Raw genomic sequence first — 136,900 nt, forward strand, 5'->3', positions numbered from 1 at the left:
GAAATTACCTGAATGCCCTCTACTATTACAACAAATGACAAAATTTATCCTAGCATAATTGGGGAAAAAAAAAGAAAAAAAGTACTGGTAGAACACGTAACACCCCACCCCTCACCCCTTTTGTTGTGCAGACACCTGCCCCCCACCCACACACACCACCCCTTTCTCCTTTTGTTGTGCAGACACCTCCCCCCTCTACCCCAACCCTTTCTTCCTCAGCCAATTTACGCCTCCCCCATCTTTGTCTGCAAAAAAAATATTCGCAGCCTTCCTCCCTCCAACGGCGCCATGCCCCACCCTCAAATTCATGTCTCCCGTCGCCCCCAACCCAAAATAAAATCGCGTCCCGTCTCCCTGTCGCCGTCGCGAGCAGCTCTTATCTCCTCCCGGTAAGCTTCCACCGCCCCTTTCAGATTTGTATCAAAAGCAAACAAATCTGGCGAAAGAGAAAGCATTGAGAACAAAATCTTTGCATGCCCAAAAACAATTTCGCAGATCTTACATTCAAGGGGATTCGACTGAAGAACTCATCTTCGCTGTGTACCGATTTTGAACTAACTTCAGGGAGAAAATTGGAAACACAAAACCTAATCTCAATCACTGTTCAAAGTGAGAAAACCGATCCGATGGGGTGGGGCGGATGTATTTTCTAAATGCTACAGTGTTTTGGTGCGGGCTTCACCTCTTTTGCGGGCCTGGAAGATTATTGAGATAGCCTATCAAACACTTAGAAATGGTGAGAAATATTATCTATCTCACATAATAAACCCTATCAAACACACCCTTATAGTATTATTTAAAATATTATAGTGTCATTTACAATCTTATAGTGTCAAGTACATGAAGTGTCATTTATATTTATGAATAGTATCATTTATACACAATGTCATTTATAATGTGATAATGTCATTTATACGCAGTGTCATTTATATAACAGAATATTGCCAATTACAGGCAGTGTCATTTGTACAATCGAATAGTGTCATTTACACAATTTGAGTCAGGATACAGATCAGGATCTGGGTACGGGTCAATTCAGGTATACCCAAGACCATCTCATTTCAATATAAGTATAATTTCGATGTGATTGTAGCATTTTGACGCTGAAAAGTTTAAAATAATTATAATTAAATACTCCATCCGTCCCATTATTGAAGACACACTTTCCTTATTGGGGTGTCCCAATAATAAAGACACACTTCCAAATAAGGAAATAATTAGGGCTTAAGATACTTGCACTTTAATTATGGTATAAATTAGTACAAACCCTAATCTCCCTCATTTCTCTTCATTCCCAGCCGCCCACCTCCTTCCCCTTCTCGACGGAGTCGCCGGCGACGAGCCACTACCACAGCCGATCACCCCTCGTCGTCGCCTTCTGGAATCGTTGAGCACCTCTCACCACGACCACCGTCCTTCCGGTAAACACCCTTCGCCATCGCCCTCTGTCACCCAGATCCGCCAAACCACCACCGCCCTAAGCCGCCGAACCACCACCACGCAGTTCCGTCCTCTCTTACCTCTCGCCACGACCATCGTTCTTCCTCTGGAACTGCAGCAATTTCCAACCTCAGATCTCCACTGCCACAACCGCCACCCTCCTCTCCAACCTCAGATCTTCCCTGCCGCAAATGTCGCCCACCTCTCCAACCTCAGATCTCCACTGCCGCAACCGCGGCCCTCCTCTCTAATCCCAGATCTCCACCGCTGCAACCGTCATTTCCAGTGGCGCCGCCTAAAAACCCCTAGCACCAATTTTCAGAAATCGTCCTATCTCCATATCTCCACCACCATCTCCAAATTTTTGGGGTTCGATTTTTGAGATGAGAAGGGAAGAAGAAGGAATTTTCTTGGTTCGATTTCTGAGTTGAGATGAGAAGGGAAGAAGAGAGAAGTTTATAGGTTTGATTTCTGGGAAAAGTGGTGGTCGGCGGCGATTCCGCCGAGGAGCTTTGAAGGAGAAGCAGAGAGAGAGAGTTGAATAATTAGATAGGAATTAAATAAGTTTAATTAAACACAATACATCACTTTAATTCTCTAATTTACCTCACCTTAATCTCCGTGCCCAAATGAAGTGTGTCTTCATTATTGGGACGGAGGGAGTAATTTCTTAGAATTCATGACATACAAAAAATAATCAGAATTGAGACTATAATTGAAATCCATTCAAAGTTAATGTTATAAAATATAATTAACTATTTTTGAAGGATATGCATGCTTTTGTCACGTTCTGCAATTGGTTATTGATTAGTTTATAGTTTCACAAAGATCTAAACCCGATATATAATCCGAATAAAGCCCAAATTAGATCAATAGCTGTAGCCCAACTAAGTCGGGCTTCATAAAATAAGCCCAATGGGCCGAAAATCAACAATTTCGGCCCGTATAAGATATCCTCCGCCTCCCCGTTACACTTCGGCAGCTCACATTGCTGATTTTCGCCGCCGTGAGCCACCGTCAACCGCTCCTCTCCGCCCTCATTTTCCCCCTCACCCGTCCGTGCTCAGCTCACATGGCTTCGGACGACAAAATTGCAGATCAAATAAACCCCAATTCTCCATCATCTTCAACCTCAAATTTATCTTCATCGAATCCGGACCACTGGAAACAGCGCATTCTGATCCCCACTGTGCTCGCAGGTTTTGTACTTTCTTTTTCCTTGTTTATTAATTTTTTGCTGAATTTTTTTGCTGAGGATCGCTGTCTGATTTTTGAGATTTTTTCATGTGCAAAAATTAGGGATTGCTGGTGGAGCTGTAGGATTGGTATCAAAACACAGAAAAGTTCACGGCCTTTCAGCGATTTCAGCGACATATGCTTCGAATTTTGCTATCATTACCGGCTGTTACTGCGGTAAAATTACTCTTTTGCTGATTGGCACTGCATTTGATTTGATTGTGGGAATGTGTTTGATGTATGCCCTAAGTTGTGGATCATATAGCTTTTCCATCTCAGTTATGATGTGGATGTATGTTCTTTGTGTTTGGCAATCACGAAATTTCTGTCTCGTGTAATGATCAAACATATTTGCAGTGTGGATTTTCTTCCATCGCTGTTGAGTTGATGAAGAAAATCCAATCATTATTTGGTTAGCTAAAAATCCATCTTTATTTAGTTGATGAAGAGAATTGGATGCATTCGCGGGATTTTTGGTTTGATCCTTGATAGTCTGAAGCGAAGATCTAAGTTATAATCTTATTACTCTTTGTTTGGATTATAATATCACTATCTCTGTTGTGATGTTCAAAGACTTAGTTGAGTATCAGCTCTCGTTTTATATAGAATTGCTATACATGTCTTGTTGGCAATAAAGCTTGCTTTTTTTATCCCTGTAGTTTATAAATTGAACATCCAACACAATTACCCTTTGTGTAGTTCTTTGTCTTTGCTCGCCCCACCTCAAAGCATATTAGGTAGTTAGTTCTTTTTTGTTTGACTAATTTGTTTTATCTTCCGTGGATTGGGTAATCAAGTGAAGTGGCTAGTAAACAGCCGGAACGTGGAGTGGTATTGCACTCTTCTAAATTTTTTTATGGACAGAGAGATTTCTCAGCACTTAGCATCTACTCAATCAGCAACCTCATTATCATTATGAAATAAGTAGAATGAATGATGGTAACTGCAATCCATGTGTATGTGCTTTCTTTTGAGAGAGATACACTTAGATAAGCTCAAAATGGCTGAGATATGCCTTCCCTAATATCTATTACTCAAGTGTATTATTGCAGTAGTGTAATAAATGATTTGTGGTAGGAAATATTTTATTGATATATCCAGCCAACAAATTTTCTTCATTTCTATGGGATGTGGGGGTTGTACTGCAGAATATATATTGATCTCCCAGAGTTACAGGTGCGCGTGAATTTGTAAGGGCGAGTAGAGAAGGGAAACCGGACGACTTGCTAAACTCAGTTTTTGGAGGGTTTGGTAGCGGAGCTATTCTTGGTCGTCTTCAAGGTCAGGGTTCTGATTTCTGAGCCTTTTTCTGTGAGCATAAGCAAATGTGTTGATGTTTCTTGTATCTTGATTCGGTTTTGTTTCGTTTCTCGTGTTATGATGTATCTCAGCTGGCCCAGTTGGCGCTGTTCGTTACTCTGTGATGTTTGCTGTTGTTGGGACAGCAGTTGATTATGCTACTTCTAAGATTATGCCCGCCATTGACGAACTCAGGGAGAAGGACGACTGGCTTGCCCTACCCGAATGGTCGCCAATCAAGATACTCGACGAAGAGGCTGTCGCTGCAAAACGTGCTCGAGAGCAACAAATCTACAGAGATGTCCATAATATGAACAAAGAAAAATCTTGATATATCTGTGTCATAATTATGCGTGACATGTAATAAATCTTTGTCTTGTTATTTGCTTCTTGATGAAGACTGTTCCTTTAATTGGCTCGACATAAGCTTCAATTAGGTTTGAGTGAAAATGAAATTTTTATGAGTGAACTTTTTGCTTAGAAGATCCATACTGAGTTAGATCGAAGATCAATTTGCTCGAAAGATTAAATCCTGTAACACATTTTGTAATTTTCAAGCAAATTTTGAAACATTGTAGTAATATATTCAGTCTCTTTTTGGAGAAAATATAATTGAGTCTTTTATTTGTAATAATTTCGATCTCATCAAGTTTCCTAAATTTGCCCATTAAAAGAAGTCATTTTATAATCAAAATAACATTAAAAAAAAAACTTTGAAGGGTGCTGAAATTGCTGCGAATCAAGGAGTGAGATCAATATTGAGATATTTTAAAAAATTGTCGACATTATAAAATTAGTCAAAAGTGGTGATTTATTAGGCAATCAAACCTAATAAGATTCAATTTTCATATAATTCGAAATTTCGACATCATACATTTTTGGCGTTAAACATGCTCGTTAGTTTCTTTGCTCTCCTGGCCAATGAAATTTTAAATTTGCTACAAGAAAATTTACAGACAATGACATGTTCGAAACTAACTAGGAATGAATAAATTTTCATAAAATTAATCTTCCATACACAAAATGCAGCCTAAGGCAAGACAAAATGTAGAATCCAGAATGCCAGATTCACCTCATTAGTCTTTGCCACATCCTAGGTAGCCCTCTCAGGAGAGCAACGAGACAAGCGAGACGAACTCCTGTGCCACGCGCCCCTTTGATCTAGTGTTGATCACGAAGTGCTCCGGATACTTCCGCAACAACATGAGCATTCCATGCCACGGTTTTCCCTTGGCTTCTGGGGTGGAAACGTCCTCAGACGTAAGGTACTTCCTCACGCGGCTATGATGCCAGATATTGCCAAATTGCTCCACCAACTGCGCGAACAAATGATTAGAGAATGGTAGATTTCAGACAAAGATGATGCATGATTCTTGATACTGTCAATGGGGAAACTAGAGAATAGAAGGTTTGCATATTGTGAAGTGAATTGGTCAACTTTACTACTAACAAAGTTAAGAGGAAAATAGTCACTATAATAAGAACTCAAGAACTTGAGTCACTTGACTCACTTCAAATGGAGATGATTTTGGAAATGGTAAACTACAACAAATGCCCATCCAACAGACAGGCGGTCAAACCCTTAGCAAAACGGGACATAAACGTTGCATTTACTTTTCATGGTTGATCAGATATATGATTGAGTATTTTTATCCTTATTACTAGGATTTCTCTAATCCTACCCTATCAATGGGATATGAATCAAGCAAAAATAGCTCAAATGATAGAAGTTATCGAGGAGGACCTTAGGATATCCTCAAGTTCTAATCCATCTTAGTAAACAATAGTTAGTCTATACTATTTTAATCAATCTAGATCAATCCCCCAAGGTAAATGCGCCATAATAATGCAAGATTAACGGGAAACCATCAAAATCTTGGCCAAAGGTATCACATATCATATGGAAACAGATTCTCAGTTGCGATTTCAGCACCACGAGTAACAGCATTACCCTAACCAGACAATATCAATCTATACAAAAAAAAAAAAAAAAATACCTCTGTGTGAAGCTTCTCCATCGGCATCCAATCCCCAGGACCACATAAATCAGACAAGACCGTCGCCACTGATGACACGACATCCTTCTCCTCCAACTGAAGGAGCTGCTGGTTGTCTGCTTCCCTGTCGATACGTGGTCTTCCATCACTCTTTTTATCTGCAAGAAAATGTGTCAAAGCTCTACGGACTAAGATAGTAAAGAGACGTTGCATCTCTGCCTCAGCAGATAAACGAATCATATCAATGCACTCAAACAATCTCAAATGCATCATTTGCAACTCCTAATCCGCACTTCAAACAAGATTTTTAACCTTGATTACAAGAATTTGTCAGTGTGAACTCCCCTAACTCAAAGATCTAATCCGATACTTAACTATGATCAGTGTTAATTTGAACATTTAAATCTCTGATTATCATGAACAGATCTATTAACTGTTTCAGCCATTCTAGCACTACTTAGCATTCTCAAGAAGCATGAATAATAAACTTCAGATATTGAATAATTTTAAGCAGTGAATCATTTAACTAAGCAAAACAACTTACCCAATTGCCCTGATCCCCCGGCTTTCCCGCCGGAGCCATAACTGTATCCGCCGCCACCAGAGCCATCAATGCCGCCGTCAATCCGCCTCATCCGCTTCCCTCCAGATGAGCCCTCCTCCCCTCCGCCGCCACCATCCTCCTCGTTATATTCGTCCTCGTAATACTCCCCTCTTCCTCTCCCCTTCTTCCCAAACCCTACACCACCACCTACGGGAGGCGGCGGCAGCCCCAAATGATGCTGCGCCGCCGCCGCCGCCGCCGGCCCCCCAATCGGAAAATTCGGCGTGTGGTGACGGGGCCCGATCGGCCCCCCGAGAATGCTCCTAACTGGCAGCAGGAAGTAGAATTCCTTATCACCGATTTGCAGAAGGTCTTGGGAGTCGAGCTTCACCGGCGGGTTGCCGGGGAGGTGGAGGACGCCTTCGACGAAGCAGCCGTTCTTGCCGAGCACCTCGAGGGCGAAGCGGCGGCGCTGGAAGTCGTAGAAGATGCGGGCGTGGTGGCGGCTGATGTTCATCCCGCCGCCGAGCGACGAGAGGTCGACGTCCACGGACGATTTCTTGGAGTTGCGGCCGAGGATAATCGAGTAGGTCTGCATGTAGTACTCGAAATCCTCGCCTTGCAGCTTCGCGAAGCCGGCCTCCACGTCGCTACTGCTCATCGCTGCGGAATTAGGGCTCAGATCGTCGGACTCGGGGAAATTGATTTGGGGGTAATCGTTGTTAGGGGGCGTTTGGCTTGGTGGAGAATTGTGGAAAATTATGAACTTATCAGTTTTCTTCTTTCTTTCTTTCTTTTTTCTTCTTTTTTCATAAAGGGAAATATGCCATTTTAAGTGGGACAATCCAAATAAAAAAAAAACAAGACACGAAAATAATACTTTGTTATAAATTGAAAAAAATAGTTACATTATTTTAATATTTAAGAAATTAATCAATTACAATATCATATAATCAACTCATAAAATTTTTAATCCAACAACTAGGTTGTGAGTAGGATATCGTAAACTTCGTGTAATTATGAACTGTCCTATTAGCCGTTCTAAATATACGAGAAACGTTGACAATAAGTTTCGTTCGACCTTGCTAGTCATTTTAAACATATACATATGAGATGTATATCCTTCATGCTTGTGCTAATTCCATATAATTTATGGGATATAAATGTCCAACTTTTCATAATGAGACGTCTTAGTATAAATGTCTAATTTTTTTTTGATGATATATTTTCTCTCTATATCTAATATTTTAATAATTTTCCTAAACTTACTTTATCTGCTTTCTACATATTTTTTAATTTTTATGTCCAAAAGCTATGAAATATTTATATAGAGATGAAGGGGAGGGAGTATTAGTTACTATTAGGGAATCTATAATCATCTAAAAGCATCCACAATGGAGAGTCAAGGTGGGCTCTTAAATGTGGTCTCCACCAGTTAACTTAAGAGCCCACTCTCCACAATGGGAGAGCACACCCCTTGGCTCTCTAATTAATATTTTTTTCCCATTTAATTTTATTCTTGTTTTTTATTAAAATTTACATTAAATCTAACAGCTCAAATTTCATTAAATTTAAAATTAACCCTACATTAATTGAAAATTAAAATTGCAATATAATTAAATAAAGTCCTAAATTACTTAAAATTAAAAAAACATACAAAAGAAACCTATAATCTATGGGAGATTGTTGCGTTGCTTGATTTCTTCCACCTTGGCCAAGTGAAACACCAACTCGTCGGGATTCATTTGAGAGGTGTCCCTACTCATCAAGATGCCTATCGGCGATGTCGCGTTGAGTTTGGGAGAATTGGCCCATGACCTAGAACATCTCCGCCATGTACCCGAGAGCTTGAGCATTGGTGTCGAATGTCTCGGCCTTCTTCTTGCCTTTTCCTTTGTCTCACTTCGCCACCTTTTGGCCTTGGGGCCTTGTGGAGATACTTTGGTCGCTAAAAGTCATTGTACCGTGACCGTCCGAGCCCTTCGAGCGTTTATCGGAATGGACATCCTCGTCAATGCTCGCAAATACCTTCCATGCATATGGATACTTAAACGCCGAACGATACTCGGCAATCCATATTTTTTCTGCTTGCTCGATGATTTGCTCATCACTCATGCCGGATGCCCAATTCTCCAAGCATTTTTTGTATATGCCCTCCCACAACTTCACTTCCTTTGTCACGCGTTGAAAGTGCAACTTGAGTTGCTTGATGTCGCGTGGAATGGTATCTTGGGGTCGTTGAGCATTATATTTCTTCATAATGGCGTCTCAATACTGAGCTTCTTTCTGGTCTGTACCCACCACGAAGTCGTTTGTGTGCTCGAGATATAAACGACACACGAGTATCGTTTCCGTCGGAGTGTAGTGACCTCGTTGTTTGGGAGGCATAGATGTTATCTCTTCCACCTCGAGGTCGGACGCCGCCTTAAATTGGGCATTCAAATTGATTCCTTCAATGCCTTGCGTTTGAAAGGTATTTGATTCTTGAGTGAATGGCGAGAATCCTTGGGCAGATGCATTTGATTCGCCGGGAGATGGGTCCAATATTTTCTTCAATCTCCATCCATGGTTATGTGAGAAAATTAAGAGAAGAATATGAAGAAAAGTAAGAGTAGAAGATGAAGAAAGAAGATGTTTGAAAGAATGAAAGTGGAGTCAATTTATGGAAGAAATAAAGGAAAAAAAATAAAAAAATAAGAAAATGGCCAACGGCCGAAAAAACCAACAACAAAAAAAACGGCTACAAAGCAACGACCCTTTTCAATTTTTTTGTTTTTTTTTTAAATTTAAAAATGACAGAAAAATGGAGGTGGATTATACGCGCCATCTCATTCTCCAAATTAAGCCCGGATCTGAGAGGAGAGGCAGGCTCTCGAGCCGGGGGAGGGTGCGGAGTTGGGGGGCTCGATGCGATTTCCGAGCAATGCCCTAAGAGCACCTTTAATGGAGCTAGATTGATCAACTCGAGCCACGTGCCAACGACTTCCATGTGCTGTGAAGCTCGGTGGTTCGAGAAGTGGCTTGCAAAAACGAGCCAGGCGCAGAACATTTTATTTAAGTAGCGGGCTTGTATCGTCAAAAAAAAAAAAAAAGTTAATAACTGTGAATCATGAGTTTATCATACAGTGAATATTTACAACGACTTACCATTCCGCATTAATTTGAGATGAAAACCTTCTGCAAAGGGGTAGCCCACCAATTCTTTTGGGCCATCACACTAAATGCCTTATTCATTGTGAAATAGACTCTACCGCTTTATACCTCGAATAAATCTTACTTTTTGATATTATCAACTTAGGTTGTTAAAATCAAGTAAAACTAAACAAAACAATAGTATTGAAATACAACAATAAATTTTAAAAATACATGCATATATGAAAATTTAAAATATTATATTATATATATACATATATTATAAATATAATTTGATTTGTCGTTTTTGTTCGGTTTTAAAAAATCCGAATCGAACCGAAATTTATGATTTTTTGAGAAATCGAAAAAATCAAACCATATTTTAGAATTTCGATTTGGATCGATTCGGTTATTCGGTTTCAGATTTTTTTGCTCGCCCCTACTAAATTGTACCCGAATGTGTAAACTATACCTTGTACTCATTAAAGTATAAAAGTATAGACCACATAATTTAATAATACCAAACATACTATAACCTCTAGCTCTAGCAATATTAAAACTATTTCACATTGTTTTCCGCAACAATTTAATTAAGCTCAGCTACAGATAATACTAGTATCAGTTTGGTTTTTCAAAAAAAAAAAGAAAAAGTTACAGCTATAAATTAAACAAACGTTAGAAAATAGTAATAAACTATGATTAACGCCATGAATAATTGAAAATTAATTATATTAGTATTATTAGTAATACATGTGAGGGAAATGTACATAAACAAATTACTATAACACATAAACAAAACAAACACTGATCTGTCTCGCCAGATCTGGTGATTTTTACTTGTGGTATGTGACACTCAAGTCAATCACCCCCCCCCCCCCCAACCACCCACCTCCCCACCACCCCAACCCCGCCGCAAAAGTCCAAAAATCAAAGCAAAATCACCATTTTATACAAAGCTATCAGAAGGTAACAAATCCAATTTCCCTAAAAAAATTGCCTATTTTCATAACCCCCCCTTTACCACCCCCCCCCTCCCCCCCACCCCCCAAACACCACCCACCCTGGGGTGGTGCATCGTTCATATCGACGAACACTACTAAAGAGCGCACGCGCACTATAATATAATCAAATTTTTAATTTTTAATTTTGTGTGGCAAGCAATTCGCTGTGAATTTACATAAATCCCAAATAAAATCCGAATTGCTAGAGCCGCCAATGTTGCTGAGGGGAGGGGCTTTCTCGGCATGCAGCGCCGCCGCCGATAGCAGCGGCAATTGCCGGATTTCCGGCGTGATTCGGCCGCCGCCTTCGGTCGCACGGTGCGGCCGGCAGGGGAGGGCCGCCCCGCTCCGGGTGGCGTCGGTGGCCACGGGCGAGCAGAAGAGCAAGGCGCAGGAGCCGAGCTGCCAGCCGAGCCTCGCCGACCGGCTGCGGCTCGGCAGCTTGAACGAAGACGGCTTGTCGTATAAGGAGAAGTTCATTGTGCGGTGCTATGAGGTTGGGATTAACAAAACCGCCACCGTTGAAACCATAGCCAATCTCTTGCAGGTGCTCAATTTTTTATTGTTTTTTAATTGCTTAGTTTTTTTTTTACTTGAATGGTGGATTTGATCTGCAATTTTAGCTGATTTGGTGGAAGATTGCACATTTGTGGAGATTGAGGTGTTTGAGTGTTAATGTGGGTGTTTCTTTTGAGTAGAGATTGCATCTTTTATGATCTTTTTGGGTGATGATTAATAATTTGGCCCGATTTTTGCTTGTCCTTTTTGAAGTGAGATAATGTTGATGTAAAGCTTGTTTCTCGAAATATTCATGTTTTCTTTGGGTAGATTATGATTTGGAAAATTAGACTTGGTTAAGAAGATTTGCTTGGTTTTGAAAAATTGATGTTTTCATACAATCTTCTCTCCTAGGGCATTGAATTAGGGTGAATATTTTGTTCACTGCAATTTTCTATGTGTAATTTGTTTCATGAATTTGTCTGAATTTTTGTTTGTTTCATGACTATGTTTGAATCACGGTTTGCATTTTTAGAGTAGAATAAACTGATGTTATAGTTTGTATATATTGTTCTTGCATCTCTTTTCGACTTCATAGTAGTCTCCTTATCCTCATAGATTTATTCTTTTTGTTGCCTAAATCTTGTTCTTCATTTTCTTACAAGTCTCTATGTTTGCATCGTTTCGTTATAGATGCCCAAAAAACTTTAGTAGCAAACTATCTGCCTTCAACTCGAGACTTTTTTCCCGATGTAGTAGTTATTTTTGTAGAAAAAAAATGCCTGCTCACATTTTATTGGGTTCTATAACTATTTTCCCTTTATATCAAGCAGGAGGTTGGTTGCAACCATGCTCAGTATGTTGGGTTCTCGACTGATGGATTTGCAACTACACTTACTATGAGAAAATATCATCTCATATGGGTGACTGCTCGTATGCACATCGAGATCTACAAATACCCTGCCTGGTAGTGTAATTTGGGAATTCGAATTGTTGCCTAATAATTGCAAAATTTTGGTTGCTATGCTCTTATCCGTGCTTCATGATTAAACAGGAGTGATGTGGTTGAGATCGAGACATGGTGCCAAAGTGAAGGAAGGATAGGCACAAGACGTGATTGGATTCTCAAAGATTATTCCACTGGTGAAGTCATTGGACGGGCAACCAGGTGCGGCTGAAAGTTTTATTTGAAAATTGGTGATCAACGTGGGATCGTACTCTAAAACATGGCTCATCCTCCTTCATGAAGCTAACCGCACTTAACATCATCAATTTTAATAATTTATACTCGATCTCTTGGGAACCTATCTAAAGATATAGTGACTGCTGATTATGTTTTTGGCTCTTTTCTCTTGTGGTTGTACCTCTAGTTCATGACTAGTACCTTCAAGACTTCAAGAGTAATTGACGAGCTTTTTACCCTCTAATACCCGTTTTCATTGCAGCAAGTGGGTGATGATGAACCAAGATACCCGGCGGTTGCAGAAAGTCACCGATGAAGTGCGTGATGAATATCTAGTTTATTGCCCCAAAACGCTTAGGTAAAGTCTTTCTCTCCGATTTACTCCACTTGGTGGTTCTGCCTTAAAATGGCCTCACAATATAACATGTTTAAAGGAATAAGTTGCTTGAAAATTCTGCATATTACTATCTTTTAAGGACATTGGTAGATTGGATTTCTAGGCCGCTCCAATATTTTTCCCGTTATCTTGCATGAGCATACCTAGCACTTTATAAGGCGAATCACAAATATTTGGCTCCTGATATTTAGGCGAAGGAGTTGAATGGTTGATTTATTTTTGTATTGTTTGAAAATTTAAAAAACAAAGCAATATAATACAAGATGAATCAGGGTTTCAACTCGGGTTTTCAAATACCTAGCACCGAATCACATATCGGGTTTTATATCTGGAACTAGCCACGATCACTGCAAAAACTAACTGTTATATATTGTTGTTTATGGCAGACTAGCTTTTCCAGAAGAGAATAATGCTAGCTTGAAGAAAATAGCTAAACTCGATGACCCCGCTGATCATTACAAAGTCGGGCTTGTGGTAAGATCACGTGGTTTTGACGAATAAATCGAACTTCTTTTTTTATTCTGAAATAATGAGCGCACCACTATTTTCGCAGCCTAGACGAGCTGATCTGGACATGAACCAGCATGTAAACAATGTCACCTACATTGGATGGGTTCTAGAGGTTAGTTGTTTTAATCATACATCTTTTACTGCCTTAATTTCTACCAAATTTAGTATATTTCCTTTACTGAATTTTCCTGGATGTGTTTGATCAATATTTGGAGAAAGAACATGTTTGAGAACATTCAGTTACATGGCATTTCTTGTTTGGAAATTAGTAGATGTTTTTTTTCTGAATACTAAATTGAAATTTCCAACAGAGCATGCCTCAAGAGATCATCGACAGCCACGAGCTGCAGACTATAACGTTGGATTACAGGCGCGAATGCCAGCACGATGATGTGGTCGATTCGCTCACAAGCCCCGAGTCTTCCATAGGCGACGCGGTTTCAGGGCTTCAAGGAACTAACGGCTCTGCGGCTGCTGCAAGAGACGAGAACGACTGCCTTCAATTTCTGCATCTCCTGAGATTATCCAACGACGGCTCTGAGATCAACCGGGGGCGCACTGAGTGGCGGAAGAAACCCGCAAAGAGATGAGCCTTTTCGCCTCCCCTTCGACTCATCCCCTGCATCGCCCGTCATTCTTCGTTTCTTGGATGGCCTTTGCTCACCCATCTTGTAATTCTATGCTTTTCGTTTGCTCCGAGGATTTTGTATGAAGTTTCTGAGTCTTTGTTATCAATAGGTTTGGATTCTATGTTTCTTCTTTTCTTTTCTTTTCTGATTGACGTTTGTTGTCACAATAATTCAAAGATCAATTCTGCAGACATGTAATTTAACTATGATGCTCCAACTTTCGAAGATACAGTGTGATTAGGTATTACAAAATCAGAGAAAGAGATTTCATTACAACAAGAGCAAGAGCTCTAGAGAGAGAGAGAGAATCAGAATGAAAGAATATCTAGCATAAGTAAACGCTATATATCATCCATAACTACAGAAGTGGGAGAAACTGAAAGACCAAAACTAAGCAGATGTCATCCCTGAAATTTCAGAGACGGCGGTGACGACGACGACGACAACGACAAAGGCGATTCAGATAACAAATGAGACCTCTTGTTTTATTTTTTTACTAGCAGCACACTAATATAAAATCAAATAATGCACAATCCATCCACACATGTTCCAACTCTTCTTCTTCTTCTTCTTCTTCTTCTTCCTCGTCCTCCTCTACCACCACCCGCAGCAGCATTTCTGCGTTGGAAGGTCAAGAAAACAACGTAAGATTGAATCGAAGTACTAAGACGAAGATGAGATGGATGCACGACGAACCTTAGGTTGGTCCTTCTGTCTCCCGGGCGTGCCATAGGACGGATGCCTGGGAGTCCCGGAGACGTTCCCAGCTCCGGTATTCCTCTCTTCACGCACTTTATTGAAAATGTGCGTGAAGTTTTCGGCCGACTGAGGGTCGTTCTCGTCCCACTCGCCAAATCTTGGCACGGCTGCACCTTTATCGGGCTGCCATTGCAACAAACTCCACAAATAAGTAAAAAATAGTATAGGCTAATCCATCGTATTCATTCAAAGCTTGCAACTTGCAACAGAAAAAAAAGGCTTACACTCTCGTCGCCTCGACTAGTTGGCCTTAGCTTGGATCTTCCCGGGGTGCCATGGCTACTATCATGGCTCTTCCCTTCCCAAGCAGGCGAGCCGCTGCCCCGTCCCCCCGTGAGTTTCGCCTGATGATGGGGGTGAAGGGGCGAGCGCTCGAAGCTCTGCTCGGACCCTGCACTGGCTCGGGCAGGGCGTGCAGCCCTCTGGCCCCGGCCAGCGTAGCTCGACTCACTTGCAGCCCTCGGACCTGGATTTTCACTAGAGCTGTGAAGATCAGCATCTTCCTCTTTGCTCACCCTACGTTCGGGCCTCGCCCCGGCTGCTCCCCGCCCGTTAGGCTCGTCTGGCCGGGGACGTGGGTTTGCCGGAGGGGGGGCGGCTGCGGCCGGAGGCGGAGGCGGAGGATCGGCATCGGGGAACATGTCCGGATTTTCCATAGGATCGTTTGGATTTATCATTTTCCCACCTTTGTTTTTCCTTGCTTTTTCGAAATAAACGGTGTAAGGAACGTTGTCGTCGTTTTCCCAGTTGCCAAATTTTGGCACATTTGAACGCTGCTTGATGGCAAGAAAGGAAACTAGCATTATTCAGTTAGATGCAATATTGGGAAAGGCAGTAAAGTTTTGTTCAATCTCAGAAATATTTATGTTGAGCATTTTCAATTTTCAACATCAATCAATCTTTCCACAAACAAAATATGAATACTATCATTGTTAGTTGGAGATTTATTGCTGATCCTCTCGAAAAGAAAGGGAGTTTTTCACTAGATTTTTCATAACATAGATATGAACATTATACGGTCACAATTTATACACACTTCGATGAAAAAACCAATGCATAAATACGTATATACATGAAAAATACTGATTTACATGAAGCAGATCTGACCACCAAACTATTTGCTTCTCTGTGTACCGAAAATTCATCACAATAAACTAGCCAAACCGATTCACTAGAAAGGCATAACAAACAGGATTTATCAACGGAAGCTAAATCAGCTGAGAATGAAAATCTGAAGAGAGAGAAAGCTGCTAATATTTAAAAAAAAAAAAAAAACTACCAAAAAATGAAAAGTAAGCTCGACAACAAAAGCGTGATAAAATTCATCTCTAAAAACATTGAAATTTCGCGTGGGAAGAAATTGAGAATCACGAACTTACAGCCATTAGATACGGCGGAGAAGCAGAATTCGAATTAGGCGACGTAATTCAACAAAGAGATGAGAGTTTTAGATCAATCCAGCTCTCGGAACTCTGCAGAAGACAAAAATTCTTCGGCGCCTAATTTTTGCAGGCGCTGAAGAGAGAGAGAGAGAAGAGAGGGAGGGAGAAGAGAGAGATGCAGTGATGATGAGTTAATGATGGGAGGAGAGAGGGGTCTATCGACCATCAACCGGCGCCACCGGTTATGGATTTGACTATTCGCCTTACTATCTTCTTCCTCCGTTTTCTCACCTCACTCTTCTTTGAAATGTCTTGATCGGTTAGATTAGAGGTGGTTTAGTTGGTGGAGTGAATAATCATAGTTAAAAACTTAAAATTATGAAACTTTATCTAGTGTGAATATGGCAAAAAAAGAAGAGAAAAAGTTGAATTGACAAATTAGATAGAAAAATATAATATAATTGATTGTTAGAAATAACGGCTAGATTTTTTAAGATCATAATTGACAAGATATTATCTATAGCAGCGTTGACAATGAAGTCTTTCGATTATACACTTGAGTATATTCTATTTCATCTGTCCTCCATATTTATACATAACTTTTCTTTTTGGTATGTCCTCCAAATTTATGCACATTCTATTTTCAGACGCTATTCATATATAATTTGGATAATTTTATCCTTATAATTTGTATATATTTATTCACAATCTAATTAGCAATACCCTAAGAAAGAAGGGTTACTTTGCATGATTGATAAGATGCATGATTGAGTATTTTAATCATTCATAATAGAATTGTTGCAATTACACACTTTTAATGGAATATGAATGAAGCAAAACTAGTTTTAATGATAGAAATTATCAAAGGCCTTGAGTGGAATTTTAAAGTTTTAATTCATCAAGATAAATAAATGATTAGTCTTGCAATTTTTATTTATCAAGATTAATCCTCAAAAATAAACGTCGCCTCAATGTAAGTCTTTTTCTCCACCATAAATACTCTAAATAATTTTTTATTAAAATATATGTCTGAAGCACATGTGCATATTTATAGAGGATGGAGGGAGTATATCAATCAGATCGTATTTGGTTTAAATATCACTTTCTTATAACTTATACATGTTTGAACAAAATATTAATATTTTTTTTTACTTCCGCTTAGTATGTTTTTGTGTTTGCTCCTTTTTATTAACTGATGAGATATATAAATTGCATTTTATAAATACTCTACATGTATTTCTTGAATTTATTTTGGTTGTAGATTTAAAATAACAATCAACTGAAAGGTGAATAATTTAGACGGTGATCGAAAAGAAATATAAGAAAAATAATAATGAATGTCTAATACCATTGATAGTTTTATGCAAAATATATTATGTCTAACTATGATGTGACCAAATATATCACGTAAATATAATTTGTAAGTACGTGTTTTGCATGCTTTCTTAATATGGAAATTTACCAAAATGAGATTGAAAATTCTACGCAATATTCACTTTTCAAAATTGAGCTTTTCCCCATCATTTCCTTTTCAATTTTAACCAAACAAAGCTCGAGAAACTTTGCACTTTCCTTTTCTCGTATTGAGTTTATTTTAGAAGTAAATAATGATGTCTCTTTTGGAAACAATACTTTGAAATTTCATTTCATTAGTCAGTTTCAATAACGATTTTTTAATTAATGGGTGTTTCAAATTCATGATAAAATTAAATTCCATTGATGAAATATATTTTGGTTGCACTAGTCGTAACTTGTGAGGTGAAATGTTGTTGAACTGAGCCACCGGCGACCGGTTAGACCCGTGAAGGTTTACTGTTCTGGCGGCTGGCTTGCTATTTTGATAATAATCTTCTTATTTGTTTGCTTCATTTATTTATTTATTTATTTTTAATTGATTGTACACATTGATTCTTTTATTTAAGGGTGTATATATTCATATTTGCGGAATTTATAATTGGGAAGCATATTTTTTAGACAAATAATGTTCAATCCCCATCAATCGATGCATCTTGATTTAAATATTTTTAATTTGAGTTAAGTACCAGATTCACCCCTATCGATGGCGTCCCTATCGCGTTTAGCCCCCTACCGTCAGGGGGGAGAGCTGCCCACTACCTCAATGTGGCAAAATCGCACAAAATTCCCCCGCCACTTAACGGACACTAATACCGTTAGCAAGAATCTTTTTTTTTTTTAAGTTCAGGTGGGCCCCACTCATCTTTCTCTCTCTCTCCTTGATTTTCAGATCTGGCGCCTCACCTCCTCACACCCATCGACACCTCCGGCGAAGCCAATCGGCAGAATCCGCCGCTGCTGCTCCCTCTGGCGAAGCCAATCAGCATCGGCTGCCCGTCGGAGAAGGTGAGAAACAGAAAATGGAGCCGCACTTCCGCTCTCTACTGCTCCTCTTTCTCCCACCGCTCCTCAATTTTCTCTCTCTAAATTCAGTCTGCGGAAGCGGCGGCGGCGCCATTGGTGTCGCAAAGTGAATTATAAATTCACCGGCTCCGACGCCTCAGCACTCTCAGCGCTCACGATGATGTCCGCCACCTCTCCATTCTCGTCGGCGTCGACTTACCCCTCAGAGGCACTAGTTGTAAGTGGGGGAAATGGGCTGCCAAGATACGGAATGGGCTCTCTCTGTGCAAATCTAGATTTCTGTGGATTTTACCGTCTTCATCGGCGAAGCTCCTGGCGCCGAAATTTGGGGCAAAGGCGGGGGAGAGAGGGATGGTGGTGGAAAATGTTAGGTGTTGAACTTTTGGTTCCTGAACTTGTGGAGACAAAGGAAGACGTGGTGGTGGTGGTGACGATGGTAGTGGAAGAGGCGACGGAGATGGAGGCCGGCCAACGACCCTTCGCCAGAGGAGGAGCCGCGGTGGCAGAGCTTGAGAGAGGGAGAGACGGATCATAAAAATATTTTTTCTAACGGCCTTAACGTCCGTTGAAAGGCGGAGGGCAAATTGGTGCGATAAAGCCACGTTGACGTAGTGGGCAGCTCTCCCCCCTGACGGTAGGGGGCTAAACGCGATACGGACGCCATCGATAAGGGGGAATCTGATACTTAACCCTTTTAATTTTATATTTCATCCGTCTCACAAAAATATACCCATTTAAAAGTGAAACGAGTTTTAAGAAATACTTTATATGTCCCAATAGTAGTGTCCCATAGCTTTTCGACACGGAGATTAAGAAATGTGTAAAAAAATAGATAAAGTGAGTTGATGAAAATTATTTAAATAGTAAGTATAGAGAGATAATATATTGCCGAAAAATGAATGAGACATAGATATAATATATTGTCAAAAAGAGAATGAGACATTTGTATTAGGACGTCCCAAAAAGGAAAGTGAGACATTACTATTGGGACGAATGGAGTATTAAATAAAAGTGCATTGTGAGTGAAAAATAGAACTTACTTTATAAAAATTATAAATAAAAAATAAAGAGGTTATGGTGAGAATTGAGATAGTGTGCAAAAATAAAAAGGAGCATATTTTTGTAAGATGGCCCAAAATAACAAAATGGATATATTTTTATCAGACGAAAAGAGTATCAAAATACTCATCACATTGAGACAAATACATAAGTATTTATCAAGATCACATCCTCCTAGATTTTATTTCAAACAAACCCACCATTTTTAGCTAAATGAATTTAAAATTTATTTTAAGAGTATGGACATTGTTCATGGAAACGTTAGATTTTGTGCATGTGATAGATAAGATTAAAAGATGAGTAAATATTCAATTTAATTTTAAAAAATAATAAATAATCATTACATAATTAGAGACTTTAGAGTGAGTCGAGTTATCCATCACATGCCGAATTATACAAACCAAATACTTAATTAAATTTATTTATTTTACCAATTATATCTTATTACTTGAAACAAACATCTTCATATATAATATACTTGTTTGCCTCGTTACAATGAGCATTTTGATCTACATTTCAAAGAGTCTTGGGTCATTTTCATTTTTCATATTTATATGTGTACCTCTTTATTTAAAATAAAATAAAATATTAGGGCATTATTTGAAAAATGAAGTTTAAAAGTTGCCGGCTGGCCATTGTTGTCTTTTTATATTGACCATAAGCAAGTCAACTCCTAAACAATGACCAAAATTTTCCAAGAATAAAACATGGGGTAATTTGATAAGCTTTCAATAATATTTGTGTGAATCTCCATAAAATTCAAAAACCTTTTAGTTAGAGCATTCACGACAGATCTCTCAAAATTTTACTCCTAAATTTAAGGGAGTGTAATTTTTTTGTGGGCTCAATTTAATATAGGTGATCTGTTGGATGATCATTTTATCTCACTTTTTATTATTTTAGTTAAAATTTAAAGTTAGAATTACTTTTGATAGATGTGGATGCTCTTACTATGTATTTTGAAAAAAAAAAATAGAGTCTCTTTTGGAATATCAAGCATTATATTATACGTGAAAGTTTAAAGTTCATATTACCATTTTTTTATCATACCTTGAACATTTTTTTTATTCTTCCAGTAAATACAATTTCACAATAAGTATGATTTGGTCATAATACATAATGAATAAAATCTTATATATTCTCGAATTTAATGATTTTTGAATTTATAAACTCAAAAATCTATTTACTTCCATAAGAAAGGTTTGACTTACTATAACTAAATTATTTTATTTTCATTTTTTTATTTTTTTATTTTTTAGGATATACTAGTAAGTCGGACCTCAAATTCAACACGAGCTCAATTTCAAGGGAGTTTATTTATAAGTATATTTTTAAACTAAAAAATAATTTGATTCTATAAGAAAAAAAAAATGTCAAATTTAGTATAATTTGATAGACAATCGAGCTCGATCTCGGGAATTACTCGAGTAGCTATATGCTCGATGTTAATTAGCTTGATCTCAATTTCATATAGTGTATGGATTGGTCCGATTCACTTATATGATATTTAATTAAACTCTAATTCGAATTGCAGATTAGTATTACTAATTCGTATAGGATGTTTCTTCCACATCTATTATATAATAGGATTAAGCCTTAACCTATGTGGCATATCTAAAATCTCACCATTTCAAAATTTACCATATATAATCTTCATCATTTATTAATTAATTAACTATTACATTCTATATAAAGATTCATTAATCATAATAAATATAATTAATAATAAATAGATATATAATAATAATATTAACATTACATATAATCTAAATTAATAAATTTTATTATTTATTTTTTCTAGATAAAAATTAGATTTACATGTCTGATAAGAAAAAAATTATAATTTATATACGATAAATTATTTTAATTGAATGTTAGTGATTAGATGTATATTTGTTATTAATTTTATATTTCTCAATAGCGTACATATTATATGTATATGTTGCAATATATTATATTGTATGAATATATATATATATATATATATAATATTTATATTCTTAATTTTCAATAAAATTAATTTTGAATTAAGTTTTAATTGAGACATGCACGTATATGTAAATTATAAACGGATCCGGTCATTGATTTACATGTTTGCATAATAAGGCACAAAGTGTATAAACTGATTACTTTAAAACAAAATCTTATTATATGTCTATCAAAATAATTAAAATTTTATTTTTATTTTTTATAAAATAAATCCATACATTTTATTTATATAGGGAAGAAAAATATATTTTTCATTTCTGCAAACTTTAACAATAATAATAATAATAATAATAATAGTAATAATAATAATAATAATAATAATAATAATAATAATAATAATAATAATAATAATAATAATAATAATAATAATAATAATAATACGATTAGACCTTAGTCTACGTGGCAGGCCTCAAATTTTTTCTTTTCAATCTCAATCTCCAACGTGGCATTTGAGAATCCAATCTATATATTCTCATTCTCACTTTTAAAACAAAAGTCAGGCCTCCCTCTTCCTCACGCCTCCCTTTTCCTCACCCCATCGCCGTCGTCCCTGAATCCGGTCGGCGTCGTCTCCCCCTTCACTGTCTCTCTCTTCTCTCAATCATTTTCTCTCTCTAAAGTCGATTGCACACTCAAATTGAGCCCTAATTCCCCCCTTAAACTGCCCGCTTCTCTCCCTCTAAATTCAGGCGTCGCCGCCGTCCTAAGGGCGGCGTTGCTCCGCCTCATCTCTGACTCCCTCTTCCATTCCTTAATTAGTTCGATTCTGTTTCCACTTCTTAAACCCATGAAAATTCTCCATTCGAAGCAATTAATACAAGAGCCCTAAGATTTCTTTTTCCTATAACCCGTTGCCGTTCCTTCTTCTAGACTCCGGCGAAATAGTCGCCGCTGAGCTTGCGGTTCGTCCGCCGCCGAGTCACCGCTGAGTTGAGCTGCCAGAGTAGAGCTAACAGAGCAGAGATGCCAGAGCCAAAGCTAGCCAGAGCAGAGATGCCAGAGCAGAGTTGCCAGAGCAGAGATGCCAGAGCAGAGTTGCCAGAGCAGAGCTTCCAGAGCAAAGCTGCTGTAGGCAATTAAATTTGTCGTCAAATTAAATCATACCACGTGTAAATTCATAAATTAAATATTCAATTATATTTTCTATTTTATTAAATGGGATTTTATTCCTAATTAAATAGATATATATGATTAATATTTAATATAATGAATTAGTGGGCTTATTGGCCACTTAAGGCCCTAAGGCCCATAAAGCCCATGAAGCCCATCTCTAAAATCTATAAATAGAGGTGTTGGGGTGCTCATTAGAACGAACTTGAAGAAGTGGAAGTTCGAAGGGCATAACGAATTCTCTCTAGTATCACAAGTTGAAGTTGAAGTGGTGCAAGAATTGAAGGCTCCAAGCATCTTCAAGAATTTCATCAAATCTTCAAGTGATCTTCAAGTATATCTTCAAAGATTCAAGTATATCTTCAAGTCTTCAAGTATATCTTCAAAGCTTCAAGTATATCTTCAAGTGATCTTCAAGTATATCTTCAAATCTTCATCAAGTATTCAAACCTTCAAGGCGTTCTTCAAATCTTTAAATCGTTCTTCAAGTATTCAAGGTTTTGCTTCAAAGCTTCAAGGCGTTCTTACAAATTCCAAGAACGATCTTCCTCAAATCAAATCAACCAAGTCCCAAAGCTTCAAGGCGTTCTTACAAATTCTAAGGACGTTCTTCAAATCAAATCAAATCAAGTTCAAAAGCTTCAAGGCGTTCTTACAAATTCTAAGGACGTTCTTCTTCAAATCAAATCAAATCAAGTTCAAAAGCTTCAAGGCGTTCTTATAAATTCTAAGGACGTTCTTCTTCAAATCAAATCAAGTTCAACGTTCAATCCAAAATCATGACTTGAGTCCCTTGGATTGGCGTCATCAAATCAAGTATTTCAAGAACCTTCGAACTTGTTCAAGAATCAAATAGAAGAAAAGAATCAGAGGATTAACTAGAGATTACAACCCGCATAAATCTATCTTCAAATCTATCAAATTATCTTTGTAACGCATTTTGTATTTTATCAAATTGAAATACAAAATTTGTGTTTACAAATTTTGGCACGCCCAGTGGGACATCTCTACCTCTCATCTCTACTCTTCACCAAAAATCTTGAACAATGTCCATTCAACCAAATGCAACTGCTCCAGCTTCATCTAAAGGTTCTTCGGAAAGCATTGGTGTGATCACGCGGAGCAAAGCAAAATTGATGCAAGAGGTGTCCAAGTCGACCTCCCGTCTTCCATCTATCCATGAAGAAGATGACAACTTTGAGAGAAGCTTCACATTCCCCACTGAAAATTATCAACTCCATGCAAGTGTCATGATGACAAACACTTCCACCATGGAGGAACAACTCTTGAACTTGACAAAGATGGTTGAATCTCTAACCAAGCACATCCAAGAGCAAGATGCCCAGATTGCAAAGCTCAAAGGAGAAAAAGGAGATTCAAGCCACGCCAACAACGATAGGGAAGGCGAAGAAAGCGAAGAAGATGGAGAGAATAACGATGAAGAAATCTCCAAAGACAAATCAAAGAGTGATGGAAAAAGGCCTTCAGGAAAAGACATTCTCTTCTCGTCTGGTGGCCTCATTCCCATTGACCAACTCAAAGAGTTCATCGAAGCAACAATAAAGAATAACTTCGATGGAAGCTCCAAGTCATCGTTAACTTACTCCAAGCCATATACTCGGCGAATTGACAGTATGAGGATGCCTCTTGGTTATCAGCCCCCCAAATTCCAACAATTTGATGGCCAAGGAAATCCGAGACAACATGTGGCTCATTTCATTGAAACATGCAACAACGCTGGTACTTATGGAGATCATTTGGTCAAACAGTTTGTTCGCTCATTGAAAGGTAATGCCTTTGATTGGTACACCAACTTAGAATCAAACTCAATTGATAGTTGGGAACAACTGGAGCATGAGTTCCTCAACCGCTTCTATAGCACTAGAAGAACTGTCAGCATGGTGGAGCTCACAAGTTCGCGTCAATTCAAAGAAGAGCCAGTCATTGATTACATCAACCGATGGAGAAACCTTTGTCTCAACTGCAAGGACCGATTGTCTGAATCATCTGCCATCGAAATGTGTATTCAAGGGATGCATTGGGGCTTGCAATACATCTTGCGAGGAATCCAGCCAAGAACATTCGAGGAACTAGCCACTAGAGCTCATGATATGGAGTTGAGCATGATGGCAAGCGGGATCGAAGGACCACCAATCCAGGAGTCTAGCAAATTCAAGCCAGAATTCAAGAAAGGAGGAAAACCATATGACAAAGCACCAAAGAAGGAATCTATGGCGATTAAGGCAACTTCGGTGAAATTTCTAAAGAAAGAAGCTAATCAAGAAAGCAACCAGAACACTTCACGAGACAATCAGAACTCTTCCCGAGACATGGGGCAAAGAAGATCTACCTTGAAAGAAATGCAACAAAAGCAATACCCTTTCTTAGACTCTGATGTTTCAGGAATTTTTGATGACCTGCTCAAAGAAAGCTTATCGAGTTGCCAGAAATGAAGCGACCAAATGAAGCAGGGAGGACAGATGATCCAAGTTACTGCAAATACCATCGTCTGGTTGGGCACCCCATACATGATTGCTTCATCTTTAAAGACAGGGTCATGTGGTTAGCTCGAGAAGGCAAAATATCTCTTGAAGAAGACGCTACTCTGCTGTAAATATGATATCCACCGACTTGAATGACATAATAGAAGGTATTGGAGCTCTGTATGACACATCCAATCAAGTAGATGAAGAACTTGAGATAAACATGGATGAAGACAATGATGCATTGGCAATCACATTCTCCAATGAAGACTTGCAACTTGGATCTGAACCTCATAACAGGCCATTGTTCGTGAGTTGTTATACACAGGAGCAGAAGGTCAATCGAATTCTCATCGATGGAGGCTCGGCAGTCAATATCTTGCCACTAAGGACTTTGAAGCAATTGGGAATCCAAGTAGATGAGCTGTCAAAAAGTCGATTGATGATCCAAGGTTTCAATCATGAAGGGCAAAGAGCTCTTGAAACTATAAGGTTGCGATTGCTGATGCAGGACATGGATTCGACAGCGTTGCTTCATGTTATCGATGCCAAGACGTCCTATAATATGCTTCTGGGTCGACCATGGCTTCATGAAAATGGTGTTGTTCCTTCTACATTGCACCAATGCTTCAAATACTATCAAAATGGCACCATAAGAAAAGTGGTTGGTGATCACAAACCTTTCACAGAAGCAGAGTCACATTTCGCCGATGCTCAATTCTATTTGGGAAGAACTAAAGCAACAATGGTGGAAAGGGATGTACCACAGGAGGAGTCAGGATCCCGACAAGAGAAAGAATCTCGCCCAGAGATGGAAGGTTTCACCATCCCTTTGACTAAGATTGATGCCAAAAAGCCCATTCCCCAGCCACTCAAAGATTTTGTCCGACCAAAGCAAAGTGGCGCCACAGAACATGGAGATCTTTTAGACAAAGAACTCTCAAAACACTTTGGTCCGAAGGCATACAAACTCCTTGTGAATGCTGGATATAATCCCCAAGAAAGCTCCACGTCAAGGTCTCATTTGGAAAAGACTGATAACGCAGGCCAAAACTCCAAAGCAGGTTTGGGATATACAGTGCAAAGCCCCATTCGAATTGCCATCAAGAGAGCCACTGCTAACTATGCTAGCACCAAGCAAATCCTGGAATCTTCAAGCAATCGGAGAACCCAAAGGGTTTCTATTTTCAATAGGATGGGTAGAAGAGAAACTCAACGAGTATCTGTCTTTAAAAGACTTGGCAAAGGCAAATCATGGAGACGAAGCAAGACAAAAGGGAGTGATGAACTGCACATAACAGAGAAATGGAGAAGTTTGATCCCTCCTCGAATGAAAAGATACACCACTTTGATTATGTCATGTGGGAAAAAAATGAAAGCTCAAATGAAGACCACCATCTTCACACGAGATGCCATAGATCAAGAAGATAGAGAAAGTGTGGCTTCCTCTTACTACACTACTAATAGTGCTAGTAATCCAGTTCCTCTTCCTCATACTACTCAAAGTCAAGTGCGTCGTGAAATTGCAAGTCTCGTTAGAAGTGGCGTTATCACAACAAGCGTTGCAGAGAATATAGCCTTCATACGCCAGAGAAATGAAAGCATAAAGACGTGTTTTGATTGCAAAGATCCTCGCCGAAAAGACGAAGACGTTGTCACAGCAAACCATATCACCTCCTGCGAGAAAATGGTCGTTGGAGAAGAGAATTCGCACTTGAGCCCCAAAGAACTGGAAACTCTGGATGAAGAGAGACTAGAAGTCCAGCAAAATTGGAATACTATCAAACTCTTCCTTCAAGATCCTTCAACAAAGCAGTGCGAACGCCCTCTTTTCAAATTGGAGACATGGCCCTCGCTGCAAGGAGGCCAATTGTTATCACTCTCAAAGGAAAGTTCTTGAAGTACTACTATCCTTGAAGGGTGGTAGAAGTTGAAGCATGTACATATGTATATAGTTCCAAAAAAAAAAAAAAATAGAAAAGCAAAAAAAAAATGGAAAGCATAAAAAGCCAAAAAAAAAAATAGAAAAGCAGAAAAGCCAAAAAATGAGTCAGATGAAGAAAAGCAACAAAATGGAGTGTATGAAGACAGCTCCTTGACGCACGAGCCTAAACTGCATGTTACTCCTGGCCCGCATGAGTATAAACTGTGCACGGCACCCAATCTCAAACACATGTTGATCCTATGAACTACGTTTTGACTTGATCCCTTCCAAAAGGGTACGTAGGCAGCTTAGATAATTTCTAGGTTTAGTCATGAATTGTGTTTGACTCTTTTCAATTTATATCATCAAAATTATGATTTAAGTTGATTATGTGAAGCCGAATATGTCTCAAATTGGGAAGAAAATCAAGCCATCAAAAGAAGCACAAGCATTTGGAGAAGATGTCAAAATATCCATTACAAACCAAATAAGAATCATCAAGAGAGAAATGATAGAAACTGCGGTTTGCACCAATACTAAGCAAATGGGTCTTGATCCTCCAAAGTTATCTGAGCAGAGATCAAAAGTGACTCTGAAGTCTTCAAAATTCCGCAGCATTTCCTCATCAATAGGTGCAGCTTTATATTTGTCAAACTCTCTTTTGAATTCTTGGATTGCACCTCGGACGGTATGAAAGGAGGCACTATCTTGCTTGAAGGACGACAACATCTTCGTCTCCCAACAGCTCTATCATAGCAAGCTCTTCCTTGATCAAAGTAATTCAGACGATGGCTTCATTCTCCTTGGCTTAAGCATCAAGAAGAGAAGACTCAATCTTCTCGAGTCGCTGTGCAGAATTCTCCCAACTTCGTGAGATGCCAAACACAACAACCTCACTCAAACCAGACTCGAACAATCCCAGGTCCGAGCGCACCCAAGACCTGTCAAAGAATTGAGTCATCTGGCGTTGAGGTCAGCTATGCATCGCCAACTTCACTTCTCCCCAAGCTAAAGTTGAAACTATTCGTGGAGTGGAAATACACGTTCACACCTTTGAGTCATCTAGCCTGCTCAAATGCGCGCAAAGAGAAGATGTAACCAGCAATCTTCAAAGGTTGGACTCACAATGGCCCAGATCCGAGCGCACCCGAAATCTGATTAAAAGCCAATTGAACCACCTGAAGTGCAAAGTAAACATCACTCAAATAAGGTCTTAGATGAGCTGCCGCCAGATTTTGGATAAACTCTCTGAGGATGGTCTTTAGTCGGGCTAATGGAGATGTCAAGACTGGAAGAAAAATAACAATAGATTCCGAACTTTGCAAATACTCAAAGCATCTCGTTTGAATCCGCTCGTGGAGTTGAAACACATGTTCACCAGACATAATAGAACACCATTGAGTCATCTAGCCTGCTCAAATGCACGCAAAGAGAAGATGTAACCAGCAATCTTCAAAGGTTGGACTCACAATGGCCCAGATCCGAGCGCACCCGAAATCTGATTAAAAGCCAATTGAGCCACCTGAAGTGCAAAGTAAACATCACTCAAATAAGATCTTAGATGGGCTGCTGCCAATTTTTTTTGGATGAACTCTCTGAGGATAGTCTTTAGTCGGGCTGATGGAGATGTCAAGACTGAAAGAAATAATGACAATAGACTCCGAACTTTGCAAATACTCAAAGCATCTCGTTTGGGGCAAAATCTTCCATGAAGTTGGTTAATTCGCCAATCTTGTACATAACATTTCAAGGTCGCTATCACCAAGCTTTTGTTGCTGCCAACTGCAAGAAAAAAATTCGTATTGAGACTTTACTTATATCAATTATCAAAGTAAAAAAAAAATGCGAATTTAAATTATTGAATGGCAATAAATGGGCCTGTTTAGATAATTGGCTGAATGAAAAGAAAAAAAAAAAAAAAAGGGAGCCCAATTTTCCTTTTCTCCAAAGAAAGGGTCCAACTCAGAAATTTCTCTCTCAAAATAGAGGCCCATCAGCATGAAACAATTTTTCTCTCTCTCTGGGAATCGCCGCTTCGTCTCAGCGCCCTCTTCCACTCTCTTAAAACCTCAAAACCGCTAGCCTCTTCCCGTTTCCGGCGCCACATTTTCTGCAGGTGATACTCCATTTTGTCTCACAGTACACACATGCACGACGCTGCTCCGTTCCTTTTCTTGAAACCGGCGTCACGCCGCCGGATAGCTTCGACAACAGCCCACCAGTTGAAAGAGCGCCGCCATCGTTGATCGCCTTTGTCGACAGCAACGACCCTTCTCTCCACTGTCCGAGAACTGCTACGCCCGCTGAGAAGAAGCTGGAGACTGCTGCAAAGCCGAAGCCAAATACCGCCACCGCGCTCCAAGCCCGTTACAGCAGCTGCCGCGCCCGCTAAAAGAAGCCAACGACTGTGCAAAACTGAAGGCGAGACTGCATATAAGCGTACCTCGACGGAGCACAGCCCCGTCGTTGCCGATATGGCTCCTTCGCCGTCCCAAAACTCACGCCTTTTCCACCACCGATACTGTACCGATTTGCCCCTTCTGCAGGAGCAACATAGTCAAGCTTGTCGTGATTAAGCTCAGAGTCGAGAATGATATTGAGCGTGACCTCAAACTCCTCAAAGCCACGCAAGTCTTAGAGGTCGCGCAATTTGAGTGAGGGAAGCAGCAGCTTCAAGAGCCTATCAACAGTTGGCTCGTTTGGCAAGATGAGCCGTGGATCAGGCAGGTTTGCTGCTGAGGACGAGCTTCTTGATAAGCCATTGAGCCTTGAGACGTAGATACGGGGGATCAAGAACTTCGACTGGGCAAAACAAGCTTCGAATCCGAGGGCCAGTGGTTCCAAAACTGCCATGAAGGAAGGTATACATAGCTTTCTCTGCATCTGCTTTGTAAGATTTCAAGAAAATTGAGCAAATGCAAGTTTGCAACTTTGCATGTTTTTGAGTAAAGGAGTATTTGCTACTGCTAAGGGAATTGGTGAATGAGGAAGAGTGGCAACATTGTCTGTATTTATAAGCAAACTTCTCACCAAAAATCCTAGCTACCTAATCCTAGCTGCCAGCATACAAGAAACGTGTGGAGTTCCAGCTGTTCTTCCAGCTATGAACAGCCCTTCAAACAAGCTGCCAAAGCTTTAAAAGTACTACATTTAATGCAATAGAGGACCTTTGCCCAAAAGCAGCAGTATGCGGTCCCAACACGCTCCAAGCCAAAATACATTTGGTATATTGTATTGTGACCACTTTATAATTCTGAAAAGATGATGAACGGTCCAATTTGTTTTGTTTGCCTTTATCAAAATGGCTGAGTGAGGTACTGCTTTACACATGGATTAGCATTGCTATGTGCTGGACCTAAAGTAAATGATGTGAATTGGGCTTGTGATCGATTAGGCTACCCATAAATTAGATCACAAAACTCGAGAAATGGTGTCAGATATTGTGACTAAGAGTATTTTATTTCTTATTTCAAAGATGTGGTTAAGCAATTAATTATTTAATTGTTAAATTCCAATTCTTTGAAATAGAAAATACAAGGCTCGACCTCCATGGAAATATCAAATAGGAACAATTTGCAGTTTAGGCCAATCAAATCAAGTGAAGAAGTACATTCTCAGCTCAAAATAAAATCAAGTGAAGAAACACATTCTCAGCTCAAAATTATGGTGTCCAAAATTCGAGTCAAACACTCCTAAATACGAGTATAAACTATTTACAAAATTCAAAGAAATTCAAGAACTCCTAAATACGAGTATAAACTATTTATAAATTCAAAGAAATTGAAGAACTCCTAAATACGAGTATAAACTATTTATAAATCCAAAGAAATATAAGAACTCCTAAATACGAGTATAAACTATTTACAAAATGCAAAGAAATTCAAGAAACTCCTAAATACGAGTATAAACTATTTACAAAATTCAAGAAATTCAAGAACTCCTAAATACGAGTATAAACTATTTAAAATTTCAAAATCAAATGAAGAACTCCTAAATACGAGTATAAACTATTTAAAATTTCAAAATCAAATGAAGAACTCCTAAATACGAGTATAAACTATTTATAAATTCAAAGAAATTGAAGAACTCCTAAATACGAGTATAAACTATTTATAAATTCAAAGAAAATGAAGAACTCCTAAATACGAGTATAAACTATTTATAAATCCAAAGAAATACAAGAACTCCTAAATACGAGTATAAACTATTTACAAAATGCAAAGAAATTCAAGAAACTCCTAAATACGAGTATAAACTATTTACAAAATTCAAAGAAATTCAAGAACTCCTAAATACGAGTATAAACTATTTATAAATCCAAAGAAATTCAAGAACTCCTAAATACGAGTATAAACTATTTATAAATCCAAAGAAATTGAAAAACTCCTAAATACGAGTATAAACTATTTATAAATTCAAAGAAATTGAAGAACTCCTAAATACGAGTATAAACTATTTATAAATTCAAAGAAAATGAAGAACTCCTAAATACGAGTATAAACTATTTATAAATCCAAAGAAATACAAGAACTCCTAAATACGAGTATAAACTATTTACAAAATGCAAAGAAATTCAAGAAACTCCTAAATACGAGTATAAACTATTTACAAAATTCAAGAAATTCAAGAACTCCTAAATACGAGTATAAACTATTTAAAATTTCAAAATCAAATGAAGAACTCCTAAATACGAGTATAAACTATTTAAAATTTCAAAATCAAATGAAGAACTCCTAAATACGAGTATAAACTATTTAAAATTTCAAAATCAAATGAAGAACTCCTAAATACGAGTATAAACTATTTAAAATTTCAAAATCAAATGAAGAACTCCTAAATACGAGTATAAACTATTTAAAATTTCAAAATCAAATGAAGAACTCCTAAATACGAGTATAAACTATTTATAAATTCAAAGAAAATGAAGAACTCCTAAATACGAGTATAAACTATTTACAAAATTCAAAATCAAGAACTCCGCGATAAGAGTTTAAACTATCAAGATATATTTCGAGACTCGTCTATTACCAAAGGCATTTCGTCTATAAACAAGTCTCGATGGGGCAATTTGTAGGCAATTAAATTTGTCGTCAAATTAAATCATACCACGTGTAAATTCATAAATTAAATATTCAATTATATTTTCTATTTTATTAAATGGGATTTTATTCCTAATTAAATATATATATATGATTAATATTTAATATAATGAATTAGTGGGCTTATTGGCCACTTAAGGCCCTAAGGCCCATATATGGAGGCCCAAAGCCCATAAAGCCCATGAAGCCCATCTCTAAAATCTATAAATAGAGGTGTTGGGGTGCTCATTAGAACGAACTTGAAGAAGTGGAAGTTCGAAGGGCATAACGAATTCTCTCTAGTATCACAAGTTGAAGTTGAAGTGGTGCAAGAATTGAAGGCTCCAAGCATCTTCAAGAATTTCATCAAATCTTCAAGTGATCTTCAAGTATATCTTCAAAGATTCAAGTATATCTTCAAGTCTTCAAGTATATCTTCAAAGCTTCAAGTATATCTTCAAGTGATCTTCAAGTATATCTTCAAATCTTCATCAAGTATTCAAACCTTCAAGGCGTTCTTCAAATCTTTAAATCGTTCTTCAAGTATTCAAGGTTTTGCTTCAAAGCTTCAAGGCGTTCTTACAAATTCCAAGAACGATCTTCCTCAAATCAAATCAACCAAGTCCCAAAGCTTCAAGGCGTTCTTACAAATTCTAAGGACGTTCTTCAAATCAAATCAAATCAAGTTCAAAAGCTTCAAGGCGTTCTTACAAATTCTAAGGACGTTCTTCTTCAAATCAAATCAAATCAAGTTCAAAAGCTTCAAGGCGTTCTTATAAATTCTAAGGACGTTCTTCTTCAAATCAAATCAAGTTCAACGTTCAATCCAAAATCATGACTTGAGTCCCTTGGATTGGCGTCATCAAATCAAGTATTTCAAGAACCTTCGAACTTGTTCAAGAATCAAATAGAAGAAAAGAATCAGATGATTAACTAGAGATTACAACCCGCATAAATCTATCTTCAAATCTATCAAATTATCTTTGTAACGCATTTTGTATTTTATCAAATTGAAATACAAAATTTGTGTTTACAGCTGCCAAAGCCAGAGCTAACCAGAGCAGAGGGCCAGAGCAGAGCTGCCAGAGCAGAGATGCCAGAGCTAAGTCATTAAAGTCAGAGCCAGAGCTAAATCACCAGATCCAGAGTCAGAGCTAAGTCGTTAGAGTCAGAGCCAGAGCCAAATCGCCAGATCCAGAGTCAGAGCTAAGCTATTGGAGCCAGAGCGCGGAGCCACACGCCAGAGACAATTCGCCAGAAGGCGGAGCTACTTAGCAGAGCGGAGCCAAAGAGTAAAAGTCTGCCCCAAGGAAGGAAATCCAGAGCTACTAGACAGAGCGGGATGATGGGGACAGAATCCAGCTCTATAATTAGGGGACAACGACCTGACAAGTTATAATCTAATAATAGCCTTAATTAGTTTAATGGCGAGCATGCGGAATAGATGACCAAACGAATTTACTACTTTACCCCGACTGTAATGCCTATAAATACCTACGATGATGAAATAAAGCACCAGAGCAGAGCTTCCAGAGCAGAGGGCCAGAGCAAAGCTGCCAGAGCAGAGATGCCAGAGCTAAGTCATTAAAGTCAGAGCCAGAGCTAAGTCACCAGATCCAGAGTCAGAGCTAAGTCGTTAGAGTCAGAGCCAGAGCCAAATCGCCAGATCCAGAGTCAGAGCTAAGCTATTGGAGCCAGAGCGCGGAGCCACACGCCAGAGACAATTCGCCAGAAGGCGGAGCTACTTAGCAGAGCGGAGCCAAAGAGTAAAAGTCTGCCCCAAGGAAGGAAATCCAGAGCTACTAGACAGAGCGGGATGATGGGGACAGAATCCAGCTCTATAATTAGGGGACAACGACCTGACAAGTTATAATCTAATAATAGCCTTAATTAGTTTAATGGCGAGCATGCGGAATAGATGACCAAACGAATTTACTACTTTACCCCGACTGTAATGCCTATAAATACCTACGATGATGAAATAAAGCACACACTCTCTCTTTTACTGCTTTAAGAACTCTTCTCTTTCATTTCTCTCTAGAGTTTGAACTAATAAAATTACATATATAAATAAAATATCTAAATTATTAAAGTTATGTTTGTTAGATAGTTGACAATTGGAGTCATGGTTGAATATAATTTCATATTTGATGATGCTCTCTCAAACTCTAGATGAGATGATGCTCAAAACTCCAGACGAGATGATGCTCTTTCAAGTTTTAGACGAGATGATTCTCTTTTAAGTTTCAAACAAGATGATGCTCAGAAGTTAGAGATGATCTGTCAAGTTTGCGACGAGGTGATGCCCACAACTTGGTTGGTCTTAAAACTCCAAATGATACGATGTTCGATAAATCAGTTTTGGTCTTTTAAATATCAGGCGAGATTATTTTCATAATTAGTTATGCTTTTAGAAGTTTGGAATTATATGATACTCACAATTCAATTATGATTTTTCAAACTCCATATAAAATTATGGTCAAAAGGCAAAATAAAAAAAAATTGAACAAAATTACCTATGTCAAATTTATATATTTCTACTTTTTTTTCTTACGCGTTAACTTTTTAGAAAATTTCATATGAAAACTAATGGGTATTTTTATGATCTCAACAAAATTAATAATTTAATTGCTAAAAGTTGTTGAGATTAATATAATTTTAAATGTATTACTAATTTAATTTAATTTAATTAATTATATAAATAATTTACATAAAAAATTATTTTATATAATTATCATAAGAATAAAATAAAATATATAAATTAATACCCGTCGAATTTCGACGGGTAATACACTAGTAATTGCGTAATGTAGTCATGATTAAATCTTCATAAAAATCGAACATTAATCAAAATCAAATTTCTCAACGCAAGTTAAGTTTTTGAAAATGTTTTATTAACCTCTCTCTCTCTCTACGCTTCCCAACTTTCCCCTCTTTCCGCTTTTCCTTTTTGCTAGTCTTTTTTATCCAAGAAAAAGTAGAATTAATTCGGAGTTTCATCCTTTAGTAAGCAAAGCCCCAAAAGTAATGAGAAAGCAACAAATGGGATTTGATTAATTGTAGTGTTTAGTTTGTTTTAGCATCTATTTCCATTCTGTGCTGAGAGAGGCGTGGTGGGTTATTGCTTTCTTCAAAACCCAGTGCTTTAAACTAGCTGGAGAATAAAGAGAAGTTCAAGATTCTTCCTTTACTATCGTAGCTACTGAAAAAGTTGTTAAAAGATTTGATTTTTATTTTAAACTAATCTTGAATGCATGTCAAGAAGAAAAAGGCCTTGCACAGAAATGTATGATTGTTTGCATTTCTGCTTATCTGCTTATTTCTTGAATATTTTTGAAGTTAGGCTTAGCTCTATTGCTTGGACATATGCTTCAGAATTAGTGTAATTTAGTGTGATTCTGTGTGTTGTGTGTGGGAAGGAATAAGGATGATTCCTCTGTTCTTTTTAGTTGTGTGTGGTGAGGGTTTTGTGGCATTCCTTTTAATGGTGAAGATTGGGCCATTAAGGGAATTGGTGATGAAGGGTTTGGATCAAGTGAAAATGAGAAGGGGCACAGTTTCAACCATTGCTGGCACTATTTTTGTGATTCTGTTATCAGACTTGTTTAGCATTGTCAAGATTCAGAACAAGGGTTCTAAGCACGGGGCGATGACGCCTATGGATCAGGTGATTTGGAGGACTAACCTGTTGGAGGCTACTCTTATGGGTACGGGTCATTGTCGATTTGGCTAAGATGATTTTATGGCTTCCCTTTTGTGATTCTTGAATCTCGAATGCTGATGAGTTGTTATGTTTGCTTTCTCAGAATGATTAGAATGAGTTTATGGTTTCTTGTAGTGATTCTTGAATCTTGATTGTATTGTATGTACACATAGGTTGCTGATCAGTGATATGTTTGCTTATGGTTCCTTTTGGTGATTCTTGATTATTGATTGCGTGTTCGTGGATTGCTGATCAGCGTTCTGGTTGCTAATTGCTATCTTAGAATGGCTAAAATGAGTTTATGGTTTCTTTTAGTGATTCTTGAATCTTGATTTTATGTCCATACTCCATAGATTTGCCAACCAGTGTTATGTTCGCTTATGGTTACTTTTGGTGATTCTTGATTTGTATGTTCATAGATCGCCGATCAGTGTTATGTTTGCTTTCTCCGAATGGCTAAAATGAGTTTATAGTTGCTTTTAGTGGTTCTTGAGTCTTGATTGTATGTGCGTAGATTGCTGATCAGCGTTGTGTTTGCTATCTCCGAATGGCTAAAATGAGTTCATGGTTCCGATTCTTGAATCTTGAATTTTATGTGCGTAGATTTCTGATCAGCATTACGTTTGCTTTATACGAATGCTGGTGTTATGATGTGATGCATACTTCCTCCTATTAGCATTCCTAGCGTTCTTGGCCTCGAGCAAACTAAACTTCTAGTGAATGTCTGCTATAGGCTTCTGATTTTGAAACAATTCATGATATTTGACATCTTCTGGAGCTATGAGTGCTAGAAGAGTTTTGCATTTGACGGGTGAGGATTGAAGTCGTTGATAGTAGAAACTCGGAGGGTTACAAGTGTCGTGAGTTAGCCGGTATATTTCTCCACGTTTCCAATAGGCTCCCTTTGTTTTATATCAACAAATCTGTAATATCTTATATAGACTGATTTTGATACTAAACTTCGCGTTATAGTTGCTGAACGGCTTGGATACTCTGCAAATCCATCGTTCTTTTAGTTTGTCTCCGTTTCATATCTCTGTTTACGCGAAGAGAAAAGAGGACTCTTTGCTTGAAAATGTTGCTGATGTCTGATTTTCTTTCACTGCACACTTATTGTCTCTTGTATTGTTTTACTATTTCTTTGATCAATTCGGAGACTGAACACGAGCGTGCTACACTACGCCTTCGTTGTGCTGTAATGCGCCGTATATACATCTAAACTATCTATGATTTCCTCCTTGATCACAGGGTTCTCTCTCTTCCTCGGGTTTCTGGTCGACCGTATGCACCATTACATGCGAAAGCTGACCAAGTTAAGAAGCAGCACCGGAGTTTCAACGCGAGAAGTTGAGAGACTCGAGAGAGAGAAGCTGCAGCTGAAGGAGAAGGAGGAGAGAGCTGCTGAAGAAGCCAAGCAGCTGCGGCAAGAGATATCCAGTTTGATTGATGATTTGAAGAAGGTGAAGATGGAGACAGCAGAGAAGGATGAGCGGCTCGATACGGCCGAAGCTCACGTGGTTGCTCTGCAGAAACAAGCCGCGGATCTTCTGCTCGAATACGACCGTCTGCTCGAGGATAACCAGATCCTCCAGAACCAGGCTCTTGGATACCATAGTTGAAAGTGAGTAGTTTGGGTGCTAATTGGGTTTTTCTTGTTGTTTTGGGTAGGGGAAGTAGTGGGATTTGGTTGGGGCTTGCTAGGTTTAGTATACGGGGTCGTTTGTCGGGGGTCGTTCGTCGTAGAGAGTCGGGCCCGAGCCGATTCGTTTGTCGGGGGTCGTTCGTCGTAGAGAGTCGGGCCCGAGCCGATCTTGTGCGCACCTCGAATAGCGACTGCGAGATAAAGGAAAAGAGTGTAGAGCTTACATTGTGATAGTGTTGCATCTCAACAATTCTTATCTTGAGAGTTGTCTTGTTTTTGTGTATTGAATTTGACAAGGCAATTGAGTTGAAAATTTGATGGCAATATTTGTGTATGACTAGAGCTGTCAAATGGGCCGGGCTGAGGGACGAAATCGAGCGGCCCGTTTGGAAAACTTTTTGGGCCACAAATCTACCAATTAGCCCGGCCCAAAAAACAATATCTTTCACAAAAAATTCAAACCAGATCGAAGATTTTGTGGCTCGATCGATTTAGGCCGATTAAAATTAGACCAAATCATCGAGTCAGATCACTTTTGACAACTCTAATAAGGATAAATACATGTATAAATATAATGGAAAGCATGTTAGTAAAATGAAAGGGAGAGTGAAACGGTTTTATTATTAGGCACGATCACTTTTTAATTCGAATTATTAAAAATGCATTCAAAATTAATCATTTAATCAATTTGTAGAAATTAATATAAATGCTCTTGGTAGAAGTATTAAGATTAAGCTTTTCACCATAACAAAAATGAAACAATTTATTTTTCATTAATTTAAAATTAAGATTACAATTTTTGATCAATGAAATATAATTAATATACTTTATTTTAATTATAATATAAAATATAAATATTTAATCACTACTGATTTGAAATTCTAAAGCTTCAATCTAAATAACCGAAGAAAATGAGCGCTTTTCTCAGCTGCGAATAGCTCGAGTAGAACGAAAATGGCCGCCACCAGCGCTCCAACTCCGCCGCCGACGGCTGAAATCGCCGAAGCTCCGCCGTCCTCCGCCCCCAAGCTCGAAAATCCAGAACCAGATTGTCCCCGCAAAACCAAGCCAGGACTGAAACGCCTCGCTCTCACCCTCACTGTTCTCTTCTCTTTCCTGTTAGGTACGAATCATCGCAAATTCTCACTATCACTCTGTTTCATCGTTTAATATTGTAGTGTATTTGTAGTTGTTTATAGTTTTCTGCTATTTTCTGCAACTGTAGGTCTTCCATTTTTGTTAAAATCAGTAGAAATCTACAGATCGCCGCTGCCGTTCCGAGAAATTGATGATTTGTCCGCCGCGGTTGAGTCGAATCCGCTGCAATTTCCTTGCAAATTCCGAGCAGTATTTGTTGGTACGGGAGGATCTTCATTTAATGCTAATGAATTATCGGTTAAGATTGAACATCAAATGCGGAAAATCGCAGCCAAGGATTCGACATCTTGTGGTGCTTGTAGCTATAATTCATCTGTTTCTGTAGTCGTAGAAAATGGTGCGGATTGTTTTCGTAGTGACAATGATTTCAGCTGGAAGTGTGGAGCGCTGAGTGAGCTGAACAAGTATGAGCATTCAAGGGAAAATAAAGATGAGTTGTTCGATGAGTATTTGCATTCATTGGTGGATGAAACTAGTAGTCGTAGCAATGGTGGAAAGGTGTATACAGTGATAGTGGTGAGGAGGGAAGGACAGAAGGATGTGAGTGCAGTTGTTGGGAAGTATAGGCATGGGTGGATTGTGGGTAGGGTTTCAGAGGAGGAGGCAGTGAAGAAGGTGGCCGAGGTTTTTGTGAAAGCGTTTGTGAATGGTGGAAAAGAGGAAGGGTCAATTAGTGGGGAGTTTATGCCTGTGGGGGCAGATGGGAAGATCGTGCTTTCATTTAATTTGCTGAATGCTGATCCACACGATTGGACCTATGACTGGTATAAAATTTATTTTGATGTGTTTTTCTCAGAAAATTTGCTCATGATGTAAATATTGTTATCAAGTTCTTGCAGTATCTTGTTTTTATAACACTGTTAATATTCCTTAGTTGCATGGTATTTTTGGCTGATGTTTTATTCACGGTGTCTGGTTATACTGCTAGGTTTTGTTGATTCTTCATTGAATGCCATGGTAGAGTGTCAGTTGTAGCTTATGTTTGAATCCACTTCACTACTGTAAACTGAAAAGTGTCCACTTCAATCACTTGTTTCTACAGGGAATTCCAAGAGATAGATGATAATCTCTTGGCTCCAATACTCGAGTCTTTGAAGCCTCTAGCAGATATAAGCGTGGAGAGTCAGGTCATGCTCAAGCTTTCCTTCATATTTTATTTTCGTCCCCCCACCCCCAACAACATAGCACCCCCAGTGTTGTTCGTGTCTATTAGTGTTTAAGAGAATGCTTGTGGTAAATTATAAAGTTTAGAATTATATTTGTTGAACTCCTTGTTTAGGCTTTGTATCTACTGAAATCTTCATTCCAGTTCAATTAACAGATTGTGCCATGTTTGGTGAATGAACAGGTCTTGTACCACACTCCAAAGTCTTCGTTTTCTTACTGGGATGAAAAGCTGGGGAGCTATATTTTCACTACTAAAGATCTTCCTTTCTTTGTATGTTCTCTCAACACTTTCTCTTTGGGTATCCTAGTGTAAGAAAAAAAGTCCAAATTATTGTGCAGTTTATATATGTGGATGCATACGATATATTTCCTTCTATCTACAACTAATTAGAAAATGAGCTGATGCATGCTCGCAGCATCAGTTCTCTGTTATGAACTTATTAACTTTCTTAATTTTTTGCAATTAATGCATGTAGAGGGTTGAGGGAAGCACCATAGGACAGTATAACACTTGCCTTTATTTTTTCTTTTGCTGAAGAACTGTATCTTTTAGTACTACAGCATTTCTCTAGTAAGCCTGTCAAATCATGGTGCATGACTAACTCTCTGTGTGATTTCTATCATAACTGTTTATAATTGCTGAAATTATTGGTCCAGATCATGATCACGCTTATTCTGTCATGAAATGGCCAGTAAGTTATTATTTTTGAACTTGTCATCAAAATGCTTATCTGTCCAGATATTGTAGGTAAACTCAAATGAGTGGCATTTGGATACATCAGTAGCAGCAGGAGGGCGTTCGAAGATCCTCCATCTTGTGGTGTATAATCTTTAACTCATTATTGCTTTTCATTGTTACTAGTATTTGTAAAATTATGTGATATTACTGCTGCCAATTTGTGTTTAGTTTATAATCTTGAAGTATTTTAGTCAAATGTAATGTAACACCTAAACCTCTCGAGTTTGAACGGGTAATGATATCAAATATGAGAATAGTAACTTAAGGGAAACCTTGAAATCATAAGATTGTTTGCATCTGCCTACAGCTAATCTGATTGATATCCAATATCCTGAATTAGTCCGTGATCCTTTTAGAAACTATTGAATGTAGTTGCCTTTTCTTGTGGTTCTATTTGGTCTCCCAGGTATGTGCCATCTGCAACAGAGTGTCCTCTTCTTTTGCAGCTCCCTAATGGGAAAATTTCCAAATCAAATGGCTTTATATCCCCGGTGAGTCAAGTTTGTTTTAAATCATTGTTTCTTTACTGTGTTTTACCCATCAAATTTAATTTTTCCTTATATGCCAATTTTTCAGATGTGGGGAAGTGTTGTTGTTTGGAACCCTGCGGCTTGTTTGAATGGTTCGAAAATGGAGACTCTTGTCAGGCATAAGATTTCTTCTGAGGTCAGTGATAGGATAATAACTCACTAAAATGAGTGATCTTGTTTTGAATTCTCATGTCATTGTGTTAATGTTTCAAAGTATTATGTTTTTTTCCTTTTTCCATCTTTTTCTGTTCATATTTTTCCCGGAGCGAGTAAAAGTTATGTAAGCCAACTAGTTTGCCTACGTTATTTACACTAAGTTTTTAGCTAAGCTACGAGATAGATATTAGATTAAGTAGAAGGAACTTTACCACGAGTATAATATCCTCAATTGTGACAACAGGACTTGAGGAAAATCTTTGAAGTCTTCATAGGCCAGCTGCGGCAACTCTTTGGTCTGAAGTCCAAAGGCACCTTTCGTGATGCATCAGGCACAATACGACTTTTGACCAGTGAAAGTGGCTTCACGGAATGGTAAGCAACTTTATAAGCTGGTCACTCATAACATGGCAATAATGACATAAAACTTGTAATTAGATGTGGTTTCTGTAGTTCTAGTCATAAAATGCTAAATGGGAATAGAAGGATTAGTGACAAATTTAAATGCCACTTAGAATGAACATTTTTTTTCATTATGCTTTTCCTAAAACATGTTGGAGGTGTTTGGAAACTGTCTCTTCTCACGCAGTCACATATTCCCGCTTAATTAATTTATGTATTGTAACGAATAATTGTCTGCTTGAAAACTGATAGCATGTGTACTTTCTGCTTACAAGGGAATTGGATGTATTATCGCGGCAGCACACATGTTTTAACCTTATTCAATGCACCACAACTCTTGGATCACTTTCTCGACTGGTATGTCATTTCTTTCTTTCTTTGCTTATAGTTTCAGTGTATGTCCTTGTCTGTACTACAACCAAGATACTTTTGCAGGTCCAATCACTTCCAAGAATGATTATTAAGGAGGAAATTGGAGAACAGGTGAATATTCCATGGCATTCCTAATAAGAATTACATTAATCTGAATCCCATTTGAATATATTAATGTATGGTTTATTTGTATGCTGGTTGATTTTAGTTTAGTAAAATATATGACACCTAATTCCATCATTGTTCTTGGAATATCTATTGGTCTAGATTCCTACCAATGCAGTTTTGGTCGTTACTTGTGTCTGGCAATGAAGTTTACTCCATTTATCTTCTGAACGTTATTGAGCAGGTGAGGTACTCTCTTGAAGCTGCGAAATTGGCTTTGAGCAACGTGTCTGATGGAATTTATGACTCTTCTGCCGGTATGTTGTATAATCCATAAATTGCAGTTCCAAGGAAGCATAATTTCTCTGTTGAAATGCAGAAATGTTCTACTTCTAACCAATTGCTTATATATCTTTTTGTGTCAGTATCCTCAAGACGAGCTAGGTCCTTTGCGGAGGATGCTTTTTATCACCCATCCATGATGTCTGTGAGCTACTACTCATTTGAGCACTGCTTTGCTGTCTACTCGGTTCGTTCTTTAACAGCCTTATATTTTGGTTCCCACACAACTTCTCTCTACTCATACCTCAGTTCCTTCTTTAACACCGACTTCCTTAATCTGTACTAGCGAATCCATTTCTTCCATAAGATGGTTCTCCACTTTTTCGAGGGAGTTCTTGCTAATGCCTAGATCCCCAAATTAACATATCGTCTAGGCTTGACTTCGTCGTAGATCATTTAAATATATGCAGTTGATGTAGCAACCTAATTATCTGTTGTCTTGTTCCAAACAGCCCTTCTTTCTGCCGGTTTCACTGCACGTGCTTCTGGCTGCCCTTCGAGAATGGAAAAGGTACAAGCAAGAAAGCAGAAAGTACAAAGCATGGAAAGCTAAAAAAGATTAAGGTACAAATTTCACACAGAAGATGCTAGATTCCTTGCCCAGATCATAGCTTGGGGTGTATTCTTGAAATGCCTAACAACATTGTATGCTTTTTGTAAGTTAAGATAGACATATTTTGTATGCCTAGTATAGGTAGGGGTGTGCTAGCAGCAAAATAATTCGTGTGTAAAAAATGAGGTGGTCAAAATTCGTCAGATAAAAGCAATAGAATTCACTAAAGAGGCGATTGGTTTGAGTGATAAGGCGTGATTGATAAAATAATACACATTAATCAAGTGCTAGGTTTGCATGATTGGGTCCGTGATTGATAACTCGGCCCGTATTTAATCATTAAAATGAGCCCTTATTTATCATCCAAAGTTGGGTGAATTATTTAATTATTCATTCAATTCTATCTGTCTCATCCATCAAATCAAACGCTTCCTACGAATTTGAATTCCTTGTATGGTTAATTACAATGTATACGCACCAAAGTGGTCCATTGCACAATTTAACATAAACATGTTGATTTCCAAAACTCAAAGAAATGATGAGAAAAAGGAGTATTTGTAAAATAAATTTGATCCAATATGCAATTCGAATATATTTTGATTTAGCCAATTTCTAACAGCATTCAAACGCATGTTAGTGGTTGGCTCACACCTCAGCCAACGGCCCATTTTGCAATTTATAACAGAAAGATTATACTCTACCATATTTTTTTACCAAATTCTGTAAATCGATTTATTATTTTATCGACTCCCCCCCCCCCCCCCCCCCCAAAAAAAAATACAGAACTAACACCAAATAAATACGGCGGTAAATGATAAAAACAAATAAAATACCGACACGTGTAGATTTCATGAGCATCTAAATCAATCATTTCACATTAACCCACTCCGAACTAAATTAATTACAATAATCCCATAGTAGAAAATACAAGAACAAAACGCAATAACTTCTCAAGAACTAATAATAATAATAATAATAATTTCATTTATTGAATTCACACTCAGGTGGAGTAGTAGCATGCCTATTTGTGTCATCACAATAGTCATAATTCATATATATACTTGTCCCTCACTTCCTCAAATAGCCTTTGCTCCTTGCCACTCAACTTCCAATATTTGCTACCATTCCACCAATACTTGGAATCATAACAACCTTCAACATCTATGGTGTTTTTAGGCACTGGGCATGCACCAAAACCAAAACCTTGAAAATGGGCAACAAATGGTGCATGAGACCAGTCGATCTTGGTCTTCCCTCCATCTGTTGCCCAGTCTTCTCCATTCCACAAGCTCACCTGAATGCGCATTGGCTGGTTCGGATACGGAACCCCGATGTCCTGCTTGTTTCTGAACACCCTGATCGGAATATTGTCCACGTAGAATCTAAAATAATTTAAATAAACCGATCAATTTAATGCTCCTGTATACAGAGCAGGTGGAATATATATACTACTAGTATGCATTTTGAAATGCCAATTATGAACCATAGTCTATGACTTGAACAAAATATTAAGGGTTAATTGTAATTCGTGACCTGATTTTTGGGTCGAGTTTGCAAAATGGTATGAAACACGAAAGTAGAAAATACCGATTGTTTTCAAAACACGAGCCAAAGGTCAAACCATAATGTATGATATGTTAATTAAGCTTGTTTCTGAATACCCTAGTCAGAACATTGTCCACGTAGAATTTAAAATAATTTAAATAAATCGATTAATTTAATGCTATTATACATAGAGTAGAAGAGATATATATACTACTAATATGTATTTTGAAATGCCAATTATGAAGTGTAGATTATGACTTGAACGGAATATATTAAGGGGTAATTATTATCCGTGACCTGAATTTTGGGTCGAGTTTGAAAAATGGTATGACCTTTTAAAAAAATACGAAAGTAGAAAGTTCCGATTATTTTCAAAACACGAGCCAAAGGTGAAATCATAAAGTATAATTATGCAAGAATAATTATTTGATGAGAGAGAGTGTTCTTAGTTCTTACACTATCTGGTGAAGGTTCCATAGGAGTTTGTAAGTGTGGAAATCAGCAGTGGGATCAAACCATAGCAAGGTCCTTTGTTCTCTATCTCCCATCCCTTCTGCAAACACATTTGTTTGCAATGTGATTGGTTTACCTTCTCTATTGCCCAAGAATTCAAAATCTATCTCATCATGCTTGCTTGAGTTTGAAGTTAGCTGCAAATTATGTAGCCAAAAATAAATAAAAAAGTTAAATTTATGGCCCAATGAGCTATCTGAATATGAAACGAAATTAAACCACGTTATATGGGAGGAGGTTCAAATGAAAATCCTTATTTTAATTATGAGCGCGAGCACTATTTTCAGTCCTTCGAGCACAGATATTTTTTTGTTGATGCGTGGATGAATACATCACTTGAGTTCGAATTTCATCAAGGGCGAAAATTCCAGCTTTTCAATGCAGTTAATTTCTTATCAATGTAGTGTGCAATATTCTCACGATTTGGCGGGAAAAAAAATTGTAGCCCTCGCGATAATTAATCCATTAATATATACAGATATAATCAAATTTTAAAACAGTAATGAATTTTTCCACGTCAAAATAATACTATATAAAGAAAAATAAGAAAAAATGAGTGGATCAGTGTACATAAAATGCTGTAACGACTCCTGCAGAGTCCTTATTGGGAAGCTTGATTCTCATGTGAAAGAATCCTGATCCATAATTTAGCTTTGATCCAAATCCAGCACCTGCATACACAAATATATTGTACATTAGATTTAATCTCACATGTCATTTAATTTATCAGTGTGAAATGATCATCTATATATATATATATATACACACACACACTCAATTTAATCAAGAAAATATACAACAACATACAAGATTAAAACATTAATTCATATGATTTGTTATGTACTACTTGTAAGCATTATGGTCACATTATCTAATAACATACAATATTAAATATACTCACTCTGCCCCATTTATAATGGCACAATAAAAATGGACACCGAAATTAAGAATACGATGTTATATAAGAATGTAAAGTGGATAAAGACCATGTATTATTTTTAGAAAGTTGTCATTATAAATTGGATAAATTAAAAAAAAAAAGTATGTCATTATAAGTGGGACGGAAGGAGTATAAAATAACGTATTCAAATAAAAAATATATATATCAATATTCGAACCGGAATTGGGATCCATCCAAAGCTGAGCATCTCTGCGTTCATTGAGGAACATAACATGGTCGCCACCCCAAACGACGTCGTAAATATCATCGAACGGTACATCGCGGAATGCGGCATCCACCGTCGATCCGAACACGTAGAGAAGTGCAAGAAAAGTGAACTTACAATAACCCATTTTTGTCAAATGCATGAGAAAGAGAAACCCTAATTCTATCTCAAATTTCATGCATGTGTGAGTGTTATATATATAGAGATAGAGAAAGATGGAGAGAGAGAGAGAGGCACTATATCGACAGCTTTTTTTCTTAAGTGTGATTGCTTAAAACAAGCTGGGCAAGTGTTGTGTGATCATCAGCTTCAAACTTATCTTCACGCTATTAAATTTGGTCCATGCTCTCATCACCCATAACTAATTGCATATATATATACACACAAAAAAAAAAAAAAAAACCTTCTTATTTTAGGAAAAAAAATAATGTCGTAATTTAGGAGTGGGCTAAATTTGCAAAATTTGGTTTGGAATTATTGATCAATTAATTTAATTATGAGGCAATGAACTGTCATCGAGTGACGTTGATGTGTCACGGTTCGAATCGTTTTTGCCTTTGAAATTAAGGATAATTAGGCCCACATTTAAGCTATATAAAGTTAATAAACTCCTTAAGTTTAATTATTTATAAACATATACTCTAATTGATAAACATGTGATGTCATGATGAGCTTGGAGATTAATAATTTATAGATTGATAAAGATCGTATACTCAACTTCTATTGGGCTGTGTGGGTTGTATTTTCATTTATCTAAATATTTAATTTAATTGATATTAGCTTGATTTGTTTGAAGTATAAAAATTTAATGTGTACTAGTTTAGTTTTTTTATTGTAATATTAATTAGCTTGTACTAATTTAATTTAATTTATATTAGCTTGATTTATATTTAGTTTTTTTATTGCAATATAAAATTCAATTTCAGTATTTAAAAAAATAATTCTAATATTGAGTTGTGTGGAACTTGATATATATGTAGTATAGCTTATACACACGCGACACATACGTAAAGTTCGAATTAGTTAGCTTGTTATATTCCGTTAATAAATATTGGGTATATATTTATGATGTCATTAGATATATATAAAATATAGTATAATAATGATATTAATGATGCTAAAATAAAAGATGAAGCTAGAATGATAAGATTTCGTGTGAGAAAAATAGAAGCTAGCTATTGTCTTTATCCATGCTAGCTTTTGCCGTTGCAATTTTAATTTCTAGCACAAAGCTCTTATATTAATTATGATTATTAAAAAAGGGCAATTATGATGTGAACATAATTGTCAAGTTGGATTTTCTTTGGTTTCAAAAAAAAAAAAAAAAAGATGTCAAGTTGGACCGTTACCAAATACTACTACCTAAATTTAGAGATAGTTGAGCAATTTAGATTTTGATTTGTTGTGGTACGATTATGAATTGCATTACATTATGATGTCATCAAATATTATCAAAAAAACAACACAAAATCGGGAAGCAATATTATTCATTTATAACATTGTATATAGAGATACGCAATGTATCAAACAAAGTTGTTTTTCTTTTTAGAACCATAGAGTTGATTTTTCTAATTTGTACGTTTGATTACTAGGCGAATTATTTATAAATAAAAATTAGTTTGTTTCAAATATAACATGCATCACGTTCAAGAAAAATAAAAACTAGAACATGAAATTCATCAAGCAAAACATGAAAACTCACCAAAATCAAAACATCTCAAAAGTTCATCTATGCTTGTTTCTGACGGTGGTGTTAACTTGTCGGAAAATTCACCGGCACCGAGCTCGGTCGGCGACTAACTCCTCAATAGAGGGTTTGATTATGTTTTGTGTTGGAGTTAATTTTTAACTCCAGTATTATTTTGTTTTGCCTTTCATCACATTTTTGCAGGCCTTAAAACAAAGTCAAAGTCAGTTCCTACAAGATAGGAAACATGGAGAAATGAAGAGAAGTGGTTGAGGGAGTTAGTTCCTAAAATCATGGATAAAACCCTAAACTACCTCAACCTCCACTACTCCACTTCTTGCAACCACGTTTTCAGCCTTGAAGAGCAAGATTGGAGTTGTCTATAAAAGCTGAGGAAGTTCCCTCAGTCTGTGCAGAGCTTACAGAGAGAAATCAAGCCATGTAGGGCAATTGTGTACGAGTGCGATTCTGTATGTCGGGATGACATCAGAGTCAACACCCGTTGTTTTATTTTGTAAGGTTTCAGAGTATTACTCTTGAACCGAGTTTTGTTTTTTAATGAGAGTTTCGTTTATTCAATACCTAGAGTCTTGTAAAGGTATTGAACGTGAGTTGTTCATTCTCCCTTTAGTCATTTTGCCATGAGGCGTCTTCAAGTTATACCTTGTGGAAATGGCAAGAGTGATGTTAGCCTCGAAGAACTTGTCAAAACGTTTCTGGGCAGAGGCTGTGAACACAGCATGCCATATTAACAATCAGGTTAACATCAGACCAGGTACGTTCAAAACTCCGTATGAGATATTGTGGGGTAAGAAACCAAATCTCAAATACTTCCATGTTTTTGGTTGTGTATGTTACATACTAAATGACAGAGAATACCTCACAAAATTTGATGATAAATGTGATCAAGGTATTTTTCTAGGGTATTCCTTGAATAGTCAAGCCTTTCGGGTTTTTAACTTGAGAAGCCAAACGGTTCAAGAATCTGTCAATGTGGTATTTGATGATTTGAGTAGTGTTACAGATGAGAAGGACATGGAATATCAAGTGATAGAAGCACTAGTCCCTTTGACAGATGCAACAGAAGATGTTAAGTCAACAGAAGCCACCACATCACGGAATGCAACAGAAAATGCTGAGACAACAGAAGACACCACATCACAGATCCCTGAAGATCAAAGTGACAACGAAAAAGATATGGTAGCAGATGTTCAAAAAGAGAGTGAGAAATGTGAGCCTTCTCGAAGAATACGCAAAAATCATCCAGTCTCTCAAGTGATAGGTAATGTGAGTGATGGTGTGAAGACACGAGGTAAAACACCATTAGATTACCGAAAAATGATTTGCTTATCTTCTATTTGCACGTCTTTGCCTGGTTTTATGTGTTTTGTCTCAAAACTTGAACCTAAAAATGTTAAGGAGGCTTTGCGTGATGAATTTTGGGTGTTAGCCATGCAAGATGAGCTTAACCAGTTTGTTCAAAGTGATGTTTGGTATCTTGTGCCTAGACCTACTGACAGGAATGTGATCGACACAAAGTGGATATTCAAGAACAAATTCAATGAATATGGAACGATCGTGAGGAACAAAGCCCGGTTGGTTGCTCAGGGCTATACTCAAGTTGAATGGGTAGATTTCGATGATACGTTCGCACCCGTGGCACGGATTGAGTCGATTAGATTGCTGTCGAATTATGGTGTGATGTGCGATGAGATGATGGTGTACTGTGATATCATCAGTGCAACTAATATCTTGAAAAATCTGGTTCAACACTCAAGAACCAAACACATTGAAATCCGACATCACTTTATTCACGATTTGGTGGAACAAGAGGTAATCAAGCTAGACTTTGTTCAAATCAAAAATCAAATTGTGGATATTTTTATAAAACCCTTGGATTTTGAGAGATTTACCACATTAAGAAGGTCTCTTGGCCTTTGCTTTCGTGATTAAATAAAGAGGGTTTATTTGTTGCATCATGTGTAAAGTGACTTTTCTTTTGGATGCAACGTGTTTTTGCCTGTGTGATTGTCTCTGTTGCTATAACATGTTCCTCTACACTAACTCAGTATATGTGTGTGTATAATTTATTTAAAGCACAGAAAAAACCAAAGTAGTTTGGGGGGCACGGTGTTCGCTGCGACGATGCTACCTTACAAAATGGTCATCCTCGATTGCTTTCACAAGTTTAGACTAGGGGCACGGCGTTCGCTGCGACGATGCACTCTATGTCACTACAAATGAGTGAATTTTACTTGGTACTGTGCTTGTATGTGTGAATTATGAAAAGCTGAGATATGTGTTAGTGGATGTGATGGTAACATGGTAAATCACATTAGGCGTAAAATATGTAACGTTTGGGAAGTTACCAGTGTCCGATTTTTGTGGGATCTCTCTCTCTATCCACGGTTTTTTGTGAATCTTGAAGCTTTCCATGATTTTTGATTTGTGTCTATCTCTATTTTGGTTTCCTTAAGTTCTAACCCTAAATTTCGAAACTGTGATGAAGATATATTTCAACGATTTTGTTTTTTGAGTGGTTGGATTTGTTTTTCTCTATATTTATTGCCAAGCAATCACATCATCTTCATCACTCTTCATCATCATCTTTGTTTGACGTAGAGAACCTTTGAACTTCTCAAGTTGTTTTTAGTGTTGCGGAAGATGCTATGGTCACAGTACCAGTGGCAGATCTTCGATCGATCTTGCAACGCGTCAACGATATGGAACTCTATCATTTGAAAGCAAAGAAGAACTTTGTCGAGTTTCTTTCTTCCCAAAAAGGGGGAGTAGATGATGCTGCAACAGATGCAGAGGAAGCAAGAGAACAGGCAAAATGACCAAATCAAGAGATCTTTAGAGGAGACAGGGGGAGTTTGTTGGCAGTTGGTTTTTGATGAACCTTCTGTTTGTTTTTGGTGACTTGATGTTGTTTTCTGAACTCTCTAATCGGTTTTGCCTTGTGTTCCCTGCATGTTTAGACAACTGCTGTGTTAGTAATTGCTTGTGCAGGGGGAGCTCGAAGAAAGGGGGAGATCTTGTTTGGTTTTGTGAAGAAAGGCAAAAAGGGGGAGTTTGTTAGTGTGCGTTAACGTGTGTGTTATGCTCACATGTACTCCAACATTATCGTTTTTGTTTTGCGCTTTCTTCACCGTTGTTTTGCGGATAGTATGTATGCAGGGGGAGTTTACAGCAAGGGGGAGTGTATGTGTTTTGTGAAGAAAGGCAAAAAGGGGGAGTTTGTTGGAGTTATTTTTCTAACTCCAAATTAAACTAACAAATGCTTTGTTATTGTTTTGCTCTTTCTTCACGTCTTTGGTTGATAGGAAACTGACCTAGTCAAGACTTGAGATTTGAAGCTGTAAACGAAGGTATTAAGGGGAAGAGTTTCAGTTGCTAAAAAGGAGGAAGTGGAGATAAAGAGAGAGAAAAGAGAGGAGCTTGTTGGCAGCTCCTAAAATCAAGGGAGAAGTGGACTAAATCAAACAACTATCAAACGGCCACTTCATCCATGATCAAAGCCACGACTTCAAGCCTTGGGAAGCAAGATTGAGATGCCTATATATACCAAGGAGAAGTCTCAGTTCAGATCACGAAGTCTGAAGATCAAAATCGAGTCATTTGAGTGATCTGTGTACGAATGCTGTTTAGAGTGTTAGGATAACATTGTTTATAGCATTCATTGATTTCGTCGGATTTCGGAGTATAACTCTTGAATCCAGTTTCTGTTTGTTAATGAGAGTGTCTAGTGTTCAAATACCTAGAGTCTTGTAAAGGTATTGAACGTGAGTGTTCATTCTCCATTTAGTCTTTTTGCCATAAGACGTCTTCAAGTTATAAATTATAACTTGAAGAATTTTTCCATCTATTTGTGTCATCCATTTTTATTTATTTCCGCTGCAATTTTTCTCTGTGTGCACTGGTGTGCTGCCCTAACACAGTGCTTAACATCAAAGTATGAAGGAAGCAACACTTTCAAGTGGTATCAGAGCAGTCACTCGACACACTGAGTGTGATCCTCGTTGTTATCAGAACAGTTGCTTCAACATGGAGTCCAAAAATCTCGGATTTATGCTACCACCAATTCTGGATGTTGCAAATTGCTCTTTCAAAAAGTACAAATGCAGAGGGAGACATCCATTTCGGGGGAGATTTAAAGGCTTATTGGTTTTGTGAAGAAAGGCAAAAAGGGGGAGTTTGTTGGAGTTAATTTTTAACTCCAGTATTATTTTGTTTTGCCTTTCATCACATTTTTGCAGGCCTTAAAACAAAGTCAAAGTCAGTTCCTACAAGATAGGAAACATGGAGAAATGAAGAGAAGTGGTTGAGGGAGTTAGTTCCTAAAATCATGGATAAAACCCTAAACTACCTCAACCTCCACTACTCCACTTCTTGCAACCACGTTTTCAGCCTTGAAGAGCAAGATTGGAGTTGTCTATAAAAGCTGAGGAAGTTCCCTCAGTCTGTGCAGAGCTTACAGAGAGAAATCAAGCCATGTAGGGCAATTGTGTACGAGTGTGATTCTGTATGTCGGGACGACATCAGAGTCAACACCCGTTGTTTTATTTTGTAAGGTTTCAGAGTATTACTCTTGAACCGAGTTTTGTTTTTTAATGAGAGTTTCGTTTGTTCAATACCTATAGTCTTGTAAAGGTATTGAACGTGAGTTGTTCATTCTCCCTTTAGTCATTTTGCCATGAGGCGTCTTCAAGTTATATAATTTATAACTTGAAGAATTTTTGTATCTCCTTGTGTCTCCCATTTTTATTTTCGCTGCGGTTTACTCTGTATTTTTTGTGCGTGCTGTTCCAACATTATGCACAACATTTTGTTCCAGACGAAGCAACACTATCATTTTGACACCTTGTGTATAAAGGGTGATTGTAAGGAAAAATCTACGTACGTAGTGATTTTATGCTCAAGTCAATTGCGTGTGCTATCAGACAATTTATGTCTCTCCTTAACGTAGATAATTAAAATATTATACTCCCTCCGTCCATGAAATGAGTACTCATTTGTGGATGACACGAGTTTTAAGAAATGTATTGAGTGTAGTGTAAATAGAATAAGAGTCCCACTTTTTGAGAATATCAATTAAAGGGTTGTGTGGGGTACATTTGCCAAAAAGAGAAATGGATACTCATTTCGTGGGCGGACAAAAAAGGAAACATGAATACTCATTTTGTGGACGGAGGGAGTATGACTTACTACAACAAAAAATATGGATTAATATGCATGTCAATTTAATAGTAAAATGATTAAATGTTTGAGGCCAAAATCTTTATAAAAACTCATCAAAACCAAAACATCCCAAAATTCAAATGCATTCAATTTCTTAGGAATGGCAAAATCACATGCTATGAACTAGTGTTTCTTAGTTGCTTCATATTTATCATCGCTTTGTTAATTTCAAAAGAGTTCACCACATCAAAGAAAAAGAACAAAAAACTTAAAACTCCCAAACAAACATATCCATCACTAATCCACCAAAAAATCCTAAATGAAAAATAAAATAAAATTGAATTATTAAAAAATATCTAGAATTTCCAAGACGTAGTTATTACAAAGGGGGCAATTGCCCCCCTGAACCCACATCTCCCTCGAGCAAAGCCGGCAAAACGAATGGCCGCACGGCTCAAACGCCGCCCCCTTATGCCTCACCATGCAAATGCTGCAGCTGATGTTGGCGCTGCCGCCCTCCTCCTCCTCCTCCTCCTCCTCCTCGTCCTCCTCGTCCATCCCGTACTCGTCGTCCTCCTCCGCCAGCAGCGACAGCAGCGACATCTTCTGCACCGGCTGCTCCTCCCCCGCCCCCGCCCCGCCCCCGGCCCCGGCCCCCTCATCCCCGCCCCCGGCCCCCTCCTCCGCCGCGTCGGCCGCCCGCTCCTCCTCCGCCTCCTCCTCCTGCAGCCGCCGCAGCGGCGAGGGGTCCGAGTCGAACCTCGCGCTCCGCTCGCTGCGGCCGCCGCTGGAGTTCCGCCGCAGGCTCGAGGAGCGGAAGTCCGACACGGCGGCGATGTCGGGCTGCATCCCCGGGTCGGACTCCGGCGCCGCGCTGACCCGGCCCGAGGCGTGGCGGAACATCACGCGCTTCTTGCTCGTCTGGATGGGGACGTCGGAGGCCGGGACGGCCACGCTCGACGTCCAGGCGGAGCCGCCGCCGCCGCTGCCGCGGCGGCCGTGGCTCCGGATCTTCTCCTTGAAATGCTTCCACCCCCTCAGCTCCTCCTTTGCGCTGCCGTCGGCGCCTTCGTCGTCGATGACGTCCGTCAAGGTGCGGGTGGATACGGCGCGGGAGAATTTTCCGTCGCCGCCGCTTCGGCCGCCGCCGTCGGGTTCCATCCGCCGCCGTTAACTGGGAAATGGATTGTTTTTGTGTGGAATTAGACGCAACGTAGAATTAGAAACTGTTTTTTTGTTTTTTGGGAAAATAGAATTAATTTTGATGATGTTTAAAGCAAATGAGAAATATAGATATATTTTTAAAAAAAATTATTTAGGAAATTAGGGAGGAGAAATAGAGTAATAGATGGTATTTGTGGACAGATTGAACGAGTCTGGAGGGAGTGGTTGTTTTTTTTTTTGGTTTTTATGCTCTAATATTTGATTTCATGAAAATGTTAAATAAAAAGTAACATGCAAATATAATAGAATAACATGCATTTTTCTATAAAATGATTATTATTGTTTTTTATTTAATCAGAACAATGTAGTTTGAATTCAAAACTAAATTATTAATATAAGAGATCATCACTGTTTGAATGTCTCAAATAAATATAAAAAAAATATTTTTGATTGAGAGATTGATAATCATATTTTACAATATTTGTGATTTTGTTATGTATGAAACTCAAAATTTAAAGCACTACTCGTCCTCTCCTTGATATACCCCATATTAAAAGCACAATTATTTGCTTATCTATCTTCTCAAACGAACTTGTTAAGGAAAAATGTGTGTATATAACTTATTTTCATGTTAGGATTTTAAGTGGGAAATATCAAAGTAACAATGTTCAATAAAATAGTGTTAATATGTGAAAATAAACGAGCTATGAATATAAATATGTCAAGAAATTCCATACAAAGCCCAAAATAGCCCAACATAATCTTATTAATTCACGAATAGCAGCTGCAAATTTATATGAAAACAACACAATCTTATAAAAAGAAGATTAAAGGTTTTTAATTTTTCACCATTGGGTACTATCAATTCCACAATTAAAAAAAAATTATATTTATTATACAATTATTGTAAAAAAAATCACGTTACACTAATATTTATGTTAAGAAAAAGATTAGGCCCAAAGTAAAGGAGGCCCAGGCTGAAAAAATCGGCCCGCATTCTCGCGCCCAAAATAGTTTTTACAATCTTGTAGAGAGAGAAAAAAATATATTGGAAGGCATTTTTAGAGAGAGAAAGTTTCGGGGAACCAACGAGCACGAAGGGGGACGAGCCTGCAGCATCATTTCAAATCAAAATCACACGCAGTTACACGCACTGACCTATACATACGCGTATTCGTATGTATACGTTCATCTTCGTTGCCATGCTGTAGCGGGAATGCTCTCATAGAGTCGGGTGCTGTAGGGCAAAATATGCAATCATTGCTTTGAGTTGAGGTACCTTGTGCTATCAGAAGCAAAACCCTAGGAGCTGAGGGGGAATTTGCGGGGGCCTATCTCTTGAGCCCCAAGCTGCAATTCGTTCGTGGCCAATCGCAATTGAGGTATTATCCTCGTGTTCCTAGCTCTGGAAACCCTAGAATTTAGAGTTCTGCCCGAGTTTGTCATGACATTGGGATTTTTCTGCGAGCTCGTAGTTGAATTAGGGGTTTTAAATTGGGGGAATTGATGGGGAGTCGATGTATACGTGTTTCTTGTCGTGCATTTCGGTGAATTGCAGTATGGATTTCGAGTTTGCTCCATGTGGGGTTGCAATGATGGGCACATGATTGGATGCGTTTTACATGGCTTTTGCATGCTGAATGAGTTGAGTTCTACGTTTTGAGTCTGCGGTACTTGTCTGAAGCTTTTATTTGATCAGTTATGACAGTTTGAACTTGAGGGGAAGTGGAGGGAAATGCACGTTTCCTCATATTTATAGGTGTCTCTCTTTCCCCTCCCTCCTTCCTTTCTAGGTGAATCTGTCTTGTTAGTGTGGCAGAGTTCTAAATCTTTAACGTTCTTGGACACAAGTAATCCAATGAATCAGATGGACGGATATGGCAATTGGAACCATTACGTCTCCATGTAGCAAACGGATAGTTAAGATGCATTTGCATGCAGTTTGTGCCACCTATTTATTTTGGCTGTTTCATATCTGCTATATTTTAGAACATTTTGCCATTGATTGCCAGCCTTTTAGCCTTAGGGTGGTAAGAAACATAACTCGTTTCACTTAGAATGTATGGATTTGTTTTTTGCATGTGGATGTGCATTTTTGAAATGCGGTGAATATGTAATGTACCTTTGTACTTATTTTCAAGATTTTGGAATATTGTGCTTATGTGGTATACTTAGGCAAGGTTGCTTGATTTGGATGAATGCTAATTCTCTTTATTGTGACTTCATCTTTGGCCAATTGCAGCAAGATTTAGTGTATCTAATTTCGCTTGAGCTTCGGAATAAAGTGTGTTTTACGCTTGAATGATTAAGATTGACAAAAAAGTGATATAGTGACGGCACATTTACAATTTGAACTATTTTTTTTTTTCATTTTTCTTCTTAATGTTTTTATTACCAAAGCTAAGGTTCTTAGGCTTCAAGTGATATTATGTTACATTGTTAGCAAACTAGCAATTGTGAGACTTTAAATCTGACCTCTTTGATACATTGAACTGCGAGACTCTCACATCCACCACAATGCAGGGGACAAAGAAAAAGGAACCTCCCTTTGCTATTACTACATCCTATGTATTTGAAAAGAAACTCTATTTTTTTATCCTCTATGCAGCACCCTTTTAATTGATAATAAGCTGCATTCTTGTTCCTTAGGAGTTTGCTTTTAGTTTTGAGTTCATGGAGGCAGTAATTTGTAGCTTTTGAACTGGGGGATGCATGGATGCAACTCACCGTCTGTTCCCTTAGTAAATGCCGAAGTTGAGTCTATGGGAGGAGTTGTGGAAGGCGGAGTTGGTATTGCTCACAAAACTTCTCCCAGACGAGCAGCAATTGAAAGGATCCAAGGAGAGCTCAGGTAATACAGCTTTTGTATTATGCAGCTGCACAAACTCTCAAGGATTCATCATTCATTTCATTTCCGTGAACATTTTCTTGTGATCACAGGCAAGAGTATAATGTTCGGGATAAAACAAAAAGAGAATTGGAATTTCTTGAAAAAGTATGGAGCTGTAACTTAATCTCTTTTTCTCAATATGTATCGAACATTTTGCAGTACTTGATTCCTTTTTGTTGGCAGGGTGGAAATCCCTTAGATTTACTTAAGCCTGGAGATGCTACTTCTGTTAGTGTCCAGTCAACTTCATTCACCAATCAACATCAGGATCACTTTGTTACCAGGTATGTAAGATGAATCACATATATCACTTAATATTATCTCTAAGTGCTTCTTTTGTGAATAATATATGCTTATTTATTTGTGTGGAGTTACAGTGAAGCAAAAGGCAGTTTTGCATTCACTGCATCGCCCCATGGAGACTCTGTGGAGAGTAGTGGTAGACTTGGGGCAAATCCTTGTGAACCCAATAGTGCTGATAACCTCATGCTATTTGATGGTGAGCATGAGTGTTCTGAGGGTGATAAGATTTCATTACATCCTAGTAGGAGTAAAATTGTGCTACCAGAAAAGTTATCTCAGATGGATGGGAGTCATAGGACTCGGGAACATGGTGAATCAGCTGCTTTTAGTGTACCTAGAAAAGCGTATAAGAGAAGGAATAGATCCCGTCCAAATCGCGATGGGATTAGGTTAAGTTCAGTTGATGTAAATACAACTCATGGCAGTGATGGCTCTTCTCTACCTTCTCGCCATGGCAAGGAGCTTAAAGGACAAATATCTGATGCAGAAAATCGTAATATTTCAATAAATTGTGATTCAAAGCCTATATGTGCTAAAGATGGTGGCAAGACTGGACCGGTGGAGACAAAACAGGACATGGAGTTAGGTGATGGAAAGGCTGTAGAGTCATCTAAAAATCTGCTTGAATGTGTTCATGTGGAGGCTGCATCAGATGCTATTGCTTCTGAGATCCGTCTGGATGATCAATGTAATCAACAATCACACTCAGGTGCTCTAGAGACTCCCATTCAAATGACTTTTGATGGATCTGAGGCCATACAGACAACTGAAGAGATGAGTTCTGCAGTTAATGAGTGTCAGCATATTGAGTCTGCCAATAAAATTGATAATAATGAATCTAGTTCCTGTCAAATCAATGGCATCAGCAGCGAAAAGGATGGAACAAAATATGATGCTCATAACACGACTGACATGAAGGTTTTGGATTCTGCATCATCTTGTGCACTAACCAACAAAAGTATTGATGGAAACAATGATGGTGATATGTGTAAGAAAATTACAAATGCCGATGTAAATGGGCTGATCAAAGATCAGACCTTACCCTCAAATGGGACGCCATTCGTAGAAAGTGATGAGCTTGTAATTGAAAAGAGACATACAAGGGATGTTGGTGGTTGTGCTCTTGACAACCCGGAGAGCTCCTCAGCATGTCTAATGCAGCAAGAGAATGGCTTTAAGCAGAAACATGATGAAGAATTAAATGATAGTGGATCTGCTATGAAGAGTGAGGTGAAGAATCAAATTGTTAATGAAGTGATGGAACCTTTTGAACCAAGGGGGTTAGAATCAGGAATAAAAACTGATCCTGCTTTGAATGACAATCTTGGACCGCGTAATGAAATTCCATGTGCTGTTAAGAATCAAAATTCTATTGATACTTCAACTTCTGATTTCCCAAATGGTGGATCTTTGACTAAGAATTCTACTATTTCCCTTGAGGCTCAAACTTCTTCCTGTTCGAACTCAAAACTACAGCCAGAAATTGATGAAGATTCAATCTTGAAAGAAGCACAGATTATTGAGGTTAGATTGTTGTGTTTGCATTTCATTTGTCCAATTTAGGTGCGCTTCAACATGTTTCCATGACTTTTTGGGTCAAATATCTGATGCAATGAAATGAATAGGCAAAACGAAAGAGGATTGCACAATTATCTGCTATGACTTCTGTGAGAAAAATACGTCCAAAATCTCATTGGGATTATGTGCTTGAAGAGATGGCATGGTTGGCAAATGATTTTGCTCAGGTCTGATCTTGAAAGTTCTCCCTCGCATTTTCAGTTCAGATTTTTACCTGCTGTTTGCAGTATTTTTTGTACATAATTTATTGGGAACAAGCACTAACATTATTCTTGCTGGAGATGATATATGTCACCATGCTTATATTGAGAGTTTCCTGGTTGTTTAGGAGCGTGTTTGGAAAATAGCTGCTGCGGCCCAAATAAGTTCTCGAGCTGCTTTTGCTTGTCGGTTGAGAAAACATGAGAACAATTCTGGTATGGAGGCAAAAAAAGTTGCTCATACCTTGGCAAAATCTATCATGGAGTTCTGGCATTCGGTTGAGGTACGTTTAAATTCCATTAAGAGGTGTTTGTTCATGTGTCAAACCCTTTTCCTTCTCTTTAATTTGGATTTATTAGTGTCTCTCGTCTATACTTCTATCTAAAGAAGTTTTGCATTTATGAATTCTCAAGCTGATATCTTGTAACTAATATAGTTGGCAGATTGGCACATGCAAAAGTGCTATCAGATGAGATAATCTGAGTGAAATGTACAAATATGCAAATCTAATATGTGTGGACTGAGTTCTAGTTCTAATTCATCCGCTGAATTTTATGGAGAAAGGTCTACTTTTGAACTATGAGCTATACCTAATTTTTGTTTAATTTTGCCAATAAAAGGTTTTTGCTCTTGCTAAGATTCCAAGGAATGTATGGGATGTGTCATGTTTTTTCTTAATTGTATTTTCTCGGTAATTGGTCAATGGATGCGTCTGTAAAATGACTTTCTAGGGATGTTCAGTTTAAACCACTGTTCTATATGGTAACAATAATGTATGATTTCCAGCTTGGAGCTCTTTGTCCCGGTGAACTAACAAGTTAACTTTACTTTGACATGCTGTTAATTGCGAGTAATGTTTTTTATCTGTTAGGCTGGGGTGATTTCAGAAAACTTGTTAAAGTTATTGCTAGTTAATATTGGTGGATAGAAAGATGGGTAGAAAATTATGGTTTTGATTATGATTATCTTTGGTTTGGCAGGCAAAGACCATATTACCTGAGCAAGAAAGTCAAAAGGATGACACCCTTCCTGTTAAGGCTTATGCAGTGAGATTTTTGAAACATAACAATTTCAACTTGATTGATAACCAAGCTGAGGTACCACCGACTCCAGATAGAGTATCTGACACGGGGATCCTTGACCTCTCATGGGAAGATAATTTAACAGAAGTATGAAATCGTAACAAAATATCTTGATGCCCTCGTCATCAATCCCTCATTTCTTTCCCTACTGCTTTGATCAATACCTCATTTTAATTTCTGCATGTAGCATGATTGTAAGTTGTATGAAGGGATGGCATCAAAATTTTTCTTGAACTTATCAACTTCTGGTTGACTTATATATTACTTCTGACTTTCAGGAGAATCTCTTCTATGCAGTCCCTGCTGGGGCCATGGAGACCTATAAACTCTCAATAGTATCACAATTTGCACCGTGTGAGGTAAATGCTTTCTTTGGATCAGTTTGTGCAGCGAGACTTATAGGATCACCATGTTTCACTGCATCATGTTTTGCAAAAAAAAATTCTTAAGAGAAGCATAATTATGAATGACTTATGTAACATATCTGTTAGAAGTAAGATTGATGCTGTTGGGTGGTTTGAGATGAGCCAATGCTACTGACATGCTTGCTTTTGAGAGTGCAGACTTTAGCTTTAGAATGCCAAATATATTGACATAATGAAAGATGTACTTAGCCCCATTCCCTACTAGAATGTTTTTCCCCGGCAGTTAGTATGTTCATAAATATCTGTTTAGTGCAATCGAACCTTTTCCTGGATTAAAAGTTTTGGTTGTGGACCCATGATACCCATTACTATTCATAATAAGATGCCCCTACTGACCTAAGAATTCATTGAAAGTCATCTCTCTTTGTATGAACCCAGGTTTCTTTTTCTTTGCAAGTCTAATATAGTAATATTACAATGTGAATTCTTTTGTATCATATGTTAACCTTTTGGTGTGTGACCTTATATCTAGTCACTAAAGAACTGATCATATTCTTGCCCAGAACTTAGGAAACACTGTTCAAGAGGAAGTGGAAACATCTGCATGTGATGCCACCGAAGGTAAATATGATATAGGTATTGCTTGGTTTTCCTTTGCTATTTTTTATTATTAAATTATCTGTTTTGTATATTCAATTGAATTGCAGACTTTGAGTCTCAAGATACTGCATATGATGAGGGTGAGGGGGACATAAGCCCATATAGCATGCCAATGGCCTTTGATAAGTCCTCAAGATTTGGCCAAAAGAAGCGTAAACACTTCATACATGCTTATGGGGTGAGATCGTATGATGTAAGCTCCGACATATTGCCAATGCAATATGCTGAAAATAAAGTTGCCAATCAACCAACTGCTTTAATGGTGAAGCGGCCAGGTGGCAGTCTTAATGTGTCGATCCCAACAAAACGTGTTCGGACTGCTTCCAGGAGAGTTATCAGCCCATTTAGTGCAGGAACCTCTGGATGCATTCAGGTACCTAATAAAACAGATGCTTCGAGTGGCGATACCAATTCATTTCAGGATGATCAGTCGACTCTGCATGGTGGATCATTTGTTCCAAATAGCTTGGAAGTTGAGTCAGGTGCGGACTTCAATAAGCATTTACCATTTCACTCGGCAGAAATCGTGACAAAACATAAGAAGAAGAAGAAACCCAAGCATCTGGTAAGCAATATTATACGATTTTGAATATGGTTGCACCAATTGTTGTGTTTTGCCTGTGTCTTATTTCCCTTTGGTATTCTGATGCAGAATGCTTCTTATGAACCAAGATGGCAGGTTGATACTACCTTCCAAATAGAGCAGGTGAATTTATAATCTTCTTTTCTTTTTTGTTTTATTGTACGTGTTTGTTGATAGATGTTGTAGATTGATAGGAGATGCACTCGAGATGCAAATAAGCTTTCTGAGCGTTTCTTTCTGTCTCTCAATTATTCTTCTTAACCCTGCCTCTACTTAAAAGTCTTAAAAGTAAACTTACTTCAGTTTCTGAAGAAGTTTTTGGTAATAGGCCTTCATTTGTTGAAATACTTGCTGATTATCATTTTATATAAAACACACTGGAGTTTGGTCTTAGTATTGATTCAATTTGTTATTTCACTCAAAATGAATTGTCAATTTGAATTGATAAAATACCAAGGAAAATCAATCTGTTTTGGAGTTCTAATTTAGTTAGTGATGGTACCTCTTCTTCCTTGTAATTGTGTTAATGTGTCCGATTGACGTTGGATGTGGCTACTTTCTTTGCAGTTTCACAGGGATAACTTAAAGAGAAGTCATCAACTTGAGTCTAATGGCAACAGTGGTAAAACTTGTTCTCTTCAAGTCAGTAACGATTTTAGTATTGATTTTGTTCGTGTCTTCTGATGTAATTATATATCATCTCTGAAGGTTTATTTGGTCAACCCATGATAAAGAAGCCGAAGATTATGCGTCCATCACAAGATAATTCTTTTGAGAATATTGCTCCTGGTGCTGGTTCTGCTCCTTCTCCAGCAACCTCCCAAATGAGTAACATGTCTAATCCAAATAAATTTATTAAAATGCTTGGTGGTCGGGATAGGGGTAGAAAGCCCAAGATTCTGAAGGTACATTTGCCATTCTGAGCTGCCCCCCTTTCACTTTTTCTGATGTTGGTGTTGGATCAACTCTAAAGTTAAGCATCTTGATTCTTCTCAGATGCCTACTGGACAATTGGGTTCAGGAAGTCCATGGACTCTCTTTGAGGACCAGGTTGATTTTTATACACTTTGTATGCATATGTACATGCTAAAATACTCACCATGTTTTTTAGACACAACATATGGTTGTGTTTTAGTACTTGTAGAGGTATTATCATTTAAAGAAACCGTATGAAAATTTTTAGGCACTTGTTGTCCTGGCACATGACTTGGGCCCAAACTGGGAGCTTGTTAGCGATGCTATCAACAGTACTCTGCAGTTCAAGGTAAGTTTTCTAAAGTAGGATTGTCATTTCTTTACACAAAGTTTGTACTTTCTAACATACTATGTATTATCTTTTTGTTTATGTAAAGTGCATATTTCGCAAAGCTAAGGAATGCAAGGAGCGCCACAATTATTTGATGGATAGAACTTCTGGTGATGGAGCAGATAGTGCTGAAGACTCGGGGTCCTCTCAACCTTATTCTTCTACATTGCCTGGCATTCCCAAGGTAAAATGCCTTCTTTTACTTCCTTTGTATTCTTGTGCTATTTAGTGGTTTGTTACAATACTTGCTCTTTCTGTATTATATAGGGAAGCGCCAGACAGTTGTTTCAGCGTTTGCAGGGGCCAATGGAAGAAGAAACCCTCAAATCTCATTTTGAAAAAATCATCATTATTGGGCAGAAACAACAATACCGTAAAAACCAGGTACTTTAACCAAATGAATCCAATGTGACATCATCATATCAGCATCTATCATTGTATGTGTTTTGACTCTTAGCTACTTTTGATACTACCAATATGTTGGGTTTCTGGTTATTGAACGAGATGTTCATACTGCAAACAGAGATTGCTGTTGAATAGGATGTTGGATACTATATATGGAGATTCTGGTATTGAATCTCCCTATTGGGTTATAAGTTGCATGTTCGAATGTGCTATCTTGAATCATTGCTTTGTTCTGTTGAGGATTGCATTGTGTTGACAATTTTTCCTCATTTTATAGAATAAGATTACAATATTGTAACATTTTACATATCATTTAGTTTTGTATCTTTGGGGTAAATGGATAATTCTTTTTGGCGAATTTATTCTGCTTAATTCAATACTATTTGTTTTTCCTCTTATGTCATTCTCTTGTATGTTCAATGTGAATTCAGTTTTCATCTAAAGCTGTAAATAGCATAAACCTATTTTCGTACTTTTAATTTTTAAGATACTGATTGACTATTATTTCTGTCATTTCCCTAACTAAACAAATTAAGTATCATTGTTAATTTTTATTTGTATACTTCAATTTTGGTCATGATTGTGATTTTTATTTATTTACATGATTTCTTTAAGAATGATAATCAGGACCCCAAACAACTCCAGCAACCTCATGGCTCTCATACAGTTGCCCTGTCCCAAGTTTGCCCAAACAACCTAAATGGAGGCCCTGTTCTCACGTAAGTTTTTTAATTGTTTTGATCATGCACACTTTGAAGGTGACATTTTCTTATTTTCTCTAATACTTTTTTATTCTCTAAATTCGATGACTTTTGAATCTTTGAAGCCCTCTGGATATCTGTGATGCCCCTATTACTGGCCCAGACATACTTCCTATTGGTTATCAAGGGCCACATACTGGTGGATTAGCCATTGCGAATCAGGGTCCTGTGACTGCAATGCACCCTGCATCTGGTGCCGGTTCTGCACTGCAAGGATCGCCAAATATGATGCTTGGCAACAACTTCTCATCTTCACCAGGCTCTATGAGGTAATGTGTTGAGGGCTTAAAGTTTGTTCGGTTTTGCTGTTATTTCTGATTGGGTACTCAGTTATTTGCTGTCATGTAGGGATGCTAGATATGTTGTTCCTAGACCTGCTTCAGCCGACGAACAGCAGAGAATGCAGCAGTATAACCACATGATGACTAATAGGAATGTGCCGCAGCCCAACCTTTCTCCTTCTGGAGCTCTTCCAGGAGCTGATCGTGGTGTCCGTTTACTTCCTGGTGGCAATGGCATGGGTTTAGCCAGTGGTGTTAATAGAAGCATGCCAATGGCAAGACCTGGGTTCCAAGGCATTGCTTCACCATCTATGGTTACTGGGAGTATGGTTTCCCCTAGTATATCATCAGCAAATATGCACTCTGGAGTTGGCTCTGGTCAAGGAAGCTCCATGTTGAGACCTCGTGAACCTATGCACATGATGCGGGTATGCGATTGTTTTCCTTTCTAATCTTATGGAAACATTTATGGTTGTCATTTTCATCTAGCGAAAGTACATCTAGTTTTGATGATGATCATGAAGATTAAATTTTGGCTGGAGGATCATGATGTGGCAATCATTTCAGATATCTATTTGCTTCTGGGCCTGTCATTAAGAAATAATCTTTTTCCTTTTATTGGTTTTAATATGCGAAATTTGTGTGAGTGAAGTATCTTCTTGATGTACATTCCAAATTGAAATTGAATTTCCATGGTCTCATGTCTGATCTTGAATGACAGTCATTTTAATTTTTTTTTCTTTTAAGGGAGCTCTTATTCTTTTTGTGATTCCTATATTTCACAGTTGCATATGTCTGTACTTTCAATAACAGATAATTATGTGGTCTTGTAGCCTGGCCTGAGTCAGGATTCGCAGAGGCAAATGATGGCGCCTGAGCTTCAGATGCAGGCCTCACCAGGAAACAGCCAAGCTCACTTTGGTGGATTGAGTTCGGCATTCCCTAACCAGACTGTGTCTCCACCAGTGTCCTCGTACCCTCTCCATCATCAGCCGACCCATCCAATATCACCTCAGCCTCAAGTCCTTGGTCCTCATCACCCACATTTTCAAGGACCACCTAATCATTCCCCAAATCCTCAACAACAAGCCTATGCAGTGCGCTTGGCTAAAGAGAGACAACATCGTCTTCTGCAACAGCAGCAGCAGCAGCAGCACCCAGTACAGCCACAGCAGCCACAATTTGCTGCATCTAGTTCTTTGATGCCACATGTACAGTCACAGTCACCTACAGTACAAAACAGTTCACAAGTTCAACCTCAAACAGCTACGCCACCGGTATCACTTTCCCCGTTGGCATCAGTGCCCCAGCATCAGCAGAAGCATCAAGTACCAGGTCAAGGAGGCGTACGGAATGCACAAGCTGGTGGGAGTGGGCTAGCTAATCAGACTGGGAAGCAACGGCAAAGGCAGCAACAACAGCTTTCGCAAGCTAACAGGCAACATCCTCAGCAGCGGCAGCAGTCACAAGCTCAACAGCCAGCTAAGGTTGCAAAAGGGGTTGGGAGAGGTAGCCTGATGATGCATCAGAACATCCCAGTTGATCATTCGTTAGGAAATGGGGTTTCCACAAGTCCCGGCAATCAGAGTTCTGATAAAGGAGATGCATCCACTCATTTAATGTCAAGTCAGGGCTCATTTGCCAATTCTGCACTGAATACTGTGCAGCCAACAGGTCAATATGCGTCTCCACGGCCACCTAACCAGTCCCTTACGCAGCAAAAGAATTATCCTGGCCAAGCTGCCTCATCAACCAAGCATCTATATCAAATGCCTTCTCAGCCTGATAGTAGTAGTCAAGGTAATGTTCCAGCTGTGCCTTCGGCCCTGTCGGGTTCAAACCACCAGCAGACATTATCCCACCAGAAGTTAGTGAATCAAAACCAATCGACTCTTCAAAGACTGCAGCCAAATCGCCAGATAAATTCTGATCCAGCAAAATCACAAGCAGTAAATTCAGACGCTGACCAGCGTCCAACAAGCAGTTCTACTGATATGGTTGCCACGACAACATTACCTCAGACCACTAGTAATACAACTAATGTGGCAAAGGTTGTCTCTTCAGCCAATGCTCATCAACCAACATTGGATGGGCATGCAACAAATATGAGTCGCACAGTGTCAATGCCAGCAAATGCTGTTGAGTCTGCTACTCAGGTTGGCCAAGAGCTTGGCCAGAGACCACTGGCCACCATGCCTTCTAATAAACACGATGTTAGTGCACACTTCCAGCAGCAGCATCAGCAGTCGTCACAACTTCCACATCCTAATTCACCAGTGTCCCAGCAGCCCCTTCATTCTCAGCAGGGGCAGCTTCTTCAAACAGGTAAAGGCAATTTGTATGGTCGGCCTGGTGACCATAGTGTGGAATGAAGATGAGCCAAAAGATTGTGCGGTGATGATAGTGCTGTTCATGTCTGGTTGGCATACTCTTACACACCAGTGTACAGGTCAGTCATGCCTTATTATGTTTAGATATCTGCCAATTAACTGATATTAGTCAAATGCAAGTTAATTGTTTTGCAGGTTCTTTATATGCATTTAGTAGTCCATAATTTGGGAATTGGCTATTAAATATGAAATCTCCTGTCTTTGCCTGGCCTATAAAATGTCTAATTATAAAAAACAAAATGGGAATATTTATCTAATCTTTTGGAGAGAGAAGCAGCTATCCAATGAAAAAGTAATGTTGGAAATTCTTACAAAATGTTCCTTGGTCGGGTCCAGGGTGGGTTTGCTAAAAGTCCGACCCTGAATCTCTCTCAAATTCAGATTCAATAACTGAATCTACTGAACACTCTTCTCAAAAAAGTCGAAGACGTACCTTTATTCATATACCTTTACTCATTGCAGTGTGTGCAAATATATAAAAACATACTAGACTCACTACATTTGACTTCCAACACTTTCTTTGCATGAGAAATATGTACATAAGAGAGCTTAGCTGATTGAAGTCTGTTCAAGATGTAGGGGTTTAAGTTTGGGAACTTGGTCTCTTTTCTACTTTACCTTTAGTTGGCATGTTTATATCTATGCTAATTTGAACCTGCAATTTCTTCAGTGAAGCTTGCGCTTGTGGTTCTGTAAGGGCACGGAGAAAAACTGACACGGCAATCAAATCCAAGAGCTCTACAAACAGTGAGACACGAGGCTGCTCAAATTTTTGGGAACAATGTATATTAGAAGTGCCCGTAGGGCTTCGGGAAGATGGAGACGAATAGTAGAGGTAGGTGTACAGAGTCTCGTCTCTCGTTTTGTTACCTTTTTTTCTTATGCCTCTTTATGTTATTGTGGTGAGGTAGGGTAGGGGCCATAAATTGTTGAGCGAGTGATGCATTGTTGCCCCATAGGGCGGGCCGTTGTCATTGTTATGGCCGAAGGCTATGGGAATATTTTGTGAATATTAATTAGTGTTGTTGTGTATAAAACACACTCTAGTCAACATTCCTTCAAATAGTGGTCCATGCATCATCCCCTGTATATTGCTGTTGTAATTTGTCCCAAGATTTGAACAATGAGGAAATCAAAAGATATGCCCAGGCTCTTTTCTTACTCTTATTTCCTGATTGCACCTTGCCTTGGAAATGAACTCTCTCTCTCTCTCTCTCTCTCTCCCTCAAAAGTTATGCCCAGGCTCTTTTCTTACTATACTCTTATTCGTTGATTGCACCTTGCCTTGGAAATGAACTCTCTCTCTCTCTCTCACACACACACACACACACACAGGTTCTTAAATCATTGTGAACTGGAAAAGAAAAGGCTGCCGCTCCCAAATTGGAGTATTTTAATATTGTGTATTAAAATTATTATCGAGTAATCAATTAATAACTAAAAAGGTTGAAATTAATTGTTAAAAAAAGTACAGTCTAATTGGTTGTAATAAATTCTAATTGATAATTAAGAAGAATTGAAATTGAAGAAAAAAAAAAAAATGAATGTGGGACAGAAATGGAACACTAAAGAGGTAGGATAGAAGGATCCCAAGTGCTCCAAACGCTCGTCCAATTCCCCAAAGGTAAAACGGAAAGAAATAGTATTTCATATTTGTGATGCTACATGTAAATCTAAGGAATCCTAGGAAATGGTGTTAATGACTTTGATAGTAAAGAGAAATAAAATGTAGATAAAAGTTGCACTACTTCAAATTTATGGTGAGAATGTTTTTACAATAACTAAGCAAAGAAAACTTATAAAACAATGTTCTTCAATCTCATTTCTTCAACTTGTGTGTGTGTGTGTGTGTGTGTGTGTATCCTTTGTACAGCCGATACTGGGATGTGGGAGATTATGTGACTTCCTCCAATATACATCTGTGCAAATAATGAAAGTGTGAAAGCTAGTAAGCAGAAAACTTGAACAATTTAGGAGTAAAAAGGAAGGGTACCAAAAACTAGAAACTCAGAACTGGTAAACTTGTGTGTGTGTGTGTGTGAAAGAGAGAGAGAGAGAGAGAGAGATTACCTCAAGAATGTGATCAGCTGAAATGTTGGTAAAGACAATCCTAGCTTAAAAAGTTAGGTCAGGTGAAAGAACAAAGATCAATGCGGTAACGAATACAGAGGCCGGTTCTGAAGTTATTCAGGTTCCTCGGGGTAGAGACTTGCTACTTCGTAGCCAACAGCTTTGACTCCCCTGCCGTCAAGTCACGCAGATGAAGCACGGATATCAATGATGACGGCCGCAATTTATACAACATACAGTGCATTTGCTTCACTAGCAAATAAGAACTTACATTTAAATTATTCTCCTTTATTGTCGCTATTGACTCAGATAGCTCCGTTTGTTTTGATGCTGTCGCAAGCAATGCCTGTACAAAAAAAATTAACATATAGGCTCGTTTAGCCACCTCTTTCAAGACAAGGTAACACGAACGAGAATATAGGTGGAACGTATCTTACTTTCTTTGTCTTCTGCAAGTCAACTTCGATGGATTTTATGCGACTGAGAGATTCATGAATCATGTCCTCTTTCTCAGATGGAATTTTTGCAGGTTTTTTCGAAAGTTCATTTACCATATTCTCTAGATGCTGCAACTTCTGGTAACAGGGGTGGAGAAGCTCCTCGTTCTTTCGATGCCCATCCTGTTCTTGAGAATTCGAGTTTCTTACTTCTGTTCTTTGGTTTTCTAATACCGTTTCCATGTTTTCCATCTTAAAGAATCTTCTGAACAAACCACCAAGTATACACAAGCATGTGAGTAATCTGAGCATAACACCCGTCACTATGGCAGAGAGAGATCCCTTCAGCAACCTTTGTTCTGCAATAACACCAGCCAAATCTGCAGGTCCATCATGTTAGAGAATTACCTATGCTACGAGAAAAACAGGCTCATGATATCATGATCATTATACATTGATGAAACCATGTTTTATCCTTCGAGGATCATGAAAAACAGGGTCATGATATCATAAATCTCCCTGAATCTCATGGCTTGCTCAATAGTTATGTTCCCATCATACAATACTTTTGAAGAAGACTTGTGGACTAGTTTTGGACGATTTCCATGAGAACTCGGAGAACGTATTGACCAAAATGAGTTTATTTTCATTTCTGCACCCATTTGATTGGCTTTATACAAATTTATATGCCACGGAAGATAACTGAACAAACTCTAAAATACAAGAGTATCATAATAGCTACCTACTTGATGGACGGCTAGCTTCATATCTATCACCCAAAATATCCAATTCTGATCTCTGTGATATTTCCTGGATCAGCAAGGTCACAGAAAAATATGGTGATATATACAATGTACATACTTTAATTTGTATGCAATCCCTTAAAATAAGGGCGATCAGCTCAAGAAACCCAAGGTAAACATGGATGGGGACACACATTACATGTAATCAACATTCAAACATACAATTATTGCAGTAAAAACACAGGAATATATTGCATCTAAGATGTACTCCTTTCTTTATCCAATAATATTATTGTATGCCAAGGAAAACACACGCATAGTTAAGTCAAGCTTCAAAAAGTAAATAAGACTTTTTTAAAAGAAAAAATATGAAAAAATTCAATATCCTTAGAGCTAAGAACAATGAAGCATAAGTGTAGAAAATCAACCAAAGGACAAGTTTATTATCTTGTAGAAAGTATGAAACTCTTACGTTATTACTGAGGGAAAGCGTTGATTCCCTGGTATCATAAGCACATTTTCTTGAAATAGAAGATGAAGCAATTTCATTCCTTGATTCCTGTCAAAGAAGCAAGTGTAAGCTCACATTCATCTTAGGTAGCATGAAGGTGAACAATATTATTACTTAATATCTACATCCTACCTTCATATCAATCGGCTTGATTTTGGAATTTTCACTACCAGAGAAGCTAACTGGAAATGTTTCGTTACCAAGGTCCTGTGCATGCATTGTAATGTCAGATAGAGCCAGTAGTCTTAAGTGTCTAACAAAACTTGGCATCTAATATCTACAAAATTTTACCTGGGGATCAGCCAGTTTTACTCTTAAATCTTCACCTTCATGCAAAGCATGAACTAACTGCAAGAAAGTTCGGGGAAAAAGGATGAATACAAAAGATTGGAAAACTGGAGCTGCAACAAATCGGAAGTTCTTCATCCTTCAATATCAATTTCAATCATGAATCAACAAGCAATGACAATATCTACACCTTCATCAGTTGTGTATCATTCCAAGGTCCCTTGTTGGATCCAAGACATCCACCTTCATTTGGACACGAGCAGGATCCACCAAGAAAATCTGGCAATTGACTGAAATGCAAAGGTCCAATGGTAGACTAAAGAAGAGTCTGTTTTTTTATTTTTATTTGAAGTAAGTACAGAACTGTACTCAAGGACCCTACCTAGAATCGACGACTTCCAATAGCTTGTCCTGGAATTTGGTACCTAACACCTGTATATCAGTAGAATTGGTTAAACATTTCATTTGCTCTCCAAACAAAAGAATATTCAATTTGAAAAAGATAGAGATCCTTTACATGTATTTTTGCAGTGGTCCTTGGATCAAGGAAGCCTTTTGCCCAATTCCATACACACTTAAATCCACCACCGGCATTAACTATGAACATTTGATGCAATGTCTGAATAAGGTGGAAAAATCTATCACTATCATGAACAAGCAAAAGTTTATGATTTTTTTTCATTGAAAAAGAATAGGAGGCACCTCAGGGTAGTTGCTACTATCAATTCTCTGCATGCGCATTACTAGATCACGTGCAATCTTTCCAAAACTCATCCAATTCTGAATTAGATGTAAAGGCAACATGATTAGTTAGGAAAAATACTTCATGTTCATAAGAGAAATTAATATGTACAATAGATTATGTAATGCAACAACATAAACTAAATACCAGCCCATGTACGTCCAGGATAGTTGTTGTTGAATCAATATGGCGCTTGGCAGCAATAGAGCATGCTGCAAACTTTTCTGCAAAAGCTTTCTCAAAACCTTGGACGTGATATTTCAAGAATCTATCGACAGTGGTGACATTCATTAGTTTACTAGGTTCAACTTTCCCAAGTCTTTCGATGTATACAGGTCGTCCTCCTTTATCAACACCATGGTAACCATGAGGATAATATAGCTGAACTTCTTCAAATTCCTCATATATGAAATCCTGAATACAGAACATAGTCATAACAGCAACATAAGTGTGAAAGTAAGACTTCGATATCAGCAACATGCTGAAAGGAAATACATCAAATTCTCAACAAAAGGGAATAGGTTGCTGTTTTGGAAACACATACCATAGTCACTCCAACAGAATTAGAGATCTTACAGAATATCCATACTTTTGAAGATTGTGCTAAATATGTTTATAAAATTTGTTGGTATGATTTGATCATCTCAGAAGAATTTCAAGGAGTTGTGTAACAAAACCTGTCAGAGTTGGTGGTTTCGAGGAGAGGAAAAAATAACATAGACATGTGGCCCATAAGAACTGAACTGATTGTTATTATAGAAAGCACATTTAACTTAAATGAGACAAATCAATAGCTTAGGTATCCTCAATAAAGAAAATATGTTTTGCCTATTGCAATGATGATCTTCAGGATAGTGACGAGTCAAGTTCACTATCATCTGCCATTGTGGTCTCAGTTCTCATCTTAGAAACTATGATAATTTTATCAAAATCAAGAAAAGCAAAGGAGGAATCAAAACATTTTACAATATGATGGAAAGTCTACCTGAATTATAGTGTCTACTCCATTTTCTTTCCTCCAATTCAACATTTCTTCCCACATCTGTACTGTTTTATCAAGGTCAAACTTTCTTGCTTTTAAGAATCTGCAACACTATGCATTTCGTTATTGATCACAAAAAGTTATTTAAAGAGGTTCATTATAACAAAATAAATTCTTCATGAAGTTAGTATATAATACAATCAGTTAACCAGGGGGCTTAGCCCACTGGCCACCGGGTCCTCACTTAAGTGAAGTGACCCGGGTTCGATCCCTCTTGGGAACGAATTGGTGATTGGAGATATAAGGTGGAGTTTGGTGAATGGAGAGATAAGGTGGTTCTTGGAGTGGATGGGGAACTAACTACTAACATCTAACATGACTTTGACCGATCAAAAAAAAAAAAAAAAAAATATATATATAATACAATCAGTTGTTATTATGAGTCATCTTGTTTGATAAGAAAATTGATTGTCTAAAATAATCTGTTTCAGTCTAGGAATCAGATGAAAATAGTGGATTAAGCATCATATAATGTAAAACTAAAGGTGGTTTCATACAGCAAACAGGAACACAAAATTGATTTTTTAGGTGGTTGTTTTTGAGCTATAGAATGCGTTTTCTTTTACTTCACATATAAAAGCAGAAATCACAAAAAAATATGTAAATCCTAGAAGTTCCTGCTGAACCCACAGCTGCGATATCTAGAAAAGTATAACGTTTAGAGTTCAAAACACTGAAAGAAATGTTAAAGGTTGTTTGAGACAGATCTACAGTCGCAGACCAAAATTCTTATAATGATGGAAAACAGAAGAATTAATTCATATTAGCAAAATGCCAGAGGAAGAATAAAATTGGCCTGATAATCACCTCAACATAGTATGGTAATCATCAAAATGAGCCAGAAGGATGTCCCTTTCAACCAAAGCTCGACGAAATGCATTAACCACTATCTCTTCCTCCTTATCCAGAAACTCTTCAGTACAAACTGAGGCAAACAGGCAATGCACCTTCCTCTGTCCATGTTTCCTCGACTCCCGCACAGTCCTTGTTGAAGGGTTCATTGCCTTTTTCCTCAAAGATCTCATCCGACGCCTCCTTTTATCATCCTCAGACATGATCTCATGACCAAATCTATCTCCCCTTCCATCTTCATGAACCAAAACTAATTCTAATTATCAGAAGATCAATAATCGACAATTATTCATATAATTAAACATAATAAACGAATCAATGTTTCTCATCCTCATACATGATCTCAATCACCCCCTTTCATCTTCATTGAACCAAAACATCTCTATATATTAAAACGATTGATATGACATGAATCGATGTAATCAAACATAATAAACCACCATTGTTCCTTAACACTATCTCATCTAAACTGGCAAGAAGAAACTCGAATTTACCTGGCATTTCGTGTCCTAGTATTTCAGCATTTCAATCCTCAAACACTCTGCATCAATCGTCAACTATATTAAGTCGGTTGCATTAATAACAGGTGGAAAAAAAGGCAATTATCATTACAATGCAGATTTCGTTAATCCACGTGCTTAATAAATTCTGAAACACGTATTCGATTCTTCCGCTAGTCAAATTCTCGCAACGCAGATTCAAAATGTAGGGGGTAAAATAGGAGTAGAAGATTAAAAAAAATTATCTCAATCAAAATAATTCAATCACAACATTTTTTGCAGGCTTCCACTCACACACTTCACATTCAACGAGGCAAAACAAAACACCGTGAATTAGGGTAGTTGGAAAGGAAAATATATATACACTAGAAACAAACATACGAAACACGCAAATCACATTCTCAAGTACATTGAATCCCCACTGATATTACCTTCCAAAAGTAGCAGCATTCGAATTGTGATGGCGATCGGCAATCGACGATCGCTCCTCTCCGCCACGCCGACTTATAACTTAAATACACGCACAAGCACGCATTTGCAGCTCACGTAGAGTGCGGGGAATTAGTTAAGGCTGCTTTCAGATCAATCTCATTCTCTCTCTCTCTAGAAAATGCTATTCCCGTGAATGCCTCGATAGCAGTATTTTGTGTGTATAATACACACATATGCATAATATATATATATATATATATATATATGTGTGTGTGTGTGTGTGTAGAGACACAGCCATACAGGTCCAAGTACATGTAAAGATTCTGGCTTCTGTGTGTGTGTGTGTGAGAGAGAGAGAGAGAGAGAGAGGGAGAGAGAGAGAGAGAGAGAGAGAAAGTGTCGCTATCAAGGAGTAGTTGTAGTTTACAAACAGAGGCGGGTAAGGGAAAGCTCCGTCACGGCGCGTCTTAGACGCCGGCGCTTATCGTTTGCGTTTCGAACAATGCGAAGAGTAAAACGACAAGACGGAGAATATAAATATTAACGTCGCCGTCAAACAGCGGAGAACATTTCTTACGTTACTCTACAGCAAACATATGATAAAAAAAAAGAATATAATTTAATTTTCTCGTGACGTAAATTAATTACTTCAAATAATATTTACATATCGATTTTAAAACTTTTTCTCTGCCTTGAATTTCAAATTTCGAATTTTTAGGGGGTGTATTCGTTGTGGAATTTGATGGATTTCTATGGATTTTAAAAGTATGGGTGTATTCGTTCAAAACTTTTAAAAGTCCATATAAATCTGGGTGTATTCGTTCAAAACTTTTTAAAATCCATATGTCGACCAGAATATTTGAATGATTTATTTAGTGTACGAAAACATTAATTTTTTTTCTCTCTCTCATAAAAACTTAATGAAGAATTTGCAAACACTTGTTTTACTCGATGTCGCCACTAAATTATTGCTAATTTAAATTGGAGTAATCTAAAATCTATAGTAAAAATAGAATATAGAGAGATTTGACTCATATATTAACTCACTCATTTTAATTTCTGTGTTTTGGGCTTAATCAAAAGTATTCATTCATCAAGCCCAAATTTACTTTGGGCTAAGAGAAAGTTTGCTTCTAACAGATGTTTGAGAATTCAAATGAGTTTACTCTAACAAGCCCAATTAATGCAAATTCTAGAGTTTTGGACAGAAAATATATATATTGATTGCTATATGGTATAAATAAAACCTTTAAGAGAAATATTGTCCTTAAAATAATTTTTTATTTAAATGTAATTCTTATTTAGGAGCATACCTACATGATCTTTGATAATCGCAATTTTGTAAATTTAAATATTGTAGGCAATGTGAACTATATAGTTTCAAACATGCATATTTTTCTCACTTCTCAAATGATTTCACTCAAAAAATATGTAGCTGCAAAATCCCAAATTTCATAAAAAAAATAAGACAGTTTCTGTTGCAGTTTTTATTTTGAATAGGACATTAGACCATAAAATTTTAATTATAAAGCCTCTAATTTGAAATAAACAAACCCCATGGCCTTGAAATTGGTGAAAACATTTGTAGAAACAAATTCTTGTAAGCCCAAATATTTGGGCTTGAGTGGCATTTTTCAAGAAGCCCAATAGTGTATGCACTAGAAATAAGCCCAAATATGGTCAATTCTGAAATCAAAATATATGTCTCTCTTCAAATGGATTAAAATATATGTGACATATTTCTAGCATGGTTTCAAATAAAAATAAAAATAATTACAACAACAACATATTTAATCATATAGTATCATATATGAAGGTCCAATTGAAAGCTTTGAATTCAAAGTCCCCTTTCATCAATTCCACTTTTTTTGAATTTAAGCAACCAAAAAAAAAAGCAATTCGGCTTTATAATATTTGTATATTTTTCCTATAAAAAAAATAGCATTTCAGACACTAATATTGACTAATCATTAAACTATTATGTTCACTTCTACTCTCAAAATGTGGATTTTTTCCCCCAAATTTCTCCACGTGAGCTTAGAAATTTGTATAGAACTATCATTTGGATTAATTTCACCTAATTTCAATGAATATTGTAAACTATATAAATTCTAAAGCTTATTCTTTCAATATCAAGATAGTTGTGTTATTAATAAACATAAGTAACAATAAATTATTATTTTTCTTCATAATAATAAAGTTGTTATATGCACTTAATCAAAAATAATGATATGTATATCATTATATATCATATTTGAAATTGACAAAACTCCAATATAATGCTTAGCACCCAACTTTTGACCAACAAGGCGACAAGTTTGATTGCACCACATATTTGGAATACCCAAATTTTGGTAGATAGTCTAAAATATTTAATTTAATTTAATTTTCAACAAAATATAATGAATTTATATAATATTATTTCGAATCTAATAAATCTCAGTAATTTAGAACACATGCCATAAAATCACCGAGCTGGTTGTTGGGAGGATTTCTCAGGCGAAATTTTCCAATCTCACCAACCCCACCGCAAAATTGAATTACACAGATTCACACTCTCATTAAAACTCTTCGATTTACTCTGCAAGAATTTTCGATCTCGAATTTCATTTTCTTCGAATTGATTCCAATGTCTAAGGTTTTTACTTTGGCTGAGGTCTCTGAGCACAGCACCAACAAGGATTGTTGGCTCTTAATCGGGGGAAAGGTAATTGATTCGTCATCGTTTGTGTCGAAAAGTTTGAATTTATTTTTTATGTGGATCGGGTCGAATTGTGGATTTGGATGCGTAGATCTCGATATCAGTTGTGATTAGTTCTTCAGTTTGGATTTTCTTTTTTGATTAATTTTTCTGTGATTTAAGGTATGTGATCGTTGTTTTAATAGTATGAGATTGTTGTAGAAATGAATGCAAGAATTAGTGTTAATTTTTGTTGGATTATTATTGTGGGTGTTTGATCAGATCTTGGATGTAGCATATGATTTGGATTTGATTCCTTGAATTCTAATTTTGATGATGAGATTGATTCTTAGAATAAGATGAGTGGCTGAAAAACTGCTGATCTTTAGTTGTATAATAATATGTTTAATATCCATTTATTAGGAGTCTCATAAAAAAGAAGTGAGAGAGATTTGATTAAAAGAATTAAGGGACTTAATTTGATACATTTTTAATGTTCTCAAATAGCTCAAGCATGAGATGGGTAATATATAAAGAGCCTTAGTGATATATTTTACACCACCAATCAAATCTGAAAATCAAAAGATAAATTTGAATCTTTAACCTAAGGTTAAAATGAGTATCATATCCTTTAACCTTGTGATGTGAGGTAACTTTTATAGGTACTGTGTTTGTGTGTTTTAATGAAAACACCCTTTTAGGTTGGAGATTAAGTCATCGTCCCCAACCCGATCATTTTCTCTGTCAATCGAACTTCGACTATGAATATGTTATAACAGTAAAGCATGTGTTCTTTTGAAGATACTCATGATGATATTTTCTTGAACAGGTTTATGATGTGACGAAATTCTTGGATGATCATCCAGGAGGCGATGAAGTTTTGTTGCAGTCGACAGGTAATGCAATCTTCTAACTAAAATCCAACTGACATGATGTTTGTTGGTTAGACTATGTGTTGTGAACCGTATAGTCCCTTGCAGGGAAGGACGCGACCGATGATTTTGAGGATGTGGGGCACAGCTCGACTGCAAGGGCCATGTTGGACGAGTACTATGTGGGCGACATTGATTCAGCGACCATTCCCAGCAAGGCCACGTACACGCCCCCAAAGCAGGTGCAGTTGAACCAGGACAAATCACCAGGTTTGCTCATCAGGCTCCTCCAGATCTTGGTTCCCCTCCTTATCTTGGGTGTGGCTGTCGGTGTTCGTTTCTATACCAAATCATCGGCCTAAATTTAGGGTTTAGAAGAAACCCGGTGATCGATATCTCGAATTTATTCTATAGATTCAACTTTTGTGGTGTTTTGAGTGTTTCATTTTCATGTACTCTCCCAAGGAACTTCACATTGCTCTCTTTCTTGGGTATCTTTCTATTACATTCTTAGTTATTCATGAATTTGTCATTTCTTGCCCCTTGTCTTGATTTCAATGTTCGTTCGTGTGCAAATTGTCTGCAAACTATGAAGGGTATTTTTGTCACTTCATGAATGGAGAACTAGAGACAATATAGGTAGATGTGGAGATAAGATCACACCCCTTGGAGAAAGGCAAAGATCAAATCCCAAATTTAAAATATTAGTAGAAAAATGAAATGTCAAAGAATATTATGACTATATAAGCATAGGAAGATCAAAACTATACACTAAACTACAAATTTCAGTCCATCCATATCAACATGGAAATTCATGAAAAGGAACAAAATCAATCTAATTTTGCCTTTCAATATCAAATTGAATGAAACTAAGAAGTAGGTACAAAATATCCCACATCACCCAAGAAGAGAGCCCTAAGATACCACGCCATAATTTGTCACTATTTGATCAAATTTTTTGTATAAGAAAGAGGACTATGGGGGCTTATGCCCCCCTCTCCCCTGATCGACATTCACACACAAGAAAGAAAAATGGGGGTTTTAGCAAGACTCAAGAAACAAGAAAAGCAAGATTCTCAGAATAAGAGTGTCTTTCTAAAGATAGTGCGGCCGGGCGGCCGAGCCGAGCTATTCCGGGACCCGATTCTGGCCGGGGAGTTCATGAGGAGGTACCCAAGGCACTGCATTACCCGGCCCGACTTCTTCGACTACCCGTGGATCGTAGTTCGGCCCGACTCGCTACTCAAGCCGGGGGAGGTATTCTTCCTCGTGCCCCACCACACGGTGGACAAGGTCATGAAGGACAATATGCACCGGTTTCAACAATCACTAGATCGTCCACTCCACCCTCCGGTCGAGCCATCTCCCCGTGTTAGAGGAGTGGCAGGGCAGCGCCACAATCACAATAGATCTACAACAGATCATCATCATCATAGTCGTCGTGATCATCGTAGTAACCAACACGAAGACAGACACCATAGGAGACAGACAGCTTATGATCACAATCATAACAACAACAACAACAATAACAACATTACTTCTGATCAAGATTCTGACAATGGAAACTTGTACAAGGAGATGTTCTACGAGTCATGGGAGGAGATGAGGAGACAACTCGAGCAGCTGCAACAGGAGAGGGAGGATTCATCGTTGGAGAGTCGGAGGCCGAGCCACGAGCTTGTGGTGGTGCAGAGAGCCCTGCCTTGTCTGAGAAAGGCGGGGAGTGGCCAGAGAAGGCTGGACTTGAAGGTGAGTTTTTCGTCTCCGATTATTATCCCTGGTAGCCAGAGAGGGACTCCGGTTCACGAGGAAGACAACCTGGATTTCAATATCTGAGAAGATAAACTGTATAACAGCATTTCTGGTACAAAGTTAGTAGCCATGGCTGTCTTTTTCTCTAATAGTGCAGCTGTGGTAGGCTTGCTTTAGGCTTTGCTCATGTTTATATGCCAAGCCATGTGTAAATTCAATACAGTGATATGATATTCAATACTCATAGCATGCATTGCTCGTCGTGAAACGTGAGATGTAACACGAAGATGTAACAACGAACCACCACAAGGCGCCTTGGTTGGGGTGGGGGGGGGGGGAGAAGTGGTATTCCTTCAACTTTGTAGCCATGTATTAAAAAACAACACAATTATAAGAAACTTTTCATTAACACTGAAAAAAGAAAACAGGGAAGAAAAATATTAACAACAATCCATATAAAAGGCATGTGTTTTTGTTGAAGCTTAGCACAGCGTGCTAGAAATGAGAGCATATCACAAAGAGATGCTATTCATGCTCTATTTTCAATCATTCTTTTCCTTCTGCCATCAAATCTTTCTGTTGGTTAAGCAAATCCCAACAGACTATTTACATAGTGACCAAAAACGCGCTAAAAAAGGAGGAAAAAGAAAAACAAGAAGAAGATTATAGATTATATATATCTATAGCTCCTCATCAGCAGAAGTAAAGGATTCAGAAAATATTGAAATACCTATTAGAGTAGGCTGGCTGGCTGGCTATGTTCTCTTGTAAACTTAGACTCCGATATTTGAGAGTGCTTCGATGGGGAGCTCGATCCCCGTGACGGGATATGATTAAAGATATTCAATTTAAAGATCTTCTTTGAAAATGAACTCATGAATTTTCTTGAACTGGACCTCTCGAAATTCCTCTTCATGTAGACATGATCTTTCTCCAAATCGTTTAACCTCATCCGCATCCTTGCCAACTCCAGCTTCAAGTCCCTGTTCTCTCGCCTCAAAGAAGCATAGTTGTCTCGGGGAGACATTGCAGCACTTCGCGCTCCACTGTTGATCCGCCATGATTGGTGGATAGGCTTCGGATCCTCATCTGGATAGGAACAGAACAAGGAGTTCCGAAGTCTTAACTGCTCATAGTAGAGCACTTGGACTATCGACTGGATGGGAAGGCGTTCGTTTTGTGCAGCATGCACTCCAGCTTCCTGTGATAGTTTCTGAAAATCTATCAATTTGCACAGCTTTCTCTTATCGGGTTCGGACAAAGCTTGATGAGCCTGCAAACATGAAATCTTAAGTTAGTTAAACCCCTCTCTCCATACACTCATCTTCATAATAAAAGCTGAAGTTCATTGTATTATTACTTTGAGGTAAATATCAATAGCTCGGTATAACCCGTCGTGGACAGTTCGTGCATGTGCTGGCAAGGTTTCTGCGATAGCTACAAAGATATTGAGCTTGAGATTTGCATCAGGTGCGATCTCGGCTAGATAATTATCCACTAGTTTAGAGACCTTAAACAACGCGGTTTGAGAGGGCGAAGAAGGACTATCAGATTCAAAGACTGATTCCTCATCCATATCTTCATCACTATCATCCATCTGAGAAAAGTTCACCAATATTCTGTGAACAGTTTCGACATCAAACAACGTATCACCAGCATGTCGGAAAGAAGGGATCAAGAGATCGTCTAGAGTTGCTATATCTAACTGGGATCCTATCCTCCTCTCGAGATCAAGCCTACAAGCAACTGAGCAATCAAGCATCACAGCGCTCCGCAGCATACCAAACAGAAAAGTGATAGGAACAGCAAATTTCTCGACTGGGAGGAGACTAACTATCGTCTCAACAACAAGTCTTTCGTGGCTGCTTGCACCCGACACCGGATCAACTGCAGCCTGGTTGGGCTGATTCCATAAGCTGGACTTTTTGATTAACTCTTTCTCTGCATAATTTACGAGTGATGCCCCAACACTTTCTGGCCTCACCCCGCGGCATTTTACAGCAGTTATGACTCTTTGATACAAGTCTACGCGAAGCACTGAAATATCTTCAATCCACCAATCCCCTTCACATTTAGGTTGCTTGCTCATGTGAAGTCTTCCTGAGCTGCTGTACTCCAATCGTGAAAAACTCGAAGCAATTTGCTCGACACAAGCTTTGGAAGCTATTGCATCAATGCATCGGATGACAATTTGTAGCTCGTCCGCAAGTGGAAGTAGGTTTTCGCATTGCTGAAGGACTACGACGCACATTTCGAGGTTTTTGCATACAACACTATCAAGATATTCTTCAGCTCTGGAACCAAGATTGTTCTTTGAGTACTCTTCGGTCATTTCTAGGTAATCAGAAACGCAGCAGAGCTGAGCAACATTTGCAGCTGTGATCTCAAAGTTGATACCATAACAAAACTTGGCCGCCAGCTCAAATGACTCGGCACCTCCTGGTAGGCTAAGAAGCTCGATTTTGGAGACATCTGCTTCCCGGTGCTCTGCAACCAACTTCCGCATTCGCCCACTTCGTGAAACAAGAGGGAACTGCAAAAGTATCACATACACAGAGACAATAAGGTAAAATAATCAGCTCAGCCATTTCGTATGTTCATATTGTTATTGTTTTGACACAGATGATACATTAGCCTTTCTCATTAAAATGCTACCTAAATGATTCAAGGATTGCTGTTTTGTGTTGTCATCACAACATTAGTTGCGGAAGCACCTCATTTTATCCCAATTTGGCTTCCTTAACACGCCATAAACGAACATGAAAGTTCCTTAGGTAGATATCTATAACAAGTTGATTGATTTTCTCTACCAAATACTCTTTCTTCCTGTCTATCACAGTATCAAGAAGCATTATGGAATTCTTAAAATCTCCTAGGTAATGAAGACATTTGATTCAAGATCCAGATAAGCAATACCAAAAAGAATTCACGATAATAAATAAATAAATTTATTAAATAGGAAGAGAGCCTGTAAACATGAGCTATTGAAGTGCAGAGCCTGACCTTGTGCAATGAAAATGCACCCCCCTCGACTTGGATGATTATGTCACTTGGAACATCACGAAACACCCTACAAAAGATGTAAGAACAGCTGCGGTTAGAGAATCAGTCACGTCGTAACAGAACCAGGCTTTCTTCACATTTGTCGAATAACACACTCTTCAATTCCAACCCTTCTTCTCTACATAGATTTGCAGCAAGAAAAAGAGTAGTAAAACAAGCCCAAAAAACACAATTTTCCAAAACCAAACTGTAGAAATGTGGAGCAATTTCCACAGTTACAAGAAATCAAACCAACTAGAGCATAAAACTGGCATTCCCATCAAGAAAATCTCACACACACACACACAAAGAGTGAAGAAGGAACCATTCATTGCAGCGCTGACTGGCGCTCTTCGACAGAGGCAGCTGCTGCTGGTGATGCTTGTCCATGGACAGAGTAGCAGGAAGCTTGAGAGAGACAGAGAGAGAAAGACAAGGACGTGGGGTTAATGAGACAGAGCAAGAGTTGAAAGAGTTCACTGGGAAATTTCATCAAACAGTTTGTCTTCAAATCATACGCTGTCCAAACAATTGGGCCTGCGTTGGTGGGGCATGTCCGTGAAAAAGACAACTTTATCACGCCACACATTTTCGTAATCCCAGAAAGCATCATTCACCAAGATTTGTGCCTAAATAATGGAGATGGCACTGTGTGTTTTTTCTTTCTTTTTTTACGTTTCTTGAAATTCAAGAAAAAAGTAATGGGAAAATAGGGAGAAAAAGAAAAAAGCGGGAAAAAGGTGGTTGTTTCTGTTGACATTTTTTACCTTTTGCCCCCTTTGCTTATTATAATTGTCTTTTGCATTCCTACATATTAGGGATGACAAATATTCGCAAAAATCCAAACTTGTTAGGGTGGGTCTGAGAGACATTTGATATCTACGGATGATTTCGTAGTTGCAATTCACTATTTATTTAATTCGTGGGTATGAGTTTGGATACTTACTATCCATATCCGCGAAAAATACCCGTCAATTACTCGTCGTATATCCGTGAAATACCCACAAAATATATTTAATATATAGACTTTAGATTTACATATTAGATATGGGCCACCATATTTTAGATTTAAAATATATTTGAACTATATTATTTGTGTTGATTTTTTTTTGTATTAAATTTATTACTTTATATTTAAATTCTGTTTCGACGGGTATCCGGCGAATAGTGGTGGCGAGTATCCGGCGGATAGCGGGTGGTGGATACCCGCCGGATAGCGGGTTGACGGATACCCGACGACCGACTATCCGCGAATAGTGAGTTTGGATACCATTTGATATCCATACTACATATAAACCCTTGTTTTTTTAGTTAATATCCATTTATATTCATGGAAAAGAGAATAATACCTATATTTTCACTTTTACATTATTTTCATTATTTTCATATATTTATTATGATACTATTAAATTTTCTTCAGCAATGGTGGAATAATTTTTTGCACAGTTATTCTTCATTCATTGTTTTTCCAATATTGAATAATACTCTTTGAATAGTCATGTGAAAATATTTTTTAATATATTTTTTTAATCTCTAGTAGGCATGTCATGAAAAAGAGGTAAATATAATATTTTCTCATCTTTTCTTATTTATCATTTTTCTAGTAAATTTTACAACTAAAAAAATACCCTTAATGACATGAAATAATAGATTTTACTTATTTTTGTTTCACGATTCAACGGTGTTATTGCATTTTTCTCACATTTTTGCTGACTACCTCAAAAGTTTTAATTTTATCGAAAATAAATTGATATTGTAAATATTACATATCATAAAAATCATATTGTTTATGTCAAGATTTAAAAATCATACTATTCTAAAACAGAAGTTGAGTAAAATTATGTTATTATATGCAACTACCCTTATTTTTCAAGATAATTTCGTACCGAAAAATCATATACTAGGTCTTTTATTGTGACTTAAATTCTATCACTTGATTTTATTTTTTATGATTTTTTTTTATCTTATATAAGATAAGATATATTTGGATAAAAGTTTTTATAAATTTTAAATATTGTGTATAAAATAAGCAATTTTTTGATATATAGTGAGTAAGTGATGAATTATCCCGGCGTGTTTATGAAGCAAAACACGTACTATATATAAATAATTTTCAGATATAGTAGTATCCAATTTCATCATTTGTGAGTGAATAAATATGATTACATGAAGCAAAAGGTAAAAGAATTTTGAAGATAAAAAGAAGAGCAAGCTCAAGTAGACAAGCGTGGAAGTTTGAATTTTGGGAATAGTATAAAATCATAATTAATTAAGCCAACATCGACTTTATAGTAAAGTCACGTTTTCAAAAAAGCAAGATTGAAATGTGGCAACATCCAATTATTACCAAAGTAAATAATGATAACATTTGACATGGTTTAATGATTTTCTCTCCCACCACCACCTCCACTTCCACTGCGATTGTTCCACTTATTTTTAACTAAATTTTAAAGTAAATTATTCATCTATTTTTGGTCAATTAATTGGGATAACATTGTTTGAGACATACACCCACGTAGGACCTTAATGTAATTTTTTTGTCTTTTTATTAAAAAAATTGCGATAATCGTTGTTTATGATTTAATTTTGAATAGTTCGGTTATAACTTATAAGCATATTGATAGACTAAAGTGTGACTTAATCATACATTCTAGTTAGGCACTTAGTGTATATCCAAAATACTTTTGGACTCAATGTCAAAAAGATGTAGTTAATAAGTGAAATTTGTTGTATCAAAAGAAATTATTATTTGAAAATATAAAGGCAGAATGTGGCCATAAAGTTGAAAATCTAGGTTAAAAAATATATAGATTTATGTTGATTACTCGACCATGATGGCTATAGCCTAAGCTAGGGCGTAGCATCCTCATCAGAGAAAAAAATTATGAGAGAAAAAAAAGTAGATGAATGAACATGAACATGGCATCCAAAGGCGATGAACTGGCCGATGAGCAAGTCGATGTGGGTGGTAGCTTACTCGAGCCTTACTCATCTGTCATGCACGCGTCACTTTTATGCTTATTCGAGTCTTATTCAACGGATGTAGGGGACTTACCCATAACTTACTTATCCATTTTTTTATAACGGATATGAGTAAATTGGATGCGTCTCCCCAATGCATGCTGTTTACTCATAAGTGGTCCACTCTTCCATTGAGTAAGCTACTTACTCAACGGATGTGGATGCCCTTACTGTCACTTTTTATTTTGGATATAACGCGATGAAATCTGGTGTCATTTTTAATTTTGGATAAATAAATAAGGGTATAACGGGAAAGTTTTCTGAGTTTTTTTTACATCAATAGGAAGTATATGTTTTTCCCTATTTTCTCATTTAAATTATAGTTTTTTTTTTTAATTATTCATTTATTGAGGTTTAATTATGTGTATTGATACACCGTTGAGAATAAATATATCAACCCAAATTATAGTCAATATTCCAGGCCCAGGCCTGCTATAGGCCCAAAATCCGTGATGGGCTTAGGCCCAGCCCGAAACATTCGGTTTTATGCCAATTCGGCCTACATTACTAGCTAATTAAATACTACCAAAACTATATATTGAGCTTTGTGCATTGAAAATGGAAAATGAATAAATAGTGAATTGTAAAGGTGATGCTTGCCAATGCGATCAAATTATATATTTTTACAATTATAAAAGTAAAATGATACGAAATAAAATTGTTCTATTTTCAATACATGTTTGGTGTTTGAACAGATTTAAAAAAGTAATTCCAAAAAAAAAGGATTTAAAAAAAGTAAATATACCTGAAATTTTGAATAATGTTACGTCGTGGAATTGGATTTGCAGAGCATCTAGAAATTTTTTGAAAAAATAAATATATGTGCTATGTCCATATCTAAAATTAGATAACCAACAATCTCATTTGATTGAAACTCTCCAAAATGGCATACAATTAGCATAGTTAAACTAATAATGAGATCTGCTTGTCCCCTTGGGATGGCCTAGTGGTTGGGGTGGTTGCCTGTTGTCCAAGAGGTCACAGGTTCGAGTACTCTCGGCCACAATAACCACTAGGTGAGGTGTGTGTGTGGTTTGTATTTTTTATATTGTAATTTCATCAAAAAAAATAATAATGAGATCTGCTTTTAAAATAGAATAATGAAATATATTGAAAATGATACAAACGTTATTTAAATCGAAAAAAATAAATCTACCATAGACTTTTATAATTAATATACGGTTTCAAAAAATAATAAAGAAAGAAAATAAAAGATACAGTCATAAGTCATAACCCCTGTTGTTGGAGGCGGCATTAAAAAAAGGGATATTTGCCGTAAAATACACGAACTTTCAGCAAATTCTGGTTTTTTCCATAACCTTTAAAATTTGAAAAAAAATACAACATCTTTCGATTTTTTCTGATTTTTCTCACGGGTATGAAATACCCCAAATAAAAGTTAATTAGGTATCAACAAATCTAAGCCAAAAGTTCTAAAATCAACTTTTATTTGGGAGTATTTCATACCCATGGGAAAAATCAGAAGAAATCGAAAGGTGGTATATTTTTTTTCAAATGTTAAAGGTTATGGGAAAAATCAGAATTTGCTGAAAGTTCATGTATTTTACGGCAAATATCCCTTAAAAAAATAACATTATTTAAATCGAAAAAAATAAAATCTACCATAGACTTTTATAATTAATATAAATGGTTTCAAAAAACAATAGTAATAAATAAAGAAAATAAAAAATACAGTCTTAAACCCTGTTGTTGAAGGCGGCATTCAAAACCTTAAACCTCCATAGCTGAAACGCAAGGAAAACGATGATAGTGAGGAATCTCTCTCCCTCAAGGCTCAGAAAGCTTCTCACTCCATTTTCCCTCTCTACCTATACACACACGAGGCCTGTATCCAGCTCCCTCCACTCACCAATCATCGACCCTTCGCTCACTTTCCCCCTTTCCCAAAACCCTGCTAAAACCCTACCGTTTTTCTTCTTCTTCTCGAAGCCCTTTTCTTCAGAATCCAGAAAGAACAAATCTTTTCCTAATTTACCACTGACCCGCGATGGAAATTACGAGGAAGCCACTGAACATGCCGTCGCCATTTGCCCCGGCTGTGGCATCCAAATGCAGGATCTTGATCCCAAGCAACCCGGGTATTCCGTCAAGCCCTCTGCGAAGGGTCAGAACTACAAGAAATTCAAGCGAATGACTCCGATTGTGGACGAGTCGGAAATCTCCGACTCCCTTAAGCGGGGAATCGCGAATGAGATCATGGATGTTGATAGAATCGAGAGCATTGACAGTGTAGACGACGTGTTCGACGAAATGCCTAAGAGAGCTGAGAAGGAAGCTGCTAATCAGAAGCCCGTTGTGTGTGCTAGGTGCCACAGCTTGAGGCATTATCAGAGGGTTAAGGAGCCCGGCGTGGAGAATTTGCTGCCGGATTTCGACTTTGATCACACGGTTGGAAGGAGGCTGATGTCGACGAGCGGGGCGAGGACCGTGGTTTTGCTGGTGGTGGATGCTGCTGATTTCGATGGCTCGTTTCCGAGAAAAGTAGCAAGTTTAGTGTCCAAGACAATCGATGAGAATGCAAGATCGTGGAAGGAGGGAAAATCGGGTAATACACCGAGGATAGTGTTGGTAGTGACCAAGATTGATCTCTTGCCTAGCAGCATTTCCCCAACTAGGCTCGAGCATTGGGTTCGTACACAGGCTAGGGAGGGCGGGGCGGGGAGGCTAGCGAGCGTGCATTTGGTGAGTGCTGTGAGGGATTGGGGGTTGAAGACGTTGGTTGATGATGTGGTTGCCTTTGCTGGCCCGAGGGGGCATGTGTGGGCCGTGGGTGCTCAGAATGCGGGGAAGAGCACGTTGATTAATGCGATAGGGAAGTGTGTTGGCACGAAGGCGACTCATGTCACGGAAGCATCAGTGCCTGGTACTACCTTAGGGATTGTGAGGATGGAAGGGGTGCTTCCTGGGAAGGCTAAGTTGTTTGATACTCCCGGGCTTCTGCACCCTCATCAGATCTCGACTAGGTTGAATGCGGAGGAGCAGAAGCTTGCTCGTATAGACAAGGAGTTGAGGCCGAGGACGTATAGGATCAAGGTTAATGCTCCTTTTGGAGAGTGTTTAAACTTATGCTTCAATGTTGATTGCTCTGATTTTATCTGAACCTATTTATAGAAGTTGCTTAGGATGAAAGTGGTTGGTTTTGAATGCATGATTGCTACTTTATGTTGCTGCAATTCTAGCTTTATCTTGATGTTTTTGCTTAAATGTTGATTGCTCTGATTTTATCGATGTGTATTTATGTAAGTAAATATTGGACATCAGAGTAAAAGCAGAGTAGCCGGGCAAGATTGCATTATTGTTTCCAAAATGATTACTTTGAAAACATTTTACTCCAAAATGTTGATTCTTGAACTTCCTTTAACTGATTTTCGATGGTGGAATGGTATGTGTGCTCGTGGCTCTGTTCATGTTTGAGTGATACGGCCTTCTGTTCGTCTTTAAGATATAATGGCAGTGTATTCTCATTATGATTATCAAAATACTCCGAATATTGGACTTCAGAGTAAAAGCAGAGTAGTCGGGCAAGATCCCATTGCTGTTTCCAAAATGATTACTTTGAAACATTTTACTGCAACATGTTGATTCTTGAACTTCCCTTTAACTGATTTGGATGGTGGAATGGTATGTGTGCTCGTGGCTCCCTTCGTGTCTGAGTGATATGGCCTTCTGTTCGTCTTTAAGATATAATGGCAGTGTATTCTCATTATGATTATTTTACTCCAAAATGTTGATTCTTGAACTTCCTTTAACTGATTTTCGATGGTGGAATGGTATGTGTGCTCGTGGCTCCCTTCGTGTCTGAGCAATAAGGCCTTCTTGTTCTTGTTTAAGATACAATGGCAGCGTATTTCGTTATGATTGTTAAAATATTGATGATCCACTATGTTTACACGGCATGATCATGCAAAAAAGTATCTAAAACGATGATAGTGTTGCTGCAGGCGGGATATTCAGTTCATATTGGCGGGCTGTTCAGGTTGGACGTCGAAGAATCTTCAGTAGATTCAATCTATGTCACGGTATGGGCTTCGTCTCTGATTCCTCTGCATATGGGGAGGACGGAGAATGCTTGCTCGATGTTGGATGATCACTTTGGCCGCCAGCTGCAGGTATAAATAGTAACAAGCTTTAGCTAATGCTTGAATCTTATGGAACCTTAGATATCTATAAATGATCTATTTGTTTCGAATTATTGAATGCTTATGAATACATATCAAGCAGTTTTTATCCGAATCTGGTAATTCTTGGTGATGGAATCTTAAACTTTTCCTTGATCAGCCTCCGATTGGGGAGGGGAGGCCGGAGAAGCTCGGAAAATGGGTGAAGAAGGAAATCCGGGTGAGTGGCGAGAGCTGGGATTCGAGCGGCGTTGATATCGCTGCTGCTGGTCTTGGTTGGTTTAGTGTCGGGCTCAAGGGAGAGGCTGCGTTGGCCGTGTGGACATACGACGGTGTTGAAGTGACAGCGCGAAACGCTTTGCTTCCTCAGAGAGCCAAGAATTTCGAGGTTGCCGGATTCACAGTCTCGGAGATCGTGTCCAAGGCTGATCGGGCGAGGAGCAAGCAGAGCGCGAAGAAGAGGAAGAGCAGCAGCTCGAAAAACGCAGCTTCCCCCGTGTCGAATGCTGATCAAGATTCGAGCTCGGATTCCTCGGAGGATGGAGATTCGAATCCAGGTGACTCAGTTGCAATCTCCAACTCTTGATGTTGAATGCAAATCAACCAGTTCAAGAAAAACACTTTGTATCTCTCTCTCAAACACACACATAAACACACACTGGGAAGATAGGGATTAGTATTTTTTACGATATGAATATTAAAATTTTTTGTTTAATACTAATGTAGGAGATGGAGGCGTGTTTCTTGGTTGCAAGAACTTCTTTTTTTTGCTGGTTGTTTGATTTTGTAAAAATGTGTTTATTTGCTTATAAAAATTTATTGTTGACTTGTTTATAGTAGACTAGTGTATGAGATAAGCTGTAGCTGGTGCAGGTGGTGCAGCCCATGCTCTCTTCATTTATTTGTCAACCCAATTCCAATTCTTTAGATTTAGAGCCACTCATTTTCTAGATAATTTCTAAAACCTTACCTCTTATCACTTTCTTCTAAAATTTGTAAATAATTACTCCCTCCTACCCATATATATTAGAAACAATAGGGCCGAATGGCCCTATTCAACATACAACATCAAATTTTGTCCACCATTTGAAAAAACATAAATTTTAGCCATTTTTTGTATGTCATGACTATTCTACCCTTCTCTCTCTTTCCTCTCTCTTTCTCATCTCCCTCTCTCTCTCTCCAGCGGCTGCGCTATCTCCTCTCTCCTTCTCATCTCCCTCTCTCTTTCTCCAGCGGCTACGCGGCAGCGGCGCCGAGCAGAAGTCACCGGAGCAGATCTGATCGCAGCGGCGGTGCCAAGCAGATCTGATCGCAACGGCGGAGCTGATCTGATCGCAGCGGCGCCGAGCAGAAGTCAGCGGCAGAATTCGTCGGAGTAGAGGATGAGGCGGCGGCGGTGGAGGAGATCCGATCCTCTGAAACGCGTGGAGGAGGGATTGGTCAGGTGGCGGATGATGAGGCGGCGGCGGCGGCAGATCAGATCTGATCTGATCTGATCTGTGCTGATCTGATCTGTGCTGCACGTATGGCACTTATGGCACTATTAGTGCCATAAGTGCCATAAGTGCACACTTCCCCCTAGGGTTTAGATGTTCCATTTAGGGTTTAGATGTTCCATTTAGGGTTTAAATGATGTTGTTGTTTCTGTATTTGTGCTGCACGTATGGCACTTATGGCACTAATAGTGCCATAAGTGCCCAAATGACCATTTTACTTAGTTTTATTTTGAATTTTCGTTGGCACTTATGGCACTAATAGTGCCATAAGTGCCAAAATGACTATTTTACTTGGTTTTATTTTGGATTTCCGATGACACTTATGGCACTAATAGTGCCATAAGTGCCTAACCCGACCCGGCACGCGACCCGCGTGCCTGATCCTACCCAGTCCGCCTCATTAAGGGCAAAAACGTCCAAATCAATAAAAATGGCCAAAATTTGTGCTTTTTCAATGTGTGGCCATAAATTGTGTTTTATGCTTTATTTTGGCTACTTCAAAATTTTACTCAATATATTATATGGCTTATTTTCTCTTCAAATGTTCCATTTATATAGACTTATTTTCATAAAAGTATTTTTTTATTCATTTATTATTATATTTATTTAATTTACTTAAATTTTAATACATCATTAAATAATAAATATGAACACATTAAAAAGTTTATTTATATATTTTAATTTTTAATAATTTTTTTTAATTTTTTTAAAAATCTTAATCAGCCTATATATATGGGACGGAGGAAGTAGTTTCATATATCCATTAAATCTCATGAGCTTTGGACATAATATCTAAAATCTATCACTAGTGCCTTATCCTAAAATTAGTAAGAAAGTTTCTTGTCCTTTTTCATATTATCATGAGACATTCTCAATATTGACCAAATTGTTTTCGGTCACTATTTACGATTAATATAATAACACTCTTTAATTATAATTAAATTTGTAATGAATGCATGTAACTTTTAACACAATTATTTTAATAAATATTTTTTCAATGACTAATTTTATAATAGAGAAAAAATTTGAGGTAGCCAAAATGAAGCATAAAACACAAATTTTGGCCACTAATTGAAAATACTTAAATTTTGTCCTTTTTTTGTGATTTCGGACGATTTTACCCTTAAGGGGCGGACCGGGTATCGGGTCGCGTGCGGGTAGGGTTTAGGGTCGCGGGCGGGTTATAGGGTTTGAACAAAACTAATTATTTACCATTTGTGCACCAATTTTTCACCGCCATTTACCGTTTTCTCTCGGCCCTTTTACCCTAAACCGCCCTCAACCGCGCCGCCGGAAATCTCGTGGAAAACCGCCGTGAACTACTGTCAACCGTCGTCAACCACCCACCTTCATCTTCTCCACCTGCATATTATCCGTTTATCCACTCAAATCCACTCCAAAAAATGACCAAGCGCAAGGCTTCACAAACCGGCTCGACCTCCAAGCGCCAGCGCGCTGCAGAATCCGGCGAGGAAAAAGCCGGATCTGGAGTTCCTGGAAGCGTCATAGATATTTGCAAAGAAATCAATGCAGATGAGAGTTCCGGATCTGAGGAACAACAATCACCGATCCGGGTGGTGACTCTTCCAACCACGGCCGAAGAAGCCGGCGAGGAAGACGAAGCCGCCGAGGAAGAAGATTCTGGAGAGGAAGAAGAAGCCGTCGAGGAAGAAGAAGCCGTCGAGGAAGAAGAATCCGGAGAGGAAGAAGAAGCCGGCGAGGAAGAAGAATCCGGAGCGGAAGAAGAAGCCAGCGAGGAAGAAAACTCCGAAGAGTCCGCCGGTGAAGATGAGGATGATTTGTCAACTACAGTAATTCCTTGAAAACCCTAATTTACTTGATGATTTGCATGTTGGAATTACTCAGTTTTTTTGGGATTTCCTCTCGGCACTTATGGCACTATTAGTGCCATAAGTACCAAGAGGAACATTGATTACTCTGGTTTATTTTGGATTACTTGGTTTATTTTGGATTACTTGGCTTCATTTTGGGATTTCCGTTTGTAGATCTGACGCTTATAACCATTTAACCTGTCCTCTTAGGCTTAGTTGAAGCTGTTAACATTTTTATATATTGACATGTTTCATTGTTCATTTGAATTATGTAATGTTGACCTTTTATAGGTGTTTGTCATTGTTGGAATCTGTTATTGTTGGGATTTCCGTTTGTAGATCTGATGAAATCTGTCATTTTACTTGATGTGTTTTTAATTTAGATTTCCTTTGGCACTTATGGCACTATTAGTGCCATAAGTGCCAACTGTGTATTTAAGATCTCATTATAATACATTTCATTCATTTTGGCATGCTTTTATTTTCGGAATGAAGGTACAATGGAAATACCTACGAAAAGGTATGGAGCAAATAAAACACAAGGTTAACATTACGGGCAAGGAGAACATTATTGAAATCATAAACGATGTTTTAAAGGGTGACAATGTATACCGTGAGCTGCAAGAGTCTGTTTTCAGCGATTTCCTAAAACTGCCATCCCGCATATCACGATCAGGCCAATGCCTGCATTTCATGATATCAAGACAGATAGCAGGACAATCAAATCCGGATGAGACGGCGTTGTTTTTTATCGTGGATGACTATGTGACGAGGTTTTCCAGGATTGAGTTTTTTTTTATGACAGGATTGAAATTTGGGTCAAGCAACTTTAACCCCTATGCAGATCACATCATACTTGAGAATTCTTTTTATCAGAGAGTTCTTGGCGGTAGGGAAATTTCCCCCAACAAATTGAGGGAGATGTTTATGACCCGAGGTTTGGGTGAGCATAAAGCGGACTACGTTAAGGCAGCAAAGATGCTACTAGTGACGGATCTGATATTTGGCTATGATGGTACGAATTCCAGAATTCCGGATTGGCTCTGGGTGCTTTTGGAGGACACAACAGCATGGGAGGAATTCCCATGGGGCAGCATGTCATTTCAGATGACAATTCATGCAATCAACAAGGTGAGAAGCACTCCAGCAGCAAATGCATCATATCATCTAACCGGGAACACTCTTGCCTTCTTGGTAAGTATCATTAAATATTGTTCAATTCACACTGTTTTCCCAATATAAACTAAATTACCTCATTTGATTCTGTGTTGTCAGGCTTGGATGTATTGTGCTCTCCCAAAGCTGGGAAAGGATATCGGAGAAAGAAAACCCTCAAAAGTATTCCCTCGGATGCTGAGGTTCACCTACACTAACAATCGCAGGAAACCGGAAGCTGGCGAACAGGTAAAAATACTTAATAAGTGCCATGCTGTTCTGATCCTGTTGGCACTTATGGCACTATTAGTGCCATAAGTGCCAAAGGAAATCCAAAAAAACATGAAGTAAAATGGTCCTTGTGCAGGTTCATTTTTCACTGAAACCAACAGAAGAGGAAAATCAACATAAACACTGGGCATCTATTGAAGAAGAAGGAACACCATTCATTTTGCAGTACAGTCCCACTGCGGATGGCAGCAAGAAGAGAGCAAAGAAAATGGCCGCGAGGTATGAGGGGGTCAGAATGATTCAAGAACAAAGGGTGGAGAGCGAAGGAGAAGGAAGAAACCAGCAACAGCAAGAGCATCAACAACAGCAACATCAACAACAACAGCAGGGAGAGGCTGTGATGACATTCACAGCCTCGGAAATGAAGCAATTTATTGAAAAAGTGGGAGAAAGCGCAGCAAAGAGAGCGCGCATTGAATTTGTTGAACATTTCAATCGGGAAGAGCTGATAAATGACATAGCTGACTGCGTCGTTAGCAAATTGCGTCAAAGACAGCAATATAGGCCACCACAAGAGGTTAAAATTTCTTAGTGCTTAATATTGTATTCCTCACACTAATCATTGTTTTCAAACCAGGTTGCAAGCACAGCAGAATGGATGGCGCACTGTGAAACTGAGGAGAGATTTTACCGCCAAGTATGGGGAACACCGGCTTCTATGCCAACACCAACACCAACACCCACACCACCAGCAAATGCAGACATTGAAGCCGGAATATCAGCCGCAGCGGCAGCACTAGCAACCGCACAACATGAAGCAGGAACATCTGCAGCAGTGGCAGCAGCAACAGCATCCCCGCCTCAACAATTGGGGCAAATCAGACCAACCAGGATGAGGATGCCATCTGCAGCATGTAAAAGTCCATTCCGGCGTGATGATGTCAGAGGAACAAATTTTCTTAGGTACCTGAGGAGCAAAGAAGCTGAACAGTAAGTAATTAAGTAGCATTGAATAGATTTGCGTAATGTATGCCTAATGTATCATCATTCCAATTAACATTCTCATATGCATTGATATGTCCAGGAGGAATGTGGGTTTGCCATATCTGGTGGACAAAAATTGGTTTGGTCTGATAAAGAAGACTACCGAAAAGCTAGACAGTCAAAGCATAGACTCTTACCTTGCCGTGCTAACAGCAAAACCAGAGTTGGCTGGTTTTGAAGGAATTGAATTCCCTGCAAACATTGCCATCACAGGCACAATGTTCTCGGTAATTACTTAATAATTTCTTATTGTAATATATATATTTCATAATAATCTGCTCATCTTGGCACTTATGGCACTATTAGTGCCATAAGTGCCTTGAGGAACATCGATTACTTGGTTACATTTTGGATTTCGGTTGGCACTTATGGCACTAATAGTGCCATAAGTGCCTTGAGGAACATCGATTACTTGGTTACATTTTGGATTTCGGTTGGCACTTATGGCACTATTAGTGCCATAAGTGCCAAGAGGAACGATTACTTGTTACATTTTGGATTTCGGTTGGCACTTATGGCACTATTAGTGCCATAAGTGCCAACTGAAATTACAATATAAAGCATATAACAACTCAAATATAATAATGCACAGGCTACCATAGACCAAGTATGGAATGAATTACATGGAAAAGATCCGAAAGGCACAACATATGACCCGAAAAGCGAAGAGATCATACAAGAGGAACAAATGAAGAGGCTATGCTTGTTTGCAGTGGGGAAAGAGCCACGATGGGGGGGAGTATGTCAAGAAATGGAACGATGTTGAGAAGGTTAGTGTGTCAATACCCAAGTGAGTTAAGTGTAAGTCGTATTGTTTATTTTTTTGACTAATGTATGTTATTTAATGTCAGCTCATCATGATTGTTCACTTCAACGATCACTGGGCCACCTGTTTGGTGAATTTCACGGACCATGAGTTGACGATATATGACTCCAATCAGCACAAGTTCGATGATATCCATCTCGATATACGTCAATGTGTTTTCTTGCCAATCTGCAGGATTATACCACAGATCCTCAAGAAGATTGGCTATTATGAGAAGCGCAATGTGGATGGGAAATACACAGAATGGATATATTCCTACCCATACGATGGATCGAACAATCTGAAACAACTGGATAGCGTAAGTTGTGGGGTTCTGTCTATTAAGTATGTCGAGATGATGCTTACTGGAAAGTTCGTTGAAAAGAACATGAGCAAGGCGGGGCTTAAAACATTCCGTGAAAAGATAGCAGAAAGCATCTACAAATTCAGCACGGATGCAAGTACCTTTGAGCCCTTGGAAGATGAAGATGAACAAGAGGATGCCGGTGAAGGCGAAGATGACGGTGAAGGCGTTGCGGCAGCCAATCTTCGTGAATGAACAATCAGTTTATATTTGTAATACAATCAGTTAGTTTATTTTGATTGTCAATCAGTTTAGGCTTGATAAAGAACTTGGTGATCAGTTAGTTTATTTTGATTATGTGATATATATGGTATGTTTTAGTCAGAACCCTAAAGGTTTGGATTGTCAAGTACATAGCAGGTTTGGCACTTATGGCACTATTAGTGCCAGAAGTGCTTAAGGATATCCAAAATAAGTGCTTGCGGAAACGCAAAATAAAACAAAGTAAAATGGCCCTCTTGGCACTTATAGCACTAATAAAGGGTATCCCAAAAAACATGAGTAAGTGTTTTCGGAAATAAAATACAAAATAAAATGACCCTCTTGGCACTTATGGCACTATTAGTGCCATAAGTGCTAAAGGATATTCCAAAACTCAATGGTTCTCTTGGCACTTATGACACTAATAGTGCCACAAGTGTCTTCGGAAAACATAAACAAGTAAAATGGCCCAAATGGCACTTATGGCACTAATAGTGCCATAAGTGCCAAGTGGGACTTGCAAGCATCTGACAGATTCGATAACAGATTCCAACAATGACAAACACCTATAAAAGGTCAACATTATATAATTCAAATGAACAATGAAACATGTCAATATATAAAAATTTTAAAAGCTTCAACTAAGCCTAAGAGGACAGGTTACACGGTTATGATCGTCAGATCTACAAAGGCTGCATCGTCTCTTTTTTGTACCACTAACACATGACTCACTGCTGCTGACTTCTTCCTGCACTGTAAGTTGCATGACTGCAGTGCACGTAGATTGATAATGTCCTTTCTCATGGCATCGAGAACAAAAACGACGGCTCGATGAGCCGGAACCACCACTCTTCATCCTCTTCTCACGCGGCCTCCCAGATTGTTGAACATCACCTGGTGTTAGCACAACCCTCGAAGCAATATCCTCGGGAATGCGCCAATCTTCAGGATTCGGTAGTGGCATCACCTCGCCAGAATATATTTCACGGAGAGTAGCAGTTGAAAAGTAATCATTCACATAAGACGACGGGTTCTGGTTCACCTTTCTGCATCAAAAGAAGAATCAAATAAATTTCATTATTGTAAATATAATGAATAAACAAGCATAAAGATCGTGCAGAACTATATGACACTTATGGCACTAATAGTGCCATAAGTGTCATTCGTGCAGCAAAAATGCACTTAATCACATGGCCACAAAAAACAGAAATAAATCAAATAACAAACAAAGAATCAATACTGACCCTATTGCAGCTGCAGCATGAGGACATGGTATCCTTTGGAACTGGAACACAAGACACGTGCATGTGTGACTGCCAAGATCAACAACATAACTCTTGTTATCAGATGTAACCTCAAACTTTGTTGGATTGATTGGCTGGACAGACATCCTCAATCCCAAATCAACTGATTTAGCCAATCTCATAGATGCCCAATCTGTCAGCTCGAGAGGTCTTTCCATAGCAAGAACCCGTCGTTCATAGAACCAAGTTCCAATCCTTGATCGGATAGTCTCCAAAAGGGTGCAAACAGGCAACCTTCTAGACCATCGGAGACAATTGTTCAAACTCTCAGCAGGATTAGAGGTCATGAGCATATAGCGACGGACCGGGCAGTGTGAACGAGCCCATCTACTTGGACCAATGTTCATCAACTTCTCATGTGCACGAGGTTTAACAGACTTCAAATTCTCCATGTGTTGCTCAAAATCCTCAATCTTGTACGCCCTTGCAGCTAACTTGAAAAGAGTAACAACATGACTTCCCCAATGCTTTAGATTGCTCTGTATGTGAAAGGAACAAAGTGCCTGCGGGGTTCCTGGAAAGACATGCTCTATTGCTTTTCTGATACTCACATGCTGATCAGAAACAAACAGTAACTCATCACGGACACCAAAAGTATGCCGTAGCCGCTTAAGAAACCAAATCCATGATGCATCACGCTCTTTATCCGCAATCCCAAAAGCTAAAGGCAATATCTGTTCATTTGCATCTTTTGCAACAGCAACAAACAAGATACCTTTGTATTTGCCCTTCAAATGAGTGCCATCAATAACTATCATAGGACGACAAGACTTAAAGGCTTTAATACAAGCAGAAAGAGCAATAAAAGCATACTCGAACACATTATTTTCATTAGTCTGTACATCTACCACAGAACCAGGATTTGCCTGCTGTAGCATGTGTAAGTACTTCGGCATGATGTGAAAGGAAGTATCCGGGTCACCATACGTCATCTTCAAAGCCAAGTTCCTCGCAGCAAGTGCAGTGCTATACATGACAGAAATACCATATTTATGCTGTAACAATGCCTGAATAGTTCTTGGTGTAAGGGTAACACCTTTAGCCATCACATCGGGAAGGAAATACGATGCCAACACCTTAGAAGACACTTTTGGGGCAGCATGGTACCTCAGGTCAATTGCGCAGTCATGAGGAACAAATTCAGTAATAGTCCACATTTTTCCCAAAGCCTTCCCACGAATCACAAACGGGCAACCACCTCCAAATTTGCAAACAACATAGTATCTAGACAGTGAGGAACGAACTGTAGTGAACGATGCATGGTTAATAAGATGATAAACACCACAAGCTACAACCATCTTATCCTTGCTTTGAAAAATACCACCAACAGAGAATGTATCGCTGCTCGAATCATCCTCGTCTATGCCTAGTTCTTGAAAAGGGACCGAAGCTTGATAAGCAGCACCTGGGATAACCCACTGACTAGTAGGGTGATGATAATTTCCTATCTCTTCATCAGAATCATCACGCGGTGGCATATTCTGACAATCTCTACCACAGTAGTCATCAAAATCCTCATCATCATCAGACCCATAATCACCTTGCCCAACTAAACGATCATCACCCTCATCCTCCTCATCAACATCATCAGCAACTTCACAACAATTCTCAAGACCATCCATCTGATTGTCACTAGAATTAAAATTGCTAGAAGCTGAAACTTCAACAACAGGAATATGTAAAACATGCTTCGCCAAATCATTACTTCTAAGAGAAACAGTCACATGTAAAATCGGCATTTGAACAGAATTCAACAAATGTGACAGTTCAAAATCATCAGTAATCTTCATCCTCATCACCTCACATCCAGGAGACTGAAACAATGCATCAATTTCATACATATAGACAGTCCTATTCTTCATTAAACGAAGTTCAATCTTACCAAGTAGATCAATGAATGTTATACCATTAGACGGTATAGGCATATATTCCCTCCGTCCACCCTCATAAACATTGTTAACCCAAGTTCCTCCATGAGCAATAATAATAGATGTTGCACCCATCTACATAAAACAAGGCAGTGTATGGTCATTAGTACAATTTCATACAGCACAAATATTGTAAATGTGATAAATAAACAAGCATACAAACAAGAAAAATAAAACCAAGTGATCTGGTCCTCTTGGCACTTATGGCACTAATAGTGCCATAAGTGCCTACGCAGATCCAAAATACAGACATAACAGCAATCAAATCTAAATCCCTAAATGGAACATCTAAATGGAACATCTAAACCCTAATTGGATAATCTAAACCCTAATTGGAACATCTAAACCCCCCTAATTGGATAATCTAAACCGTAAATGGATCTGCATAGGCACTTATGGCACTAATAGTGCCATAAGTGCCTACGCAGATCCAAAATACAGACATAACAGCAATCAAATCTAAATCCCTAAATGGAACATCTAAACCCTAAATGGAACATCTAAACCCTAATTGGATAATCTAAACCCTAATTGGAACATCTAAACCCCCCTAATTGGATAATCTAAACCGTAAATGGATCTGCATAGGCACTTATGGCACTAATAGTGCCATAAGTGCCTACGCAGATCCAAAATACAGACATAACAGCAATCAAATCTAAATCCCTAAATGGAACATCTAAACCCTAAATGGAACATCTAAACCCTAATTGGATAATCTAAACCCTAATTGGAACATCTAAACCCCCCTAATTGGATAATCTAAACCGTAAATGGATCTGCATAGGCACTTATGGCACTAATAGTGCCATAAGTGCCTACGCAGATCCAAAATACAGACATAACAGCAATCAAATCTAAATCCCTAAATGGAACATCTAAACCCTAAATGGAACATCTAAACCCTAATTGGAACATCTAAACCTCCCTAATTGGATAATCTAAACCGTAAATGGATCTGCATAGGCACTTATGGCACTAATAGTGCCATAAGTGCCTACGCAGATCCAAAATACAGACATAACAGCAATCAAATCTAAATCCCTAAATGGAACATCTAAACCCTAAATGGATAATCTAAACCCTAAATGGAACATCTAAACCCTAATTGGATAATCTAAACCCTAATTGGAACATCTAAACCCCCCTAATTGGATAATCTAAACCGTAAATGGATCTGCATAGGCACTTATGGCACTAATAGTGCCATAAGTGCCTACGCAGATCCAAAATACAGACATAACAGCAATCAAATATAAATCCCTAAATGGAACATCTAAACCCTAAATGGAACATCTAAACCCTAATTGGATAATCTAAACCCTAATTGGAACATCTAAACCCCCCTAATTGGATAATCTAAACCGTAAATGGATCTGCATAGGCACTTATGGCACTAATAGTTCCATAAGTGCCTACGCAGATCCAAAATACAGACATAACAGCAATCAAATCTAAATCCCTAAATGGAACATCTAAACCCTAAATGGATAATCTAAACCCTAAATGGAACATCTAAACCCTAATTGGATAATCTAAACCCTAATTGGAACATCTAAACCCCCCTAATTGGATAATCTAAACCGTAAATGGATCTGCATAGGCACTTATGGCACTAATAGTGCCATAAGTGCCTACGCAGATCCAAAATACAGAAATAACAGCAATCAAATCTAAATCCCTAAATGGAACATCTAAACCCTAAATGGATAATCTAAACCCTAATTGGCCAAATGACTGCACCACCCAGCTACATGATATCAGAACACAATTGTATGGCACTAATAGTGCCATAAGTGCCTACCATTGACAGCTACACATACAAAAACAACAGCAATATAATATACGTGCCAAATCTCGTACAAAAATACAGAAATCACAGAAATAGAAGAACTAGAAGAAATCATAATGTGAATAAGATGAAACAGATCAAACAAACAAATAAACAAACAAAAAACTAACAATCTCATACCAAATCTCGTCGGATCACTGCAGATTTGTCGAAAGTGGTGAGAGAGGAGGAAGATGAAGAGGAGAGGATAATCGTCTCTCTAGTCTCTTCGTCGGCGCCGGCGAGAGAGAGATAGATGCGGAGAGGACAATCAGAGAGAGAATTCAGATACGTCGAGGGCGGTGAGAGAGAGCTGGAGGAGGAGAGGACAAATCGTCTCTCTAATCTCTTCGTCGGGGAAAATCACAACGAGAGAGGTGGAGAATTGCCTTCATTCATCATCATCGCAGAAACAATATGGCGCAGATAGAGGTGAGAGAGGTGGATCGCAGGCGAGATAGAGAATCACAGCAAGAGAGGTGGAGAATTGGCTTCATTCATCATCATCGCAGAAACAATAGGGCGCAGATAGAGGTGAAAGAGGTGGATCGCAGGCGAGAGAGAGAGAGAGAGATCACGTGTATGTGCTGATCTCTGCATGGGTTAATCCCTGGAGAAACTTGAATCTCCATGAATCCGGATCCGGGTCAAACGAAGGTATTAGATTAATTGGGTTAAGGGGTATATTAGGTAAGACACATAAAAAATGGCTAAATATTGTTATTTATCATTTGGTGGACAAAATTTAAGTTTCATTCATCAATAGGGCCATCCGGCCCTATTGTTTCTTTATAATAGTGGTGGCTAAAATTTTATAATGTTAGTACTTTTGCATATAATTATTTTCTAGATTATTTAGTAAGTCTATTAGTTATTAATGAATAGTATTAGGAAGAGACGCGCAACCAAAAATCCGGTAAAAGATTCCAACTGTAATAATGGAGCCGGAAACCAAAACAGGCGGCGGCGACACCAAAACGCCTCTGTTGCAGCGCGGCGGCAGCGGGCGGCGCGGCCGTCTAAGTCGCCGGAACTCTGTGAACTCGCTCCGCAACGACTTCATTTCCCGGCTGCCCGATAATGTCCGGTCAGCAGTTGACCCTGAGCTTCCTTCCTCTCATATTGATCTCTCCAGAGCTCAGGGTTTGAGCCAAGGTGTGTGTGTGTGTGTGTGTTTTTCTTCTTCTTTTGGCGACGAATGCGTGTGTGTTTGTTATCTTATTCTCAACTTCAATTTTTCTGGTTCTTATTTTTTAAATGGAAAGGATAATTTTGCGATTTTTGTTTGATTAGGAATTTTGTTTTCGAGCTGGAATTTCAATTGAAAACTGACGATCATTCCATTATTAGGAGTTTTTATTTGTATGTATCTTGATTTGATAATTCTGAGTATTTGTATATGTGAACAAGATTGAGGTAATGCTTTGCTCAATATAATTTGAGATTGAATGTTGAAAATTGCTGAAGGTTTGCTGCAAAAGGGATAAAAATTTCTAGGGATTTGGATCACAAATCGGTTTTAGCTTTCCTATGCAAATTTCACTCCATGAATTTTCTTGCTGCATTTGATTGTATATCCTCTTTCGAGTTCAAACAAATATAGGAGAGAAGGATTACTATGAAAGGCAATTTGCTACATTGAAATCATTTGGGGAGGTCGATTCCGTGGTGTTATCGGAAGAGATAGACGAAGAAGATCTAGAAGAACAAGCACAGCATGAGAGAGCTATGAAGATCTCCAATTATGCTAATGTTTTGCTGCTGGCCTTTAAGGTGAGGAATCATCATCTTTTCCATTTGTTTGAGAAGATGTTATCACTGATCACACTTTGAGGAAGACTTGAGCCTGAAAATCACCAATTGTTGTATGTTGGTTCGTTGTCTCGTTGTCTCGACTCATTTTCATTCATCGTGCTTGTGTTAGATCTACGCCACTATAAAGAGTGGATCGCTAGCCATTGCAGCTTCGACCTTGGATTCCTTGCTCGATCTCATGGCTGGGGGCATACTATGGTTTTCCCACCTTGCTATGAAGAATGTCAACATTTACAAGTACCCTATTGGGAAGCTGAGGGTCCAGCCAGTCGGCATTATCATCTTTGCTGCTGTAATGGCTACTCTTGGTATGATACACGACTGCCCTCGTGTCACGTGTCTCGACTTTACCTTCCCTTTTGTGTAGAAACAAGTCATAGTCTCTATATCCTTTCCTCTTTTCAGGCTTTCAGGTTTTGGTTCAGGCTGTAGAACAGCTTGTTGAAGCGACACCCGCTGCAAAAATGACTGCAGATCAGTTGGTCTGGCTCTACTCGATTATGTTATCCGCTACTGCAGTAAAACTCGCCCTCTGGTTTTACTGCAGAAGCTCAGGCAACAAAATCGTGCGAGCCTATGCAAAGGTATATATACAATTATACATAAACATGTACATATTCTTCATTCATCACAGGACTCTGCTCTTAGTGTTTTGGCATTCTTGAGCTTGACAGGATCACTATTTCGACGTGGTAACAAACGTGGTAGGGTTGGTGGCAGCTGTGCTCGGAGATATGTTCGTTTGGTGGATTGATCCAGCCGGTGCACTTGTACTCGCGATCTACACCATCACTAACTGGTCAGGAACAGTACTTGAAAATGCAGGTATTGGATTGGATTGGATTGGATATCCCTCTGTTCATCGTGTCCTTCATTTATCCGATGAATCTTGATGGATTTTAAGTGCTCACGTCGTCTCCTGATCATTCAGTGTCGCTGGTAGGCCAGTCAGCGCCACCCGAGGTGCTGCAGAAACTGACTTATCTCGTGTTGAGGCACCCTCAGGTTAAGCGTATTGACACCGTGCGTGCTTACACGTTTGGAGTTCTGTATTTTGTCGAGGTTAGTGCTGATTTTGCTAGTTTTGATCTGAGCTGCCATTTTTGAAGCAGTGAAAGCTTATGTTTTTGGTAACAGGTTGATATCGAGCTCCCTGAAGATATGCCCCTCAAAGAAGCTCACACCATTGGAGAGACTCTGCAGATGAAACTCGAGAAGCTTATTGAGGTCGAGAGGGCGTTCGTGCATCTTGATCACGAATGCCAGCACAAGCCGGAGCACGCTGTTCTCAGCCGCCTGCCCAACAGCGATCCTTGAGATTTCGCCTCGTCTATGTGGTTTGCGAGCTGTTGCACAGAAACGGGGCTCGATAGCCCCCCCATTGAGAGAAAAAGGTACACAAAAACTCATACTTGTATTTACCCTGTATCAACTGATGCACATTCGTTTTGATAATAAAAATCGCAAGGTGTATATACAAACACACAACACACACATATATATACATGATCTTATAAGCTTTCAATTCTATGGTATGATTAGTTAAAATTTCAATTCTATGGTATGATTGAGAATGAATGTCTCGAATTTGGATAATATTTTTTTGTTATAACTTCATGTTTCAAGCATTTTATATATATCTCGTCGCAAAACTACCAATCAAGCAAATAAACTTATGATGAGACTAACTAATAGTAAAGATTTCTCATTAATTTCAACTTCACTCCTTTGTCCGGGCAAAAAAATTGAATAACAATCTCTTGAAACTATAAATTAATGGCATCGAACTCACAAAACATAAACAAAAAACAAAAAAAAAATACACTTGTAACGATGATCAATCACGACGTAATTAATTCAGCACGTGCACGAATCATTATTATCGACGAGCAAACACCGGGAACCACTTCTCTTGTAAGGAGGAGTGGTGATAGACCATGAACATGAGCAACACGAGCACGACGGAGACCCCGAGAGGGGAGCCTCCGACGCGGTGGAGGGAATCCTTCTCGGGCGTCAAGTCCATGGCGAAGGGGAAGCGGTCGCGATCCTCCCCTAGCCAGTGGACGAGGAGGAGGAGGAGCACCGGAAACACCATGAAGCTTATCTTGATTTGATCCATCAAGTCTAGGAAGATGTACTCATAGTTTATGTACCAATTGAAGATCATGAAGAAGAGGATGACGCTTAGGAAGAAGACGAAGTGGAGAGGCAAGGTGAAGTGTTGGATGTATTCTTGGAAGGGTGAGCTATAGTATCTAGCCATTTTGGAGTTTGGATGAGTAAAATGTACCCACTTTCATGGGCTATTTATAGGACTTTCTTTGAGTTAAAAGAGGTTTATGATCGAATAATTTTACTATCAAAATCGTGAAAATCGAACAATTAAAGGATTTGTATTGAGGGCATGAGCATGAAATTCTGAAATAGGATGCTATTTGTTAGGGTGCGTTTACTTTATTTGTAAAATTTTCATTGAAAAATGATGCATAAGAAAATATTACTCTTTTTGTTCCTCAAATATCTTCGTAAGGGAGGGTGGCACGGATTTTAATAAAGTTAATTGTATATTAGATGAGTGGAGAGTGGGTCCCACAAAAAGTGAAGATTGTAAGAGTAATAGTGGGTGGAATTATTTCCAAAAGTAGATTAGTAAGATGTTTTGGGGACATACCAAAATGAAAAGAGATGAAGATGTTTGAGGGACGGATGGAGTATTATTATCTTTATCATATGTTTATTAGAGGAATAGAAAATGTTGAAAAATATTTTTACACCACTATCTAAAGATAATATACTATTCAATATTGAAGAGAAAATGAGCTGCCCGAACAAAATATATGTATTATTTTATTTTCCATGAAAGTAAACGGACTTTTAGGGAATATGTTTTATTTTCAAATGCAACACTTGTTCAGAATGTGTAATAAATAAATATAATAATTTATCCATCTCGCCAAAAGATACTTATTTTTTTTCGACACGAAAATTAAGAATAATGTATAAATTGGAGAAAAATGGTGGGTCTCATATTTTTCAAGAGTTAATTGTTATTTTTTATAAAAATAAATTATTTTTAATGAAACAGATTAAAATAGAAAATAAGACACTTTTAATGGGATGGAGTGAGTATTATTTTATAGTGAAATCCTTACATTTCACTAAATGCATCATGAGCTAAGTATTAGGTTGTATTTTGGGAGTTAGTGAAGGCAAAACTTCCTCCATTTTCTGATTAAGTATAAAAATATACAAGTAATATATAGCTAGGTTGTAGTGGAAAACACCTAAATTTAAAATAATATTTCCAAAATATCGATCATATTCATAATTTTACGAAAAAAATATTATTGCATGGTGGGAATTGGGAAGAATATTGCATAAAGTCTCTTTTGAATATGCTAAAGGCAAAGTGGAATATTATCCGGAGAAAAGAGAGAATATTAAAGAATTTTATATCCTTTCACCTTTGCCTAACCTTTATTCTATTATATACCCTTAATTGTTTTTATATTTCTTTTTCTCTTTTAACACGACTTAGGGAATATACGAATTGATTTGGACACATAATTTGATGATATGTTGGGCTAGCTTTCCTTAAATAACTTTAATCTAACCAGAATTTTATTTTATCAGAATCCACGGTTGCGATTTTTTGTTATATTTTTATAAGTTATCTTGTGTATTATCAGCTCACGTGTGTAGAATGAGAAATATATTGGTAGGTAATGAGCTATCAATCATTTTTAGGATACAAGATACATATCATGAATTCAAAATTAAATCTTATAGAGAATTTTAAATAATTATTCTAACAATCAAATAATTAAACTAATACAAAAAACTAGATCAAAATTTGTGATGCCCTACTATTTATATTATGCAAAAAAAAAAAATACTTCATCCGTCTCATTGTTCTTGTCCTATTTCCCTTTTTGAATTGTCTGATTGATCTTGTTCTGTTTCTATATTTGATAATGATTTTACACTACAAACAATATGACCCCACATTTATACACATTTTTACTATGCTAATTATACTCTCCTTAATAATTGTGCCCAAAAGAAATGAGACGAATGGAGTAATTTTTTAAATCACAATGATAATCAATATTAGTGTGACATGAAATATAACACGGATTGTAGACTAAAAAATTCGAACCATTCACGAAATTCTAACTTTATGGTAAACATTTATATTTGTAAATTAAGGGGCGCGCTCCAGTGAGACCCCCTATTTTTCGTGTAACATGAGGACAATGAATAAGACATACTCCCTCCGTCCCTGAAATAAGTTCATCTTTTTCCTTTTTGGGACGTCCCCCAAATAAGTTCCTCTTTCTTTCTTTCCATTTTTGGACAACTACCCCACAACTAATAATACTTTATTTATTCTTACTTTTCACTTTTTCACCACTCCTAATACTAATTATAACGCTTTTTCACCTTTTTACCACTCTCAATACTAATTATAACATATTTTTATCCACTATCAATACACTTTACCATTTTTCCTTAAAATCCGTGCCGTCCCCAAAGAGGAACTTAATTTGGGGACAGAGGGAGTATAATACTATGAACAAAACGTATATCTAATGAACAAGATGTATGTACTGATGAAAAATAAAATTTAAAAAATTGGTAATGAATAAGACATATATACTGGTGAACAAGGCAGCATATACTGATGAACAATGAAGTATATACTGATGAATAACAAAATTTAAAATATTATGCTTCTTCCAGGATTCGAACCCTGTGAAAAAAAATCACCCTCCAGATACAATATCAGTCATAGGATTGATAAAATAAACGCATCAGATCGTATCCTAGATCTCACTAAAATTAGGGGGTCTCATTGGAGCGCCCTGTAAATTAATACTTATACTTTATTTGTAAATTCAGTGAGAATGGGTCTTGTTGTGTCAATATCTATTTTTTATTGGCCCGGCCCATAATATTTTATTTCTCTTTTGTCTCGCAACAATTTTTTGGCCCACGTGCGTCGCTTTCAAATAAAAGGGATCTCTCTATTTAAAAAATTGTTGAAAGAGTTCATTGTAGGGCTCAATGTTCCAAAACAAAAAATTAGAGTAATGTTACTAAGTAAAAGTTTAGGGGAATAATAATTCAAGATTTAAAAGGGTCATGTGAAAATGTTTTCTTTTTCGTATCTCATATCATTACAACACAATCTTTATTAGCAAAATCTAATGAATGATTACACATCATAATAATACTAACTCCGTCAACAAAAAATAGTTTATTTTTGTCATTTTGAAATGTCCACAAAAATTAATCCCTTCCCACTTTAGGAAACTATCGATCACATGGTGGACTCTACTCTCCACTCACAATATAATTAATTATCATCATAAATATTAGTATTTTTTTAAAAATGAAACCCTTTCTCTACTCACAATATAATAATTATTTTTATTAAAATTCGTGTTGTTCACTTTTTGGACTATTTTTGGTGGACGGAGGGAGTATATGCTATTTTAACAAGTCAAACGCACCATAATTATAGTAAAAATACGAGCAATCACATAACTAAAAAAAAAAAAAGCAACTTAATAATTGCACAATATAGCAAGGACAAATTTCAAAAAAAATGGGCCCAAAAATCCCATCACCCACCAACCATATCACAACCTAAAATTCAAAAAACAAACATACTGAAATTTGTCAAGATCCACATAATTTAATCCCTACAACGTATAAAAATTGGCTCGAAACGAAAATCCAATTTTTATTTCTTTTTTTCTTTTTGAAAATTTATATTAATCAATAATGCATCACATAAATGGTGTACTCAACTGTTGCATCGCCGGTCTTGGGGTTAAAGTCATGGGTTCGGGCCTGCACGTATCCTCGGGCCCATCGGAAAAGCCCGGAACCGCCGATCACGGGCATTTCGCGCACGTGATCGAAAACAGCATTCCTTCCCAAAATAGTAATGGAGCTGCCGTTGTATTTTCCCGTTGTGAAGAAGAAGTTCATGGCCATGAGGAGCCCGAGCTCCTCTTGGGAGGCCAGCCCGTAAAACCCTTGGGCTTTGCCCACGGTCTTCGAGCTCAGCTCGGGCCCGAGGGTCAACGGGTTGTCGATCATGTTGACCTGCCCGAAGCCCGTTTTAGTAACGGGCTTCACGATGGGTAATGAAGAAGGGGGGTTGCCGCTAGTGATGTCGTGCCAATAGAGGCGAAACTGGCTCATCTTCTGCTTCATGGCCTTCTGGTCGAGCTCGAGCTCGACCAGGTTGATGTCGTTGTGCTCATCGATGATGTGGCAATGCGCGAAGTGGAGGAGGATGGTGATGAGGGTGAGAAGAATTGGGATTCTTTGATATGGAGTGGTCATTGTGTGTGTGTGTGTTGTGTGTGTTTGATGAATTATGGGGGCTAGGTTTGTGGTTAAATAGATTTTGATGAGTGTAGTTATGTTGGTGTGTTTTGATAAATTATGCTTGTGTAAAGCATACGACGAAAGGAGTTTTCATAATGAACACAAAATATATTTAAGAAAAGAATAATAGACAAATTTTATGTAGTGAGATAGATGTATATGGCATTATAACCAGGGGGCTTAGCCCACTGGCCACCGGGTCCTCACTTAAGTGAAGTGACCGGGTTCGATCCCTCTTGGGAACGAATTGGTGATTGGAGATATAAGGTGGAGTTTGGTGAATGGAGAGATAAGGTGGTTCTTGGAGTGGATGGGGAACTAACTACTAACATCTAACATGACTTTGTCCGATCAAAAAAAAAAAATGTATATGGCATTATTTAATTTTAATTCGTGATATTCTTAATAGAAAAGTCATCATTCCACCCACTAAAGCATCGTAAGCCTAAATGGGACCACATTTTGGAAATTTAGGCAGTCAAAGTCTTTCTTTCTTTGCTTTCTTTTTTTGAGAATCAAAGTCTTTCTTTGTTTTTGAAATTTGAAGTTGATATGTGAATGCTTGGAAAGAGAGCTTGATACCTTTTATTCACCCTCCAAAGATTCTTAATTTTTATATTTGTAATCGTGTAGTCTTCTAGTATGTTGATATTGATATTATTTGTAGAGGTATTGCATAGTGACAATATATTGAAAGTGGTATTTCAATATTCTTATGTCGTATGAGAGCCAAAGTAGTTAAAACTTAAAAGCATCAATTCAAATGTCATTTCGAAATCAAATTTCTTGTCCATGATTATTGTTTCTTGGAGAAAATGGAAGTCACCCACGAAATTTATTTAAATTCACACATTCTTCACTAAAACTTTGAGCAATGATGAGATCATGAGAAGTTTTTAAGAGTGGCATCATTGCTACCTCACAGCAACATGTAAGCCTAGCCTAGACTTGTCTTTTCTTCCACGCTAATTCTATGTATTTTTATTTTTATTTTTATTTTAGAGAAAACGTTAATTCTATGTCAATTATGACGGTACTACACATTATATTATACTTTATAGAATTATTTAAAAGTTTTCTAAATGTTTTCCAACAAAGGTATGACCACAAACGATAAAGTAGTGCAGCATGAAGCATGATGAGAAAGAATTTTCCCCGAAAGTGAAGACAACCTTCATCTACACTGCAAAAAATATTTTCCAACAAAAATATATTTTGTAAAGTGTAATAGATCTTTGTCCACATGCGTAAAATATTCATTCTGTTTATTAGAATAATATTTTTTTCACTACAATAGGAGAAAAAATATAACTCGGAATTTGAACCTTTTACTCAAATAATGTAGCATAATTTGAAAATCAAGTTGGAAGTAATTAAAATGCGTTGGCTCGTGATTACGCATAAATTGAAAGTGAAAGCAACATTTGACATAATAAAGTAGCTAGTATATTTATAAGACTTGATATACTAGTGAAAAACAATGATTTACTCAAATTCTTTTCTGGAATAAATTTGTAAAAAATATTATCAAGATATTCAAATATGTGAGTATAATTTTGGGAATAATAATAAGAATACTATATTCAATTATTTTAAAGATTTCGCAAACAAAAATAGAGAGTAATTGGAGAAAACATGAGTAAAAAATAAATCAAATATAAGAAAAATTGGCATAATTGTCACCAATTACAACATTAGGGATTTATTTGTATTTAAAAATACTTCCTCCGTCCCACGAATTTTGACACGTATTCTTTTTTGAATTTTGACACGTATTCTTTTATAGGCCGTCCCGCGAATCTTGACATATTTTCAAATAAGGTAATTTATTACCTTCTCTCTCCTACTTTATCACTTTTATTACATTCTCTCATATTTTATCACTTTTATACTTTATTAACTACACACTTAAAACAATCTACAATTCCTTAATTCTCGTGCCGAAATCAAACGTGTCAAGATTCGTGGAACAGAGGGAGTACATTATAAGGCTATTTGACCCTTTTCCCCAACCTAATCTATACAAGTAATAAACAGCCTATAGATAATTAAAACAAATTAAACATAAGAAATCAATTCTTTCGAGCTCCATTCATGTTAAAATCCATTCAAACTCAACTCAAACAATGATCAAATAAGCTACAAATATAATTTCCAAAACTCGATTAGAACTAAGCACTATGTCAAGTAACAGAACATAACAATGGAATCTACATATGAATTTGATGCTTCACTTCAGCATCACAAAATATGATAAATACACCCCAATCATGATGCAAAGTATGATACCATAACGAACACGATCGATGCAAAGTATAATGCATAAAGATCACAATCACAAGAGGAACACTAAATTGAAACATAGGGTGGTAAACAGGTATATTGCATCTTTCAATTCTTTCCCGAAATGGAATGTTGCTCTGAATTCGATAAATTTAAAAAATGATGCTTGAAAGTTAAACGTAAGGGACAGCTCAAGTTTCGACTGAGACTAGTCTACAAAACCATCTCAAAATGAGATATTAAACGTTTGGGAGAAGTATATATTGCCTGTTTCTTCACATCCCTGTGAAGGCCTTCTTTCCTAGACCGGATGATCCTGCTGGTATCACCTTAAGAACATTGAATCTTACGGTTTTTGACAACGGCCTGCAGTGTGACAAGGAGAGCTGTCAAAGTAAGTTCCACACCGTATATGTTGGGTAAAAGGCTACCGAGAAAGTTTTACTACTTGCCTGCATTGGCCGATGATGACATGGTCACCCTCTTTCACACGGAAACAAGGGGATATGTGAGCTGGAATATTTGAGTGCCTCTTTTCGTATCTAAGAAACACCATGAATCAATCAGAACCACAAAATAAAACCAGCAGAAGAGCACTACAGAAACATCATCAAAATGAATTAGCACCTTTGATACTTCTTCACCCAGTGCAAGTAATTACGTCGAACAATAATTGTTCTCATCATCTTAGCACTGTGGCAGGTTCCAGCAAGGATACGGCCTCGGATGGACACATCACCGGTGAAGGGGCATTTTTTGTCAATATATGTGCCTGGATATAACAGGAACACATTGCTTACAAAAAAGAAACCACACCAACATTGTGAAAACAAAGAGAATAAGAGGAATTACAGAACTGTGCTATCAAGTCATTAAGCCAAAAAGGTAATGATGATAGGTGGAGATGATGAGGAAGGTGAAAATCCGATGGATCCAATGGGAAGAGATGACAAGCAATATCAGAGAGATCTTAATCATTCACATATACAGAATCCAATGAAATCAACTGAGCTAGGATTAACACATATACATTATTAGTTATTACTAATGCACTGTATAAATTCAGAAATCAAGTTTCTGATACAACTACAATCGGAAAAAGACATGAGCATAACACCGATGAAATCATGCTATGAACAAATAGTAAATTCACATTCAGCAGACTCATAGACGCAAGATATCATTCAATCAATCAATATATTACAAACAACTCAAATTCTATAAGACTAATCACGTACATAATCCATATTCAATCTACAAGCATGATAAAGCAACACAGCATTCTACACTTGCACACACACACACACACAAACGAGAAAAAAAGTAATGATTAAGACCTTCAGTTGCTTCACGCGGGGTCTTGAACCCTAATCCGATGTTTTTCCAGTAGCGGTTGCCGCCCTTTCCAGGTGCTTTACCCTTCCCCGACTTCTTCGAGCTGCAAAAACACCCCCATCTGATTTCGCAGATCAAACCCAACCAAAACTTACAAAACCTAATAATTAGCTTAATTCTTACCATAGAAACACTTTCGGCTGCTTCAGAAACGCTTTCTCGGTCTGAAAATCAACAAAAACTACATTAATCAATAATTATATCAACAAAAACACAGCACTCCCCACTAAACACGAGCACACAAATTATAACCTGTTCCGCCATGGTTGCAGGCCAAGGAATGCAGATGAGAATGAGGAGACGGGCGAAATCGCTGCAAATTTTCTGTATGTTTTGGAGTTTAATGATTGTGTTTCGGAATAAATGCAAATTGCTTGCTATGGATTAGGGCTTAGGGTTTGGGTTGGCCCAAGAATTGGTAATTGGTGTTGTGAAATAATAATAATAATAATAATAATAATAATAATAATAATAATATAATAGTGTTTCTCAGGAGAAGATGCTCGATAAAAGTTTAAATGTTATGAATATGGATGCAATTTATACCTTTTAAATTTTTGGCTTAAAATATCTGTTATTCAAACTTTATTACTTGATTGCTACAAATATTTAACCAATACTACTTTAATCATAAAATTCTGATATTCAAAAGGTTATTATGAGCTTCTAATGTAGTACTTCCTCCGTCCACAATTTAAAGCCCTACTCTGCTTTTTATACTTTTATTCTTCTTTTTTTTCTATATTTACTACCATTTGCTACTAATGGACCCATCTTAAAACACCTTTATCATTTTAATATTCTATATTTATTACACTTTATCACTAGTGGACCTACTCACATCACCTTTATCACTTTAGTCAACTACCTTTATCACTTTAGTCAACTATCCTTATATTTCATCCACATCACCTTTTTCAGTTTTCTTAGTCTCCGTGCCCACACCAAAGTGGGGCTTTAAATTGTGGACGGAGGAAGTATGTTTTATAATAAAAAAAAAATTAAATTTTATTAACGGATGATTCTATTCCTAGCTCCCGTTTCACTCTTCATAGCCCAAAAACACAATTTCTGAAAACAAGCCCAATCAATACTACTTTAATCGTATAAGTCAGATTTATAATTGTGGGCTTCTAATGTATGTTTCATAAAATAGAACTACATATTATGGATTTATGGCCTAGAACACAATTTATGGAAACAAGCCCAAATAATGGCCTTTGGGGGTGGGTGTGACAACTGACACATAAACAATAACATATAATACCATGTAATATTACAAAGTTGGATTATCTATAATAATAATAATAATAATAATAATAATAATAATAATAATAACAACTCCGTTGCCTTACTCCTTACAATAAATACTCGAACTAAACCTCGAATCCACCCAAAATAAATGTGACTTTTACTAGGGCGCTCTATTGAAACAAGTAAATCTAAGGTAGTAGTATTTTATAATTTTTTTTAAATTAGAATTACAAGAGGTATTTAAATATAATCAAATATACAACTCGCACGCAGGCGAGACCTCAACACCACACAACTGTGGAAAAACAACACCTCACGAACACCACCTAAAATGAGAAAATATCACCGCACGCAGCCCAAGACCTCTCACAAAGACGAGTCTTTGGGTGCCTCAGTTTTACCACTAGAGCAAGGCCAGTAGTATTTTATAATTAAACAACCTAATTTGGAAATATTAAACATTATTGTCCAAATTTATTTATTGGGGTAATGTTACATGTCCCGTCAAATAAATGCCATCATAAAATCCCTAACTGCACAACTCAACACACTAGGGCCCCAAGTGAGACATTATTAAAAGCTCGAGTTTGTTTATGACTTTTTAAATAAACGTCCCCAATAAAATAGGGTGAAAATATAAAAATTATTTACTCATATTTTTTATATAAGTCGATGTTTTTATATATGCATTATCAAATGTGGGTAGTTTAATCCATTAATACAAAAATTTATGTGTTAATAGGCAAAAGTACCCCATTCCTTATTCATATTTTGAAAAATGCCCGTCCTTATCATGCAAAGCTATCCATGCCCTGAATTACTAAATAACCCTTAAGTGGGTCAACATCTTAAGTAATCATTTCGGCAGTCTTACACCTACTTACACATTTTTAAGTTCCAATGCATTTTTGTACAATAATTTGGGATGTTGACCGAAATGATTACACATTGAGTGCATGTAATAATTTTTTTACACTGTATATATATATATAGTGTTCATATGTTTAAATTGTAAACATTATCGACCTGACACTAATTAACACTTAAATAATATATTAAATTAAATTCAGCAAAATAGTAAAAATTAATATAAAGATACAAATAGATAGAATAAAAACTTTTATGTCGATATAGCATCGATCCGGCCGGTGAAATGGCCAGAGAAATGTATCCGACCGGGTACATTTCAGGTAAACAATGACCCGGACGGATACATTTTTCCTTGACAATTACCGGCCGGATAGATATTATTTAGGCATAAAATATTCTATTTTATTCAATTTCATTAAAAAAAAAGTCAAGAAGCTAATAATATATATCCATGCGTATCTATCTTAAATTTTTTATTTTTTTCCCTTTAATATCTTAATTTCAATACATATATTCTTTGAAATTATTTGTATATATATATATATATATATATATATATTGTGTTATTCTTGAATGTTGATATATAGTATATAACACTATGGCCGTGTTTGACTTTTAAGTAAAGCCCACATTAGCTCCTAAGCTGGGCCAACTTTTACGTTTGAATCCCAACCTAAATTATTTGGGAAGCCCTATATTAGCATAAGGCCCGATGTTAAAACACTATTCTACCCATTATCCACGCACGAGGTCACCCCTCGGTTTACGAAACTTCCAGCAACAGTAACTCTTCTTTATTTTATTTTTCGCAAATTTGCCCTCAAAATTGAAGCTGATATTATTCAAATTTCAAGCTCTGCTCATTTTCGCAGTCTCCCTCCCAAAGCTAGGGCACAATACCATTGTAATTCAGTTCGCGATTGTTTCTACAGGTTCGTTTATTTTTTATTTCTTTATTTTTTGCAATTCTGCATTTTATGAATGTCGCCGGCGTGCGATTCTGAAATTGCGAGTTACGATTGATAGTTATTGCTGGCGTCTTGATTCTGGGCGTTATTGGTGAAGCTCGTTCAGTTGTTATTTACTACGGTCAGAGTTCATCCTCGAGTGGTAAGTAAAATATACGTGTTACATTTTTTTCGGTGTTGCTTGAATCTTTTGGCAGATAATTTCTGTAATTCGCCGCAATTTTGCTCTAATTCCTCTTTGTGATATCGAATTGTGTGTCGTGTTTAGAGTGAGTTATAGTATGTTTGTTGCCTGCTCATGTGCTTGTTTGTCGTAGATATTCAATTTTAGGTGCACATATCTATTTTTGTTACTTGTTCTTGTGCTTGATTGTGGTGGTCCGATAAATGTGGTCGTGGATGTTATTGTTTTTAGCTGGATATGCTTGTTGTCGTTTACTCACTTTCATTTTGTTGAATATGCACTAGTGTACATAACAGTTCCATTTTGTGCTAGAACATGGAGTCTGTGAGTAGACAGAAACTACTGTCTAATTTGAGGCGTAGAAACTCGTTTGTGTGTATGGCTGTTGAGGAGTTATTGCAGGAACAATTGTTGCAGCTAGTGGTTGTGGTTGATTGCATAGAGAAGTCTAGGTCACGAAAAAGAAAACGTCGAGTATTGGCTGAGCCTTATGGGATGCTCCATAGAATACCTGACCAAGTTAAGTACTTGAATAGGATGATAGACTTTAGTGATACGAATTGTATCATAAACCTGCGGATGGATAGGAATACCTTTGGGAGATTGGTTCAGTTGTTGAGATATTTGGGCGGACTTAAAGATGGTAGACATGTAACGGTTGAAGAGCAAGTGGCAATGTTTTTATCTGTGCTTGCTCATCACAAGAAGAATAGGGTGGTTAAGTTTAACTTTTGGAGGTCGGGTCAGACGGTTTCGCATTACATACATGCTGTTCTCAGAGCGATATTAAGCTTACACGTGCTATTGCTTGTTAAACCGACTCCTGTTCCAGCAAACTCCGATGACTCGCGATGGAAATGGTTCAAGGTAATACCTGCCTCAAATTTGATATAGTATTGCCTCAAATTTGATATAAATGTATATTACACATAGATTTGTCAGTTACATAAGCAGGCTGCTGACTATATTGCAATTTGGTGTTTTCAGGGGTGTCTCGGTGCGTTAGACGGGACTTATATCAATGTGATGGTGCCTAATAGCGATAAGCCGCGATATAGAACTCGGAAAGGACAAATTTCAACAAACACTCTAGCTGTTTGTAATCAAAATCTTAAATTTGTGTACGTTTTACCCGGATGGGAGGGCTCAGCAGCAGACTCTAGGGTGTTACGCGATGCTCTTACCCGAGCCAACGGCTTCAAAGTGCCAAGAGGTATAGTGCCTCTTGTACCGTGTTCATTTGCTATGAATATATGTGTTGTTGCTTATGTGACTCTAAATCCAGTTCTGTATTTGTGTTTTAGGGTCATACTACTTGTGTGACAATGGATATGCCAACTCAGAGGGATTTTTGACGCCTTACAAGGGCGTACGTTACCACCTGAAAGAATGGGGGCCAACGGCGGCGCGTCCGCAAAATGCTGAAGAGTTATTCAACTTGCGTCATGCAAAAGCTCGCAATATCATAGAGCGTGCTTTTGGGGTGATGAAAATGAGGTGGGGGATACTGCGGAGCACGACTTTCTACTCAGTTAAGGTTCAAAATAGGCTTATCAGTGCCTGTTTTTTACTTAACAACTTCATAAGAAATGAGATGGATGTAGATCCAATTGAGCATGCATTTGACAACCTACCCACAAACAATTAATATGCTGAGCCAGAACACGAAGTTTACATTGATGCAGTCGAGCCATCCCAAGAGTGGACTGCTAATAGGAATGCCATCGCACATGAAATGTGGCAGCAATACTTGCTGCAACACTGAGGTGTGAAAGGCTAGCAATATCTACCTGTAGAGAACCTGCGCAATGCCTCGCAAATGCAGGCTTTTTATGAAAGGGATGCTTCTGATGGACAAATCAAGTTCATTTTACTGTCATTTTGTGCGTTTTTGCTTGGGATTGTTGTTGCAAAAATGTTCTAATATATTGTGTATGGTGCCATGTGTATGGAACATTCTGTCATTTTGTTATCTTGGACTTAGGCAATGAAGAAGTATTATATGAATGGAGATATCTGTGACTATGAATGGAGACGATCACTTTAATCATCATGTGACTCTTCTCTTTTATTTTATTACTGAAATAAATCTCTTCCCTATTTGAAATTTATCACTGGTGGCATTCAATCTCTAATTGGGATCGGTTCTTATGCATTGGCTGATTAATAACATGTAAAATGACACCAATTATTTCACCAGCAACTGCACATTTCCCCTCTTGTAGTCTCCATTCTTTGATTCTGATCATCATCCATTTCCTAGATTTATTCCTCCTATCCTCATCCTCATCATCCATTTCCTAGATTTAATAATAGGATGCATCACCAACAGGTTTTGTTGATTCTAGAGAATAATATATTATCTTTGTATTCGATAACAGTTGAGCGAGCAAGAGAACCTCATTGTTTGGATGTGAACTGCTGCACTTCCCACATTCAGGAAATTGATGGAAGATAGGAAAAAATGTTACAAGACCAGCTCTACACCCCCTCTTTCTACACGTGAGTTGATAGAATCAACTCGCCCAAAGGCCTGCACAAATATTTATTAATTAAACTCAACAGTATTTATAGTTGTATTAGTGGGTTTAGTAGGTTTTTGCATTAATGACATGCCCACTTGAATGCATAACCATTTATTACAAGGACTGCACCACCTTATGTAATTGTCACGTCCATCATTTTTACATGTCACAGGCTGCTACACAAGCGAGCAGCTCATTTAATTACACATACTCAATGCGATGCACCGCCAATTTCTATAGTTAACACTCAACAGCTGGGCCATTACTACCTACCCACTTTTTAGGTGATATATATAGACAACCTCTCCCAGCATTTGATCACAGTACGAAGAAGAACTTACACCAAAGAAAAACACAAGGAAATCAGTTCTCCCTTCACCATGAAGTTTGACGATATCCATCCTCAGGAGTGCTTCTTCTACGACTTCAAATGGTCGTCGGCGATGGATGCTATGCTATTATGTCAGCTCAATGCGATGGAGCAATCATGTTTCCCAACGCCTCCACACCAGTCACCTTACGCCGTCCGTGCAGCCATGGGAGCTATGAACGACGCTTTAGGAACCAACGTGAGTCTCGCTGAGGTCGAGGAGCGAGTTACCTTCCTCGAGGGACGGTTCACCACGTTTACCAGGCTAGTCAATACGCCGGGAGCGAAATGGGACATCCCATCTAAAACGATCTTCGCCGCTGAACCTGTTTGGGAACGAGTCATCAAGGTGTAGCAATGCTCTTAATTTTTTATTCGAATTTCCTTTTTAAGCTACGTGAGTATGTACTTATCTTGAATTTTTTTTTTCAAAATATGTAGGATGATCCCTTCGCTCAGGCGTACTAGGCTAAGTATGCTTTTCGGATGCAACTCAATCAAAACCGAGGCTTCACACACAGTGATACTCATAAGTGAGTCGCCAAAGCCAAAACCGAAGAAACTTTGCAAGAAGATAACTATTACTATCTCGTCTGATGAAGAAGTTGACTCACCTATTGCGAAGCCTCCGCCTGCCGCTTCTCGCAAATTATATGACGATGACGCTTGTTCTAGTACCTTTCCGGTGAAAGACAACGAAGGACACTTGCATGTCCAGTGGGATGCCATCGAGGTTACGCCGAAACCACCCGGTGCGGAAAGCTTCTGCTCGTCTTGGAGTCCTTTTAAGTAACGCGATCGTCGCCCATGCCCGTACTCGCAATATTTTGGTGCTTTTAGCTTTTGGTGCCATGGATTATATATTCTATGGTTTAGTTTTTTGTGGAGTCTAATCATCATAGGGGGAAGTTTTTTGTTAATGCTATGAACTAGAATGACAAACAGTAGTATTGTCACGTATTTGAATGTGCTCCACTGTAATTAGGAATGCTATTAAATCTATCCAAGTATGGGCTGTACTTATGCTATTGTTCTTGCATATATGATATGTTTTCTCCATCACAAGCAAGACATTCAAGGCTCAAGATAAATGAAACTCACAGAACATTACTTAAAAAACAAGTAGACAGATTATATAAAGAGACTTTTATAATTCGGTGCATAAAACTTTACAAAATGTCGTTATAACATATTCTAGTCGCAAGCACCTGCCTAATTAAAAGGCACATAATATTACAAAAAGCTTAGGAATTGACATATCAATTCATAAGATACCACCTATTCTATATATATGCATCATCATATAAAAAGGACTAGACCTTTGCAGCTGTACAAAATACCAAACATTGTGTTATCACTTGCTTCGACCTTCGAGAAGACGCATTGCATACGCTGGTTTCGCATCAGCAGGAAGTCCAAGGAAAATCTCCAAACGCTCTTGCTTATAAGCAAGGAGCTCGCAAATGTCAAAGCGTTGCTCGAGCGACAGCCCCGGTATCACATTGAGATGCTCGAACACTTCCTTCCTAGCTTGGCCCATGTCAAACTCATATCCAACGCGGTTCACTAAACTCTCCAAACCTTTGGTTAGTATTACGGCTGATCTCGACAAGAGCTTCATAAACACCACTCATTTCATCACGTGCCTTACGCTTCTTGTTGTTCCCGTTATTGACTGCATCCACTTTCTTGGACTGACTAGCACCTTCATCCACTTTCTTTGACTGACTAGCACTTTCATCCACAACCTCATTCTCTATGTCATCTAGCTGCACGTGATATACGTCGTCGGGTGTATCTTCAGCAGTGTTCCTGCGACGAAACATGTCAGTGACAGCATCCATGAGGTCTTCGGCATGCTCTCCTGTCGCTCTGTCTTGACCGAACACCACCTTCCAATCATCCAACATAGGCCACGACTTTAATCTCATGAGTCGTGCGTTCTGATCTTTCTGGAAAAAAAAAATCAGAATAAGTCTCAATATTATACATTTGTGGCTAAAAAAACTAACTACCATAACGATGTGCTCCCATTGTTCATCCGTGCAATTAACCATGTGGTCCCCATTAACGTTGAAGCCTACTCCAGTATTTGCTAGCATCAACACAAGGCTGTTGTAGTGTTTTTTCCACGCGCATATTTTGGAGTTGACATGCGGAACACCCTTCAAATCAGTACCCGGAAACGCCTTCTTCATCGCCTCTTCCAACTTGTTAAGATACCCTGCCCGGAAGCCGTTATCGAACTTCCATCCTTGTGCCACCAACTCTTTCAACGAACTCAGCAGCATATCTTCCTCCTTACCCGTCCAACTCCGACGTGTTTTATCCGTCTTGTTTACACGTAAATGCCCTGACTCAAAGCTCCCTGTTTCCCACACGTTAGAGTACCAGAAACATATTAGCTCCATGCCATCTAAACAACAGTATTGCCATCTTTGTGACTTTCAAAACCCAACAAGCAGTTCGCATATATTCTAATGTATTAAGATCTCACAAATTGGCAATGAAGACAACAAAACCCAAGCACACGTGACCAAGCACATATGTAATTACATCAACCCAAAAAATCAAGTATCATCAAATTATTTAGGTATCACACGTCATTGTCAATATCCCAAAGTATACACTGAAAACACCAATCAACGAAACTAAAAACTGGAAACACAAGAGAATATAAAATCCACACAATCAATTTGACAAAGTACAGCAAGAATTCGACGATATCAAGAAGGAGTTGAAGCAACCTTGTTGCGCTGAGTTCATCTCGAACCAATTTTGTGGAAAATTCTGTGTTTCTCTACGACTGGAATTTCGCGACCCTTGCGTATCTCAGAATTTGGGTGGAATAAGGAATTGACAGTGTTTTTTGGGTAATATACTCCCAAGATTTCCCTCCGAAAATGTGTATGCTCGGCGGGAACATAAGAAGGACATGGCTGTCATTCTAAAAAAATATGAGGATATATGTGTAATTACATGTAATACACCTATTTTAACCAATACATATCAAACACAAAAATTCTGGAAAAGTGATTTTTAAAAGGCGCTATCAAACTCACACCCTATACTGCCTAACTAGAGCAGGCCCAGCTTCATTTACTTAGGTTTGTGTAACTTGCATTATCAATACCATATAGTCAAACATGCCCTATATATATCGTGTTATTTAATCCATATCTTTAAATTTAAAATATATATATATATATATATACATATACTCAAAATCCGTCCCAAATAAATGCATGCTTGTTACCCAAAAAAATCATGCATGTTACCAATTGAATTATGCAAGAACCGATACATAAAGGACAAAAATATCTCTCTAAAAAATTTGATTATCTTTTGATAGACATAAAGCCGATACAATCGGCTTCAATCACTTTTTAACACTATATTTACCTTCCTTCACTAGGGTTTTTTACTCACCACACATATCGGTTTCTTCACTTTTTTTTACCCACCGAGAGAGATCAATACATTGAAGCACGTCGGACTCATCCATGGCATCTTCTTCACAGGTTTTTATTTTTAATTTTCATGAAATTGAATAGAATAGAATAATTTATGCTAAAAAACGATCGGTCCGGCCAGTGAAGTGGCCGGATAAATCGGTCCGGCCGAGTACATTATTTAAATAAAACATACGGCCGGATTGATTTTTCCGGGAACTTCACCGGCCGGATCGATCGTTTTTTAGCATAAAATATTCCATTTTAATTAGTTGTATGTTTATATTAATCAGTTAGTAATTTACTGAATTTAATTTAATTATATTTGTTTAAGTAATTATTATTGCGTGTTTTGTTGGGTATTACATTGCATTGTTTATGTGGGTTTTGTGAAATTTAATAAAATAAAGTATTTTATGCCTATAGAACAACTATCCGGCCGGTACTATGCCCGGAATAATGCGTCCGGCCGGAACAGTTTCAATCTGAAATGTACCCGGCCGGATTCATTTTACCGGACACTTCACCGGCAGGATAGTTGCTCTTTAGGCATAAAATACTTTATTAAATCTATCTGTATGTTTACGTTAATTATTACTATTTTACTGAATTTAATTTAATTATAATTGTTTAATTATTAATTATTGAAACTGTTATTGCTTGGTATTAATTAAATTGCAGTTTTTTATTATTTTACCGAATTTAATTAAATTGCTTGGTATTAATTGTAGTTTAATATTTTACTGAATTTTTACTGAATTTAATATTAAATTGCTGAATTACTCGAATTTTACTGAATTTAATATTAAATTGCTGAATTTTACTGAATTTAATTGCAGTTGAATTTTACTGAATTTTAATATTTTAATATTACTGAATTTTAATATTACAGAATTTTACTGAATTTTAATATTACTCGAATTACTATTTTAATATTTTACTGAATTTTACTATTTTACTCGAATTTTACTATTTTACTGAATTACTGAATTTTAATATTTTACTGAATTTAATTGTAGTTTAATATTACTGAATTTAATATTAAATTGCAGTTTAATTAAATTGCTTGGTATTAATTAAATTGCAGTTTTTTAATTATGCCTATTTGTATTATTTTTTAATATTTTACTGAATTTAATATGGTTTTCATTTTGTAAATGAATAGGCGAATGTCCCATATCTTCGTCCCGACACTATTGACCAGACGGAGGTTGCTATCAACACCTACTATAGGGATTCGCATTTTCCGGAGCTGGTTGAAACTTTAAATGTGGTCGGCGAACAGTGCAATGAAGGGTTATTGGGAAGATTTAGAGCATCATGTTTTGGGCATTTCTCTGATTGGAGGCCCGGTCCGAAGAGCAATAAAGCATTACATCAGATTGTATCGAGGCAGATTGTGTCAGAAGCCGATGAGATGTGCTTCTTTCTGTGCGGAGCACGAGTCAGATTTTCCCCTGCGGACTACGCATTAGTGACTGGGCTCAATTTCGGGGGATCGATGTTCGATGCAACTTTACAGCACGACTGCAGTCGTGTGGAGGTATACCGACGATTCTGCGGTGGGCAAACCATGACCATACAGGCGCTCATCAAACGCGTGTGCAATTTGAATCGTCGAGTGGATGATGAGGATGAGAGCCTGTACCTTCGTGCTGTCCTCGTGTGTGTGGCTCACACCCTTGTTCTTGGGTTGGATGTGCGGGTATAGCCGTGGCTTTGGGTGTTGGTGGATGATCTGGCTGCATTTGATAGATTCCCCTGGGGCGCGTATTCGTATAAGATGTTATGCCATTATACGACAGAGATAGGAACCGGCGAGAAGTATCACTTCTACGGTCCTTCGTGGGCTTTATATGTCTGGGCATTGGAGCGCGTCCCGGGCCTCGGACAGATGGTGGCAGCATCTAGCGGTGATCCGACAGCGCACCCTCGATGTTTGAGATGGACTTTCAGGGGTAAGCCTCGGCTTCACGGTTTGCGAGATCTATTTGAGGGACAGGTAATCAGTTATTTCAGAGTTAGTGTTTCATCGTTACTGTTTTACTTATGTTCTAATATATTATCTATGTTGCTTTCTAGGGTGGTGTCCTGCCCCTGGAGCCCGATGGTGACGATCTGGCGAGTCACTACTTCATATCAGCGCTGACACCGGGCGAACTCTCGGTGAGCTTCAGGCCCCCCGACAACCCATTAGCTCGGGGTGTCCAATTTCCACAGCACACCAGAGCCCGTGTTGTGGAGGAGCGCGGGGACGAGGATGATGTACCTAGACAACCTCGTATGACTCGCAGTCACAGTGTTCGGGGCCCTGTGAGGGATGCTCGACCCCACGAGCCGGCTCGTCATTCAGTAGATCCGAGAAAGCACCCAGCGCCGCATACTTCTTCATCGTCAAGCGGATCTCGGACTGTATCCAGTCCCAGCGAGGGTGAGGTGGACCGTAAGTGGGTGAAGAAGACGATCCGTCAGGAGATTAAGAAGGCCTTCGGCAAATTCCTGGATAAACTGAAGGGCAAGGGCAAAAAGGATAGGTGCAACAAGAGCTAACATTTCCGAGGGTCTGACGCCCCTGATGATGATGACCAGCGACGGTCCCCTGATGATTACCAGTGACGGTCTCCTCCAAAGCACAGAGCCCCACCCAGTGCTTCAGGGCCCGACGCTTCAGGGCCAAGCGTTTCACGTCCCTGCGACGACGACCCCCGCGATGAGGAACCACGCCATCCAGAGGCCCAGCATTATGTTGCACGCCCTTCAGATTATGATTCTCGCCCAGCAGAGACCCCGGATTACAACGAGCAGTGGCGGGCCATGATACAGTCTGGTCAGGGCGACTACACACCGGCACAACAGACTTTTGACTGGTCGACCTATGTCTACCCTCATGGCTCTTCCCCATTCCTGAAGCCGCAGTATAGGACAGAGCCCTCGATATTCTTTGCTGAGCCGCTCACTTCTGTTGCACCATATGAGTGGGACAGTCTAATTCTGCAGGGCAGGCTCAAACGGAGGAGCCTGAGCCACAGGCAGAGCAGCCACAGGCACTGCTGCTGCAGCACCAGGCAGAGCAGCCGCCGGCAGAGCAGCCACCGCGTCGTAGTCAGAGGGTGAGGCGTCCGTCTAACTTTCAGAGATCGCCCTGGGTTAATAGCCGAATGCCACGTCCAGTGACACAACACTGCAGTGACCATTATGAGAAGTGGGTTGCTAGATATCGAGCGAGTAGGGCTGGTGAGGTGTATATCAAGGCCAGTGGTGGTGTGCGGGAGTACGACGACTTCGCGCGGGTGGAGAATGTCAGCCAGGAATTCACAACTGGGGTAAATAATATATTGATTTTAACATTGTTAAATTATTTTCTACTAACTTTCTGATTTTAACTTTGTTGCAGGATATTGACTTGTATTTTTTGAGCTTGAGAAATAGACTTAGAGATTCCCTGGATTTACTTGATGACGTAAATATGAATAACACAGTCATAGTAGACACGGATTGGTTTGTAAGTAAACTTTCATTATTTATATGTTTTCATTGGTGCGGATATAAATTATTAATTACTTATTTGATCTGTAGATATACCTCAAGAAAGAGTGGGACGCTCAGATTGAGAAGTGGGCAGGAAGTGAGTTCGGCCCTAGGGAGTATCATGTATTGACTAGTACAGCAATGGCTGATGATTGGGAGCCTGAGATAGACTGGATCTGCGCTGTACGTGGAAAAGCACTTCGGGGCCATGAACTTTCTCCTGGTCAAATAGGATGGATGGATGCCACACAGGTAATCAGTTAAACAATTATTTGTCATTAGTCATTTGTGCTTTATCGTTGTTTCTTATCAATTCATTGTGGTTTGTCATAGGTTCTCATGCCAGTCATAATTGGCCACCATTTTATCCTATGTCGGATTCGGTTAGGAGAAGCTGTTTGCGAAGTCTATGACCCAGTATTCCACAATCTTAGTGTTCAAAATCAAAGGGCTCGATATGGTGACCTAGTACCTTTACTGAGATTGTTGCCAGTTGTCCTTCAGTTGTCGAAGTGGCTAGACGACACATCCATTGATGCGACAGTGGCAAAGGAGAGGTGGCCAATTATGACGGCGGAGTTTGCTCCAGCGGAGGTTCAGTTTCAGCAGCAGGACGCTGTCAGCTGCGGGCCTTTCATCTGCATGTATGCTGAACGACTGATATCTGGCTCTCCATCCATTGAGTGGGGTAATAGCAACGTGAGGGCATATAAGAGCAAGATTGCTAGATCTATATTTTCGTTGTGTGAAACTTGGAAGGCCCGAAGCAATAGACTTGGTTTTACATAGTGTTGTATATTGTTACATTCATGTGTGGTTCTATTTGGTTATTCAACGAACTTTATTTCCAGTTAATCATTTCAGCTTATCGAATAATAAGATAATTCAATCAATATCATTAACTGTTACAACACACAAATACACACCACTACTCCCTGGGCTCAGTCGCAGCTCCAGCTGGATGGCCTTCGGCTTCAAGATCTCGCAGTCGTCGTGTATTTTCTGTGCTAAATATGTTGCGACGACTTTTGCGGGGGCCTTTATTCGCGCTACGCGCCCTAGCTCACCGTCGCATGAGTGCTCATTGGTGAACTTATACACTCCCCAAATGGCTCCATCTTGTGACGATGCATGGAGCTTGAAGGGGCACGTATCTGAATGCTTGCATTTGAAGTAAATTCGTCTGCTGTCTGATTTGGTGACAGAAAATTCCTTGCCCTGCTTCATGTTCCACAGACCGATTGCAACGATCAGATCATCTTTGCTATTGAAATACATATTCTTTGACAACTCCCGGGGCAGTAGCTAATAATCTTCAATATCCACAAGTGCCACTGCAGCGTCCAACGGGATAACCAGAACTAACCAATTAGTTAGTTCATCTGCTCCAGTAATCTGTTCGTCATCATCGTCATCGATCTGCAAATTCTGCCAACCTGCATATTCAATCCCCGCCCTTCTCACGTTCTCTGGCTCCGACAAGTCTTCAGAGGCGCTTGTATCAGTCTCGGCTTCAGACGATGGAACATAATCTTCATCTACATTACCAGCATTCTCCACAAACTGAGGCTCGTACGTATATTGATCATCAGCTGGACCCCAACAACGATCAGTTGTTAGGTGATCGTAATGGTACGAATTTGGCTCATCCCATGAAGGCCAACCCGTTGACTGATCATTACCCCAAGTGACTGACGGTTCAACAATTTCTTGCGCCGGTGAATCTCCGGCTGATAGGTCTAAATAAGCATATCTTTGGATTGCTTCCAATCCGTCCCCACCTTCGAATGTTGCACTGGATTCACCTCCATACCCGGAAGATTGAGGGAGATCGAATGAAGGAACATACACTCCTCCACTATAATCGTCTTCGACAACATAAATCTCAGGAAAATGTGGCTGGGACACCAGCAACTAAAGCAAATCATTGTCATCGGCAAGAAGATTTTTACTGTATACCCTACCATTTAATCCCTTCGTCAAATAATACAAGCTGTAATTAGTGCTCAATGAATTCTCCAACATCAGGTGATTTATCATGTACACCGTAGTGGCCATTGTGTCTCCGAAAATATGCAAACTCTTTGAAGAGCCGCCGATGTACTCATAACCATTGAAGCCACCTCCATAATTAACCAAAAAGTATCTCCCATATTCATTCATCTACAGAAAAAATAATAAATAAATAAATATATGATGTAAATGGAATAAAATGTAAAAATACAACATATAACATGTTAATACACTCGAAAAGCATCTGTCCGCCCGGGAAAGTTTCCGAGGAAATGTGTCCGGCCGTGTATTACATAATATATAATTACACACGGCCGGACACATTTTCAAGGACACTTGTCCGGGCGAACACATGATTTTCGAGCATATTAACATGAGTTATGTAGCAAGATATATGTATAGAACTAAAATGTAAGTAATAATTACTAATTAATACTTTAAAACATGATAGAATGTGCTCTAATTCACATGTATTTCCTTCAAACGTAGCTTTAAATCATAGTATGCTATAATATGCTAATAATTCACATAAGCATATAGGATAAAACAAAACATTGAAAATAAACAATAACCAACTTAAATTACATTTCAAACGTAAAATGACATACCTTTAAACGTTCGGATGAGAGAATTCACAAATAATAGCTTCACCACTTGGAAAATATTAGAATTTCTATTGAGTTTGAGTGTTTTTTCACTTTGAGTGTTCGGATGAGAGCATTTCTATCGGATGAGAGAATTCACTCATATATAAACAAAGATTCCTTCATTTCACGTGAATTTCAATGAAATTAGAGTGTTTGACATGAATACTTTACTGACAAAGCTATTTCACATCATATTTGTCGTTTATCATCAATTTTTTTTTAAAAAAAATTATGTCCGTTAATTGAAGGCTAATTAATCGATGGAATATAAATACTAAAAATTAACACAATCGATATTAGCACTCAAAACACACAATGGAACCAAAAAAACATCTGTCCGATCGGAACAAATATGTGTCCGACCGGTAAAACCTTGTGTCCGGTCGGACACTTGTTTTTTTCGGTCGGACATATTTTATTTTTGTTCCAATGTGTGTTTTGAGTGCTAATATCGATTGTGTTAATTTTTAGTATTTATTTTCCATTGATTAATTAGCGTACGATTTACTTGTAAAACCTTCGATTTTAATTCAAAAATAAATAAATATTGTTTTTTGTGTCAGTCTTTCACTTGTTCCAACAATAATTTGACCGATTTCAATCTTTAATTCATGACATTGATGTTTTTCTTACACTTTAACAACTTTTGTCATAGATGTGTAAGACCTTTTGCGGAAAACAATGCACATCCATCACAATCTATGGGCATTTTCGGCAGTTCACACATTTAGGGCATGGAGTGCTTTACATAGTAAGAGAGAGCATTTTTCAAATTTTGCATAAGAGAATGGGCACTTTAAATTTTGCCTCAAAATTTATTGGCCTAAATTTGCTGGCTTATTTAGCTTTAAAATAATTTTTATAAGCAAATAAATGTCGTTTAAAGGAATTCAAGATCTGCACAGAAATAAAGGTGATGGTGATTGATTAATGTTTTAATGCATTACGTGTAGTTGGGAGTTGGATCAATACTACCATTTGATTTATTAACGTTGTAACGTGTAATGTCACGATTGCATATGTGAATAATATTTTTAATGTCGTGTTATTTTTTTGGATAAAATTTATTTATAATTACCATTTGGTGTTTGATTGATTAACGTTATAACGATATGTCTTTGTCATATAACTACATATGTATTGGATCCATTTTATTTATATTTAGTAAGATGAATAGAACATGTGGAAGATAGCAACGACACAAAACCACTCTTGTGAAATTAATTATGTGTTAAATTTGAGAAATTTTTGATATAATTTGAACCCATCATATTTGAATATCCTGCTTTACATAATTTCAATTATATCTCAATATTTGTCTCTCCTAATTTTTTATATATCGAAACTCAAAATTAATGGGGTGTTTAGAGCATTCGCATTGGTGTTACATGATAACTTATATGATAACTTACTTTATGAGGGGGACCACATGGTGTAAAGAGGCTGCATTGGTGTTACATGATAGCCTAAATGATTTTTTTAGTTTTGATTTTTTCATTTTTCATTTAAGTTTAATTTCATAAATTTAAATCACACAATTTACTTCAAATTTAAATTGCATTAATTTTAAAATCCTCAAAATTACATAAAACTTAATAAAATAAAAACAAATCCTACAAATAATTATTCCGGCCCTAGAGGACCGAAACGTGCCCAAACATGCTCCATCAAATCATATTGGAGCGCGGCGTGCAACTGCCTATCTCGGAGAAGGGTATCTCTTTGCACATATTCCTCGAAGGAAACTGGGGTTGCTCGAGTCACTGCTAGACGCCTCATTTCCCGCGTCGTCATCTCTCCAATTGGTTGCTCCTTCACCTTCGTGCTCCACAATCATGTTGTGGAGAATGATGCAACACAACATGGTGTCCCGGAGGTGCTCCAGGTACCAATTCCGCGCGGGACTGCGAATGATTCCCCACCGAGCTTGAAGGACTCCAAAGGCACGTTCGACATCCTTTCGTGCCGATTCTTGCATCTTCTTGAACCTCGCCTCCTTCTGATTTGTCGCCATCGGTGGACTCTTGACGAAGCAACGCCACTCCGGATATATGCCGTCGCACAAGTAGTAGCCCATCTGGTAGTAGCGATGGTTCGCCTGAAAGAGCACGGGCGGGGCCGTTCCATCCAACACGTCGGCGAAGAAAGGCGACTGGTTGAGAACGTTGATGTCGTTGTTCGAACCAGCGACACTGAAGAAGGCATGCCAAATCCACAGATCGTGGGATGCAACGGCATCCAAGATCAAGGTTGGCTCCCCTTGATCACCGCGTGTATATGCGCTGTGCCACGCCTTAAGGCAATTCTTCCACCCCCAATGCATACAATCAAGAATCCCGAGCATCCCGGGAAATCTGTGTCACGCCTCGTGCATCTGGGTAAGGCGTGTGATGTCCTTCGGCGTTGGACGACGCAGATAATGGGCTCCAAAAGCCCGGATGACTGCCTTGCAGAACTTCTTGAGGCATACACGCCCAGTGGAGTCGGCGACTTTGAGATACTCGTCAAAAGTATCCGCACTGACGCCGGTGGCTAACTGGCGGATAGCCGACGTGCATTTCTGCAACGGGGAGAGAGAGTCCCGACCTATTGCATCAGTGGTCATCTGGAAGTAAGTATCTTCACCTTGAACAGCCTCGACGATGCACAAGAACAGCTCCTTCTGCATTCGAAAACGCCGTCGGAAAAATGTAGGTCCGTACGTCGGATTGTCGTCGAAGTAGTCTTGCATAAGATGTAGGTGGGCTTCCTTTCGATCACGGTGGACGTAAGACCGGGGACGTTTAACACGTCCCGACTCTGACGCCGGTTGGGTGTAGATTTGAGCAAGCAATTGTTTCTGCAACTCTATCTCCTCCATGATCGCGTGAGCTACACCATCAGATGAATCAGACGAAGAACCGTGGTCGGATTCCACCATTGTCGGAAGAAAACAGAAGAAAAGACTTGAAAAGGTGTAGATTGAAAGAGGAGAATTGTGGAGTGAAAGTGAGGAAGAAGAAGGAGGAAGAGAGAATATAAAGAGAAGAAAAAAATTTAAAAATAAATAAATAAATAAATTCGAACGGTCAAATTTGCACGGAAACCGAGGCCGTCAAAGCTGCCTTCAAATTCAAAATTCAAATATTCGATTTTTTTTATAAAGGCGCGTGTAAAACACGCGCCAGGCTACACGATAGAACGTGTAGCCCTCGTGTAAGTGAGGGCTGCATCGGCTTACACGATAGCAGCCTTACACGAGTAGGCCGCTATCGTGTAACCGATGCGGATGCTCTTATGAAGCCTATTTAATTAAATTGTATTTCGTTATTTTGTTAATTTTAATTATCGTTCAAACTCAAAATTGATTGAAGTTTTGATGTTGATTTAGCCAGATTGTTCTCCCTCGTTATCAATTTTATCGTGGAATGTTTAATATAATTAGCAAAGGGTTTCATAATTATATATTTTTCAATTAACATAAATAATTTTCACTATTTGAGTGATTATTGATTAATACATGGAATATTTATGATGATGGGTGATAGGTCGCAACAAGCCACGTTTGGTTCGGTCCATTCATCTACAATTTTGGTGAATTTATTTCTAGGTGAAATATATTTAATGTGAACGGAAAAAAAAATATTTAATGTGCTATACATATATATACTGTATATATCATCAATTAATGGTAAAACTATGCAAAACGGTCTCAATAATCGTTACTACATATTTTTATAAAATATTATCATGACAAAATAGACTAAAAATCTTTTACCATATATAGTAGTAATATAATTTTTTTTTTGAAGGAAGTAGTAATATAATTCTATTGTAACCAAACTTTTTTTTATCCTTTTTAAGTTTGCTTATGAATTTATTTATTTATGTTATGGAAAAAGGATAATATTAGATACATTTTAGCTAGTTTCAGCCAATCACTTGAATTATGAATATTGTGTTTTGGATAATATAATTTTTTATTAAAAAAAGCAATAACAAAAAACACAAATTTTAGTCCCACGAGCCGCTGGCAAAGATTAAATTATCATTAATTACACAATTTTGAGGACCACATAATAATTTATTTTTGCATTAGAAATTTCTGGTTGGACAGTAACGCTTTTGTCAAATCATTTGATACATAACAAATATAACTTCTTATTTTTTTTCAGGTAACATAACAAATATAGCTTAGAGAACTACTTTTGCAACCCTTCATTTAAAACTCTGTTTTTTGTGTTATATATAGAAACTCTTTTTATTTTTTTCCTATTTATTATAAAGGAAAACTTAACCCTCTCATGATTCTTGACAAGTGTCCAATTGTGACACATGATTGAAATCTACCATTATAGTTTGCGTTGGCATATCCATAGCACTTCAATAGTAGGCTATAATATGGTTTCAAAAAAAAAATAGTAGGCTATAATATTATTTAGAATCTAATTATGATATTTAGTTATATAGATAGCTAAATGCTAGAGCTGATAAAAGTGGAAAGGAGCTCTTATTTTATCATAGTTTTGTTCTATCTTCAAAAAACATACATTAAAGAATGTATCATATTTTTTTATTAGGGTGTGTTTACTTTGATAGAAAATGTGAGAAAATATATATTTTTTATTATTTTTTCATTATTTTTATATATTTATTATGATAGAAATTTTTTCTTCAAGTATGATGAAATATTTTTTTTGAACAATTCATTTTCACTCATTTTGTCTCCACTATTGGATAATATTACTTTTGGGTAGTGGTGTGAAAATATTTTCCAATATTTTCTCATCTTTTCATCTATAATAAACATGCTAAAAAAAATGAAAAAAAAAGATAATATTTTCACATATTTTCGTATCCATTATTTTCCAATGAAAATTTTACAACCAAAGTAAATGTATCCTTAATTTTATTTTACAATGTCAAAGTAGTATTATATACAATACACTTTATTGTATGTAACCATCAATGTACTTAAAAAAAGCCAGCATAAGTTATATTCCATATATTTCTCGCAGATACATTATTATGTATTTTGATTTTATATTATCGGGGTAAAATAAAGGAAGAAGATACTCCCTCCGTCCCACGAAGCATGACACAGTTTCTTATTTGGTCTGTCCCACGAAGCATGACACGTTTCTAAAAATGGCAAAAAATTTACCCTTTATTCACATTTTCACTTTTTCACCTACCACACTTAACACACAAAATATCAATTTCTTAATTCTCGTGCCGAAAAGAAGTGTGTCATGCTTCATGGGACGGATGGAGTACATTTTTTAATAAAATTCGAATTTGAATAAAAGAAGACCTAGATAACTCTAAACCAAGAAAATTAAATTTCCCAACTTCCCCCAACCCCACCTCTAACTCCCTTTACAAGCTGCTACTGCAAACTAGAAAAGCAAATAGTATATTATATAAGTAACATTCTATAAGTCTCTCTCTCTCTCTAAGTTATAGCAAAATGGAGTTTCAAAACTTTTGCTTGGTATGCATCTCGATGCTTATTCTATTGAATTTTGCAGAGTGTGATGTAAAGGAAGATAGAGAAAAATGTGAAAATCAACTAATAGGGCTGGCAACATGCCTGCCCTATGTGACCGGGGAGTCCAAGGCCCCCGCGAGCGATTGTTGCACTGGCTTCAAACAAGTCTTGAGAGATAGCCGCGAGTGCATCTGCATTTTGATCAAAGATCGAAACGACCCGAGTCTAGGGTTCAAGATCAACGCCACCCTCGCCCTCTCCCTCCCCGCCAAATGCAAGGCCCCCGTCAACGAGTCCATCACAGAGTGTCCAAGTAAGTTGCCCCTCCCCCCACCCCCCTATAAAAATACATGCATCAGTGTGTGTGTTGGCCAAGCGATAAGGGGTTAATGACTAAGACAAATATTAACTAGATGTGAGTCGATTTCATGCAGCTCTTCTTCATCTACCACCAAATTCACCGGATGCTAAGGTGTTTGATGATTTTGCAAAGAGTGCTAGCAAAAGCAACACCACAACTACTACTCCTACCGGTATGTATGAAATTATTGCATAAATTACTATTGGATCTTTAAAAACAAATTAATACACATGTCACAAGTCATGCACTTTGCATTTATTGTCTCAACTAACTATTTACGTTTTTTTTTTTTGAATTACTTCTCATTTTTTTCACTATTTTTCGAAATAAAGCAAGCTCGTCGAGTGATTCATCTGCATCGACAACTGCTAATGAAAAGAGTGACGGAGGAGAGAAGAAGATCTTGATAGAGGCTCAAAGGGTTGTAGGAGTATTCATAGCTATGGGTGCACTTCACATTTTCATGAATCGTTAATGTCGAAAGAGTGTTTTTGTTTATCATTTGCATAATTTTTCTCCTTTATTTTATCTTACTTTGCATAACAATGTCAAGGGTGAGGTTAGCTTAGATATTTAGGTTGTTTTTAAATGTTTTTATATTAGAGAATACCTTTGTAATATTATTCTTATGTTTTGAGAATAAATAAATAGTGGGAGCCCTTATTGTCAAAGGTCATTCAAATTGCGTGCATTTGTCGTATAAGATTTCCCTAATACAATTTTTTTAGTCAAATAAAATATAGATTTCAGTCATATTTACCCCAAAAAGTACAGATAATATAGGACATTAATTACCCAAATTCCTCTTATATGCTTTTTTGGTTAATTGACTATAAATTTATAGATAGTCAGTGAATTCTACGTTTCTGATACTTTATACTCATTCCGTCTTATTTTAATAGGCTCATTTTCCTTTTTCGGTAAAAAAAGTTGTACTTAATTGGTGTGGATCACACCACTTTACTACTACTTTCCGACTAAAAAGTAAATTTTCTTAATTTTCGTGCCCAAAAGAAGTGAGCATGTTAAAATGGGACGAAAGGAACAATATATTGAAAAAGTACACGAAGTTTGATCAATT

General features: G+C 38.0%; 21 protein-coding genes across 31 annotated transcripts; 11 read left to right on the top strand and 10 right to left on the bottom strand.

Moving 5' to 3' along the window:
* The first annotated feature begins 2,329 nt into the window (after positions 1 to 2,329).
* On the top strand, positions 2,330 to 4,606 carry LOC130999541 (uncharacterized). Its single transcript, XM_057925093.1, has 4 exons — positions 2,330 to 2,639; positions 2,740 to 2,853; positions 3,853 to 3,957; positions 4,068 to 4,606. The coding sequence occupies exons 1-4, from the start codon at positions 2,513 to 2,515 to the stop codon at positions 4,304 to 4,306; spliced, it is 585 nt and encodes a 194-aa protein (XP_057781076.1). The 5' UTR covers positions 2,330 to 2,512; the 3' UTR covers positions 4,307 to 4,606.
* A 334-nt stretch (positions 4,607 to 4,940) lies between these two features.
* On the bottom strand, positions 4,941 to 7,288 carry LOC130999542 (FHA domain-containing protein FHA2-like). Its single transcript, XM_057925094.1, has 3 exons — positions 6,517 to 7,288; positions 5,973 to 6,130; positions 4,941 to 5,291 (listed from the first exon to the last, which is right to left on the bottom strand). The coding sequence occupies exons 1-3, from the start codon at positions 7,175 to 7,177 to the stop codon at positions 5,082 to 5,084; spliced, it is 1,029 nt and encodes a 342-aa protein (XP_057781077.1). The 5' UTR covers positions 7,178 to 7,288; the 3' UTR covers positions 4,941 to 5,081.
* Positions 7,289 to 10,625: 3,337 nt separating this feature from the next.
* On the top strand, positions 10,626 to 14,069 carry LOC130999543 (oleoyl-acyl carrier protein thioesterase, chloroplastic-like). Its single transcript, XM_057925095.1, has 7 exons — positions 10,626 to 11,196; positions 11,981 to 12,114; positions 12,202 to 12,315; positions 12,593 to 12,688; positions 13,114 to 13,201; positions 13,281 to 13,349; positions 13,549 to 14,069. Exons 1-7 carry the CDS (start codon positions 10,864 to 10,866, stop codon positions 13,825 to 13,827), a joined length of 1,113 nt encoding a protein of 370 aa, XP_057781078.1. The 5' UTR covers positions 10,626 to 10,863; the 3' UTR covers positions 13,828 to 14,069.
* Positions 14,070 to 14,084: 15 nt separating this feature from the next.
* On the bottom strand, positions 14,085 to 16,363 carry LOC130999544 (RPM1-interacting protein 4-like). 2 transcript variants are annotated; one of them, XM_057925098.1, is made up of 4 exons: positions 16,005 to 16,350; positions 14,850 to 15,398; positions 14,563 to 14,748; positions 14,085 to 14,484 (listed from the first exon to the last, which is right to left on the bottom strand). In XM_057925098.1, the coding sequence occupies exons 1-4, from the start codon at positions 16,008 to 16,010 to the stop codon at positions 14,461 to 14,463; spliced, it is 765 nt and encodes a 254-aa protein (XP_057781081.1). In that variant the 5' UTR covers positions 16,011 to 16,350; the 3' UTR covers positions 14,085 to 14,460. The 2 variants fall into 2 exon arrangements, with proteins under 2 accessions (XP_057781081.1, XP_057781080.1); XM_057925097.1 differs by having other exon boundaries at positions 14,085 to 14,748; positions 16,005 to 16,363.
* Positions 16,364 to 34,879: 18,516 nt separating this feature from the next.
* On the top strand, positions 34,880 to 37,698 carry LOC130999545 (uncharacterized). 2 transcript variants are annotated; one of them, XR_009093535.1, is made up of 3 exons: positions 34,880 to 35,736; positions 36,981 to 37,471; positions 37,523 to 37,698. XR_009093535.1 is itself a non-coding variant. In XM_057925099.1 (2 exons), exons 1-2 carry the CDS (start codon positions 35,457 to 35,459, stop codon positions 37,349 to 37,351), a joined length of 651 nt encoding a protein of 216 aa, XP_057781082.1. In that variant the 5' UTR covers positions 34,900 to 35,456; the 3' UTR covers positions 37,352 to 37,698. The 2 variants fall into 2 exon arrangements, 1 of the variants encoding a protein (XP_057781082.1); XM_057925099.1 differs by having other exon boundaries at positions 34,900 to 35,736; positions 36,981 to 37,698.
* Positions 37,699 to 38,252: 554 nt separating this feature from the next.
* On the top strand, positions 38,253 to 43,038 carry LOC130999546 (uncharacterized). The gene is made up of 13 exons (XM_057925100.1): positions 38,253 to 38,497; positions 38,600 to 39,296; positions 39,575 to 39,659; positions 39,881 to 39,970; positions 40,448 to 40,521; positions 40,845 to 40,929; positions 41,015 to 41,104; positions 41,369 to 41,499; positions 41,802 to 41,883; positions 41,962 to 42,009; positions 42,248 to 42,320; positions 42,429 to 42,532; positions 42,798 to 43,038. Exons 1-13 carry the CDS (start codon positions 38,329 to 38,331, stop codon positions 42,906 to 42,908), a joined length of 1,839 nt encoding a protein of 612 aa, XP_057781083.1. The 5' UTR covers positions 38,253 to 38,328; the 3' UTR covers positions 42,909 to 43,038.
* Positions 43,039 to 43,710: 672 nt separating this feature from the next.
* Positions 43,711 to 46,448, bottom strand: LOC130999547 (xyloglucan endotransglucosylase/hydrolase protein 2-like). The gene is given in 5 exon segments (XM_057925101.1): positions 43,711 to 43,954; positions 43,956 to 44,280; positions 44,900 to 45,093; positions 45,527 to 45,627; positions 46,075 to 46,448. Coding segments are annotated over 5 exon segments (921 nt in total). The 5' UTR covers positions 46,301 to 46,448; the 3' UTR covers positions 43,711 to 43,879.
* Positions 46,449 to 53,335: 6,887 nt separating this feature from the next.
* Positions 53,336 to 54,151, bottom strand: LOC130998832 (uncharacterized). Its single transcript, XM_057924238.1, has one exon. It carries the CDS (start codon positions 54,149 to 54,151, stop codon positions 53,336 to 53,338), a length of 816 nt encoding a protein of 271 aa, XP_057780221.1.
* A 1,048-nt stretch (positions 54,152 to 55,199) lies between these two features.
* LOC130999548 (chromatin modification-related protein EAF1 B-like) lies at positions 55,200 to 68,122 on the top strand. Of its 3 annotated transcripts, none has more exons than XM_057925103.1 (24): positions 55,200 to 55,536; positions 56,804 to 57,005; positions 57,095 to 57,149; positions 57,228 to 57,328; positions 57,422 to 58,871; positions 58,973 to 59,092; positions 59,254 to 59,409; positions 60,107 to 60,295; positions 60,487 to 60,567; positions 61,137 to 61,194; positions 61,281 to 61,798; positions 61,886 to 61,939; positions 62,384 to 62,438; positions 62,525 to 62,721; positions 62,813 to 62,866; positions 63,000 to 63,080; positions 63,169 to 63,306; positions 63,390 to 63,506; positions 64,143 to 64,246; positions 64,354 to 64,557; positions 64,637 to 64,997; positions 65,403 to 66,932; positions 66,964 to 67,018; positions 67,630 to 68,122. In XM_057925103.1, exons 2-24 carry the CDS (start codon positions 56,863 to 56,865, stop codon positions 67,653 to 67,655), a joined length of 5,847 nt encoding a protein of 1,948 aa, XP_057781086.1. In that variant the 5' UTR covers positions 55,200 to 55,536; positions 56,804 to 56,862; the 3' UTR covers positions 67,656 to 68,122. The 3 variants fall into 3 exon arrangements, with proteins under 3 accessions (XP_057781086.1, XP_057781085.1, XP_057781087.1); XM_057925102.1 differs by having other exon boundaries at positions 55,208 to 55,536; positions 64,155 to 64,246; XM_057925104.1 differs by lacking the exons at positions 66,964 to 67,018; positions 67,630 to 68,122 and having other exon boundaries at positions 55,208 to 55,536; positions 65,383 to 65,614.
* A 564-nt stretch (positions 68,123 to 68,686) lies between these two features.
* Positions 68,687 to 74,853, bottom strand: LOC130999550 (phosphatidylinositol/phosphatidylcholine transfer protein SFH9-like). 6 transcript variants are annotated; one of them, XM_057925106.1, is made up of 17 exons: positions 74,576 to 74,853; positions 74,139 to 74,185; positions 73,600 to 73,900; positions 72,736 to 72,835; positions 71,898 to 72,164; positions 71,711 to 71,788; positions 71,526 to 71,627; positions 71,391 to 71,440; positions 71,199 to 71,298; positions 71,012 to 71,068; positions 70,853 to 70,927; positions 70,682 to 70,768; positions 70,213 to 70,276; positions 69,467 to 69,846; positions 69,301 to 69,375; positions 69,030 to 69,200; positions 68,687 to 68,904 (listed from the first exon to the last, which is right to left on the bottom strand). In XM_057925106.1, exons 2-16 carry the CDS (start codon positions 74,143 to 74,145, stop codon positions 69,147 to 69,149), a joined length of 1,797 nt encoding a protein of 598 aa, XP_057781089.1. In that variant the 5' UTR covers positions 74,146 to 74,185; positions 74,576 to 74,853; the 3' UTR covers positions 68,687 to 68,904; positions 69,030 to 69,146. The 6 variants fall into 6 exon arrangements, with proteins under 6 accessions (XP_057781089.1, XP_057781090.1, XP_057781088.1 ...); XM_057925107.1 differs by having other exon boundaries at positions 68,687 to 68,878; positions 73,600 to 73,894; positions 74,576 to 74,852; XM_057925105.1 differs by having other exon boundaries at positions 68,687 to 68,878; positions 74,576 to 74,852.
* A 2,034-nt stretch (positions 74,854 to 76,887) lies between these two features.
* Positions 76,888 to 78,660, top strand: LOC130999552 (cytochrome b5-like). Its single transcript, XM_057925113.1, has 3 exons — positions 76,888 to 77,283; positions 78,086 to 78,152; positions 78,237 to 78,660. The coding sequence occupies exons 1-3, from the start codon at positions 77,206 to 77,208 to the stop codon at positions 78,488 to 78,490; spliced, it is 399 nt and encodes a 132-aa protein (XP_057781096.1). The 5' UTR covers positions 76,888 to 77,205; the 3' UTR covers positions 78,491 to 78,660.
* Positions 78,661 to 80,373: 1,713 nt separating this feature from the next.
* Positions 80,374 to 83,620, bottom strand: LOC130999551 (BTB/POZ domain-containing protein At5g48800-like). Its single transcript, XM_057925112.1, has 4 exons — positions 83,248 to 83,620; positions 82,884 to 82,950; positions 81,241 to 82,413; positions 80,374 to 81,153 (listed from the first exon to the last, which is right to left on the bottom strand). Exons 1-4 carry the CDS (start codon positions 83,310 to 83,312, stop codon positions 80,614 to 80,616), a joined length of 1,845 nt encoding a protein of 614 aa, XP_057781095.1. The 5' UTR covers positions 83,313 to 83,620; the 3' UTR covers positions 80,374 to 80,613.
* Positions 83,621 to 87,652: 4,032 nt separating this feature from the next.
* Positions 87,653 to 90,914, top strand: LOC130999553 (GTP-binding protein BRASSINAZOLE INSENSITIVE PALE GREEN 2, chloroplastic-like). The gene is made up of 3 exons (XM_057925114.1): positions 87,653 to 88,997; positions 89,906 to 90,073; positions 90,243 to 90,914. The coding sequence occupies exons 1-3, from the start codon at positions 87,708 to 87,710 to the stop codon at positions 90,666 to 90,668; spliced, it is 1,884 nt and encodes a 627-aa protein (XP_057781097.1). The 5' UTR covers positions 87,653 to 87,707; the 3' UTR covers positions 90,669 to 90,914.
* A 2,070-nt stretch (positions 90,915 to 92,984) lies between these two features.
* On the top strand, positions 92,985 to 95,793 carry LOC130998833 (uncharacterized). The gene is made up of 5 exons (XM_057924239.1): positions 92,985 to 93,392; positions 93,909 to 94,607; positions 94,689 to 94,817; positions 94,936 to 95,376; positions 95,437 to 95,793. The coding sequence occupies exons 1-5, from the start codon at positions 92,985 to 92,987 to the stop codon at positions 95,791 to 95,793; spliced, it is 2,034 nt and encodes a 677-aa protein (XP_057780222.1).
* Positions 95,794 to 95,891: 98 nt separating this feature from the next.
* LOC130999554 (uncharacterized) lies at positions 95,892 to 97,281 on the top strand. Of its 2 annotated transcripts, XR_009093536.1 has the most exons (3): positions 95,892 to 96,070; positions 96,436 to 96,613; positions 96,695 to 97,281. XR_009093536.1 is itself a non-coding variant. In XM_057925115.1 (2 exons), exon 2 carries the CDS (start codon positions 96,701 to 96,703, stop codon positions 97,205 to 97,207), a length of 507 nt encoding a protein of 168 aa, XP_057781098.1. In that variant the 5' UTR covers positions 95,892 to 96,070; positions 96,436 to 96,700; the 3' UTR covers positions 97,208 to 97,281. The 2 variants fall into 2 exon arrangements, 1 of the variants encoding a protein (XP_057781098.1); XM_057925115.1 differs by having other exon boundaries at positions 96,436 to 97,281.
* Positions 97,282 to 103,157: 5,876 nt separating this feature from the next.
* LOC130999555 (metal tolerance protein 4-like) lies at positions 103,158 to 105,616 on the top strand. The gene is made up of 7 exons (XM_057925116.1): positions 103,158 to 103,431; positions 103,880 to 104,049; positions 104,201 to 104,399; positions 104,497 to 104,675; positions 104,766 to 104,916; positions 105,023 to 105,153; positions 105,229 to 105,616. The coding sequence occupies exons 1-7, from the start codon at positions 103,215 to 103,217 to the stop codon at positions 105,406 to 105,408; spliced, it is 1,227 nt and encodes a 408-aa protein (XP_057781099.1). The 5' UTR covers positions 103,158 to 103,214; the 3' UTR covers positions 105,409 to 105,616.
* A 354-nt stretch (positions 105,617 to 105,970) lies between these two features.
* LOC130998834 (uncharacterized) lies at positions 105,971 to 106,357 on the bottom strand. The gene has a single exon (XM_057924240.1). The coding sequence runs from the start codon at positions 106,355 to 106,357 to the stop codon at positions 105,971 to 105,973; it is 387 nt and encodes a 128-aa protein (XP_057780223.1).
* Positions 106,358 to 109,615: 3,258 nt separating this feature from the next.
* Positions 109,616 to 110,634, bottom strand: LOC130999557 (dirigent protein 22-like). The gene has a single exon (XM_057925117.1). The coding sequence runs from the start codon at positions 110,452 to 110,454 to the stop codon at positions 109,879 to 109,881; it is 576 nt and encodes a 191-aa protein (XP_057781100.1). The 5' UTR covers positions 110,455 to 110,634; the 3' UTR covers positions 109,616 to 109,878.
* Positions 110,635 to 112,849: 2,215 nt separating this feature from the next.
* LOC130999558 (40S ribosomal protein S11-like) lies at positions 112,850 to 114,582 on the bottom strand. The gene is made up of 6 exons (XM_057925118.1): positions 114,430 to 114,582; positions 114,301 to 114,341; positions 114,120 to 114,220; positions 113,410 to 113,554; positions 113,235 to 113,324; positions 112,850 to 113,148 (listed from the first exon to the last, which is right to left on the bottom strand). Exons 1-6 carry the CDS (start codon positions 114,439 to 114,441, stop codon positions 113,058 to 113,060), a joined length of 480 nt encoding a protein of 159 aa, XP_057781101.1. The 5' UTR covers positions 114,442 to 114,582; the 3' UTR covers positions 112,850 to 113,057.
* A 7,120-nt stretch (positions 114,583 to 121,702) lies between these two features.
* LOC130998835 (uncharacterized protein At2g29880-like) lies at positions 121,703 to 122,759 on the bottom strand. The gene is made up of 3 exons (XM_057924241.1): positions 122,364 to 122,759; positions 121,930 to 122,300; positions 121,703 to 121,874 (listed from the first exon to the last, which is right to left on the bottom strand). Exons 1-3 carry the CDS (start codon positions 122,757 to 122,759, stop codon positions 121,703 to 121,705), a joined length of 939 nt encoding a protein of 312 aa, XP_057780224.1.
* Positions 122,760 to 135,298: 12,539 nt separating this feature from the next.
* LOC130999559 (non-specific lipid transfer protein GPI-anchored 14-like) lies at positions 135,299 to 136,490 on the top strand. Its single transcript, XM_057925119.1, has 3 exons — positions 135,299 to 135,771; positions 135,893 to 135,991; positions 136,152 to 136,490. The coding sequence occupies exons 1-3, from the start codon at positions 135,438 to 135,440 to the stop codon at positions 136,292 to 136,294; spliced, it is 576 nt and encodes a 191-aa protein (XP_057781102.1). The 5' UTR covers positions 135,299 to 135,437; the 3' UTR covers positions 136,295 to 136,490.
* The last annotated feature ends 410 nt before the right edge of the window (positions 136,491 to 136,900 follow it).

Source organism: Salvia miltiorrhiza, chromosome 8 (genome assembly GCF_028751815.1).
Source record: "Salvia miltiorrhiza cultivar Shanhuang (shh) chromosome 8, IMPLAD_Smil_shh, whole genome shotgun sequence".
NCBI classification, from domain to species: Eukaryota; Viridiplantae; Streptophyta; class Magnoliopsida; order Lamiales; family Lamiaceae; genus Salvia; species Salvia miltiorrhiza.

What these genes read in the sequence shown, in the direction of transcription:
- LOC130999557 (XM_057925117.1), bottom strand. Translation starts at nt 110,454, where the DNA reads ATGACCACTCCATATCAAAGAATCCCAATTCTTCTCACCCTCATCACC.
- LOC130998834 (XM_057924240.1), bottom strand. Translation starts at nt 106,357, where the DNA reads ATGGCTAGATACTATAGCTCACCCTTCCAAGAATACATCCAACACTTC.
- LOC130999558 (XM_057925118.1), bottom strand. An exon ending in TGGGTGAAGAAGTATCAAAG is followed by an intron (nt 113,325 to 113,409) that starts GTGCTAATTCAT and finishes GGTGTTTCTTAG; the next exon opens with ATACGAAAAGAGGCACTCAA. An exon ending in GTCATCATCGGCCAATGCAG is followed by an intron (nt 113,149 to 113,234) that starts GCAAGTAGTAAA and finishes GTCACACTGCAG; the next exon opens with GCCGTTGTCAAAAACCGTAA.
- LOC130999542 (XM_057925094.1), bottom strand. Translation starts at nt 7,177, where the DNA reads ATGAGCAGTAGCGACGTGGAGGCCGGCTTCGCGAAGCTGCAAGGCGAG. An exon ending in CGGGGGATCAGGGCAATTGG is followed by an intron (nt 6,131 to 6,516) that starts GTAAGTTGTTTT and finishes ATTTTCTTGCAG; the next exon opens with ATAAAAAGAGTGATGGAAGA. An exon ending in TGGAGAAGCTTCACACAGAG is followed by an intron (nt 5,292 to 5,972) that starts GTATTTTTTTTT and finishes TTGTTCGCGCAG; the next exon opens with TTGGTGGAGCAATTTGGCAA.
- LOC130999550 (XM_057925106.1), bottom strand. An exon ending in TAAAACTGGCTGATCCCCAG is followed by an intron (nt 70,928 to 71,011) that starts GTAAAATTTTGT and finishes ATGCATGCACAG; the next exon opens with GACCTTGGTAACGAAACATT. An exon ending in CGCTTTCCCTCAGTAATAAC is followed by an intron (nt 70,277 to 70,681) that starts GTAAGAGTTTCA and finishes TTGCTGATCCAG; the next exon opens with GAAATATCACAGAGATCAGA.
- LOC130999543 (XM_057925095.1), top strand. Translation starts at nt 10,864, where the DNA reads ATGTTGCTGAGGGGAGGGGCTTTCTCGGCATGCAGCGCCGCCGCCGAT. An exon ending in ATCTACAAATACCCTGCCTG is followed by an intron (nt 12,115 to 12,201) that starts GTAGTGTAATTT and finishes ATGATTAAACAG; the next exon opens with GAGTGATGTGGTTGAGATCG. An exon ending in ATTACAAAGTCGGGCTTGTG is followed by an intron (nt 13,202 to 13,280) that starts GTAAGATCACGT and finishes CTATTTTCGCAG; the next exon opens with CCTAGACGAGCTGATCTGGA.
- LOC130999551 (XM_057925112.1), bottom strand. Translation starts at nt 83,312, where the DNA reads ATGGACAAGCATCACCAGCAGCAGCTGCCTCTGTCGAAGAGCGCCAGT. An exon ending in AGTCAGCGCTGCAATGAATG is followed by an intron (nt 82,951 to 83,247) that starts GTTCCTTCTTCA and finishes CATCTTTTGTAG; the next exon opens with GGTGTTTCGTGATGTTCCAA. An exon ending in GTGCATTTTCATTGCACAAG is followed by an intron (nt 82,414 to 82,883) that starts GTCAGGCTCTGC and finishes ATACTTTTGCAG; the next exon opens with TTCCCTCTTGTTTCACGAAG.
- LOC130998835 (XM_057924241.1), bottom strand. Translation starts at nt 122,759, where the DNA reads ATGGAGCTAATATGTTTCTGGTACTCTAACGTGTGGGAAACAGGGAGC. An exon ending in AATGGGAGCACATCGTTATG is followed by an intron (nt 122,301 to 122,363) that starts GTAGTTAGTTTT and finishes TTTTTTTTCCAG; the next exon opens with AAAGATCAGAACGCACGACT. An exon ending in AGCCGTAATACTAACCAAAG is followed by an intron (nt 121,875 to 121,929) that starts GTTTGGAGAGTT and finishes GGGCCAAGCTAG; the next exon opens with GAAGGAAGTGTTCGAGCATC.
- LOC130999546 (XM_057925100.1), top strand. Translation starts at nt 38,329, where the DNA reads ATGGCCGCCACCAGCGCTCCAACTCCGCCGCCGACGGCTGAAATCGCC. An exon ending in TCTCTTCTCTTTCCTGTTAG is followed by an intron (nt 38,498 to 38,599) that starts GTACGAATCATC and finishes CTGCAACTGTAG; the next exon opens with GTCTTCCATTTTTGTTAAAA. An exon ending in CTAAAGATCTTCCTTTCTTT is followed by an intron (nt 39,971 to 40,447) that starts GTATGTTCTCTC and finishes CAGATATTGTAG; the next exon opens with GTAAACTCAAATGAGTGGCA.
- LOC130999553 (XM_057925114.1), top strand. Translation starts at nt 87,708, where the DNA reads ATGATAGTGAGGAATCTCTCTCCCTCAAGGCTCAGAAAGCTTCTCACT. An exon ending in CGAGGACGTATAGGATCAAG is followed by an intron (nt 88,998 to 89,905) that starts GTTAATGCTCCT and finishes GTGTTGCTGCAG; the next exon opens with GCGGGATATTCAGTTCATAT. An exon ending in ACTTTGGCCGCCAGCTGCAG is followed by an intron (nt 90,074 to 90,242) that starts GTATAAATAGTA and finishes TTCCTTGATCAG; the next exon opens with CCTCCGATTGGGGAGGGGAG.
- LOC130998832 (XM_057924238.1), bottom strand. Translation starts at nt 54,151, where the DNA reads ATGGAACCCGACGGCGGCGGCCGAAGCGGCGGCGACGGAAAATTCTCC.
- LOC130999548 (XM_057925103.1), top strand. Translation starts at nt 56,863, where the DNA reads ATGCATGGATGCAACTCACCGTCTGTTCCCTTAGTAAATGCCGAAGTT. An exon ending in TGGCAAATGATTTTGCTCAG is followed by an intron (nt 59,093 to 59,253) that starts GTCTGATCTTGA and finishes CTGGTTGTTTAG; the next exon opens with GAGCGTGTTTGGAAAATAGC. An exon ending in CACAATTTGCACCGTGTGAG is followed by an intron (nt 60,568 to 61,136) that starts GTAAATGCTTTC and finishes ATTCTTGCCCAG; the next exon opens with AACTTAGGAAACACTGTTCA.
- LOC130999552 (XM_057925113.1), top strand. Translation starts at nt 77,206, where the DNA reads ATGTCTAAGGTTTTTACTTTGGCTGAGGTCTCTGAGCACAGCACCAAC. An exon ending in GGCTCTTAATCGGGGGAAAG is followed by an intron (nt 77,284 to 78,085) that starts GTAATTGATTCG and finishes TTTCTTGAACAG; the next exon opens with GTTTATGATGTGACGAAATT. An exon ending in AGTTTTGTTGCAGTCGACAG is followed by an intron (nt 78,153 to 78,236) that starts GTAATGCAATCT and finishes AGTCCCTTGCAG; the next exon opens with GGAAGGACGCGACCGATGAT.
- LOC130999554 (XM_057925115.1), top strand. Translation starts at nt 96,701, where the DNA reads ATGATTGTTCACTTCAACGATCACTGGGCCACCTGTTTGGTGAATTTC.
- LOC130999541 (XM_057925093.1), top strand. Translation starts at nt 2,513, where the DNA reads ATGGCTTCGGACGACAAAATTGCAGATCAAATAAACCCCAATTCTCCA. An exon ending in GATCCCCACTGTGCTCGCAG is followed by an intron (nt 2,640 to 2,739) that starts GTTTTGTACTTT and finishes TGCAAAAATTAG; the next exon opens with GGATTGCTGGTGGAGCTGTA. An exon ending in TATTCTTGGTCGTCTTCAAG is followed by an intron (nt 3,958 to 4,067) that starts GTCAGGGTTCTG and finishes GATGTATCTCAG; the next exon opens with CTGGCCCAGTTGGCGCTGTT.
- LOC130999555 (XM_057925116.1), top strand. Translation starts at nt 103,215, where the DNA reads ATGGAGCCGGAAACCAAAACAGGCGGCGGCGACACCAAAACGCCTCTG. An exon ending in TCGTGCGAGCCTATGCAAAG is followed by an intron (nt 104,676 to 104,765) that starts GTATATATACAA and finishes TGAGCTTGACAG; the next exon opens with GATCACTATTTCGACGTGGT. An exon ending in AACAGTACTTGAAAATGCAG is followed by an intron (nt 104,917 to 105,022) that starts GTATTGGATTGG and finishes CTGATCATTCAG; the next exon opens with TGTCGCTGGTAGGCCAGTCA.
- LOC130999545 (XM_057925099.1), top strand. Translation starts at nt 35,457, where the DNA reads ATGATTCCTCTGTTCTTTTTAGTTGTGTGTGGTGAGGGTTTTGTGGCA. An exon ending in GTTGGAGGCTACTCTTATGG is followed by an intron (nt 35,737 to 36,980) that starts GTACGGGTCATT and finishes CCTTGATCACAG; the next exon opens with GGTTCTCTCTCTTCCTCGGG.
- LOC130998833 (XM_057924239.1), top strand. Translation starts at nt 92,985, where the DNA reads ATGACCAAGCGCAAGGCTTCACAAACCGGCTCGACCTCCAAGCGCCAG. An exon ending in AACCGGAAGCTGGCGAACAG is followed by an intron (nt 94,818 to 94,935) that starts GTAAAAATACTT and finishes GTCCTTGTGCAG; the next exon opens with GTTCATTTTTCACTGAAACC. An exon ending in AATATAGGCCACCACAAGAG is followed by an intron (nt 95,377 to 95,436) that starts GTTAAAATTTCT and finishes TTTTCAAACCAG; the next exon opens with GTTGCAAGCACAGCAGAATG.
- LOC130999544 (XM_057925097.1), bottom strand. An exon ending in CTAGTCGAGGCGACGAGAGT is followed by an intron (nt 14,749 to 14,849) that starts GTAAGCCTTTTT and finishes TTGCAATGGCAG; the next exon opens with CCCGATAAAGGTGCAGCCGT.
- LOC130999559 (XM_057925119.1), top strand. Translation starts at nt 135,438, where the DNA reads ATGGAGTTTCAAAACTTTTGCTTGGTATGCATCTCGATGCTTATTCTA. An exon ending in GTCCATCACAGAGTGTCCAA is followed by an intron (nt 135,772 to 135,892) that starts GTAAGTTGCCCC and finishes GATTTCATGCAG; the next exon opens with CTCTTCTTCATCTACCACCA. An exon ending in CACAACTACTACTCCTACCG is followed by an intron (nt 135,992 to 136,151) that starts GTATGTATGAAA and finishes TTCGAAATAAAG; the next exon opens with CAAGCTCGTCGAGTGATTCA.